This window comes from Hemiscyllium ocellatum, chromosome 19 (assembly GCF_020745735.1).
Source record: "Hemiscyllium ocellatum isolate sHemOce1 chromosome 19, sHemOce1.pat.X.cur, whole genome shotgun sequence".
NCBI lineage: Eukaryota > Metazoa > Chordata > Chondrichthyes > Orectolobiformes > Hemiscylliidae > Hemiscyllium > Hemiscyllium ocellatum.
In genome coordinates this window covers 20,360,719-20,477,882 of record NC_083419.1, presented here as the reverse complement: position 1 = coordinate 20,477,882, position 117,164 = coordinate 20,360,719, and the positions used below count along the sequence as shown (strand labels likewise).

The 117,164-nt window shown below is 40.8% G+C and overlaps 1 protein-coding gene across 4 annotated transcripts; it reads left to right on the top strand.

The window, feature by feature from the left end:
- Positions 1 to 651: 651 nt before the first annotated feature.
- ptprb (protein tyrosine phosphatase receptor type b) lies at positions 652 to 115,550 on the top strand. 4 transcript variants are annotated; one of them, XM_060839738.1, is made up of 34 exons: positions 652 to 886; positions 13,097 to 13,174; positions 15,105 to 15,229; positions 39,866 to 40,142; positions 45,817 to 46,095; positions 52,208 to 52,465; positions 54,038 to 54,301; positions 59,008 to 59,277; positions 62,102 to 62,362; positions 63,719 to 63,985; positions 69,203 to 69,466; positions 71,721 to 71,984; positions 73,204 to 73,461; positions 74,288 to 74,551; positions 80,276 to 80,548; positions 84,907 to 85,170; positions 86,353 to 86,619; positions 91,825 to 92,109; positions 94,774 to 95,052; positions 97,038 to 97,187; positions 98,759 to 99,002; positions 99,106 to 99,203; positions 99,365 to 99,470; positions 101,174 to 101,248; positions 101,357 to 101,374; positions 101,480 to 101,561; positions 101,693 to 101,783; positions 103,194 to 103,270; positions 103,400 to 103,534; positions 105,954 to 106,076; positions 107,071 to 107,234; positions 109,544 to 109,679; positions 112,607 to 112,727; positions 115,309 to 115,550. In XM_060839738.1, the coding sequence occupies exons 1-34, from the start codon at positions 760 to 762 to the stop codon at positions 115,329 to 115,331; spliced, it is 6,267 nt and encodes a 2,088-aa protein (XP_060695721.1). In that variant the 5' UTR covers positions 652 to 759; the 3' UTR covers positions 115,332 to 115,550. The 4 variants fall into 4 exon arrangements, with proteins under 4 accessions (XP_060695721.1, XP_060695725.1, XP_060695722.1 ...); XM_060839739.1 differs by lacking the exons at positions 652 to 886; positions 13,097 to 13,174; positions 15,105 to 15,229 and adding an exon at positions 38,294 to 38,617; XM_060839740.1 differs by lacking the exons at positions 652 to 886; positions 13,097 to 13,174; positions 15,105 to 15,229 and adding an exon at positions 38,734 to 39,385.
- The last annotated feature ends 1,614 nt before the right edge of the window (positions 115,551 to 117,164 follow it).

Below are 117,164 nucleotides of genomic sequence, written 5' to 3'. Positions count from 1 at the left end.
CATCCCAGTGTCTTTGACCTTGTTTGCGAAGTTGAATGATGTGCCATTGTTTCCACACAATTCCAAGTTAAATAGAGGAGTGGGGGGGACATGTGTTTTCTGTCAATTCGGGATCGAAGTTTAACGGAATGGTATCGATATAGGCTGGAGTAATAGATCTGCTGTGGAGAGGTTTCTCTTATGTAATTGGCCAAAGATCCTGCGTCTGTGCAGTGAAGGCTTTGTTTGTCAAATAATGTCCACATACAGATGGTTACAATATCATGTCCAAATGCAGATTGTAATACAGATTACAGCAAAGTAATGTCCAGTGACAGATTGTAACAATGGTCAAATACAATTTGTAACAATGTAACATCCAAATATAGGTTGAATTGCAGCTGTGTAATGGAGTGAGCGACCTTCCTTGATGTCTTATTTTTGACAGTGTAACCATGTGTTTTAACTGGTCTGTGTATATGTGTGTTGGTACTTCTCCCCACAGACGGATTTCTGATCCTCCATGCTAGAAAGGAACAGTGCCTGCTGGGCAACAACCTGAAGGTGTTGGTTGGCACATGCAAACTGAACAGCCGGTGGCAGCAGTGGCAGTGGACGGGCCAGGGGAAACTGCGCCTCTGGCAGCTAGACCGGTGCCTGTCTACGGTCAACACGACTCGGCGGCTGTCCCGCAACCTGGCGCTGCAGGAGTGCGCCCGGGCGCCCCGTTGGGTGTGCGAGGATGGGCTGCCGGGCAGCCTCGGGCTCGCCCATCCGAGAATGTTCCTCAAGAAGTGGGGCTACTTGGCGGTGGTGTCGGCCCAGACGAAGTACTATGACAGCTGGCTCATGTACGAGCGCGGGGAGCACGGGGAGGCCGTTAAACTCAACTTGTGCCCAACACAAGGTGAGAGATCCCGAGAAGTGGGCCTGTAGATGGGCCGACTTGCCACATTTCTCATATCCGCCGGGCTAACTAACCAGAAAACAGGCTCACTTTTTAAAGCAACCCTCTCAATAAAACACAAACATCTCTCATTGATTAAAACACAAGAGAAATCTACCCAGAAATAATTACACGCAAGGTTAGAGTTTACCAATCAGTAAAAACCGAAGTCGCAGGTCAACCAGAGGGAGAGCACCTCCTATTATCTGCTAGGATCTGAACATCACATTGACCTTAAAATATGGGATTCGTTACCGTTTTCCGAGTAATCCCATTGGAAACGCTATTAGGATGTTTTAAAAGCACAAGTTCTATCCCAAGGCCGAACTCATCTCATATAAGAAAGGTAGTGAGTGTAGACAGAGATTTCCATCTCCATTGTGTCCTCACCACAGCCTAGAGTGTGTTAGCGGTTAGAGGCCACAGGGGTATACAAGACTGGGGAATGAAATCACAGCCAGGAATGTTGATCCCGCTTTCCAGAAAGTGCAGAATGTGCACTTTGAAACTCCCGGAGAGCTGGAACATTAAAGGATGGGTGGCGGTTTCCTTTTCGGAATGATCTGGAAATCCAGAACTCTGTTGCAGAGGAAGGATATGACTCTGAGACAGGCCTTGACTCGTTTGATAGTTTGCTTCAACTTCAGAAACCAGGGGAGTGCTGATTTGTCTGGGAACATTTTTTTTCCATGCCAAACAAATAAATGTCATAATTCGCTTAAAGACCATTATCCCTACTGCTGGGTGGAAAGCACTATTTACCCTGTATCATAATTGAAAGAACGAATATTATCCACGTTGGTTTTTAAATTTGGAGATATTATTACACACCTTTGAAGCAGCTGGGACTTGAACTCAGGCCAGAGGTAGGGTCACTGCCCCTGCGCCACAAGACCTCAATGTTCCTTCACTATCATTTTGGGATAAGGGTAGGGGATGCGGACAAACGCGTACCGCTTGCAGCTGCAGGAGACAGGGATGTCAGCGCCTCCTCAGCGGGTTAGCTGCTAGGGAAAGTGAAATGGGTCAACTTTCAACAGGTGTGTGTGGAGCTAAAAATAAAAAGGCGACGTGTTTCTCCAGAGGAATTTGTGATTTTGAAAAAGGAAACAGTGGTGAAAGTGAGGACGGTGCAGGAGTTGAGAGCCCCACGGAGCTCGGACAGCATTTGGTCACCTTCCTGCTCCTGCTTGACAATATATATTTCCTTTCTTTGGTTTGCCTCATTCCTCCTGGACTTCCTGTAATCGTTCACGTATTGCTTCCCTTTCTCTGCTGCACTGATGTTCACTCTGCCTTCATCCAAAGCGCAGAGTGGGTCCCCACTCCACTGCCTCAGCATTCGACTGCCCCATCCCTATCAATGCCTCCCTCCTTCCGACTCGGAGAATGATGTGGAGATGCTGGTGTTGGACTGGGGTGGACAAAGGTAAAAATCGCACAACACAAGGTTACAGTCCAACAGGTTTATTCGAGTGCTTCCAACTAAATCTGTTGGGCTATCATCTGATGTTGGGTGATTTTTAATTACTGGAAGAATGACCAATGAGAATAGCAGCATGTTGGGACTGCTGGGTGACTCTGCTATGTTTGGGGGGAAAGGGTGAATTGGTCACAAGCTTGTGTCATAAGAGAATGATGTGGATTTTGGATGTAGGGAGGGAGTTGCTAAGGGGCTTGAAGTTTTGTAGTAGCAGTTTGAAGGTGTGATATTCAACCAGATGCCATCCTTAACAGGAGGCTTGCTCGGGATGGGAAGTAATCCTGCCACGGCAGATAGTGGAAACTGAATTGAAAAAAAATCTGGAATTAAAAATCCCATGTCAGGAAAGAAAACTTATCTGGTTCACCCATTTCCTTTAGGTAAGGAAATTGCCATCCTTACCTGGTCTGGCTTACACGTGACTCAGACCCGTAACTGCCCTCTGGACAATGGGGAATATGCAATAATTGTTCGTCTAGCCAGAGACGCCCACATCCTGTTAATGAATAAAATAAATAGATGAAGGGCGTTTGCCCGAAACGTCGATTTCGCTGCTTGTTGGATGCTGCCTGAACTGCTGTGCTCTTCCAGCACCACTGATCCAGAATCTGGTTTCCAGCATCTGCAGTCATTGTTTTTACCTAATAAAATAAATAGTGAGTGCCTCCTCAGATTAGCAATGATGCTTAAAACTGTTCCTCTTGCAATTGCTACTTGCGATACCAAGCTAACTAATTTTTTTTACAACTACAGTTTTACTTTCGCCTTCACAATGATGCACAGCAAGTTAGCTGCACAAGCTAGTGCAAATAGGTTTGGGAATCACATCCACATTTGATTTCCTTTGAATATAGTGCACTGTATCTAAATAGTGCTACAACCCCTCAAATAGGTTTTCCCATATCTTTTAAAATGAATTTAGCTTCAGACGTGTGTGAAATTGGGTTGCAAAGTTTTCATTCTGTGCTTTCAATTTCCTTACGAACGTCAGTATTGAACCTTTACAATACAATCAAATCCCCGTACTCTCCTAATTTGAAAAATAGTCAGAGGGAGGCTGACTTTGTGTTAGCAAAGCGTTCACCTAGTGGACAAAGTGTGAATCGCACCCTACAATATATCCACTTGTGGATGCAGCAATTACTGTAAGGTGGGGCCAGTTTACTTCCCACAAAGCTAAGAAGTTGATCTATAAATATCTGGAGACAAGGTCCATACCCATTCCAAAATATAGGAGAGAGGGATTTTCTGGTTTCTGATTTGAATTCGTTCATTCAAACTAACTATCCAGTACCTTTTGGATGTTATTTTTTGTTTAGCATCATTGATCATTACAGTAATTCTCACAGACTGATAATTTTTTACAGATTTTTCCTTTATGTATCTCGCATTTATCTTCAAATCTTGTCAATGCTTGATTTATCAATGAAAATAATCAGTTTTTCTTGTCAATTCCTTGTAGGATTTGAACAACTCTATCTCATCCACATGCAACCTATAAAAGCAAATAGTCTGAGTTATCTTAGGGTTTTCTTTACAAGTCAAAACCCATAATCTTGGCATTTGCCTGAGAGATCTCATTACACTGTCTCTAAACTAATGTATGTCCCCACTAACAAGGGGCCCACAAGTGTACACAGCATTCTGAATATGATTTGATCATTAGTGCAAAAACAAAATACTACAATTACTGGAAATCTGAAATAAAACCAAATAGTGTTGGAAATCAAGGAGCAGACTGGGGGGGGGGGGGGGGGGGGGGGGCTGAATTGTCCACTTCTATTTCATACATTTGAAAGATTAAGTTTGGCAGCAACTGTGGAGGAAGAAATAGAGTTAGTATTTCAAGTTGATGACATTTCATCAGAATTCTAGCTACTGTTTTTTGCAATTATTGCAACTTTGTTCTAATTCTGTTCAGTTTGGCTTAATGGAAGTCCCCAAAACCCAGCTCGTTATTCCATCATGTTCAGCATCATCATGAGCGTATGATATGTAAATGCAAACAATTTATGCAAATCCAGAAATGTATGTGTGAGAGAAGAAGAGCAAACAAATTATGCACAACACCTGACCCATCTTACTAGACAGTGCCAGCCAATTTATGAATCATTAGCTTCACCATGGACTTTTCTCCCTTTTTGTTCAACTAATTCTCTTTCTGTACTACTATTTCCCATTTTATTCATGTTTATTGTTGAATTGCCACTGCTCTTAAACTTGCTCCATATAACCTGCCAGGCCTTCCAGCATGGCTTTGCCAGAAATATGGACTATAGTGTGCAGTGGAACAATACATTGCAGCAATGCAGAGTTGAGGTGAGACAGGATACACCCTCTTTTAATGGCATTAATTATCATAAGGTATATTTAAAAGTTCATTGTAAACAAGGCTGGATGGATGAGTAGTGAATAGGTAAAGTGATAGGGTGAATAGGTGGGTGAGGTAAATGGATTGATGGGTAGGGTACTAGATGGATAGGTTGGTAGGAGGGTCAGGCGGTGCGGAAGTTAGTGGGTAAGGTGTTTGGTAGGTGAAATATAAGATGGGCAGAGTGGTGAGTTGGCAGATGGGTAAAATGGTACTTGAATGGGTAGCTAAATGGACCAGGGCTAGTCAGGTTGAGTCAGGACAAGGCCAGTCAGATCTAGTTGGGGAGAAAGTTGGATGGATTGGGCAGTCAAGTGTGGAAAGCTTTCAGAGTAAATGGGGCTGAGTCAGGCAAGTGGAGGATGTTAATTGAGGGGTTTGAGGAGAGTTAGGAGAGAATCAAGTAGTCATTGTGTGTGACTGGGGTCTCAGTTGTATAGTTACCAAGGACACAGACTAGGTTTTTTCTGGCTAACCTTTCCTGGTTAATTCCAGGTAAATCCAATTCAAAGACTTTTACAGAAAATCTTGGGGAGCAGGAAATTGCTAATCAGAAATTCAAACTTCCCAATAATTCCCAAAGGGGTCGGCCTGTCATAACTTCCCATATGTTGCAACAATATCTTGGATCAGCATTTGGTTTCTGACAATCCAGAGACTGGAGGATTTGTGCCTATCTGACATTGACTGCATACCCACCATTATTCTCTCCTAAAATGGGTATGGTCAAGAATGGTTATGATGCTAGATCAGTTGCTCAAAGGAATTTGGTTCATATGGCATATTGTGAAATTTAATTTAATAAATTGAGGCAGCACGGTGGCTTAGTGGTCAGCAATGCTGCTTCACAGCACCAGGGACCTGGGTTTGATTCCAGCCTTGGGCAACTGTCCATGTAGAGTTTGCACTTTCTCCCCATGTCTGTGTGGATTTCCTCTGGGTGCTCCAGTTTTCTCCCACAGTCCAAAGATGTGCATGTTACGTGAATTGGTTGTGCTAGGGTAGAGGGAATGGGTCTGGGTGAGTTACTCTTCAGAGGGTTGGTCGGGCCAAAGGTCCTGTTTCCACACTGTATGGGATTCTTCTAAACAAAGCTGTGAATTTGTGCACTTGCACCAAAAAGATTGATCTTGAAACTTGCAAAATCTCAGATTAAATCCTCTTGCATTTTCTAATTAAAGCGAGCACTGCCATTATGATTTAAGTTAAAACCGCTGCAGTCTCTGCCAGTCTCAGAATTTGTCCCAGTGCCTCAGAAATCCAAAACTATCCCGTCTGTGGATATTTTTTCCTGTTCAACCTGTATAAAGGTGGTATGAAATGCCTCTGAAGCAGGTTGAACTTGAACCTAGGCCTTCTGGCCCAGATGTGGGGGATACAGTCACAAGAACCCACTGCACCATTTGTAAACTTTCAGGCCAACTTGGGCTAATGTGTAACACTCAGCATAATTTGGAGCTTTGTTACATAATTCACAATAGGATCATTTGAATATCAGTGTGTTATATCATTACTTAGATTCTAATCATTGGAATTCACCTAAGGAGCAAAGCATCAATCATATTTTTAATTTGTTTAGCAATCTTTATTATAATTTTCCCACCATAAAGTAGCAGAAAATCCAATGAGTTAGAAAAGACTGGAGACCTATAGCTGTGTTGCTCCAGCTGCTGTGAATATTTTTTCCTTTTCTCCACCAGTAAACATGACCAGTTACTCCCTGATCAAATAAGTAGCAGTTGAGAAAACTATGAAAGCTGTATCAATTTTCTGCTTTGTACCACCACTGCCATGGGACTTTGTGATATTGGGAGTTTTAGTAAAAGATTTACTTTTTTTATTGGTTCGAGAGAGTACTGGTCACCACACTCTCTATAAGGACCCAAAACATTCAGTGCTTGAGGGTATCAGTCCAATTCAATGTGCTCAATGAAAAAATTCTTTGAAGTCTTCAAGACACTGCTTTAAATGGTCCACCCCCATTCTACTGCAGAATTCGAGACAGCAGAGGTAGGTATGCTCTGAGTGACCATGATACAGCTAAATGCCTACGCTGCATATTCAATCCACCCCAAACTAGAAAAATAAGCTAGGCTCATGGTTAGGTCCAAACAGCAGGCAAAAATTCCATTCATCCTTTCGGCATGGAACATTCCTGTAACTGGCATCAATGCAATATATTTATTTTAGCTGCATTTGATAAAACCATTGGAGATGCAATAGATTTTAATAAATCTACACATTAGGTTTGTTCTCATTTTCCATTTTGCCTTTTATTTCCTTGTTTGTATATACTCACCCTTGTTTGTAAACTCTGTCTGAGTTTGTGTGTTATTTCCTATTATTCCCTCTTCTGCCTCAGCATATAGATTTGTTCTTCACAATAAATTTTTTTTTGCTGTTCTTGAGGTGCATTTTGTGAGATCTCTGCAATTGACACAGCTTGCAAGTTGCCTTAGTTTCCATGAATTTATACTCTACCATCTGTTTCTCCAATCTGTCCTTGTTATCGCTATACTTTCACTTCCTCGTATCCCGCCATACCTCATTTTTCTTCTCTCATGCAACAAGTAATGTGGAAATGCAGTAGAAAATGCCTTAAATACTCAACAGGGATGACAATTCTGGTCTATCGGAAAGATGTTGTGAAACTTGAAATGGTTCAGAAAAGATTTACAAGGATGTTACCAGGATTGGAGGGAGAGGCTGAACAGGCTGAGGCTGTTTTCCCTAGAACGTTGGAGGCTGAGGGGTGACATTATAGAGGTTTACAAAATTATGAGGAGCATAGATAGGATAAATAGACAAAGTCATTTCCCTGGGGTCGGGGAGTCCAGAACTAGAGGGCATAGGTTTAGAATGAGAGGGGAAAGATATAAAAGAGACCTGAGGGGCAACTTTTTCATGCAGAGGGTGGTACGTGTATGGAATGAGCTGCCAGAGAATGTGGTGGAGGCTGGTACAATTGCAACATTTAAGAGGCATTTGGATGGGTATATGAATAGGAAGGGTTTGGAGGGATATGGACCGGGCGCTGGCAGGTGGGATAAGATTGGGTTGGGATATCTGGTCGGCATGGACGGGTTGGACCTAAGGGTCTGTTTCCATGGCGTACATCTCTATGACTCTATGACACTATCTGGGGAGAGACAGAGTTAACATTTTAACTTGATGCCCTTTCATCAAAATGGGAAATATCAGAGATGTAACAGATTTTAAACAAATATAGAGATGGGGAGTGGTGAAGAAGAATAAAAGGGAAAGTCTAAAAGAGGCAAGGGAGATGAAATGACAAAAGAGATGGTACTGAAATGTAAATGGAACTGGTAATAGACAACAAAGGAGCTAAAGATTGATTGTGGAAAACATTCAACTGAAAAAATCAGAATCAATTACTGCCTTCCAAAATTTCTGTTGGTATCTCCTTGGGAGCCATCCTTTGCTTTTTCACTTATCCCGTGACCGCCTCCTTTTGTGCTTTTTGTCATTTAATCTCTCACCTATATACCTCCTTGGCTTTACCCCTCCATAAAATTTGTTGAATCTCTAACATAGAATCATAGAATCCCTACAGTAGAAGCAGGCCATTTGGCCCAACATGTCCACACTGACCCTTCGAAGAGTAACCTATTCAGACCCATTCCTCTACTCTATTATCTTCTCTTTACCCCTGACTAATGCACCTAACCTACACATCCCTGAACACTATGGGCAATTTAGCATGACCAATTCACTTAACCTGCACATTTTTAGACTGTGGGAGGAAACTGGAGCACCCAGAGGAAACCCATGCAGACAAAGGGGAGAATGTGCAATCTCCACACAGATAGCTGCCCAAGACTGGAATCAAACCCGGATTCCTGGCACTGTTAGGCAGCAGTGCTAACTTGGTCAAGCCCCAAATAATACATGACTTGTGTTTTCCTCTCTCCATCCTCCTTGAACCAAAACAAAAGGAGCTGATTGAAGATTTATTTGTGGCTTCGAAACAACAGAGCTTAAGCAGTATGCCTCATCTTGACCTGTAAAGATGGTAGGACCTCGGGAAAAGCTGATGATGATGTTTGGCTGGTAAACTGTAGGGGATTTTCAATCCACAAGACATCCAGGATTCCACATTTGTATGAAGTGACAAAGGGTAGCACTCTTTGAAAAATATGTGGTTGATTCAGAGCAGTGACTTTTCTCAATGTACCCTACTCAAGGACAGAGGTTTCTGGATTAGCCATACCAGAGACTGGGGGAGGATTTGCATGACAGATAGACAAAGAGGAGTACAGAGATGGCAGATGAGAGTGTGATCATTTGCCAAAAGAAAAGGAGACAGCAAGTCCAGGAAATTCAGTACTCCTTGGAGCTCTTACAGGTATGAAATTTTAGATGCTTACTTAGTGAGCTACGCTTCTTAATTGAAGGTGGATGACTCGAGGGAAGCTGCTACCCAAGGTTATTCTGGGAAGAGAGAGATGCTGGTAGGCAGATTAGAAAGGTTGTAGTAGTGGGTGACTCAATAGGTCAAGGGATAAGACCGTCTAATTTGCAACCAAGATTGTGACTCTTGTACAGTCTTTTGTCTCAAGTGCAAGGGCTTGGGACAAAACTAAGTTGCTGGATAAATGTCTGGAAAGTGAGGGTGAACAACCAGTGATTCTGGTTCACATGGGTACTAATAATGTAGAGATGGGTAGCATGGAGGACTTGCACGATCGGTTTCAGGAGTTATCGAGTAGGTTGAAACACAGGATCTATAGAGTAGTAATCTTAGAAATACTACCTGTGATATAAGTTGCACTATTTATGTGAAAGCATATCAGGAAGGTAAATCATGGCTTGAGAGATGGTGTAGAAGGGAAGGGTTCAAATTTTTGGGACATTGGGGTCACTTTTGGGAAAGGAGAAAGCTTTTCAGAAGGGTTGGGCTTTGCCTGAGCAGGATGGAACTAATCTCCAACCTGAGGGAGTACATAGTGCAGTAGGAGTGGATTTAAACTTGTAAGACAATGGGGTGGGTTGACTAATGAACCTAATTCTGGAAATACCAGAGAAGGTGAAAGAGAGATGGGGAATGAGAAAAAGAAATGAGGGAAAGCTTGGTTGTTGACAGTGAACAAGGAAATGGGTGCCCTCCAATGGGCAAGGATGAAATAAGGACAGGGTTAAATTGTATGGATATAAATACACAGAGTATCATGAATAAAATTGGAGAACTAGTAGCAGAAATTGCTCTTGGAGGGATATAACACAGTAGCATTGACAGATATGTGGCTCAAGCCAGACAGAATTGGATGTTTGATATTTCAGGTTATGTGGCATTTAGTAAAAACAGTATTATTGCCCATGAACAGGATGCATTCCCTGAATTAGAATCATGGAAGTGAAAAACATTAAGGGACCAGTGACCTTGAGGGGAATTTATTATTGACCTTCAACCAGTGGGGAAGAAATAAAAGAGATCATCTGAAGGCAGATTATGAAAATCTGATGAAAAAATAGGGTTCTGATAGTTGGTAATTTCCATTACCCTAGTGTAAATTAAGAAAAGGTTAGAGTGTGAGGCACGGAAAGGGAGACATTCCTTCAATGTGTGCAGGATAACTTTATATAAAAAATAATATATAAACTTCATGAAAAATAAGTTAATTTTTGACAGTCAACATGGCTTTTTCAAGGGCAGGTCAAGTGTGGAAATTGATTTGAGTTCCTTGATGAGGTAGGATGAGGGCAGTGCTGTCGATGTTCTATATTTGGACATTCAGAAAGCATCAGACACTGTGCCATATGGCAGGTTGGTTAACAAATTAATACTGTTTAGGATTGATGTGTCTGTGGCAGTATGGATTAGAAGTTGGTTAAAAGGTGGGAAACAGTTTGTATGTGAGCATTTCTCAGATTGGAGATGAGTTGAAAGTCTTTCCTAGGTTTAGATGTTGAGAGGCTTGTTTTGAGTTTTATAAATGATTTGGAGATGGATGTTTGAGGACAAAAGTCCCTAAATTTGCAGATGATACTAACCTAGGGTGAATAGTGAATTGTGAAGATAATGCTGAGTGACTTCAGAGGGCCATTGACAAAACTGGCCAAATTGCAGACGCTTTGCAGATAAATTTCAATGCAGAGAAATGTAAGATATTGCATCTTGGTAGGAGAAACACAGATGATATGTGCTCAATGGTACAACTCTGGATCGAATAAGGAGTACAGGAACTCTGAGCTTACACGCATAATTCTCTGAAGGTGGTCAGGGAAGTTGAGCTGCACATCAGACCCTCCAGTCCTACCTGTCCATCCCAACCTAAATTAGTCTAGCTAAAAGTCACAAACACCAAGCCATAGTGTAAAAGGTTTATTTGGAAGTACTTCCACATAAACCTGTTGGACTGTATCCTGATGTTGTGTGACTTTCAACTTTGTCCACCCCAGTCCATCACCGGCACCTCCACATCGTAAATTAATCTTGTCCCATTTGCCAGCATTTGACCCATATACTTGCTTAGAAAGCTTATAGGATCCTAAAACGAAGCATACAGTATTAAAGTGAGGAAGTGGTGCTGCATCTCTACAAATCATTGGTCAAATCCTGTTTGGAGTATTGTGTTCAGTTCTGGGCACTTAAATAAAATAAGGATGTTAAAGTTGAGAGTGTGATGCTGGAAAAGTACAGCAGGCCAGGCAGCACCCGAGGAACAGGAAAAACAATGCCACAGGCACAAGCCCCCTACCAGGAATGATTCCTGGTGAAGGGCCCATGTGTGAAACACTGAACCGCCCCCTCCCCACTCCCCTGGATGCCACCCAACCCACCGCACCCCTCCAGCACCATACCCCTGACTCTGAACTCCAGCATCTGCAATCCTCAGTTTCTCCAAAGGATGTTAAAGCCCCAGTGCATGCAAAAGAGATTTACTGGAATGATACCAGGAATGAGCAATTTCAAATACAAGGCAAGATTGGAGATATTGAGCTTATTCTCCTTGGTGCAGAGAAGATTAACGGGTGACATTATTAGGTGTTCAAAACTATGAACTTCTTTTTAAGAGTGAAGAGAGGATATTCTGTTTCCACTGGTAGGTGTGTCAGTAACTAGGGATCTCAATTTCAAGGTCTAGCAAGGGAGCTAGAATGAGATGAGAATTTTTTCACTCAAAGTTTTCAGAATATGTAATATGCTGCCTGGGAGAGTGGTGGAGGCAGCTCATAGATTCCATACATGGTTTCAAAAAAGAGCTGAATATACATTTGAAAGTTATAAATTTAAAGAGTCTCCAGTTTTGTCAAAAGGCTGGCAAGCTGCACCATTAACACATTTTCTCTCTCTTCACAAATTCTGCCAGAACCATTGAGTATTTCCAGCATTTTTGTTTTGTTTTCATACCAAATTTCCAGCATTCAAAATATTTTGTTTTCACATCACTGCTGTGAAGTTTGCAAAAGTGAACTTCTTCAAAAGAAAAACAACATTTCAACCACACAGGATGTCTTACAAATACAATTGGGCCTCACGCCTGCTCACGAACGTGCTCAGAATGGATGAATGTTCAAGACTGCCAATTGTTTAACTCTCTGAAACTTATCTTCGGTGTTATATCTGATAAAACGTGCCCCTGAGGAAATTCACCTTGCAATGTGTGAATTTAGCAGCTTTGATCTCTGATATTTTCTTATGTTTCAGAATGGCAACAAAAGCTGTAATTGTGGTGCAGATTAGTCCATGAAAGAAAAGCTTGCTTTCATATAGCGAATATCCAGCAGTGTTTGATGTTGAAATATCTTTCTGTAGCTTCTTTGCAGTTCAGTGTCAGACACAGCCTATTCAACATGACATTTATGTTTCTCAAATCAGCCATTTTCTAATGGAAAAGCTATTTACTGACAAATCAGCTTCATAGCTTCAACTCAGTGAACTAACTTACATACAAATCAATGACATAGATATATGACTTGGAGATGCTGGTGTTGGGCTGGGTGTACAATGTTAGAAATCACACAACACCAGGTTATAGTCCTACAGATTTATTTGGAAGCACTAGCTTTCAGAGTGCTGCTTCTTCACAAAAAACACTCAATGGAGGAGCAGCGCTCTAAAATGTAGTGCTTCCAAATAAACTGTTTGACTATAACCTGGTGTTGTATGATTTTTAACTTTGTCCATTGATATATGTTATTGTAAAACCATGTCAGATCTGCTGGTGCTGTTTACCATACTGCTGTAGCACGCCTTGTATTAACTTGGGCTTTATTTGGTATATTAAATATGTTGGAAATGATTGTGAATCACCAAACTGAAGATTCGTGTTTTTCCTTACCTTGCACACATTAGCTTTGCAAGCCAATCCTTTAAAGGAGGATCCAGACTTATTTCGAGCAAATGAAGTGACGTGGGGCAATAATAGCACACGTAAGTTAACGCATGATATTTATGTAGAATATATTTTGAGCTTAAAAGACAAATTTTGTGCCAACTCTTTGGAAAATAAAACAAAATTCTTTTCCATCCAAAGCATTCTGCTTGACTTCAGACTGAATAGCAGTCCTGGACAGCTCATTGAAAAGTGAAAGCTGTGGCAGCTAGGGGGAATCTGGCTGGAAAAGATGTGTAAAATGTGGCAGGTAGACCAATTACACCATTTCCACTCTGATACAGTTTGAAAATACCTAATTTTTCAGGCATTATGAGACACTTGACTGACGTCAGCAGGAATTCCACACGTTTAAGCAAATGATGGCCCTATTGTATCAATAGCAGCTCCATGCCAGAAGAAAGCTGGGCTGGCTATACCAGGAGATTCCAATCAGATCTGATAATCCAAAGAGTCTTTTTCATACATATGATTTACTTGTGGAGTCAGGAGGAGCAGGTGTGGCCTTTGTAAGTCTTCCTCACCCCAGACTCTCAACCCACACTCAAATTCATAGAATGCTTTGTGGTACCCAAACTTCTGCAACTTCTGATTGACTTCATGTCCATTTTGGGTGGCAAAGTTGTCAACAACATATTAATGTTGCCCAGAAGTTAAAATTCACACTCATACAATTGTTAGCATTCTCAGTAGGTTTTCATTTGGATTGGAACAGTCACTCTGATACTGATATTCACAGCCTGATACACTGAATGTATGAAAGGGTAAGCATTTCATGCAGTGATGGTGGCTCTTCAGAGCAGTGTCATCTGAAAGTATTTTAGAATTAGAATTAGAATTAGCTGTTATTGTCACATGTACGCAAGTACAGGTATATAGGAGTACAGCGAAAAGTTTGCAATGTTGCCATTCACAATGCATCTTAGATACAAGGTAGCAGGGTTCAACATCTTTGGTAAAAAGTCGAGAAATAAAGAAATAAGTTAAAAGTTTAACATTACAATTCTTTTCAGATAAAATGAAAAGTAAATTTTAAAGTTCCAAATTACAGCCCATCTTTAGCCATGTGCACACAGTCACTGCACACTGGGCTCTCCATACAAGGGCTCAATCTCTTTCCCAGACTGGGCTCCATCTCTCTCCCACACTGGGCTCCATCTCTCTCCCACACTGGGCTCCATCTCTCTCCCACACCTGGCTCCACCTTTCTCCCATACTGGGCTCAATCTGTCTCCTGCGTTGGGCTCAATTTCTCTCCCATGCTGGGCTCCATCTCTCTTCCCCGCTGGACTCCATCTCTTTCCCACACTGAGCTCATCTCCCTCTCCCACACTGGGCTCAATCTGTCTCCCACACTGGGCTCCATCTCTCTCCCATGCTGGGCTCCATCTCTATCCCACACTGGGCTTCATCTCTCTCCCACACTGGGCTCCATCTCTCTCCCACACCTGGCTCCACCTTTCTCCCATACTGGGCTCAATCTGTCTCCTGCGTTGGGCTCAATTTCTCTCCCATGCTGGGCTCCATCTCTCTCCCCGCTGGACTCCATCTCTTTCCCACACTGAGCTCATCTCCCTCTCCCACACTGGGCTCAATCTGTCTCCCACACTGGGCTCCATCTCTCTCCCATGCTAGGTCCCATCTCTCTCCCACACTGGGCTTCATCTCTCTCCCACACGGAGCTTGTTCTCCCTACCATGCTGGTCTTAATCTCCATCCACCACCACCCCTCCTCCCCCACCCTGCACCCCTGCATTACCATCTCGACACCAACTACCATCCTCTCTCTTTAAGAAGACTGCAGTGTAGGTAATAGACAATGTGAGTGGTTGCAGATTCTGGGATTTAGTTTTCCCACCTGCATTGTGCATCTTTGAATTTTAGCATTTAGTTGTCCTAGAAATACATTTCTATAAAATACCGTGTCACTTCAGGTCTGATTTCTAAATGTAGTGACATTTTATCCAGGAGGAGTTACTGAACAACTAATCGAGCTGACCACAGAGAGTTCATCATTCTCACCTCCAAGCTCATCCCCAAGGTCAGAAGATTCCTATTCTACAACGACTTCTTTTTATGATCAAACTGAGAAGGTAAGAATTGTACAACATTATGATATAAATCAATTGACAACAGCTTTGCAAATGGTAAAGCAAAAAAAGCTACATTGCTGGAGAACAAAAATTACATACTCGGTGCTTATGACAGTTTATTTTAAAATTGGGAATGTGGAATATATGTTGGAAAGGAGAAATAATTCCAATAAAAAAGTTTAGCATAACACACTCAATATTCCATTACTAGTGGGAAAGTATGATTTCATTGAAAAAAATTACTTGAAACATTTGTCGATCTTTACTTCACCAGCTGTTCTTAATTCTCATTTTTGCTAACTGAACCAGGATACGGCATGGTTATAATGCTAACATCACCTGACATGTTTGTATGTATTGATCCAGAATTAAAATGGCACCTAGGGATAATTTTTTATGATACTATCGCATATACACACTGGACTTGTTTTTGTTTGATACTGGCAAATGTATTTATTACACCAGTATTTATGAAGGGGAAGAAGACTATAAGATCATTTCTTGTCTTCTTAATACACCATACTAGGCTACTAACAGGGCAAATCCAAGACTAAGATAAGGAGGAATGTTTTTCCCTCAGAGAGTTGTGAGTCTTTGGAACTCCTTGGCACAGAGAACTGCATGGGCACAGTCCCTGTATATAATAAGGCTGAGGTATATAGATTCTGTATCATTAAAGGAATGAAGGGTTATGGGGAAAATTCAGGAAAGTAGAAATGAGGAATGTTGGATCAGCCATGATTCTATTGAATGGTAGAGCAAGCTCGATGGATGGCTGATTCTATTTCTTGAATCAGTTCTTTTGGATATACATTAGGCTTGAACACCATTTTATAGCATGGGATGTGTGAGTGAAAGACTATTTTAAAGCAAGTGGAAAAGATAGAGCAAAAGGCACTGGATGATTTTCTGCTCCATGGGCATGCAAATTCCCATTCTGAACTTGGAAAGCTGACTGCAAGGAAATTTCAATGGGTCTGCAGGTGAAAGGCCTGTCTAACAGACTCTTGTAATTATGTCCTAGGGTTTACTTACTGATACTTAAGTTTTTGTGAGCTGAAATTATATATGCAAATCTTTTGCTCTGGGTTGCTTTGTTAGTAGAAGAATGTTTACCAGTAATTCTTCAAGCTAATATATGATGAATGAAAGAGGAGGAATTGCTAAGGAATGACAGGCCAGTCACACTGCTCTGTGGGTACCTGTCAGCTTTTGCATGCTGACAACCCCTACAGCTGCAGAGAACGTTCGTGTACTTCACCTTATTATGTATAATGTGGTAAAGGTTCCATTCTCAAAGGTGGCAGTGCCAGTGGATTGCAGTGCCATGACACTGAGAAGTGAATGCTTGACTAATCACACTGCTCAAAGGTACTTTAAAAACATAGTGGTCATACTTGGTTCAGCTTTTTGTGAAGGAAGGCATATTATAGTTCGGGAGACAACCTAGCCCACTTTCTCCAATTTGCTTTTGTGACTAAATAAAAACATTTTATTAGACACCATATGATCTATCATAAGGACAAATAAAAATGAGACCATTTTACATTTTTAACAAGGTATTAAAAAAACTATGTGCCAGTAAAATCCTTTCCAAGTTCTTTTTATTGAAGAGGTACTGATCCATCTAACAGCACAAGAAGCTAGGCTGCTTTTTGACACTGAAAATAACAGTTAATATGTCATCAGAAAAAGAGACATCTATGATGACTATTGAGAATTGTATAAAAAATACAGAATGTAACTAATTTAGATGTTCAGTCTGGACGAATATAGGGTGTTAAAGAGTAAGTACAAGCACATGTAAAATTTTAATTATTATTACGTACTCAGTTTCCAACTTATTGTCATCAGTGAAAAAGGAGAAAGGTCCAATTTATTTACCAATATCCCTGATTCTTGAAATTCTTCAGAAATAAAATTCACTGATCAACAGAAGATCTGTTGTTGACTGAATGTGGATTAGTAGTGCTGGAAGAGCCCAGCAGTTCAGGCAGCATCCAAGGAGCAGCGAAATCGACGTTTCGGGCAAAAGCCCTTCATCAGGAATAAAGGCAGTGAGCCTGAAGCGTGGAGAGATAAGCTAGAGGAGGGTGGGGGTGGGGAGAAAGTAGCATAGAGTACAATGGGTGAGTGGGGGAGGGGATGAAGGTAATAGGTCAGGGAGGAGAGGGTGGAGTGGATAGGTGGAAAAGGAGATAGGCAGGTAGGACAAATCTGGACAAGTCATGGGGACAGTGCTGAGCTGGAAGTTTGGAACTAGGGTGAGGTGGGGGAAGGGGAAATGAGGAAACTGTTGAAGTCCACATTGATGCCCTGGGGTTGAAGTGTTCCGAGGCGGAAGATGAGGCGTTCTTCCTCCAGGCGTCTGGTGGTGAGGGAGTGGCTGTGAAGGAGGCCCAGGATCTCCATGTCCTCGGCAGAGTGGGAGGGGGAGTGGAAATGTTGGGCCACGGGGCGGTGTGGTTGATTGGTGCGGGTGTCCCGGAGATGTTCCCTAAAGCGCTAGGAGACGCCCAGTCTCCCCATTGTAGAGGAGACTGCATTGGGAGCAACGGATACAATAAATGATATTAGTGGACTTGCAGGTAAAGCTTTGATGGATGTGGAAGGCTCCTTTAGGGCCTTGGATAGAGGTGAGGGAGGAGGTATGGGCGCAGGTTTTACAGTTCCTGCGGTGGCAGAGGAAAGTGCCAGGATGGGAGGGAGAATTGTAGGGGTGCGTGGACCTGACCTGGTAGTCACAGAGGGAACAGTCTTTGCAGAAGGTGGAAAGGGGTGGAGAGGGAAATATATCTCTGGTGGTGGGGTCTTTTTGGAGGTGGCGGAAATGTCGGTGGATGATTTGGTTTATACGAAGGTTGGTAGGGTGGAAGGTGAGCAGCAGGGGCATTCTGTCCTTGTTACGGTTGGAGGGGTGGGGTCTGAGGGCGGAGGTGCGGGATGTGGACGAGATGCGTTGGAGGACATCTTTAACCACGTGGGAAGGGAAATTGTGGTCTCTAAAGAAGGAGGCCATCTGGTGTGTTCTGTGGTGGAACTGGTCCACCTGGGAGCAGATACGGTGGAGGCGAAGGAATTGGGAATACGGAATGGCATTTTTGCAAGAGGTAGGGTGGGAAGAGGTGTAATCCAGGTAGCTGTGAGAGTCGTTTGTAAAAATGTCAGTGTCAAGTCAGTCGTCATTAATGGAGATGGAGAGGTCCAGGAAGGGTAGGGAGATGTCAGAGATGGTCCAGGTAAATTTAAGGTCAGGGTGTTGGTGAAGTTGATGAATTGCTCAACTTCCTCTCTGGAGCACGAGGTGGCGCCAATGTAGTCATCAATGTAGCGGAGGAAGAGGTGGGGAGTGGTGCCGGTGTAATTACGGAAGATCAACTGTTCTACGTAGCCAACAAAGGGACAGGCAGAGCTGGGGCCCATATGTGTGCCCATGGCTACCCCTTTGGTCTGGAGGAAGTGGGAGGATTCAAAGAAGAAATGGTTAAGGGTGAGGACCTGTTCGGTATGAGAGTGTCGGTGGAAGGGTACTGTTGGGGACGTGTGGAGAGGAAGAAATGGAGGGCTTGGAGGCCCTGGTCATGGTGGATTGAGGTGTAGAGGGATTGGATATCCATAGTGAAGATGAGGCGTTGGGGGCCGGGGAAATGGAAGTCTTGGAGGAAGTGGAGGGTGTGGGTGGTGTCTCGAACATATGTGGGGAGTTCCTGGACTAAGGGGGATAGGACAGTGTCGAGGTAGGTAGAGATGAGTGCAGTGGGGCAGAAGCATGCTGAGACAATGGATCGACCAGGGTGGTCAGGCTTGTGGATCTTGGGAAGGAGATAGAACTGGGCAGTGCGGGGTTCCCAGACAATGATGTTGGAAACTGTGGGTGGGAGATCTCCTGAGGTTCTGTATGGCCTGGGAGATGATGGTTTGGTGATGGGGGGTGGGATCATGGTCAAGGGGGTAGTAGGAAGAGGTGTCCTCGAATTGGCATTTGGCTTCAGCGGTGTAGAGGTCAGTGCACCAGGCTACCACTGCACCCCCTTTATCCACTGGCTTGATGGTGAGGTTGGGATTGGAGCAGAGGGATTGGAGGGCTGCGCATTGTGAGGGTGAGAGGTTAGAGTGGGGGAGGGGTGTTGACAGGTTGAGGCGGTTAACGTCCTGGCAGCAGTTGGAAATGAAGAAGTCGAGGGCAGGTAATAGGCCTGCGCAGGGTGTCCAAGTGGATGCAGTGTGTTGGAGGTGGGCGAAGGGGTCCTCGGAAGGTGGGCGGGAATCCTGATTGTGAAAGTAAGCTTGGAAGCAGAGGTGACGGAAGAATTGTTCGACGTCACGGCATGTATTAAATTCGTTGATACATGGACGGAGGGGAATGAAGGTGAGTCCTTTGCTGAGGACTGATCGTTCGTCCTCAGTGAGGGGGAGGTCTGGAGGGATAGTGAAAGCTCAGCAGGGCTGGGAGTTGGGATCTGGTGTGGGTGTGGAGCTGGGAGTGGGGGCGGAAACTGTAACTGGAGTGGGTGTGATGGTGGGGGAATGGGGGTGGAGCCATGAGCAGGGGTAGTGTTCCCCTCGGGAGGTGGGGATAGTGACAGTAGGGTGTGTGGGGGGCATGTCAGCAGAATGCAGGTGAATGGCGCTGGTGGAGTCGGAAGTGGTGGTGACTACAGCAGTAGGGGTGGCAGAAGTCACTGAGCGTGTGGCATCAACGATGATGTGAGGGGCAGAAGTGATGTCACGTGTGATGCATGAGGAATTGTGAAGTCTGGAAGTGGTTGTGGGAGTGGCCATGATGGGGGGCGGAAGTGACATAATCAATCAGCGTGGGGGTGGCAACTGCATCAGCCGCATGCCTAATGGCGTCTGAATAGTTTCCGAGGCCAGTGTTCTATTAAACATTGATATTTCAGCAAATGTGCTTTCATGGGATGAAAACATACTAGTGACCTAAACAATTCCAGAAATTAAGTACTTATTCACAAACATGAATAAACACATTTCCTCTTAAAGTATTTGCTGACTTCATGCATTTGACTCAAATTTGCCAGTTTATTGTATCAGTGTCCATTTCTTTTGTTCCATAATGCATTGCAAAAAGACCACAAGTTTACCAACTGTTTGGACAAAATATAGGGTATCCATGTAACCAGAAGCCAGTCAGGGATTGTATATGTGATTCAGAATCTAGGATTGTTTAGTGGGAACCAATATTTCTGTAGACACTATGGTAAACAATTAGACCACAAAAAGCTTCAGCATGCGTAGCAGTTTTCTGGCCAATAAGCTGAATCTAATTGATGGGTTGGTTGTTATTTCAAAGTAGGCTGACCCTGTGTAATGCAAAACCTCTCTAACTTGATAATATTTATTTCTGAAGAGCGCAAAGAATTAAGGAATTTTGGAAATATATTTGAGCTTGTTATGCAACTATACTTGTTCTCTTGAAGAATATCAAAGATGAAAAATTAGAAGGTAATTATATCAGATTTCTAATTCTGAACATATTTTGCAATCTATATAAAAATGAATTGTCTCTCTGTAATAAAGAAAAATGCCTACAGTCCTTTGTAAAATTGGTAATTATTTAGTTGCTTACGTACAGCACTCACCAATGTCACAGAGTGTTACTCATATTGAAGTTCCAGTATTTGTAAAATGCTGTGAAGTCTTGTCATTCACACCTTCCATTCATGAATTCACATATCAGTGCAAAACATTACATGCGTCACATAACCCATTATCATTTCAACATTTGCTCATCTATGAGACTTTTGAACAAAAAGTGCTGTCTAAGGGTATTTTAATAACAGAACCTCCCAATGCAAAGTGTAGGCTCTTAGACACTGACATAATGGTGGAGTATTGTCTCTCTGGGAGTGGAGCATGCACGCTAATGTGTTAAGTGCCATGTTGCACTTGGGCCCATATTATCATAATTTGTGATTCATGCTTATAGGTGTGCTATATGCAGCTGTAGTGGTAAATAGTACAATGCATCACTATATTTTTGTGCTATTTCTCCAAGAGAACATCGTTATGTTCAACAAACATATTGCCTTAAGCAAATTTTATTGGATTTTATCTTCCACAGTGTTGTTTATGCACCATAATGTTTGACGTTTGGAAACTATCAAATTTGCGCCCATTATCATATGTTGGCTGTTCATGAATTTGCCGTTTGCAAGATTTTGCGTGAACACAGCCCCTACAAATGGCATGGTTTTACTCTGCTATGAATGAGTGATTAGTTATGTAATTAAAATTTGGCATGCATTATACCGAGGAAGATATGGATGGTCTTCAAATATCCAAGTATCAATCAAATTCCAAGAAATAAATAAATAGCCTCTAAAATATAAAACATAATTAAAAAATATTGACAAAATCCAAATTTTGATGGCTGTCAAAGTTAACATGAAATCTAATAACTGAGCTAGGAGTCTTCATTTTGCATCATCACTACATCAATATAAACATTGGAAATCTGTAGGAATCCTTAGTTCTTTGCAGTAATCATGAGAAGTGTCATTTATCCTTTAATTCTCATCATGTGCAATGCTGTTATAAATTTTGAGACTCTGTTTTACTGTATGAATACTGACATAATTTCACAACATCACAATTGGTCTGATTGTACTGCCATCAAGTGCCTTCTGATTATTTCCATCATTACAGATTCTGCAAAATCCAAGTTGCATTGATACTTTAGAAGGAGTTTGGTTATTGAGTCAATAATCAGAAGTCATAGGTTTAAAATCATTGTCAAAAGAACAATGGGAGTTCAGTTTTTTTTCAGTCAAAGTTATCAGATCTGAAACACTTTGTCTAAAAAAAGTGGTGGAAGCTAATTCCATGAATAACTTTAAAGGTGAATTGGGCAAGTACTGAGAGATTAGTAAATTCAGGGTTACTATCAAAAAAGCACGAATGCGGGACTCTGTATGATTACTTCTCAAAGTGATTACTCAAAGGGCTGGATTACCTCCTTCTGCAGTGCATGCCTCTAAAATCCATGTTAGACCAGCTGCATAATTTTGAGCATCCCTTGAGTTTTTAAAGTGCTCCTATTGAGTTTAGGAATTTCACAAAAATGTAATCAGTGCCATGGAGAATTTCACCTTTATGATAAAAGTTTAGAGCCAGGAAGCAGTATAACAGGAAAGTCACATTGTGAAAATTTAGGATAAATGGTATCTGTACCTGTACCTATAACAATAAAATGTTCAACCTTATACTTACCTTGTATTCCAGACCATCATGTTGGATACTGATATCTTTTCAGAAGTTTAGTTAACTTATTCTGAATATTTAACTTTTTAAAACAGGCTTGGATTTATTGTAATTGGCATTTGCTTATTTTGTTTGTCTATGTCATGATTTTACAGTTGACTATCCAAATAGACAAGAGTTGCAAACAATTTATTTTCTTAATGGTCAGCTGATTTCTGAATTCGCAGTTCAGCCAGTAAGTCTGCAGGTGCTGGAGGTCTCAAACCTAAACAGAAATTGCTGGTGAGACTAATATGTCTGGCAACATCTGTGGGGAGAGAAAGCAGAGTCAGAATTCTGATGAAGAGTCACTAGACTTTCTCTCACCACAGATCCTGCCAGACTTGCTGAGTTTCACCTGCAATTTCTGTTTTTGTCAATGCGTGCGGTTGGACCATGTGCCTTTTGAATTTGAACATTATCTATTTTGAGAAGACCAATTGCATCAGTTCTAATAGCAGACTGTGGTGCCTCCTTGTCCTTTATATATCAGTAACATGAATACACTTTCTTTACTCCCTCTGCTTGCCTGCTTGGCCTGCCTCTTGGGTAGCTGATTTGCTTCCAATTTTCTGAGAATGATATTTTGTGTTAACCACAGGAAGATATATGACAACAGGCAGCCACAATGGTCTCCTTTCCTTGTTATGGTAAAACTATTGCCTCAATTCAATACCTTTCCAAAATGGTATGATATTGATCAGGAATTACTTTACGTTATAGATAATACATAAACCTTGAAGCTTCCAGTTTCTTCTCCATAAGGCATAGTATTGATTCTAGAAAAGATTAAAAGCTGAGTCAATATTGGTGAACTTTAAATCTAAAATTTTTGGCACATAAATGCAACATTAAAGTAATTCAACATCTGACCATGCACAATACGAAAGTATTAATTATCACCACAATTATTATGTAACATATCCTAAAGTCTAAGCTAAAAATCTGAAGATGATGAGTTTAAATCTTACCCAGTATCTGTGAAATTGAATTAATTGAATAAGTAAATTTGAATTTAAAAGAACTAATATCTGCAAAGGTGACCTTGGTGACCATACAACATAATTGTTATAAAAACCCATTAAGTTCACTAATAACTTTTCGAGAAGGTAATCTGCCAACCTTACCTTATCAGGCCTACATGTAACTCCAGACCCATAGAAATGTGATTGACTCTGAACTACCCTGTGAACTGGTCTTGCCAGCAGTGCCTACTTTGTATCAGTCCCAAAGCTGGTCAAATTCCACCATAACTTAATCATTACGAATGAAGAATCATCCAAAACTGACTTTTTTTTGCAGGTAAATGATGACCTGTTCTTAAGGGTGTAAGTGTTTCTGAATAAGTTATTAATTTGAATACAGTTTTTTTCCTGTGGCTGACTGAAAAATCAAGAATGACTAGTTGCAATAATGAACAGTTTACAGTGTTTAAGCAGCCAAGCAAATAATGTCATTATTTTACAATCCATTTAGGAAGGTTATTAGTGTGCAAGCTGTGGCAGTACAAACCACAATGGAATAATCAAAACTGACTATGTGCACATCAGAAGAATAGATACAGTCGAGCTTTGAAAAGAAGCTTTGTGGTATTGATGGAATCTGCTAACCAGACACACAGTGCACCAGCAAATGGTAGACAATATAATTACAGTGACCACGACATTCTAGACATGGAAAGAAGTGAACAAGTAACCATATAACCTCAACAAAGGATGTTAATAAGTGTGACCATTATATTAATATGGCTGTGATAGTTTTATGATACAATACAATTCAACACAGGAACAGGCCCTTTGGCCCACCAAGCCGATTCCAATTCCTAGTCTTTATTTAGAAGAACGACTCCAGTGCATCTCCTCCACTTCCCGCACCACTGCCCTTGAGCCCTACTCCTCAAACTGCAATAAGGTCAGAACACCTCTCCCAATCCTCACCTTCCACACCACCACCCTCCAGATACAACGCATCATCCTCTGCCATTTCCGCCATTCACAGTCAGACCCTACTACCAGAGATATATTTCCCTCCCCAGCACATTCCGCAAAGACCATTCCCTCCGTGACTCCCTCATTTGATCCACGCCCACCACCAACCCATCCTCCATTCCCGGCACTGTCCCTTGCCACTGCGCCCACACCTCCCCCCCCCCCCCCCCCCCTCACCTCCATCCAAGGACCCAAAAGATCCTTCCACATGTGGCAGAGATTTTCCTGCTCCTCCAAATATCTCATCGACTGTGTTTGTTGCTCTCAATGTGGTCTCCTCTAATTTGGGGAGACAGGACGCCAACTTGCGGAGCGTTTCAGAGAACATCTGTGGGACACACGCACTGAACAACCCCACTGCCCTGTGGCTAATCACTTCAACTCCCCCTCCCACTCCGCCAAGGACATCCAAGTCCTGGGCCTCCTCCACTGTCAAATCCTAGCTAGCTGACAAATGGAGGAAGAACACTTCGTCTTCCATTTTGGGACCCTCCAACCACACGGAATCAATATTGATTTCACCAGTTTCCTCATCTCCCCTCCCCCCACCTTATCTGATATCCAACCCTCCAACTCAGGTCTGCCCTCTTGAACTATCCTACCTGTCCATCTTCCTTCACACCTATCCGTTCCACCCTCTGGTCTGACCTATCACCATCACGCCCCACCTTCATCTACCTATTGCATTCCTAGCCCACCACCCTCCAGTTTATCTTTCAGCCCCCTTGGGACCCCCATATTCTTGATGAAGAGTTTATGCTCGAAATGTTGACTCTCCTGCTCCTCATTTGCTGCTTTACCAGATGTGCTTTTCTAGCGCCACACATTTTGATTCTAGTCCTTATTTAGAATCACTATTTATTGCCATACCCAGTTTCTATCCCTCTGTTTGCCTCCTGTTCATGTGTCTTTCAAAATGCACCTTAAATTTTGCTAACATGCCTGCTTCCAACACCTTGATTGGCAGTCCATTCCAGGCATCCACCACCCTCTAGGCGAAGCATTTTTCCTGCACTTCACTCCTCATCTCCCCCCTCTCACCTTGAACAAGTTTTGTTTCCATTCCATCTCCATAACTTCATCACAAGAGTAATGGAGACCACATTTGTATGCATGAGTGGGAATTCTGACAAAGTTATATGTACAAGTCTGAGGAAATACGAACAAAGAGACAATTAAAGTGCATAAATAATATGATCAGGCAAATGAAGCACTTGTCTCTGCCATCTCTAGCTTTAGCTGCATTGTATTTTATAGCACCTTTTAAGGTTGCACCATGGTCCAAAATGAAATACAGGTGGAGGTGGGTACTGCAGATGCTGGGGGTAAGGTAACATTAGAGTGGTGCTGGAAAAGCACAGCAGGTCGGGCAGCATCCAAGGAGCAGGAAAATCGATGTTTCAGTCAAAAGCCCTTCACCAGGAATGAGGCTGTGAGCTTCAGGATGGAGAGATACATGGGAGGGGGGTGGAGTTGGGGAGAAGGTAGCTGAGAGTGCAATAGGTGGATGGAGGTGGGGGGTAAAGGTGATAGGTCAGAGAGGAGGGGGGAGCGAATAGGTGGGATGGAAGATTGACAGGTGGGACAGGTCATGAGGACGGTGCTGAGCTGGAAGGTTGACACAAGAGTAAGGTAGGGGGAGGGGAAATGAGGAAACTGGTGAAGTCCACGTTGATACCATGGAGTTGGAGGGTCTCGAAGTGAAAGATGAGGCATTCTCACGGCTGTGAGAAGTGAAATATAGCCAACATTTGAAGTGTAATCACTGTATAAGGAAACATAGCAGTTAATTTGCAATAAGGGAGGGTGTTCTTTGCTTGAAGGAGTTCTCTGATATATGGTTACCTGTAAGATATATTTCAACTCAACAAATTTCCACATCTTATGAACTCTATGATACAGGAAGTAATTGCACTGGGATCATCTATCATCTCTTGCCTTTTGATGACTTTGAGGATCTTAATACCAATGAAGGATTCAGATCATCTTTAGCATGTTATGGCCATATTTACATAGATGTTCACAGGTCTTTGCCTGCTACCCCCAGCTCATTCTGAGTTCTGAACAATGCTTACACAAGCTCACGTACAGATTTATATAGTAGTCCACAGCAGGGTGATCTTGGAGTTGGCACACACATTGGCAACTGGTACTTGATAATGTAACGACCAAGTGACAGATGCCAGCAATACAGATATTACTGAGGTCACAGAGGCAGTGGTGACTGGGTAAGAGATATCACAGAAAGAAATAGTCTTCCATCTGAATCCATAGTAATTAATCTTACCACTACAGTAGAAGTCCTCTCAATCATGGTGGATGTGGGCATCAGCAGCTGGATTTGTGTAAAAAGTCAAAACACAGCAAAGGAAACCAGATAGAATAGAGAAATAATACTTGTTCATAAAACAAGTTGTCTAATGGTTTATCCCTGTGATCATATCCTTCCATGAAATTCTGTTATATTGTGAAAAAGTGGAAGACAAAACAAGAGTTTATAGATATGCAGACTACATGTAAATGAAACAGTGGATTCTGTTGGCCAATATTAGGCAAAACGCTGTGAATTGAATTGGTTCCTGTCTTCTTGCTTTTCATTGTTTTGCACTGACACAGCCTCTTGTGTTGCTTTGTCGCACACAGTTCTGATGAAGAGCCAGTGGACTCAGAACATCAACTCTGCTTTCTCTCCACAGTTGCTGCCAGACCAGCTGAGTTTTTCCAGCGATTTCTATATTTTTTATTCCTAGCATCCAAGGTTCTTTGGGTTTCTTTATTCATGAACCACAATTTATGGAACATGAATAAAACTTCAATGTTTTTGTTCACCTTGTAAGAGTGCAGCAGGCCCTTTGTAGCACTCTCAAGGTCGGAACTATTGCCTTAGTAGAATAGTTATATTCTCTGAGATGAGCTTGATTAGAGTTGTTTGTAATGCAAATTTAAACAACCATTATTTTAGCATTACCTCATATTTCCCAGGAATGATCTATTCAATCTATTATCTTCCAAAGATAGTAGAGGATTGCCTCACTAATCAAGTACGTAGGATATGTAGTGCTCTTCCACCTAAAAGAAGATTACTATTTGCCTGTAAATTATTGTCTGTAAATTGGTGTCTTAACAGAATAAACAATTTGCACTTTCAGGGATCATTACTTTTATCTTTATATACGCCATTGGAATAATGGTGAATTCTCAACTGGCAACATGGGCAGAGTTCACAATGCCTCTATTATTGACGATTTATCAAATTGACAATAGCTTTTGATAAGGGTTTTTTTGCTAAATTTAATGTCCATTCATGTGTATAAAAATAAAATTTAGCTATCCATCTTATTCATCATTGGTTAACTGTAATACTTTTCCCTGCACTTTTAGAGTCTTCTGGTCAAAAAAAATGTTCAATTCTATTCTGTTTATTGCTATAACTAAAGCAATTCATATTAAAGAAGACATCTTCAACCATTCAGACATCAGTTGGCGAGTGCCATAATCTACTTGTTCATACAGTGCTCCTCTGTTATACGCAGAATGATAAAACTTCTGCCTGGAAAGGGTGTCAGGACAATTCTCTCCTACTAGGCTAGATTGTATCAATCGCCCCAGCAACTAAAGACAACCTCCTCCTGCTTCTGCTCCTGCTACTTTTACTCTTCCTCTGTTTGCAGCTTTAACAAAAGCCATAGTCCACTGGTAGCATTAATGTTCAGGTTAATGATTCGCAAAAACTGGTAAATATCCTAGAATTTCATTATTTAGCTGAGAGTATGATCTGGTGGAAGTATTTTTCATCAGTAGTAGCAACAACGATTGCAACAATTATTATCATAAGAATTACTGCTGCTGTGTAACACCGTAGGATTCCAGTTTGCTGTTTAACAGTTTTTGTATTGTTCTTCCCCAGAACTTTCTAACTTTTTGAACTACCTGTGGGGAGGTGATGGCCTGGTGGCATTATTGCTGGATTGTTAATCCAGCTATCCAGCTAATGTTCTGGGTTCAAATCCCAGTGTTGCAGTTGGTGGAATTTGATTACAATAAAAATGTGGAATTAAGTGTTTAATGATGATCATAAAGCCATTGTCTATTGTTGGGGGGATCCCCATCTGATTCACTAATATCTTTTAGGAAAGGAAACTGTCAACTATACCTCATCTGACTTACATATGTGGTTGACTCTTAACTGCCATCTGGGATGGGCAATAAATTCTGGTCAAACCAACAACACCCTGATCCTGTGAATAAATAAAAAAAACTGAAAAATAACAATTTTGGAGGAAACTAGAATATAGAGTAACACTGCAACAAATTGAATTTAAAACTGTATCCATAATTTAGACAACTGTTAACAATTATTCTATCATAAATCTGGTCACCCTGAAAGGAAAGCAGACACTCTGTGTTGTCCCTTTCAATATTGTAGCATGTATCAAAATTGAGGGATTTAATTCAGATATTTTGGCACATCTGAACAAAGTATGTTTCAATGTGCTTTACTTACATAATCATATAAATGGTGTGCTGTAGATTATGTATTAAAATGTGTATGATGTAAAAACACATGAAACATGCTTACATAAATTATGATAGTCATTACTGACTTGATGTGAATTAAGTATCTTTCCACAATAAGAAATAATAACAAATGTCAGACTACTTTTGATACATTTATACAATTATACTGGTTTCAATTCAGATCACCGCTAATGTTCACCTTAAAATGTTTAAAATTCTTATTGATGTACAGCACATAAGCAAACCAACAGACAAGTCCTTGCTTTTAGTAAAAGAAAAATATCTGCTGACAACCGAGTGCAAATATTTATCTGACATACGATAAACAATATCATGAACTATTCCAATTTGGAAGTACTTAAGTGAAAGCCAGTTGACAAGTAAATTAAAGCAATAAATATTGTTTTTTTAAGTTGAAAGGAAACAGTGACAGACATTAGTAAATATACTTTACATTCTAAACATTTCCATGCAGGATTAAAAAGCCTTATAAATTGAATATTGTAATTCTACGAGTGATCCAAAAATGCCAAACATACTTCTGAAAGATATCAAAATAAAATAGAATTGTTACTCAGTCCAAACCAACCAGGATGTTGTCTCAATTCAGAGAAGATAAGCTGATAAGAAAAACACTCCTATCCCAAAGAATTCCCAAAGTAATTAATTATTTATGTAGTCGTGTTGTAGACAAATGCAACAACCGGTTTAAAAGGAATAAGGTTCCACAAAGAACAAATGAAATCAATGATAAATTAATACATTTTTGGCATCAGTTAAGACAGGAATGTTGGCCAGAATATTGCAAGAACTCAATGTTCTTCTTCAAGTAATGCCATGGAATCTTTTCTATCTATCTAATCAGGCAAATAAGTCATAGAGTCATAGAGATGTACAGCATGGAAGCAGACCCTTCGGTTCAACCTGTCCATGATGACCAGATATCACAACCCAATCTAGTCCCACCTGTCAGCACCTGGCCTATAACCCTCCAAACCCTTCCTATTCATATACCCATCCAGATACCTTTTAAATGTTGCAATTGTACCAGCCTCCACCACTTCCTCTGGCAGCTCATTCCATACATGTACCACCCTCTGGGTGAAAAAGTTAACCCTTAGGTCCCTTTTATATCTTTTCCCTCTCACCCTCTAGTTCTGGACTCCCCCAACCCAGGGAAAAGACTTTGTCTATTTATCCTATCCACGCCCCTCATAATTTTGTAAACATCTATAAGGTCACTCCTCAGCCTCCAACGCTCCAGGGAAAACAGCCCCAGCCTGTTCAGCCTCTCCCCATAGCTCAAATCTACCAACTTTGACAACACCCTTGAAAATCATTTCTGAACCCATTCAAGTTTCACAACATCTTTCCGATAGGAAGGAGACCAGAATTGCAGGCAGTATTCCAACAGTGGCCTAACCAATGCACAGCCGCAACACGACCGCCCAACTCCTGTACTCAATACTCTGACCAATAAAAGAAAGCATACCAAATGCCTTCTTCACTATCCTATTTACCTGCGACTCCACTTTCAAGGAGCTATGAACCTGGCCTCCACGGTCTCTTTGTTCAGCAACATGCCCTAGGACCTTACCATTAAGTGTATAAGTGCTGCTAAGATTTACATTCCAAAAATGCAGCACCTCGCATTTAAGTGAATTAAACTGCATTTGCCACTTCTCAGCCCATTGGCCCATCTGATCAAGATCCAGTTGTAATCTAAGGTAACCTTCTTCACTGTCCACTACACCTCCAAAGTCTTATCGCCTTTAATGTCTCTTCTGAAGATTGCTACATCTAACAAGGCAGAACTCAATCAATGGCTCTCTAAGGTACTCCAACCTTTTGGAGTGATCTTTGACTTTCCAAATCAGAGAATAGAATGCAATCAACTGAGCTAAGTCACAAATGTATTAAATAATCAATTTAAAATTTGTCCTTTTTTTGTAGTTTAATGGAATGTGGGCATTGCTGGCACATTGTTCTTTATCTCTAATTTCCTTTGAACTGATTGGCTTGCTAGGCCATTTCAAAGAACAGTCAACCACGGTACTGTGGGTCTGGAGTCACAAGTCGGCTAAACCAAGTAAAGATGGCAGATTTTCTTTGCAACAGAGCATTAATAGTCACTATTACTTGAGTCTAGTTATATATTGCAGATTTACTGACTGAACCAGAAATCCCATTAGCTGCCACAATGGAATTTGATTCCACACTCCCAGAGTATTGGCCTGGGCTACTGGACTACTAATCCACTGATACTACCACTATGCTATCATCTTTCTATTTAGTCATGTTACTGTTCCAAAAAAAATAAATTTGAAATCTGATTTTCAGAAGTTTATAAACGGATGGGTATTTCAGAGGGTTGGCATAGTGCATTGAACTTAGTGTATTCCTTTGTGCTGTAAGTTCTATAATTCTCAGGAAATGAGAAAGCTTTGGACATTTAGATTTGTGGTACATTTCATTTTGCAGCAGCTTTTCCATTCAATGACATGATCATATGAGCAGAAAAATTGAAACTGTAAAAAAAATTATTTCCTCACTAACTCTTTTACTTGAAAGGAATCTTACAAAATTGGTGTTTTTTTTTAGTTTTATAAGTGTTGGTTATAACACTAATATATTCCTTTTATGGAATATACAGTTGTAATTCATGGCAGGAAATGTATTTTTTTCATTCTCAAAATTTAGGTGTGACTGACAAGGCTGGTGTTTTTTTGCCCAGCCTGACTGGTACATAGCTGATAGTGAACCTAATGCTTCAACAATTCCAGAGTTTTCTAGATGACTTCCCAATACCTCGACACGGTCCTGTCCCCTTTAGTCCAAGTCCCAATACCTCGACACGGTCCTGTCCCCTTTAGTCCAAGTCCCAATACCTCGACACGGTCCTGTCCCCTTTAGTTCAAGCCACCGAACTCATCTCCCAATACCTCGACACGGTCCTGTCCCCTTTAGTCCAAGAACTCCCCACCTACGTTCGGGACACCACCCACGCCCTCCACCTCCTCCAGGATTTTCGCTTCCCCGGTCCCCAACGCCTTATTTTCACTATGGACATCCAGTCCCTGTACACCTCCATCCCCCATCACGAAGGACTCAAAGCCCTCCGCTTCTTCCTTTCCCGCCGCACTAACCAGTACCCTTCCACTGACACCCTCCTTCGACTGACTGAACTGGTCCTCACCCTGAATAACTTCTCTTTTCAATCCTCCCACTTCCTCCAAACTAAAGGAGTTGCCATGGGCACCCGCATGGGCCCCAGCTATGCCTGCCTCTTCGTAGGATATGTGGAACAGTCCATCTTCCGCAACTACACTGGCACCACCCCCCACTTTTTCCTCCGCTACATCGATGACTGTATCGGCGCTGCCTCGTGCTCCCACGAGGAGGTTGAACAGTTCATCAACTTTACTAACACCTTCCATCCCGACCTGAAATTCACCTGGACTGTCTCAGACTCCTCCCTCCCCTTCCTAGACCTTTCCATTTCTATCTCGGGCGACCGACTCAACACAGACATCTATTATAAACCGACTGACTCCCACAGCTACCTGGACTACACCTCCTCCCACCCTGCCCCCTGTAAAAACGCCATCCCATATTCCCAATTCCTTCGTCTCCGCCGCATCTGCTCCCAGGAGGACCAATTCCAACACCGCACAGCCCAGATGGCCTCCTTCTTCAAGGACCGCAGATTCCCCCCAGACGTGATTGACGATGCCCTCCACCGCATCTCCTCCACTTCCCGCTCCTCCGCCCTTGAGCCCCGCTCCTCCAACCGCCACCAAGACAGAACCCCACTGGTTCTCACCTACCACCCCACCAACCTGCGCATACAACGTATTATCCGCCGCCATTTCCGCCACCTCCAAACGGACCCCACCACCAAGGATATATTTCCCTCCCCTCCCCTATCAGCGTTCCGCAAGGACCACTCCCTTCGTGACTCCCTTGTCAGATCCACACCCCCCACCAACCCAACCTCCCCCCCCGGCACCGTCCCCTGCAACCGCAGGAAATGTAAAACTTGCGCCCACACCTCCACACTCACTTCCCTCCAAGGCCCCAAGGGATCCTTCCATATCCGCCACAAGTTCACCTGTACCTCCACACACATCATCTATTGCATCCGCTGCACCCGATGTGGCCTCCTCTATATTGGTGAGACAGGCCGCTTACTTGCGGAACGCTTCAGAGAACACCTCTGGGCCACCCGAACCAACCAACCCAATCACCCCGTGGCTCAACACTTTAACTCCCCCTCCCACTCCACCGAGGACATGCAGGTCCTTGGACTCCTCCACCGGCAGAACACAACTACACGACGGCTGGAGGAGGAGCGCCTCATCTTCCGCCTGGGAACCCTCCAACCACAAGGTATGAATTCAGATTTCTCCAGCTTCCTCGTTTCCCCTCCCCCCACCTTGTCTCAGTCGGTTCCCTCAACTCAGCACCGCCCTCCTAACCTGCAATCCTCTTCCTGACCTCTCCGCCCCCACCCCACTCCGGCCTATCACCCTCACCTTGACCTCCTTCCACCTATCCCACCTCCATCGCCCCTCCCCCTAGTCCCTCCTCCCTACCTTTTATCTCAGCCTGCTTGGCTCTCTCTCTCTTATTCCTGATGAAGGGCTTATGCTCGAAACGTCGAATTCTCTATTCCTGAGATGCTGCCTGGCCTGCTGTGCTTTGACCAGCAACACATTTGCAGCAGTAGATGACTTCAGGGGCAGTTAAGTGTCAATGGTGGTGGTGGGGGATCAGGTATGGATACCAAGTTTCCTTCTGTAAAGGGCATTACTGAACCAGTTGGACCATTAGGGTCTTGCATCAATTTGACTGCTTTAAAACAATTTCTGATACCATCCTTTCTCCCTGCATGGTTAAAAATGACCTCAGGTTAACAGTAGAATTTGAATTTTTTAATATGGATTATTGTTTTGGCCTTCGGTTATTAATTCAGGAATACAAGAACTAACTATTGTATGGTTATTTATTTAGATTAATTAATCTTGTTTACAGTTTACTATAACAAGCAGGAGAACAAAGTGTTATTATAACAACCTACCAATGTATCTAATCATTTACAAATACTAATTTGAAAGCAAATTTGCCTTTTTAAAATATCTGCCTTCTACTAATGTGAAATTGCCTATGATGAAAAAGACACCAGGGAGTACAGTGACATATATAATTGCTGCTGAGTGTTTGAGGAACTAAAAATGAAGGCATCCAAGAAATGTAAGAAAATGTAAAAATATAACTGAACTAGATTGTAAAAGGGTTTAAAAACAGATTGCATTGACTACCTATGGACGGCATTTCAAAATGGAGCACAATCTAAAATAAAATGCATTCATATTGTGGCACCTTCTGAGATGGTTTGAAACAAAAACAGGAAATGTTGGACAAAGTCAGCAGGTCTGGCAGCATCTATAGGAGAAAAAGGAGTCAATATTTTGGGTCTTGTGACCCTTCTTCAGAACTGGTCACTGAAGCCCAAACGTTGACTTTGCTTTCTCTCCTCCGATGCTGCCAGACTCTCTGAGCTACGCTAGCAGTTTTTGTTTTTGTTTCAGACTTCCAGCATCCTTTTTTTTCTCCATGGGACAATATGTAACAGACCCTTGACTTGGGCACTATTAAGGGATTGGGCATTATAAAAGAATTGCAGCATCTGACTGATAAATACTGTCTCATGGAAAGAAGAGAGGAAAGAAGGAATACAGAGGAGGAAGCGCTGGATGTCTTGAAACGTATGAAAGTGGATAAATCCCCAGGACCTGATCAGGTGTACCCTAGAGCTCTGTGGGAAGCTAGGAAAGTGATTGGTGAGCCTCTTGCTGAGATATTTGCATCGTCGATAGTCACAGGTGAGGTGCCTGAAGACTGGAGGTTGGCTAATGTGATGCCACTGTTTAAGAAGGGTGAAAAGGACAAGTCAGGGAACTATAAACCAGTGAGCCTGACGTCGATGGTGGGCAAGTTGTTGGAGAAAATCCTGAGGGACAGGATGTACATGTATTTGGAAAGGCAAGGACTGATTAGCGATAGTCAACATTGTTTTGTGCGTGGGAAATCATGTCTCACAAATTTGATCGAATTTTTTGAAGAAGTAACAAGGAGGACTGATGAGGGCAGAGCAGTAGATGTCATGTCTATGTACTTCAGTAAGGCATTCGGCAAGGTTCCCCATGGGAGACTGATTAGCAAGATTAGATCTCACAGAATACAGGAAAAACTGGGTGGCACAGTGGTTAGTGCTGCTGCCCCAGAGACCCGGGTTCAATTCCTGCCTTAGGTGACTGAGTGTGTGGAGTTTGCACATTCTCCCCGTATCTGCACAGGTTTCCTCTGGGTGCTCTGGTTTCTTCCACAGTCCAAAAATGTGCAGGTTAGGTGAATTGGCCATGCTAAATTGTCTGTAGTGTTAGGTGAAGGGGTAAATGTAGAGGAATGGGTCTGGGTGCGTTGTGCTTCAGCGGGTTGGTATAGACTTATTGGGCCGAAGGGCCTGTTTCCACATTGTAAGTAATCTAAACTAGCCATTTGGTTATAGATCTGGCTCAAAGGTAGAAGACAGAAAGTGGTGGTGCTGGAGGATTGTTTTTCAGACTGGAGGCCTGTGACCAGTGGAGTGCCACAAGGATCGGTGCTGGGTCCTCTACTTTTTGTCATTTACATAGATGATTTGGATTCAAACAGATGAGGTACAGTTAGTAAGTTTGCAGATTGAAGGTGTAGTGGACAGCGAAGAGGGTTACCTCAGATTACAGCAGGGTCTGGACCAGATGGCCAATGAGCTGAGAAGTGGCAGATGGAGTTTAATTCAGATAAATGCGAGGTGCTGCATTTTGGGAAAGCAAATTTTAGCAGGACTTATACACTAAATGGTCAGGTCCTAGGGAGTGTTGCTGAACAAAGAGACCTTAGAGTGCAGGTTCATAGCTCCTTGAAAGTGGAGTCGCAGGTAGATAGGATAGTGAAGAAGGCACTTGGTATACTTTCTTTTATTGGTGAGAGTATTGAGTATAGGAGTGGGGAGATCATGTTGCGGCTATACAGGACATTGGTTAGGCCACCGTTAGAATATTACATGCAATTCTGGTCTCCTTCCTATCGGAAAGATGTTGTGAAACTTGAATGGGTTCAGAAAAGATTTACAAGGATGTTGCCAGGGATGGAGGATTTGAACTATAGGGAGAGACTGAACAGGCTGGGACTGTTTTCCCTGCAGAGTCGGAGGCTGAGGGGTGATCTTATAGAGGTTTACAAAATTATAAGGGGCATGGATCGGGTAAATAGGTAAAGTCTTTTCCCTGGGGTCGGGGAGTCCAAAGCTAGAGGGCATAGGTTTAGGGTGAGAGGGGAAAGATATAAAAGAGTCCTACGAGGCAACTTTTTCATGCAGAGGGTGGTACGTATATGGAAAGAGCTGCCAGAGGAAGTGATGGAGGCTGGTACAATTGCAACATTTAAGAGGCATTTGGATGGGTATAGGAAGGGTTTGGAGGGATATGGGCCGGGTGCTGACAGGTGGGACTAGATTGGGTTGGGATATCTGGTCGACATGGATGGGTTGGACGGAAGGGTCTGTTTCCATGCTGTCCATCTCTATGACTCTATGAATGCCGAGCTGATGGAAATGGTGGTGCTGCGATCAGATTAGTAACCTGAACGGGAAATGATAAATTATTGGTATATATACAGCACGATTAAATCCAACACGCTAGAAACAAGCAAAATTCCAATGACATTTCCTGTTAATGATGTGAGTTGGAGAATTTGCAGAGCTTTGGCGAGAAGGCAGTGCGATTTATTAGTTAGATGTTTCAAGGAGCAGGTATGATGGCCCAAATGTCAGAATTTGATATTTATTGCGTGAGTTGTGTTCCTGTTGTTCGATCCGTGAGGTACAGAACTACACCCTCTCTACATTTCAACGTATCTGAAAGAAATTACATTGTGGCTTATGCACAGATCCTAAGATTCAGAAGAAAACGTTCATCCGTTGGTTTCTGTTGATGCTCAATTGTGGAACTAACAGTTCCTGAAATATAAGTCTATTGTACAACTTTCAGTCAAACCTTCTTAGATAATCAAATAAATTATTAGATCAGTTTCAATGCATTTCTCCCTCCAGGAGAAGGAGACCCTGAAATGTAAAACTGATTTATTGACAGAAATCTGGGGAGGGGCCAGTTAAAGTCAAGGCGAGGTTGGCTGCTTGTAACAAGGTGAAGTTCAGAACTTGAGAGTATAGCGTTTAAAACACAAGCAGTCCAGGTTGTGTGTAATGATTTGGAGGTGCCGGTGTTGAACTGGGGTGTACAAAGTTAAAAAATCACACAACACCAGGTTATAGACCAACAGGTTTAATTAGAAGCACACTAGCTGATGAAGGAGCGGCACTCCGAAAGCTCGTGTGCTTGCAATTGAACCTGTTGGACTATAACCTGGTGTTGTGTGATTTTTAACTTCAGTTTTGTGTGTGTGTCAGAGAGAGAGAGAGGCGACAGGACCAAGAGAAAGGAGTGCGCCACATGACCTTATTGTTTGCCTTTTGGCAGTCTGTTGTAAATAACTCGGCGGGTTATGTGCAAGTTCAGATTCTTGCGAGACAAAAAGTTCTGCAAAGCCCTTTCCTCCTGATAAAGGCTCGAATCAAAGTTAGAAAAATGACAGGAAGCGCCGGGTAAGTATATGGACGAAGCCGGGCTGACTATTAAAGCACATCCTGGCCCTCCCATTGCCTGACATCCGCACTTTCCTCTCCCAGAACAGTGCAAACGCTGCCGCTCTATTGTTAACTGCCTTCTGTGAATAATTGACTTGTGGAGAATATCTAAACAATTTACTTTTATCGAGCTAAACACAATCGAGCAGTTCGGGGGGGTTGGCGGTGGGCTTGAATGTCAATGTGAAACTGCACTTTGTTGGAGTCCCGCGATTTAAAATTCTCATTTCTGTGAACATGAAACAAAGGTGACCCTTTCACTTGGCGGCTGGACAATACAGTTGCAGAGTATAATGCAAAGCCTGCATTTTAGAACAGACACCGAGAACAGCCAGCATTTGAAAACTGGCAGGCACTGACAACGGAAAACAAAACTAGACAGTACCAATAAGCCTAGGAAGTGACTAAACAGTGCAGTGGATTCAAAAAGGACAAGGGAAAAGATTGGTGGTAAATCAAAAACACACAAATTATGCAACATTAAGGGAGAATAGAAGCAAAGGAAGAGAAACAGAATAAAGTGGTTCATAAAATCAAAGAGAGAGGGAAATTCAGCTTTAAGAATTGGAATAAATAAGTGCATGTTCAGGTCTCCAGTATCCTCACTGCTTGCTTTTAAGAACTGGACAGAGTGGGACTGGGAGATTATAAGAAGGACAGCCTGAGGAGAGAGATAAACGATTGATAGCAAAAGGACTGAAGGATAGAAAATCGGGGCGTGGGGAGGAGATGGAGATACGGTTTAATTCTGTACACAGGAAGCGGCTCAAGGAACTAAAGGTGAATAAAGTGCGGAGTCCGAACGGTGGGTCGAGCGAGTGTACAAAGTTTGACGGAGAGGCGGGGAAGGGAAAGGCGGCTCGTCCACGAGAGGTAAAGAAAATAAACAGATTATCCCCCGAAAAAAGTGAGAGTAGGTCTGAGTGAAGGCGCTGGGAGGGTCAGTGGAGTCAGGAGGAGGGAGTTGGGGGAGGGGACGCGAGAGTGGAGGGTATGTTTGAGGGCTGCCTTTCACAACTCGGAAACTCCAAGAGTAGATGCCGGGAGGATTTGCACTTTTCGAAGCGAGGCCGTAGGGATTCTGAAAATTAAGTCCCAAACCTGGATTAATACTTTGGAAAGAGCTGAGGAAATTCACTCTTAATTGAGGAAGTCAATGGAAACGGTTCAGTTGAGTGACTGGGTCAGGATGGCAGGGTGGAAACTCCAGCCCACAGTTCACACCGTCTCCCTGTACACTGGGAGCCCGCTCCAGCCTAACGCCACAGATTCCAGCCGATCCCACTGCTACCCGCCTTACTCCAGCGGAGTGCTCGAGTAGACCCCATCGCAAGAGAGATAAACTAACCTCGGGAATACTTGGGGAGCACATCGAGGAGTTTCTCCGTCTCTCTGCGGTCAACAGGTGTCTCTCTCTCTCTCTCTCTGCAACACAGAACTCCCTCAAGAATTTGGATTGTGTGACAGTGCTGGTTTGGAAAGCTCACCGGTCGCTGTAGAGATTGTCACTCACAGATCTGTACAGTATTGATTATAATATACCTATTAGTCCGGGAGGACCGGTGGATAAGAACCACACACGCAATGCTGAGACCTGAAACAGAGTCCATGTTGTTATGGATGGCATTCTGTCTGTTCAAGGTGAGTTCTGGTAAAGGTACCTGCCAAACCTCTTTAATATCCAGGTGATCGTCAGCAGACACGCCTGTTAATTTTTGGAACTAAAACATAACAACACTTGCAGTTCTAAGGTGAAATTAAACTACAATTGCGTTTTTTCTTTGTTGGTCTCGTACTCAGTCACCCACTTGTTTCTCAATCCACTGAACCATGCACGTTTGGAAAAAGATGTGTTTACGGGAAAAGGAGGCACGCGTAACTTTTTCCTCTTCAGGATATTTGTAAAAATTGCCAAATGTGAAAGGGAACAACAATGTAATTTTGATGAATGCAAAAGAAAAAGTTTCCAAAACCTATCGTTTTGTTTTGTCAGAATTATTCAATGCTGTACTAGCACAGGGACATTTACAAACCATTTCTGAAGTTCGCCCACGCTGTGCGCTGGAAGGAAAGGTTGGATTAATTGCTTTGTTTGTGTGTGTGTTTTACTTTTCATTCCAGTATGGGATTGTGGAGGCTGAGAGATGTGCGGTGAACATGACTGGTATCAGACAGACCGGGGGTACCGTCCACCTGGTGTGGAGCAGCCCGGGGAGCGCCTGCAACTTCAGCGTGGCTTACATACGGAACCAGTCCTGGGTGGAGAGCTGCAACCCCGCTCTGTCCAGCGGAGCTGCCTTCGAGTGTGAGGTGAACGAGCTGGAGGCGGGCAGACTACACCGGCTCTTGATTGTGTCGCTTACTGACGGGCTATCGGCAAATATAACAGTGCAGACAGGTAAGGTACAGACCTGGACATCATAGAAATGGACGAAAGAGGCGGGAGGAAACCTATTATTTATAATTGGGGAGTGGGGCTATCAACAAAGGTATTATATGTTATTAAGTGTACGATATACGTTAGTTGACCAGGTCAGATGTCGCACATCACAGGTTGTGATTTCAAATAAACCTGTTGGACGATTACCTGGTGTCGTGTGACACATTGTCCACCCCAGTCCAACAACGGCACCTCCACATCATATAATTCCGTATCTGGGTAGACTATGTTCAATTATATAATGACATTTTCTATTAACGTACTTATGGAGTTAAGACCCCTGTTAGAGTGTGGCACAGCCTCAGTTTGAAATTCCAATTCCTCCCGGGGTTAAAAATTGACATATCCACGGGAAGTATACGTGGGGAGTGGTGCGGCGGGGCGATGTTGGAAGTTAGTGGGGGTGTTAATAACCCAGTTTCACCTGAAGAAAGAAACAGAACTTCCCGGGAACCTTCAGCAACTCTTGGGGATGATTCCCAAACAGCGGCCGCTGGGTGGCGTCTACAGACAGCCTGCGGCACCAACTTAAACCAGCGTGTTGTACAGTCCGCACACTTCAACCAGGCTGAGGAAAGACAGCAGTTTCCTCAACCACAGTTCACTCTTCTGCTAAAGGGCATGAACTCGACCATTGAGGAGGCTGGATTAAAACAAAAAGAATAACACATTGTCATGTAATACTGGATTTACTTTATAGGGGAGTGCCCGGAGGTGGTTATTTTCCACAAAAAATTGTCTGCAGAAGTGTTGGGGAACAGAAACAGATTATTTCCCCCCCTCCCCTATCAGCGTTCCGCATATTTCCCTCCCCTCCCCTATCAGCGTTCAGCAAAGACCACTCCCTTGGTGACTCCCTCGTCAGGTCCACACCTCCCAGCAACCCAACCTCCACTCCCTGCACCTTCCCCTGCAACCGCAGGAATTGCAAAACTTGTGCCCACACCTCCTCCCTTACTTCTCTCCAAGGCCCCAAGGGATCCTTCCATATCCGCCACAAGTTCACCTGTACCTCCACACACATCATCTATTGCATCCGCTGCACCCGATGTGGCCTCCTCTATATTGGGGAGACAGGCCGCCTACTTGCAGAACGCTTCAGGGAACACCTCTGGGACGCCCGGACCAACCAACCCAACCACCCCGTGGCTCAACACTTTAACTCTCTCTCCCACTCCACCGAAGACATGCAGGTCCTTGGACTCCTCCATCGCCAGAACATAACAACACGACGGTTGGAGGAAGAGCGCCTCATCTTCCGCCTGGGAACCCTCCAACCACAAGATATGAATTCAGATTTCTCCAGTTTCCTCATTTCCCCTCCCCCCACCTTGTCTCAGTCGATTCCCTTGGACTCAGCACCGCCCTCCTAACCTGCAATCTCCTTCCTGACCTCTCCGCCCCCACCCCCTCTCCGGCCTATCACCTTCACCTTGACCTCCTTCCACCTATCACATCTCCATCGCCCCTCCCCCAAGTCCCTCCTCCCTACCTTTTATCTGAGCTTGCCTGGCACCCTCTCCTCATTCCTGATGAAGGGCTCTGGCCCGAAACGTCGAATTTCCTGTTCCTTGGATGCTGCCTAACTTGCTGTGCTTTAACCAGCAACACATTTTCAGCTCTGATCTCCAGCATCTGCAGACCTCACTTTTTACTCGAACAGATTCAGTCACCTTTCGAAGGTAAATCGAAAGGCTCGACATTTGGAAAGTGAAAACTGCTGGCAACAGGCTGGAATCTAGACGGAAAGATATGTCACTTCACTCCATGTCCAATATCTCACTTGGAAGCTCAGTTCATAACTTCGAGATTAAAGCTGACAAAAAAAACGGTGATATTGTAGTACGGTGGTAGTGTCCCTCCCTCTGGGCCAACCACTCCAGGTTTGCGACTCACTTGCATCAGAGATGTGTCCGAACATTGTTTTTAAATATGAATGATTAGTTCCTCGCTTAAATATTGACTATGCACACATTAGAATTATGCTTCTACCTCAGTTAATTATCATGGCAAGAGCTGTTTTTCGAGGAGAGATTATTTCCAAATCCACTCTCCCCCTTCCCCTCCCCCCCCACCTCCCTCGCCCCCCCCTCGCACTCCCCCCTCGCACCCCCCCCCCCTTGCGCCCCCCCCCGTTGGCAGTCTGCCTCCACCTTTATTTAGACCGTACAAGTGCGTACAGATGTGAACCGCGGTGATATTACTGGACAGAGGCCAATCCCTAAATATGCAACAATGGTTTGAAGTTAAGCCGAGCCAGGAGTAGTTGAGCCCCGCCAGTATTGTTCCTTTGTTCTAACGGATGTTAGAAAAGGTCCGAGTGTTTTATTCTCGTTGCCAAATAGATTTGAGTAGATAAGGAATGTGCTGTCCAACTGAACCTTCGAAACACGCAACCTGAAATCTCGGCCTGTATGCTGTAGTAAAGGATTGGATTGGGTTGTTCATACACTCCGAGAAACTTGTTCCTTTTTACTTTACATATACATCGTTGCTATCCAATTTAGTAATTTACCGATAATTTGATTAGGGTTTCCACCTACTATATAGTACATAACATGTATAGAAAGTTGGCCAATATCTCCTCAGTCATAATCTGGGATGAACCAGGTTCCAAGATTTGTACCTGACATCCTTTAATTACCTCACTATTGGCATTAACACATGGGAATTTTGCCGACCACACCATCCGCTCAATAGCTTTTCTTAAAATAAAGGAAAATAATACCCCTGATCCCTAATTGGAGAGCTGGGAAATTAGTTCACTATTTTTAATATTGAGACTTAAAAAGGACCATTCCAGAGAAAAATAGTCTAAGTAACTAAGAAAGGTTGAGCAAATTTGCAGCAGAAAGAGGTTGGAATGTGGATTTTTTTTTGCTGCAAGCAGTGATTAATACTGAAAGAAATTAGATTAGATTACTTACAGTGTGGAAACAGGCCCTTCGGCCCAACAATTCCACACCGACCCGCCGAAGCACAGCCCACCCATACCCCTACATTTACCCCTTACCTAACACTATGGGCAATTTAGCATGGTCAATTCACTTGACCCGCACATCTTTGGACTGTGGGAGGAAACCAGAGCACCTGGAGGAAACCCACACAGACACGGGCAAACGTGCAAACTCCACACAGTTAGTCGCCTGAGTCGGGAATTGAACCCGGGTCTCAGGTGCTGTGAGGCAGCAGTGCTAACCACTGTGCCACCATGCCGCCCACAATCCTTAATTGCGTAAAGGAAAATAGAAATGGATAATGGAGGAAACTGGAAAGTCAGTCATAGAATCATAAAGTAATAAAATCCTTCAAAAGAACCTTGACTCAGCATTGTGACTTTGTGCTAATATTTCCCTTGCTGTGTTAATACAATTGCTTAGATATTTTTTAATATAAAACCTGGGAATCTTTTGGATTTCAATGGTCCAAGAGATTTGATGTGCTCTATTTAAAGTACTTTTCTGAAAATACCAATTTAAGGTCAAAGGCATGATCAATGCAAACAGCTTTGTTACCAAGAGGAAAAAAAGACTTGCATTATAGATTGTCTCTAATCAACCTATTCAGAGCAGATGGGAGTTAAACCTGGGCCATTTGGCTTCGAAGTGGGGACACTATTATTTCACCGCAAGAGCCCCTAAAGCTTGCATTATTTAACACCTTTAATACTACCAACAAGGAACTAATTAAAGAGTATTCACTCTTGTAATGTAGCAAGCACAACAGCCAATTTTTGTGCAACAAGCTCTATAAACACTAAATGTATTTTCATGCTGTTATTTGGAGGACCAATACTGACTAGCATACCAAGCAACTTTTCTCCAATTAGTGCCATCTTATTCTTTTATCTGAGAGAACAAACAAGCCTCAGTCTCATCATACAGACTGTATCTCTGGCAGTTCAGCTCTCCTTCAGTGCCGCACTGGAGTGTTGGCCGAGATTTCTGAGCTTAATACCTGGGATGAAATTTGAACCTAGAGCCTTCTGACTTAGAGTTAAGGCATATGTATATTGTCCCGGGTGAAATAATTAAACAAAGGTGATCTGGCCATTTTACTATTGCACATATATTTTAAAAAGTGATGGATATTTATCGTTAAAATCAAAGCATAGTGTCAACAACACAGTATACCGTGGCTGCGCAGATATTTCAAAAACTATAAAGGAGGCCAATACATAGAGGCCAATACATACATACATACAAGTGATTAAATAAGACAGGTACAGATGGATAAATGGATAGGTGTTATGCATTGTGTTGCTTTGCTCCATGCTTTAGCAACTGCCAAAGAACAGATGTTCTAGACTCAAAATGTCTTGAATTCAGCCTGGCCTTACTCATGTTTCATCCTTCATCAGTTATATGTATTCTGTGCAAGCTGTATGATTTTCCATCTATCTTTTGTTTAATAAACAGTTATTTAAAGTCTTGTATTACATTGTTTTTGATTTAATGGCTGCACAAATACTTCCTAACTAATATACAGCACAATATATAATTGAATTATCACACTTGTGCTCTAAAGTTGGACAGTGATACATACTGTATATCTCATAGTTCAAGATATTACTTGGTGCAATCTGGCTGCTCAGTTTCCAGACAAAATAAGGAAGAAAATTCAGAACAAACATTTTCCAGGAAAGAGAATTAAAGCACATCACATTTTAGGACAGAAATAAGCACTCAGACATTGCACTAAGTAATAAATTTGAATTTGCGACAAGAACTGGTCGCAATGTTATTGGAAGGATATTATTAAGCTCGAGAGGGTTCAGATGAGATTTACCAAGGTATTGTCAGGAATGGTGGTTTGAGTTATAAGGAGAGGCTGAATAGGCTGGGACTTTTTCACTTGAGCATAAGAGATTGAGGATCACTTTATAGAGGTTTGTAAAATCATGAGGGATATAGATATTACAACAGTGAATATTCTTTAATTAGTTCCTTGTTTGTAAAATGCTTCGGGATATCTGGTAGCATTAAAGGTGTTAAGTAATGCAAACTTTAGGGGCTCTTGTGGTGCAATGGTAGTGTCCTTACTTCGAAGCCAGGTAAGTATCTTTTCCCTAGGATGGGTGATTTCAAGACTGGGGGCATATATTTAAGGTTAGAGGAGAAAATTCTAAAAAGACTTGGGGGCAAATTTTTTACATAGGGTGTGGTTTGTATGTGAATTCATTTTCCAGAGGAGGTGATGGATGTGTTTACAATGTTTAAAAGACATTTAGGTAAGTGCATGAGTAAGAAATCTTTTGAGAGATATGGGCCAAGCACAGGTAGGTGGGATGAGTTTAGTTTGGGTTTGGAGTTGGCTTAGCTTGTTGGACCAAAGGGTCTGTTTTCGTGCTGAATGACTCTTATGATTCTATAACTGTTTAATTTCTTTGTTCGATCTCTTTTAATCTCGAAGCAAAATACTGCAGCAGTTAGAAATCTGAAATAGATGAAAGAAAATGCCAGAAATATCAGCAAGTCTTACAGCATCCATGGAGACAGGAGCATTGTTAACATTTCAGATCATCCACCTTTTGGCAAGAACTGCTCCACCTCTACAGATGCTGCCTGATTTGCTGAGTATTTCTAGCAATTTTGTTTGTCTGTTTTAATATCATCTTTACATTTTCTTTTAGATCCCAAACCACCCCAGAGCTTTGAAGTGATCAAAAGTAGGACAACCTCCACCAGTCTCCATGTGTTTTGGACTCCAGCACCTGGGAATGTTGATTTTTACGAAGTCAGTTTATTTGGGTTGGACAATAGGGAAACTCAGAACGTCCACATCCCTGGGAGCTCCCACAATAAAGAAGCCTCTTTTCTAAAACTGACACCAGGCAGCAGGTATCGCTTCACTATAAAGGCACATGCTGGAAACAAGAGCTGTGATGGACCCCATACTTTTGGATCCACAAGTAAGTTACAATGGTGTAAAAATGTTATGGATTTCTTTGCTGATTTGGTGGGCATAACATATTCAGCATAAAATTAAGAGTTAATTTTGATTATACAACATTTTCTGAAATCTTACAAGTGTCCTTTCCATATACGTATCTACATATGAAATATCACATCCACTGTTGCTTAATGTTTGGTTAATGTGTCTTGCAAGATTAATCCTATGAGAAAATGAATCATTAGTTTGGAAGGGTACCTGAGGTGGATTAGCTATTTTCTCACAGCTTAAACATTACTGTGATACTGTAGGGTTAAATCTGTGCTAGAAAGTAGCTGGTGTTTAAGCCTTAGCTGTAGGAATTGCTTCTTGGAAAATCAAAATCATGTAGTTTTATTTTCTATGACCATTCATTATAATGGACCATACATCACAGTAAATAATTAATTATACTTTAATGAAGAGAAGTTTGTTGATATAAAAGAGCATATGAGCTTGAAAATGCCAGTTTATATCTCCAAAATGTGCAAACTCACCTGGACAGAAAAATCTGAGATTGAGCCAAGCATTATAAATGAATTGTAGCCATAGTGAGACCCATGCTGCAGCTACTGATCATGATTGCAGTACAACAGTTTCCTGGAATTAAGATTTGACAAGAAACATTGAATAATTATTTTATTTGTACCTCTACACTAGAAGACATAAGTTACTAACTAAACTAGAGGACAATCCAAGAGCTAATATGAGGAAGGAAATAGAGATAAATAATATCAGTGAAGAAAGTATACTGAAGAAAATCAGGGATCTGAAAGCCAGCAAATTCTAGGACCTAATGGGCGGCATGGTGGCACAGTGGTTAGCACTGTTGCCTCACAGCACCAGGGTCCCAGGTTCGATCCCAGCCTTGGGTGATTGTCTGTGTGGAGTTTGCACGTTCTCCCCGTGTCTGCGTGGGTTTCCTCCGGGTGCTCCGGTTTCCTCCCACAGTCCAAAGATATGCGGGCCAGGTGAATTGGCCATGCTAAATTGCCCGTAGTGTTAGGTAAGGGGTAAATGTATGGGTGCGTGGCGGGTCGGTGTGGACTTGTTGGGCCGAAGGGCCTGTTTCCACATTGTAAATCTAATCTTAGGGTTCTAAAAGAGATAGCTACAATAAATAGTAGAAGCACTGGCTACAATTTTCTAAAATTCCTTACATTCTAGAATGGCTCTAACGGATTCAAAGTTAGGAAATGTATCACTACTATTCAAAAACAGAAGATAGAGAATAAAGGAAAACAAATGGGTTAGCCTCATTTCAGTCATTGAAAAAGTGCTGTATCTCTTATTAAAGAATTTTGACACTGCATTTAGAAGAGTGTAGCCTGATTAGAACATGTCAATATCATTCTACAAAAGGGAAACCCTGTTTGAGATATTTATTTGGACTTTTTGAATATGTATCTATAGGAAAAATACAAGTTACCAGAAGTGATCCTGGATTTTCAAAAGGTGTCCAGAAAGGTTAATACACAAGATAAGGACTTATGGAGTTGGGGTGATAGATTAGCATGGATAGATCATCAGTTCATGGATGGGAAGCAAAGTAGAGATATTTTGCCATTTCCTCACCGTTGCTGTGTCAAAACTCTGAAACTTCTTCCCTTGCATCATTGTGGATGTACCGACCGTGAATGGACTGCTCCAGTTCGAGAAGGCAGCTCACCACCATCTTCTCAAGGGCACTAGAGATAAGCAATAAATCCCCTGAATGAATAAACAAATAAATGGGACATTTTCAAGTTGGCAGGCTGAGACTAGTGGAGTGGCACTATCATCAGTGCTGGGCCTCAGCATTTTACAAATTTTATCAACAACTTAAAGATAGAGAATAATGTACGTAACAAAAATTAGGAATTGCTGGAAAAGCTCAGCAAGTGTGGCAGCATCTGTGAAGAGATATCAGAGCTAACATTTTGGGTCCGGTTCTAAGGAAGGGTCACAGGACCCAAAACGTTAACTTTGATTTCACTTCACAAATGCTGCCAGACCTGCTCAGCTTTTCCAGCAATTTCTGTTTTTGTTTCTGATTTACAGTATCCACGGTTCTTTCGGTTTTTATTTAATAACATGCGTAAATTTGCTTGTGATACAAAGTTGGGTGGGAATGTAAGCTGAGGAGGCTGCAAAGAGGCTGCAAAAAGACATAGACATGTTAAGGGACTGGGCATCAAGGATCCTGATCAGATATAAAGTGGTTACATTTGTGTTACTTTCAATCTTAAGAATAGAAAAGCAGACTAGTTATTTTTGCAAGGCTTGAAACATGTAAATGTTGATGTTCAGAGTTGAAAATCACACAACATTAGGTTATAGTCTAACAGGCTTATTTGGAATCACCAGCTTTTGAAACGCTTTTCTTCATCAGGTGGTTGTGGAGCAGAATCATAAGACACAGATTTTATAGCAACAGGATTGTAGTGATATGGATTGTAATATTAAAGAAATTTAGATTAAGTTTTTCATCTTTTAGAATGACCATGTCAGTTTCAGTTCCTTCATGTGTAAATCCCAGAACTTTTTTAAAGTTACGTCCTCAAGCTAGCTTTTAACAATAGGTGTCATTTCAGCTCAGATAATGCATTGAAAGTGTGAAGTTAAAGTCTGTCTGTGTCCTAATGTTAGGTCAGACTGACTCTATTTCTAAAGTGAGAGTTACAGAATATTGCATGGATTTATGAAGTTTTTGAGCAAACTGAAATGTAATTTTGCAAGTACAAATTCACCCCACAAGCTTTTATATGCGTGTGTATGCTGGGGAGACCAAATGAGTGTGTGCAAGTAGCTGTATGTGTCGGGGTAGAGGCTATGGCAACGGATGAATGGACCCCTCACAACAATCACCAGGCAAGAGTGTTCCCTCCCAGACGGGGAGCACTTCAGAGGTCCGGGACATTCCGCCAAGGACCTTCGGGTGATCATCCTCCAAGGCAGTCTTCAGGACATGCAACAACACAAAGTGCAGAGGCTGATAGCAAAGTTCGGTACCCATGATAGCCTCAACCGGGTTACTGGATTCATGTGACCCCACTACATCATATACACACATACGCACACACACGTGTAAGCTTGTGGGGTGAATTTGTACTTGTAGAATTACATTCTATTTCGCTCAAAAACTGCATAAATCTATGCAATATTCTGTAATGCCCACTTTAGAAATAGAATCAGTCTGACCTAACATTAGGACACAAACAGACTTTAACTTTACACCTTTGCTGCATTATCTGAGCTGAGATGGCACCTTTTGTTAAAAGCTACCTTGAGAATGTAACTTTAAAAAAATTCTGGGAGTTACATATGAAGGAACTGAAACTAACATGGTCATTCTAAAAGATGAAAGACATAAGCTAAATTTGTTTAATATTACATTCCATGACACTGCAACCTTGTTGCTATAAAGTCTCTGTCTTATGATTCTGCTCCACAACCACCTGATGAAGAAGCAGCATTTCGAAAGCTAGTGATTCCAAACAAACCTGTTGGACTATAACCTGGTGTTGTGTGACTTTTAACTTTGTCCACCCCAGTCTCATACCGGTACCTCCAAATCATGATGTTCACAGCGACCTGCATGTGCTCACACAAGGAATACAACAGGCTGCTATGCAGGTGCAGCAAGCAATTAGTAAAACAAATGACATGTTTGTCTTTATCACAAATCTTCATATTTAAGGAAGCATATACGGGTGCATATATCAGAAATGCTCAGGACCAGCTGGTTTTCGGAATTCAGAATTTTTTGAATTTCAGAATAAGTGACAGTTTGATGGTAAAATTTTTAAAAAGTACCACCGGAGGAGCAGACTCACTCAGTAAAACAGGAATTGAGGGAGAATTGAGGCCTGCCAGTGCTGGGCCATGTCCCCACATGTTGCATCTGAGTGACACGCATCAAGTGGGTGTCAACTTGGGTTAACATTTGCGTACCAAACAACCTTGTTAATGAGAAAAGAACTTCAGACTTTGGAGCGTTTTGGATTTCAGAATTTCGGATAAATGATTGTCTACCTGTACATGCTTTAAAGGCAGGTTCAGTGGATTAGTCTCTGGGAAGAGAGAAATTGCCTACGATAAGAGGGTGAGTAAATTGAATCTAAAGTCTCTGGAGCTTAGAAGAATGAAAGCTGATCACAATGAAACATTCAAGATAACAATGGGGTTTGGCAGAGTCGACACTGAGACATTGCTTCCTCTGGCTGGGGAATCTAGAACAAAAGGTCAGAGGATTATGTGATCATTTAATACATGTAAAGTTTAGATAGAAAGATTGTTGCTCTCTCAGGGAGGTCAAGGGATGGGCAGGACCATCAGGTTTCAGTCCAATATTAACTATGATCATAGTGAATGGTCCAGCGTCCGAACAGACCATAGGATTTTCTCCTGCTTCTATTCATTATGTGCTGATGTATGAAGCATGTTTGATGAACATATCCACCAGAATTCAATTGGCTTGTTCTCTGCCTCCCCTTGAGTCCTGACAGTAAAGCCTAATATGAAATGAAACACTAAAATTAACTTCCAACAAAACATCACTGGATGTAATTTCAGCACTGCTTTTTAACTGTGATTTCTCTGATCACAAGAGCAGGTCAGAGTCTGGAAATCCTGCAGTAAGTAAGTCACTCCCTAACTGTACGTGAGCTACTGATCTAGTGATATTATTGCTAGACTGTTAATCCAGGTAATGTTCTGGGGGACCAATTTCAAATCCCACTATGGTAGATGTTGGAATTTGAATCCAATTATTAAAAATCTGTTGGAATTAAGAGTCAAATAATGACCATGAATCCATTGTTGATTATCAGGGAAAAGCTCATCACTAACGTTCTTGAGGGAAGAAAACTGCCATCTTTACCCAGCCTGGCCTACATGTGACTCCAGAACCACAGTAATGTGGCTGACCCTTAACTGTACTCTGGACAATTAAGAATGGGCAATAAAGTTGGCCTAGCCAATGATGTCTTCATTCCATGATTGAATATACAATAAAAGTCCCAAAGCCTGTGCACCATCACAAGAGTTTGATGGAATACTCTTCACTTAACTGAATGGGTATGGGGCCAATAATATTCGAGAAGCTTGAAGCCATCCAGGATATGACTTTACTCTATACCACCATTCTTTGACTGTGATCAGGTGAAAACCCTGGAATTCCTCCCCAGCAACATTGTACACGTGTTTACATTAATCAGTGTTTCAAAAGGAAGTAGGCACTATCAATAATATTAGCCTTGCCAATGTTGCTCTTATCCATAGAACTAATGTTTAAAACTCTACGTGAAACTGTAACAGGCCCAGGGTTAACAAGCATCAGTTGCATTGTGTATAAGAAATATACTAACATGGAAAAATTAGCATTGTTAACTCTGGGCCTGTGACAGTACCAGAGAACTAGATGGCATCTTTGATCTTTGGCATTAGTTTGTAAGGATGCAGTGCCTGCTTGTCTAAGTTTCTCAATTACACAATTAACACCCATACAAAGTGTTTCATCTCTTGCAGTTGGTTGAAAGGTCTCACCTTGATTTGGCTTTGCTCCTCTTGTATTAATTGCATGGATTAAAAAAAAGTTCCAAGGTGATCAATTTTAAAATATTTCCAATCAGTTTGTTTATTTTCTATTCGTTCAGGGATGGTGGATTCTCTAACATTTATAGCCGATCCCGAGTTGCCCTTAAGAACATGTTGGTGAGCTGCCTTCTCGAACGACTGCAGTTCATTTAATGGAGCTCTATGCTAACATTAGTTTTTAGTCAGTGTTCTGAGCTGCTTCTGTTGAACTGGATGCAAAGTGTAATTTTTAACATCTGGCAATGTTGTGTTGTTCTCAGCAATCATATGTGGTGAAACAGTTGCCACCTTCTCCAGAGATTGGATGCAAGATAAACAATCACAATTTGATTAATGGACCCATGCCATCTTCCTTAATATTCATACCTATCTCCATCAATCTGTTATCTCATGGGTCCTTTGCAACTGTATAGGATTATGATGCCAAGTGTAATTAACTGTAATCTGCATACTTTTAAAAGAATGTCACAGTATCGACCTATCTGATCAAATGTATTTAACTCTGGTCTCTCCAGTTCCCTCTGGGGTGAAGGATATCCAGATTTCAAGGGAACCAGACAGTCTCACCACAAGCTGGATTTCTGGCCCTGGGAAAGTGGACAGCTTCAGACTTTGTCTGAGTGATGAGGGAAATGTTGTCCAGCAGAACACTTTTGCCAACTCGACCAACCACCACACTTTCAGGGGATTAACAGCTGGCAGACTCTATAATCTCACCGTGATCAGTATAGCGGGAGACCTAGAAACCATCAGTTCAAAATCTGTGCAGACAGGTAACTGAGAAATGACCATTCACATCTCCATTGGGGTAAATATGTGATTATAATGAATGGCTAACTAAAAACTAGGGTCCAAAAACATGTGAGGTCAATGCTACACAGGAGTCAGGGGTTGGAACTGTTCTGTTTCATTGGTTCAAAAAGATGTGGGTTACATTACAACGATCATCTTTTTAATTACAATCTCAAATATTGCTGCTTATTTTTGGGAGTGGTGGGGCTTGAACCCAGAGTTGTCTGACCCAGAAAAAGCAGGGAAAATAATACTGCACTGCAAGACCCTCTCTGCATATTTTAAAACCACAAGCATAATTTTAAACTAATCATAATCTTTCATGATTCAAAATCTTATCTTCTGAGCTGAAAACAGCGTTACCATTTTAATGAAGAGAAGGTAATCAGAAACAAGTTCCTCTTTAGTTATCAATAATTTCCAGTGCTGAATAAGCTTGGTGATTCTGTTATTAAGAGTAGCTTGGCTGATGCTTTGATCCGTTTAGAAATTCTGGTAGTCAGGAACGGTCACCTGCGGAGCCCAAAGCAATGTGACTGCAAATGCTGGCCTCAAATGGGAACCTTGATTAAAGTCATTGCCCTCAAAGTTCTGTTTGAGCTGGGGTTGCAGCAGTTACAAAGATCAGTCTCAGTCTAGTAGACCTCAAATTAAACTAAAGACAGTATCTAACACTCACTGGAATTCCCTCCTGGAAACAACCTTCTGACACATACCAATAGATGGAGATAGTGAGGACTGCAGATGCTGGAGATCAGAGTCAAGAGTGGGGTGCTGGAAAAGTGCAGCAGGTCAGGCAGCATCCGAGGAGCAGGAGAATCGATGTTTCAGGCAAGAGCCCTTCCTGATGAAAGGCCAATAGATAGCAATTTCAAGATTTTCACAATTAAATCTGTTACTATTCAGTTATGTTATAAAATCAAAAACAGAACTACTAACATGGGCAAAATGGTATCATATAGTAATGTCTAATGTAGAAATCCAGACGACTAGATGAATATCCTAACTTGCCTTACGAAACCTATTATGAAAAGCCTTGTTGGTGATGACCATGCTAATTATCATTAATTATTATAAGACTCATCTGGTTTACTAATTTCTATTAGTGAAAGAAATCTGCCAACCTGTTGAGGCCAGACCTACTGCAATCTGACTCTTCCCTGCCCACTGAAATGGTATAGGGTGACTAGTGACGAACAACAAATTTTGGCCTTGCCATTAATACTCACAATCCTGTCAAGGAATAAAAATAAAACAATACTCTGCCTAAATATAGTTGAAACAACATAGTATGGATTTACTTGAGCCCCTTCCCCCATTTTCATTGTCATCATTTAAAATGAATATAAAGTAATTAAGCTTAAATGACACTAATTATCTTGATATACATTAACAGAATTGACATTAGGGAATAGTGCAATGTTCAAATATTTCCACTAATGAAGAAGGAAGCTTATTTAAATATTAACACTTCCTTGAGCAGTATACACCATACTCCATGCTTTAATTGATAAATGATAACAACAATGAAACATATATTCTTTTCTTTTCAGCTCCAGCAAAGGTTCCATTTGTGTTTGTATCAAATAACAGCAGCTGTAATAGCCTCCTAGTTTCTTGGAAGAGAGCTGTGGGAGATGTGGATTCATATAATGTCACGCTGTCTTATTGGCGAACTGTGAAAGAAACCAAGAGTTTGCAATCAAGTACATCTCAGGTCGTCTTTCGTGGGTTAACTCCAGGGCGTTTGTATAACATCACTATCAAAACCATCAGGGGAAAGCTGCAAGCAGTAGCTGCAAGTAGTGGCAGAACTGGTAAGACCTGCACAGTAACTGAAGTGACACTGTTACTGAATCGTCATAATGTCATTTGCTATCTGTAATAAATAATTGCTTTCCAGTGAGTTTTCCATCAATATTTGTTCTCAGATATGGGTATCAATGGCAAGGTCAACATTTATTATACATCCTCCTTTTTGAAGCACTGCAATCCATGACTAAATAACTCACAGAGCGCTGCAGGTTGCGGAGCTCTAGCATGTTAATACAGTGACAATGAAGGAATAGGCACCTGTGCCTAAGTCATAGCTGGTGTGGGACTTGAAGTGAATAATCCCATAGCTCTTATTGTTATGGAGGTAGAGACGGAAGGTTGGGAAGCAGTGCATCCTTTCAATCAAGGATTCCAGACTGTGGGGTTGAGAGTTGGAATTTTGGGATCATGAATTCCAAGGCAACAATATCTGCTGTGGTGCTCCGACCCTGTGCTAAAAGCTGCAAGGTTACTTTAAAGGGTCAGATATGTTTTTAAAGTGGGTGTGGACTAGGCTGTTGTACCCTGAGGAGATGACCTGGGGGTTGCAGTAAGAGGGACTCACTGAGATCCTTGTAGAGAGAGGAGGATAACTTCTTCAAGGTAGGCATCCTTTGAAGAGGTTAAAATCAACTAGGCGAAAGTGGGTGCTACAGATGCTGGTCTACTGAACATCAGAGCTGAAAATGTTTTGCTGGTTAAAGCGCAGCAGGTCAGGCAGCATCCAAGGAATAGGAAATTCGACGTTTCGGGCACAAGCCCTTCATCAGGAAGGGCTACTGAACATCAGCCCAATGCTGGCTCCCACCCTCCAAGGTGATTTTAAGGATTTAGGTTTTGCCGGAGATTAGAGTCAAGATTAGAGTGGTGCTGGAAAAGCACAGCACCACTGTGTTGTACCCTGAGGCCTGAATACTGTTTGGAAAAAACCCCTGGAGAAATAGAACCTCCCCACAACCACCCAGAGATCTCCATCCTCACTCTGTTTCTTCTTCAACTTGTTCAGAAATCTCTGTCACACCTCTTGGTTCAGACATAAAGACACGACCACTGTGCTACAAAAGCCCCCTCACACTCTCTCTATCCCATCTTCCCTCCCTGCTCTCACAAATTTCCTATTCTCCCAGTTGAAATAGATGCCCTCAACCATTATCTTCACAAATATCTTTCCTACTCTCTCCCCCCTCACAGCTCCCGCATGCCTCCCATATGCAGGTCTATAATTACAGCTATTCTCAAATACCCAAATGGAGGTCACAAGGGTAAATAGCTTTTGAAGCACTGCTTTAGATAGTGTACATACTGCAGTTACATTACAGTGATGGTGAAGGGAGTCAATCTTTAAAGGGTAGGTGAGGTGCTGATCAAGTGGATTGCTTTGACCCAATGATGTTGTTTCCACATTTAGCTGCAACTGTCTATTCAGGGTTTTCCTCACATTGCTGACTTGTGCTCTGTGGGTTACACAGACACTTTAGGGAGTCAGGAGATGATTAGACAGAATGCCCAACCTCTGACCTGTTCTAGTAGCCACAGTACTTCGAAGAGGGTTCGCAGTAAGGTTAAAATCAACTAAGCGAAAGTGGGTGCTACAGATGCTGGTCTACTGAACATCAACCCAATGCTGACTCTTACCCTCCAAGGTGATTTTAAGGATTTAGGTTTTGACAATGGAATCACCATGAGTTATTAGGTGTAAATGGATCTGACCGATTATAACTTGGTAATATTCAAAAGTACTAAAATTCACTGATTGTTGGAATTAAATAATACCATGTGATATTTCAAAATAATCCAGGATTGTACCAAATGCTGCAGCAAGAACCTTTCAAAACTAAAGCAGAATGGAAGGCTAGATTCAAGTAGTTAAATGTCATTTTGTCCTGGACCGTCTATTGTGAAACGTGTGCATTGGTCATTTAAATCTCAATAATGAGCTGTAAAATTATTTCTTAATACATTCCTCATAGTATGTCACAGTGACTAACTCTTCAGTATGAGACTCAGCATCTCTCAAAGACTTGGAGCATACTATCTCTCAGCACTTAAATCATACCTAATATTCAATATAAGTATCCCATTAAGTTTTAAAATCAATGAATTGAAATGGTTTCTAGACAGTAGTCAAATCCTGGGATTATTTGAGAGTAAGAATAGTTATGTAAGTTTAAACATATCAATTAGTCTCCTTAATATTATTGGTCATAAAATCTGAATTATAAATAGAAGGTGCTGCAGATGTACAACATTTAAAAGATGTGGAAATTTCAATGACATACTTTATTACAGACCAAATTAGATTAGCTTCTATCTTGTAATCACTTACAAATATCCATTATTCCCTTTTAAATTATTATGTTTATTGAATGACATGAGTAATGAAGTAAAATAAGTTTTTTTTAGAGACTTTGATGACCTTGTGCCATCTCAAAGCAATTTACAACAAATGAAAAGCTTTGAAGTGTAGTAACTGTTATAGTGCAGGGTTGTATGAACAGCAATGAAATAAATTACTAAATGATCTCTCAGCAGCATTGGTTGAGACATAAATATAAACCGGCCTACTAGGAGATTTGCTTTCCCTTCTTTCAAACATGCCTTGTGATGCTTTATGATCATCTGAGATGGCAGCAGGACCTTGGTTTAACATTGTAACTAAAAGACAGCTATTCCAAAATGTTGGCTCTTCCTCAGTATTGAACTACCTTGTTAGCTTCAAATGAAACTTGAACTTAGAACTTGTTGAGTCAGAGATTTAAATACTAATGTTGCACCCGGTCACATACCTTCATGTTCATTATAACTAAAACCAAATGTTTTTTTGACATGGTTTGAGTATCATACCATTTTCTGTTAAATTGAGTGCATGTGGAATACTGCTATTTCATCCAGGATTTTAATTCTCTAAATAATTTGAATTTAGGAACTTATGAAATGGTACGACAGACATGGCAACTGGGAACAAAAAAGTTATGTTGAACTTATAATCATAATACACCTGAAACATTAATCTGATGGGTATCTTGGGGCAGGTGATCATGGGACTTGTAACCCAAAGGCACAAATTAATATTCTGGGGAGATTGGTACAAATCCCAGATAATGAACTTTAAATTCAATAAAATCTGGAATTAAAAGTTAGTCTAATGGCAACCATGTAACAATTTTCATGAAGACTCATCTGGTTCACTAATGCCCTTCAGGGAAGGAAAGCTGCTATCCTTACCTGGTCTGGCCTACAAGTGACCCTAGACCCACAACAAGGTATTTGACCCTTAATTGCCCTTTAAAATGGGACAATGAGCCAATCAGTTGAAGGGCAAATAAGAATGGCAACAAATGCTAATCTTGCCAGTGATGCCCACATCCCATTGTCCAGGGATGTGTAGACTCGGTGAATTAATGATGGGAAATGCAGGGTTACAGGAATAGAGCAAGGAGGTGGTTCTGGGTGGCATGCTCTTCAGAGGGCTCAATGGGCTGAATGGCCTGCTTCCAAACGGTAGGAATTTTACGATTTTATAATTAAAAAAGATCTGAAAATGATCTTATACGTTGTCAGGTCTACTGTCTACTTGAAACATTTCTTTTTCAATATTTACAATTTGTTTTATTTGTGATAAAGAACAACTTATTTGGCAATTACAAAAGGCATTTAAATGTCAGTTTGCTTCACTTATAGAGTTGTGGAGTCATAAAGTCATACAGCGTGGAAACAGACACTTCAGTCCAATTAGTCCATGCCAAACATGGACTAAACTAAACTACTCCCACCTGCCTGTGCTTAGCCCATATCTCTCTCAACCCTTCCTATTATAGGACTTATCATAATGTCTTCTAAATGTAATAATTGTACCCGCGTCTAACACTTTCTTTGGCAGTTCATTCCACACATAAATCACTCCTTGTGTAAAAATATTGCCCTTCATGTCCATTTTAAATCTTTTCTCACCTTAAAAATATGCCTCCCCACCCTTGCATTCTCAGCAACATCCTGGTAAATCTTTTCTGAATCCTCTCCAATGTAATAATATTGTTCCTGTAACGGGGCAACCAGAATCGCACACAATACTCCAGAAAAGGTCTCACCAACATCCTGCACAACCTCAACATGATGTCCCAACTCCTATACATTTGGCTTCCATTCCCATCGATTGACATGTGCTCAGCACTTCAGGTTAGCATTTCTGGGCAGTAGGGAGAAAATGCTGCATATTCCCTTTCACTGAAAAGCATAATTCACTGCTCAAAATCCTGGAACTTCCTGCCTGGTGCCACATGAATAGCAGTGCTACAAGAACATAGCTAACTACCACCTTCTTCGAAGCAATTAGGAATGGACAACAACCTTGTCAGCAACACCCACACGTCATGAAAGATTGTTTCAAAAAATCAAAGTATAGGCAGGTCCCAAAATTTCCTAGCCATATTTGTTTCTCACAGTACGTCACCAAACTACAGATTTGTATCATTCACATGTCAATTATGGGATCTTATTGTGCATAGGTTGGCCATCTGCCATATTTACCTACGTGATAGCAATGACTAAACTTCAATGTTTCGAGACATCTTGAGGAAATGATAAGGCACCATGTAAAATGCAACTTAATTTATTGTTGTTGGAAAAAATAAGGATATGCATTTTGTCTAATTGCTGATTGTTAAATAAATTAACCCTTGGTACATGAATTGTTTAATGTTTATTCTAGTTCCCCAAAGTGTCTCAAACTTGGCAATGGCAAGCAATGGTTCAACTAGCTCTCTGAGAATGAGCTGGCTGCCCCCTACTGGAGACTGGGAGAGTTACCTGATTCAACTGTTTAACCACTCCTCTGTCGTGCTGAATGTGTCCGCTGAGAAGCATATCAGGGAATATGTAATAAACAATTTAGGACTCATCCCTGGACGGCTATATAAGGCTGCAGTCATTGTAAGGAGTGGAAATTTAAAAAACGAGGCATACTGCAGTGGGAGAACAGGTAGGAAACAAATGACAAACAAATTGTTCAGAAAGTTTTACCCAAATTCTTTATCATATTGAACTATTTCAAGTGTACAACACAGTAACAGGTTATTTGGATCATCAAGTCAATGCTGATATTTATGCTCCAGAAAAGCTTCTGACCATACCATTTCATCTCATTGTACCTGCACATCCTTCTACTTGATTCTTTCTCATTTGCTCATTCAGCTTCCCATTAAACGCATCAATGATATTGGGTGGAATATGTGGGAGTGCATTCTGTACTCTTACTCACTGCTGTTAAAAAAATTATCTTCAATTCCCTGCTGGATTTATTAGTGAGTATGTTATTTGCATTACCTATAGTTTTAGACTTGTTCTCTATGTCTATCACTTTAGTTATCATAAAAACTTTTTGTCATGTCGTTCCTCAGTGCTTTATAGAAAAAGTAATACAGCATGCCCATTCCTGACAGCCACATTCTCTTAGTTCAGGTCTCAGCCTTGTGAGGTTTCTTTGCATTTTTTCCAATGCCTTTACATGCCGTTTGCAATATGGATATTGGAGCTATACAGCATTCCAAACATCGTTTAACCAAAGATTAATTCTTGTAAATTAAACATCTCTGTTTTTCAATCCTATCCCTCTGGAAATGAATGCTGTTGTTAGGATAGCTTTACTATTGATCAACTTATAATGATTTCTGTATATGTATGCCATGACCACCTTCTTCCTCCCTCCGCAACATGCGCTACCTTCAGTTATCCTACAAAAATACATCATTTCACATTTGCTTAAAATTAATTTTGTCAATTACTCATCATTCTGCTACTTTATTAATGTTTTATGCCTTTCGATGCATTCTTCCTTCATATTAACATATCTCCCAAGTACTGTTTTCACGAATTTTTAAATTGTACTTTCAATTCTTGAGTCCAAGCTATTGATGTAAACTGTGAAAAACAATGATCACATCACCAATTCCTGTAAACCATCACTCCATACCTTTTACTAGTTTTAGTAGCTACCTTCAATCCCTAATGTCCCTTTTCTGCTTTATAGCAGGTTACTACCAATTCTGCTATGTGTAATCTGATTTGCACGTCTTGATATTAGTTATGAGTCAATGTATGAAAGTCTTTTGAAGATCATAGTCTATGATTTACAAGATTTCATTTGCCAACACTTTCCTAATTCTCAAAGTATACAATAAAGTTCACCAAACCTAATGTTCCCTTATGTGCTGATTACTTTTCATTTTCATCATTCAGGTGTATATATTCCAGATCTTTGAGCAGGTATTCCTTTTTCTTTTTTATCACAACACTATTCCAACTGGGGTCTAAAGATCCCTGGACTTGTTCTGTCTCACTACAGGGACAACATTAGCCAGCCACCAGTTTTCTGGTGCTATTGCTTTTGCTAATGCACATATTATATAAATTCAAATGTGTAAGAGCGCCCTCAACAACTCTTCCTTAACTTTATGAAAATGCACACATCAATCTATTTCGTCACATAAAGCCTTCCTAAATTTAATTAGTTTATTAATTGCCTTTCCTATTTCTATCTTAAATGTATTTTTATTTATTTATTTCAAATGTCAGGCTTATTCAGTACCTTGGTAAATGCTGAGGCAGAATAACTTCACAATTTGAACCTTTTCCAGTATTGCCTGTCAGTTTATCTTGTGCTTCCTTCAGTGGCTATATCCTCATATGGTTTTTTTTGAGGGGTGGTGGAGAATTTAATAGAAGTGATGAGGATCTGATTCCCGAGTTGAAGAGCTGGAATTAAGTGCCAATCAAGCACTTAAGTAGGCAGCAGTGCATCATCGGCAGGGTCAAGGCTTGAGCATAGACGTCCTACCCACAAAAACTGTTCTTACTAATCAAAGACTACTTTGCGTGGACCACAGATTATTTCATAGGAGTTGGATTGCAATGTTCTCTGCTTGTAAAATTACAAAACTCAGGACTGTAATAATACTGGATATATGTTCGCTTCTCACCAAACCAGTCTCTCCAAAGTGACATTCTCCCCGCCAAATCATTAACTTTGTATGAAGAGGTACTTGCTTTTAAAAATTCAGAATTAAGTGCTGCTTGTTTCCCAACTCATTTATATGGGGGAGAAATGATCACAAAATCCAGAAACAGAAGATAACTTAAAAGTGACTTCTAAGTCTTTTGAGAGATAACATTTTGAGAGAGGAGAAATGCTAGAAATGGAACACTTTGTTGCATTTTACACAATATTCTGAAGATTAGATATTGGACAAAGTTCACTTCATGTTATCCCAAAGCAAAGCTTCACACTAACTTAGAAAAGCACACAACCCTGCTGTGCAGATGTGACGTTTCCTAAATGTGCCGACCTGTGATTTACTATGATTTGAAAAATCTGCAATAAGTGGTAGCTGGTTTAGTGCTGCATTCTGGTGCTGACTAGTTACTCAAATGATTTAAAACTCAATTCATGGAATACATTTGGGACCATTACACAAAAAAGAAATTTCTTTCCATCACAGCCCCCACAAAGAAAGAATCTGAACACTTGAAACGTAATGATATCTTTACAGCAAAGACAAAGAGCTGGGAGACTCTCCGCTTGTTTCAAGCCCTCAACTTGTGCTAAATCAGAAGGATGGCGCATTGTGAGTTTGAATATGTTAGAAATAGTACTCAGTATTGAAGTGGCACTCCAGAGACTCTTATTTTTAATTTCTCAATTATATAACCCTCAGCTGCTTCAAAGAGTTCAGTGTGGTCAAGTTTACTTCAGTTGCAGGATAAGGATAATCCACAATCAGTTAATTTTTCTCACTTTTATTTTACAGCGCCTCGGGCAGTCCTTCATCTACGTATAAAACACACTGATGAATCCACGCTCAGTGTCTCATGGACAACCCCAGTGACTGAACTGGACCGGTACCTTATATCATTAAAGGACACAAAAAATACAGAGATGAATAAAAGTCTGTCAAAGGATGCCAAAGATTGTACTTTCTCTGGCTTGGTACCTGGACGGAAGTTCACAGTTAATGTAACCACCATCAGCGGTGACTTAAGCAAATCTGCTTCAATAGAAGGAAGGACAGGTAAGTGGAATTAGTGTTGCATTATTGTCTCATGGCAATTATGTGAATGTGCTAGTTTTGAAAATGCAACTGAATACGAAAGTTCATTGACAGATGATGAATTCCACATACTTATTATATTTTGCTGTTACATTTTGAAGAAAAGCAGAGGAATTTTTTCCAATGTCCTGGCTAATATCTATCCCTTGTACAACGTTATCAAAACCGGCTATCTGCTCATTGTCACAATGCACAAAGTAAGGTTCCAAATAGCATTACCACAATTATTCCCCTTTGGAAGTTTTCATTGATTGTGAAGTGCAATGGGGTCATGAAAAACACTGTATAAATATTCTATTTCGTACTGCTAAACTTTCATGTAAACCTTCATAACCTATGAGATCATTGCAGGATATGAACTGTTACAATCTGGGTTCATCTTCAGGCATTTACCAGCTCACTAGTTATCATCTACTTAAGGCTTTCCATCCACCTCTACTGACATAAAATGTTGGGCAATGCTGTTGTATTATGACTCATAATCAGTGTGTCAGTCTACCTTTAAAGAAACAGATTCATCATCATTTAATCCTAGCCTGTGATCTGAGGGTACACAGACCTCACAACCCATCTTACCTTTGATAACTTGAAGCATGCCACTCTTCTGGAAGCATGTTCCTCTCTTGCAACTTAATAACTTGATATTAGCCCAAATACTTATGTGCCTGAAGATGGAATTTTTATACATAACAGTTGGTTGATTTCTTCACCATCACGATATTCACACCTAGTTTCTTGTATTAAGAAAGATAATGTAAATATTACCACACCAGGTAAAACATTCTGTTGAAGGCAAAATCACACCGTTCGCAGGTGTGTTTTGACAACTTTGTGCAAAAGGCAGGAAGGAATGGGGCTCGAGGTGTTACACCTTTAGACCTTCCCGTGACCTCCAAATCCCACTCCAAATGCATACTGTTATTAACCTCACTCTTCCCTCCCATCCTGGGGGATAATTAAATTGCCAGCAGTGTCCATTACTCAGTCATAGTATTGCTGGAGCTGTCACCTTGTTAAGTTTCATGGTCATCATTAGTCTGGCTTTTAATTCAAGATTCTTATTGAATTTGGATTTCATTACCTGCCACAGTGGGATTTGAATCCATACCTCCACTGGGGCTCTGGATTATTAGGCTAATAACATTTCCATTACACCAGCTCCTTACCTTCAATAAATAAATAGAGTTCCAATGATTCATTTATAATATATTTCAATTTTACAATGGCTTTAGAGGAACTTTCACACTCAACAAAGGACAAAAAATAAATTCGGGCAGTGTTGCTTTCAAATTGTTTTGTAACACTGTTTTTCCTTAGTGCCGGCTCAGGTATCAAACCATCATGTGACAAACAAAGGGACAACCAACAGCCTACACACCAGCTGGACTAGAGCTGGTGGGGACATTGACAATTACCAAATCCACCTCATTCATGAAAACATTGTAATAAAGAATGAAAGTGTTTCAAGTGAAACCGATCAATATCTGTTTCATTCCCTGAAACCTGGAGGGTCATACTCTGTGGTCATCACCACTGTTAGCGGAGGAATCTCCTCAAGACAATCAATAGCTGAAGAAAGAACAGGTAAGAAAAGAACACATAACACAGGAGTGACAATTGCTGTTTGCTGTCCCTGTGGCTTAGTTATGAAATAAAATGTCCATTGTGAAGCTGAGCCTGTGTGCCATGAAAATTTACAATTCTAATCAAATCACAAGGAGCCCATTGGACCTCGCATGTCTATGTCAGCCCTTCCAATTAATAGCTGAAAATGTGTTGCTGGAAAAGCGCAGCAGGTCAGGCAGCATCCAAGGAACAGGAGAATCGATGTTTCGGGCATGAGCCCTTCTTCAGGAATGAGGAGAGAGTGTACCAAGCAGGCTAAGATAAAAGGTAGGGAAGAGGGACTTGGGGGAGGTGCATTGGAAATGCGATAGGTGGAAGGAGTCAAGGTGAGGGTAATAGGCCAAAGTGGGGGTGGGGGCGGAGAGGTCAGGAAGAAGATTGCAGGTTAGGAAAGTGGTGCTGAGTTTGAGGATTGGGACTGAGACAAGGTGGGGGGAGGGGAAATGAGGAAACTGGAGAAATCTGAGTTCATCCCTTGTGGTTGGAGGGTTCCTAGGCGCAAGATGAGGCGCTCTTCCTCCAGCCATCGTGTTGCTATGGTCTGGCAATGGAGGAATCCAAGGACCTGCATGTCCTTAGTGGAGTGGAAGGGGGAGTTGAAATGTTGAGCCATGGGGTGTCCCAGAGATGTTCTCTGAAACGTTCCACAAGTAGGCGGCCTGTCTCCCCAATATAGAGGAGGCCACATCAGGTGCAGCGGATGCAGTAAATGATATGTGTGGAGGTGCAGGTGAATTTGTGGCAGATATGGAAGGATCCCTTGGGGCCTTGGAGGGAAGTAAGGGGGGAGGTGCGGGTGCAAGTTTTGCATTTCTTGCGGTTGCAGGGGAAGATGCCAGGAGTGGAGATTGGATTGGTGGGGGGTGTGGACCTGACAAGGGAATCACGGAGAGAGTGGTCTTTTCGGAACGCTGATAGGGGAAGGGAGGGAAATATATCCCTGGTGGTGTGGTCCATATGGAGGTGGCGCAAATGACAACGGATGATATGATGTATATGGAGGTTGGTGGGATGGTAGGTGAGGACCAGTGGAGATCTGTCCTGGTGGTGATTGGAGGGGCGGGGCTCAAGGGTGGAGGAGTGGGAAGTGGAGGGGATGCGGTGGAGAGCATCGTCGATCACGTCTGGAGGGGAAATTGCGGTCTTTGAAGAAGGAGGCCATCTGGGTTGTTTGGTATTGGAACTGGTCCTCCTGGGAGCAGATGTGGCGGAGACGAAGGAATTGGGAATATGGGATGGCATTTTTACAGGGGTCAGGGTGGGAGAAAGTGTAGTCTAGGTAGCAGTGGGAGTCGGTCAGTTTATAGTAAATGTCCGTGTTGATTCGGTCGCCCGAGATAGAAATGGAGAGGTCTAGGAAGGGGAGGGAGGAGTCTGAGACGGTCCAAGTAAATTTGAAGTCGGGCTGGAAGGTGTTGGTAAAGTGATGAACTGTTCAACTTCCTCATGGGAGCACGAGGCAGCGCCGATACAGTCATCGATATCAGAAAATGTGATCATATATTAACCATCCTTGAAATGGTTGGAAAATTTTAGGTGATGCAATTCTGGCAATTGAGGTTCCCTGACAGGAATACAAGCCCATTAAATAACTTCTGTGGATTTTTTTCAACCATGTTCTTATTCGAACACCGGTTGTCCTAATGTGTCTACTGCAATTCACCACCAGGGGGCAAATAGTAACTGCTGTAATCAGAATTATGTGAAAGAGAGGGAGACCATTTGGCCTATAATAACAGTCTCTTTAGGACAGCTATCCAATTCACCCCAGTATCCTGCTCTTCCTCTGTTGCATTACAAAATCTGTCCGTCCTGTTTGTGTTTCCTATGTGATGAGTTGTTATATTCTACAACAGTCGCACCAGCAACAATAGGCTATGAAGTGCAACCTGAAAAATTGCTTCAACAAGGTTGAAAATAAATAATTATCAGCATTTGAATAATTTCATGATGAACAATAAAAATAAGTAAATAAACATTCCATTGAAAGAGATAGTATGTCCCTGAATAATTCAATTTCTTAGCGTGCTCAGTATTATGGTCCCAGCTGATGGCACTACTGGACAAATTAGATCTCAATGAAATCTGGCCTTACAGGTCATTTGTTTAGTTCAGGAAACGTGATGGTCAGTCACTGAAACATAGTCACACAAGGCTACATCATTACCTTAACAACAGAGCAGAAGCTTTTACATAAAAGATAAAAACAAACCAAGGGCAAACTAAATTATCTAGATTTAGAACACAGTTCAAAGAAACACACAGTAAAACAAAGTCTCATCTGTTCCCCAACACCATCATTTTGCAATGATTCAAATCCAGAGCAGTTACCCCTCCACATCACAACTTTCAGTTTGAGTTAGTTGATTCTTCCCACTTCATTCTTGTGAAGTCTTCTTACATGAATATTCTCAGATTTGCTTTTAAACATCTGTATATTTCTAACACTAACACTCCTGGTCTGGAAGTTGCATAACTTAAAACTTTTCTGCTAAGATAACGGTTCCCTTAAATGCACTGAAAAATCTCTTTTTTAGGAGAGCCAACTGCGCTTAATTCTGATCCCTGGATCATAATAAGATCTGAGGACCATAACATACAGGAGCAGAATTAGGCCATTCAGTCCATCAGGTTTGCTCCACTATTTCATCATGACTGATACGTTTCTCAACGATTCTGCTTTCTCTTTGTAACCTTTTATCCCCTTACCAATCAAAATCCTACTCCATCACGGTCTTCTGTGGCAATGAGTTCCAGAGATTAACACCCCTCTGGCTGAAGTAATTCCTCCTCATCTCAGTCCTAAAAGGCCATCCTTTCACTCAGTGGCTGTGCCCTCAGGTCCTAGTCTCCCCTACTAGTGGAAACATCTTCTCCACATCCACTCTGTCCAGACCTCTCAGTATTCTGTAAGTTTCAATCAGATACCTCCTTCTAAACCCAACCAAATCCAGATTGTGAATCCACAACAATTCCTCATATGATAAGCTCTTCATTCCCGGGATCATTCTTGTAAACCTCCGCTGGACCCCCGCCAATGATAGCACCACCCTTCCTTGGATACAGAGCCCAAAAATGCTTACAGACTCCCTATAGTGTGGAAGCAAGCACTTCAGCCCAACAAGGCCACATCGACCGTCCAAAGATCAGCCCACCCAGACACATTCCCCTACCCTAAATGTACCTCTCACTAATGCACGTAACCTACATATCCTGAACACTACGGGCAATTTAGCGTTGAAAATTCACCTAATCTGCTCATCTTTGGACTGTGGGAGGAAACTAGAGGAAACCAAAGCAGACACAGGGAGAATGTGCAAACTCTATACAGACAGTCACCTGAGCTGGAATCAAACCGGAATCCCTGGCATTGTGAGGCAGCAGTGTTAAGTATTGAGCCACTGTGTCGCTGTACCAAATACCTCACAATATGCTAAATGTGATCTGACCACAATCTCTGCAATACATATCTGCTATTGTATTCTCGTCCTCTTGAAATGAATGCCAGCATTCATTTGCCTGCCTAACTGCCAACAGAACCTACATGTTAACCTTAAGAGAATCCCAAACTAGGACTCCCAAGTCACTTTGTGCTTCAGATTTCTAAGCCATTCCCCATTCAGAAAGTAGTCTACACCTCTATTCTTCCTATCAAAGTGCATAATCTCACATTTTCCCACATTATATTACATCTGCCAGTTCTTTACCCACTATCCTGGCCTTATCCAGTCTCCCACTTCCTCAACACTCCATGTCCTTCATCTACCTTTGTGTCATCTGCAAACCTAGCAACAATGCCCTCAGTTTCATCATCCAGATCATTAATGAATAATGTGAATGGTTGTGCTCCCAACAACGATCCCTGCAGAACTCTACTACTCACCAACTGTCAATTTGAACTCTTACCCCTGGAGTGTAAATGGAAGATTGTTTCTCAAGTCTCCATTGTACTGCACAAAAAAACTTGATCCTCTCATTTTTTAAAATCCATTTTTGATTATCCTGAACCAAATATAGACAAATGGCTCTCAATGGTTATTCCAACTGTTGTAAACCACCATAGGATAAACAACCTTCCATTAACACTCCAGGAGTCCCTGCTCTCTGGCACATACCAGAAAACTAGTCATTATTTTGGAGACCTGCAAACCCGTCAGTAAAGTAACCAACTCCAAATGTCACAATACTAAAATCCAGTAGGTAAATATGATTGTAATATATATAAATCAGTCATCTTTCATCACATGAATGTACCTCAGTTCATTGTCTGTCTAAGTAAACTACATTAAAGCCTGTGGCAGAGTTTCAAAAAATTTTATTTTGCACAAACAGCAGGAAACTCTTTATATTTCGAATCACTACAGTATGGAAGCAAGCCATTTGGCCCATTGAGTTCACACTGACCCTCTGAACAGCATTTCACCCAAAACATTTGCCACTTAGCCTGCACATCCCTGGACACTATGGGCAACTTAGCATGGCCAATTCACTAACCTGCACATCTTTGAACTGTGGGAGCAAACCAGAACATCCGAAGGAAACCCATGTGGACACAGGAAGAAACTCCACACAGACAGTTGCCTGGAGCTGGAACCAAACCCAGGTCCATAGTGCTGTAAGGCATCATGGCTAACTACTGAGCCACTGTGCTGCCCTGAACTTGACCCATTAAATTGATATTTATATACACTATGGGCACTTGACCATGCACAACCAGCCCCCCATTATAACATCCTCCCTGGCTTATCTGTTGCATCGGAAACTGCTGAGTTGATAATTAGACTTGATTGAGCTATAATAAAATTGTCTGTTATTATGGTCCACTTAAACTGGCTGGCTTTTCACTCCAATTTAATGATTAACATCTCTAATTCATTTTCATTGGATCAAATATAGAGAGCATGGAATTTCAATATGTGATTTTATGGGTCTAAAATAGAGTAACATTCAGTCATTACCTTTAAATGATGGTTTAATTTAGTCAATTCCTCTTTACACTATCCTAAGATATGTACAAATTCTAGATACGAATTGGAAGAAAAAAAACATAAGGACATAGAAACAAAGTTGGCTATATGTGAAATATTCTTCGAACACATGATACCTAAATGATGATGTAGCATCTAATGCTTGAAACAATGTCTTTTAACACTTTTCTTCTGTGTCATTGTTCAGTTCCTTCAAGTGTTCCCAGTGTGATGGTGAATAATCATGGTCGAAATGATTACCTTCTCGTTTCCTGGCTTCCTGCATCTGGGGACGTGGATAGTTATCTAGTGACTCTGTCCCACAATGGGAAAGTTGTCCAATCCCACACAGTCTCCAAAACCAGCTTTGAGTTTCCTTTCGGTTCCCTTACCCCTGGAAGGCTGTACAATGTGACTGTAACTACCAGAAGTGGGAGATATGAAAACTACACTGTCACACAACAGCGGACACGTATGATATCATTTTTATTCCTTCAAATAATGACATCTAGAATGTGTGTAAACAAATTCTTATAATTTTCGCAATTTACCAGGTCCTTGAAGATGTTAAGCATCACCCTCTGTCTATCTCTTATAAAGAAAGGCTGGAACTTTTTGCACTGGAGCGTAGGAGGTTGAGAGGTGACCTAATAGAAGTTTATAAAATAATGAGAGGTCAGGATAGAGTTGATAGCAGTTGTGTTGTCCCCAAGATTGGGAATTTCAAGACTAGCGGGCACACTTTTAAGGTGAGAGGAGAGAGATTTTAAAAAAGGCATGAGGCAATTTTTTTTTACACAGATGGTGGTCCACATGTTGAATGAACTTCCTGAGGAAGTGATAGAAGTGGTAAAATTGCAATGTTTAAAAAACATTTGGATCAGTACATCAATAGGAAAGATTTGGAGGGATATGGGCCAGGAGCAGGAGGTGGGATTAGTTTAGTTTGGGATTATGTGTGGCATGGACTGGTTGGACCAAAGTTTCTGTGCTGTATAATTGTATGACTGTATGTATGGCTTTATATCCTGCTGAGCACTGCTGCCAATTGTGTTGTGTTTCAAGTTTAATTTGCAATTCAGGATTTATGTGCCTGACATAACGGTTTTGTCTTAGAGAAGTTATGCTCTAGTTTACACTTCAACACTTTGCCTCTTTCTGATCTCCGCTCAGCATTTTCAGATGGCCCATGTGGAATAGCAGCACCATGAGTCTCCATGCCGCCTTGCCATGGCTTGAGCAGCTGATAATATTACTAGCCAAAGTCTCTTTTTCACAAGGCAGCTGTGCAGCACCCCAATGTGACACCTTCCTTTCTTTTGTTCCTATTTTCTTGAGTCCCTTCAGTTAAATTTATTCAAAATATTGTAATACAGTGTCCATCAGAGCTAATTTTCACCATTAGCTCCTGAAAGTGTAATTTGATGTATTTGAACAATTTTTATAGAACAATATAACAGAAAACAAACAATATATTCAAATCACATATAATTAAATCCACAGTTATATTTCAAAATGACCCTCTAAACTGATTGCCAATTGAACTTGGCTAAAGTAACTTCAACAGATCCAAATGGAAAATCGAGCTGTGTGCTGTGCGCTTTCTTGTGCTTATATGTGATTTACTCAGGAATTCTCAGATTAGAATGGAATCTTTGAGGAATTTGAAAGAACTGTTTCATCATCTACATTCTGCAGACTAACATCTTGATCAGGAGACTGGCTCCCATTGGCAGAATAAATCTTCCTTTTGTGAAGGAACTGGCAGGTTTATTGGCCATCAAGTAATTGCCTGTCTAGAGTAAAATTCTACTTTTACGCTTTTTAAAAAGAAGTTGTTGAGTGTTTCTTTTTAAAAAGAAGTACTGAGAGATAAATGCAATGAAGGAAAATGAATTACACTTTCTGGACACGACAACCAAATATGAGAGAAATTCTATTTTTTTGAAATATAGCATTGCATTTATTGAGGACAGGTTTAGCTCAATTGACTGGACAGCTGATTTGACACTACAGAGTAATGCCAACAGCAGTGGCTTCAATTCCACCAGTCCAGGTTACCACGAAGGACTCTACTTCTCAACCTCTCCCCTCACTGAAGTCATGCTGATCCGCTGATTTAAGCTACCACCAGTTAACTCTCTCTAATAAGAGAGCAGCCCTATAGTGTGGTATTACTATGGCAACTTTACCTTGCACTTTGAGTAGAATATAAAGTCATGAATATCTTATTAAAAGTTAAGAAGACCCCCAGATTGAAATCTTGCAATGACATTTGGGTATGTGTTCAGTCACAATTTATGGGGATTTACATTTACAGTACAACCTCAGTTATCTGAACGAGATGGGCAGGGAGTATTTTGTTCAGACAACTGATCGTTCAGACAACTGATCGTTCAGACAACTGATCTGATTGTAAACAAGCGGTAATTTATGAGTGCCGGTTATCGAACATTTCTCGGTTATCTGGCAATGCATGCTATAATGCTGTTTAACTGATAACTGAATGCTGTGTTCCTAATGCCGTTTTTACAGGACTTTGAGATCTTGTCCACATAATCCGAAATTTGGATAATTGATGTTCAGATAATCGAGGTTGTACTGTACATGTATAGCATTCTGCTGAAACGCTAGACCATTTTTAATCAATTTATTTACCAAGCTGCTCGGGTTTCTTGTCAGCATTTTGCTTAAGTGGCCTTGTAACTTCTTTTCCAACTTTGCAGAACCTGCAGTTGTACAAAGAATCACAGTTATCAACTCTGGAAAGAGTGACTATCTGAAAGTGTCTTGGTTGGATGCATCAGGGGATTTTGACTATTATATAGTAACTATCAAAAACAGTCACAACTTCAGCCAAAGCTTAGAGGTTCCAAAGTCTGAAAATGAATGCATATTCCTCAGTTTAATTCCAGGACGGCTTTACAGCATTACTGTTAGCACCAAGAGTGGGAAATATGAATCTCATCATGTTGCCACTGGAAGAACATGTAAGCATGATATTTATTGCAATAAATATAGCATTTCAGTTTTAATGAATGTTAAACACTTTGATCTGGAATATTAATAACTTTGGCAGCAACACCTATATTTCTGCATGTGTATGCCATAAGTTAATTTAATTTAATTATTTGTTTGGTGACCAGCCAGATTTTAATTTTGGAGTGGATGGCTAAGGATACATTATTTATCAAATGTTCTTTGGGAAATAACAGAAGAAAGGTGCCTTTGGATAATGTATTAACTTAAAATACCCATGTAGAAAGAAAAGTTGGGATTCAAAAGTGATAAAAATACAAGCAAGACTATTTTTTTTAAAACCTTGAATGAGTTCATTACATATTTATTAACCTAAAGAGGTATGACAGTAATAAATTGACTGTCCGTGTGTAATTAGGACTGTTTTGTTATTTTAAAAAAATACCTTGCCTCGTTTACACAAATTTTAAGGAATTTAGTAACTGCTGGATTTGTAGCATCCAGTTAAACAATTGAACTGAATCAGTCAAGATTTTGACTATGATTAGGAACCCAAGAGCATGATGACTAGAAACAATTAGATAACTTGGTTCCTCATGCCTGTAGTGCCACATAATAGGATCATAACTGATCCTCAATCTCAACTTCACTTTTCCACAAAATTATTCTGTAAGAATTTTACAAATTAGTCTCAACTCCTTTGGAAAAAAGAAACAGCTGGCATATGTTGAATCACAAACAAAATTGCAGGGGAACAATGGACCCACTGTAAATTTATTTTAATTCCTCCAATTTAAATATTTTATTTTCTTCCTCTCTTCAGTTTCTGTGCCTGCTTGATTACGGGGCAGCTTGAACCAGTGTCCACAGTTTTCCATAATCTAACCTTGCTGCATTTCAGGCAGCCAACAGTTGCATGGAAATGGCCTGAAGTAAAATCATTTTCATGTCGGAAAATGAATGGCTTTTCTGACTGAACCTCGTCCAAAAGCTAAATCATGGCTGCAGGCTTTTCAAATAGAAAGCTGCAGATATAAACAATGGCAGAGTATGCTGAATTCCTCGCCAATTTAGTCTCCCTCTTCCTTACAAGTTTGACATTTATATTTAATGAATGTGATCATTTCTTTGTATCAGATTTCACTGACTTATCCTTCCTTTGACATACTTGTAGTCTTTTTCAGTAGTGTTGTTGAAATGTCTGATGCTAATGTTGCTCTGTCTGATTAGTTCCGGCTGCTGTTGGTTCTCTAACTGTGGCTGATAGGAGCACAGATACCCTGAATGTTACCTGGGAAGCAGCTGCTGGTGACGTGGATCGCTATGAGATTCAACTGCTCTTCAATGACATGAATGTTTTCCTTCCAATAACACTCAGCAGCACATCACATCAATTTACTTCCTTAACCCCTGGACGTCTTTACAAGATCCTAGTCTCCACGTGGATTGGGACCCTACAGCGTGCTGCCTTCATCGAAGGACGTACAGGTAAAAAAGAAACAGATTATTATGTGTCCAATATTTTATGAACAACATTTACACTAACTGCTATGGAATAAAATTTACACTAATATAAAGTTGAGACTGCATCTCACCAATAATGAAGGAAACGTTAGTGGCACAGTTCTGCAGAATTAAGCTCTTAACAAAATGCAGTAGCTTATCAGAATCAGCCCAGCAGTCATAGACTAGCTTGTCAAGTGAAGGGCTCCTGTTATTTTGTTATACTATAATGTGAACTAAAGATTTGTTTGCACTGCAATCTATAAATAGAATGTTTTTCACATCGTAAAATATGGAATCGTCTTTAAAATATATAAAATAACTGTAAGAAAATATATAAAGTTTTGCAAATATAAATAACTTACAACCAATTCTTAAGCCACCCTTGTTCTCACTCAATAATAATTAATATGATATGTTCTCAAGACTTAACCTAGAAAATAAGAGGAATTTGAAGAATGGTGTGCAGATATTTAGCTGGGAAAAAAAAAGAAAATCTAGATGATTTTACTTAGAAAGCAATTATAGTTCTTAAACATAACACCAGACTAAAGTGTTACAGGTGCTGAAAATCTGAAATAAAAAACAAAAGTGTTGGAAATAGTCAGCAGGTCTGGCAGTGCCAGTGGAGCCAAAACAACATTAAAATCAAGGACGTTTCATCAGAAGAAAGGGAACTGAAACTTTAATTCTGCTTCTCTCTCCACAGATGCTGCCAAACCTACTAAGTATTTCCAGAATTTTCTATGTTTTAATTTATTATAACATATAACCATGCAGTTATTAATATTCTGAATGTGTCTTTCTGCAGTACCCAGTGCAGTTAAAAATATCCATGTTTCAAATAATGGAGTGACCAAGGGCTTGAAGGTGAACTGGTCTCCTGGAGGAGGGGATGTGGACAGCTATACTGTGATCTTATCCCACAAAGACCATCAGGTCTCTGCCCGCCCTATTCCAAAACACCAGCATGAGCACACCTTTTATGATCTAGAGACGGGAGAGCTCTACCAAGTGTTAGTTCGGTCAAAAAGTGGCAACTTCCATAACAATGCAACAGCATTTGGATGCACTGGTAAGACTTACTCAGAAATCCTGTGATTAACATCACACTAAAAACTGCATTGAGTGATTAGGTAAATTCATCGTCAATACATAAATACCACAGCATTGTCACTTTCTGTGCACAGGGATTTCACTTTCTCTCATTCCCTAATTTTTCAAGTGCCAGGGCACAACACAGGTTAGAGTTGAAATTCAGGGGGGCAGTTGCATTTGATACAGATTTACCAAACCTCTGGACTGCACTGAAGTCTAGAAGAATTGAAATTCATCTTCAGGACAGCTCAAAATACTTTTCAGCCAATGAAATACTTCTGAAGTACGGTCATTGTTATAAGGTAGGGAAATGCAGCAACCAATTAATGCACAGAATGCTGCTACAAACAGCAATGTGACAGCGACCACGTAACTTATGTTTATTTGTAGAATGTTGATGGATAAATGTTGATCAGGACAGTAAGGATAACTCCCATGTTCGTCTTCAGAATTGTTCAATGGGATACTTTACATCCACATCGAGTGGCAAATAAGACCTCTGCCTAATGTCTCATGCAAAATAGTTAGGACCAGACTTTAATGTCACGTATATTCAAGTAGAGGAATACTTGAGTACAGTGAAATGTGTACAAGGTCACCATTCTCCAGCACCATCTTGGTTACAAACACTACGCTTAAAAAGCAACAGCAGGAATAAAAGAAACAAAGCCAAAAGGAAAGAAAAATGTCCAGATTTTAAAGCCCCATCTCAATTAAGACATATGGAACGCTCAAGCCCTGATGCAAGTATCCAGGCCCATCCCCGGTTTGGAGTTTGCAGAGTTTTGCTGATGCCACCCCGATCACTGGGAGGATTAGATTGGATTCTCTACAGTATGGAAACAGGCCCAGCCAGTCCACACTGACGAGTAACCCACCAAACTCATTTCCCTCTGACTAATGCACCTAACACTATGGGCAATTTAGCATGGCCAATTCACCTGACCTGCATATCTTTGGACAGTGGGAGAAAACCGGACCACCTGGAGGCAACCTGTGCAGACACAGGGAGAATGTGCAAACTCCACACAGACAGTCATCCGAGGCTGGAACTGAACCTGGGATCCTGGTGCTGTGAGGTAGCAGCGCTAACCATTGATCCACCATGCCGCAGGAGTTGCAAACATATTGCCGATTCCAATATCGCCATCGCCACCACCTCCGATCTTCAGTAGGAGCTTTATCACCGCTTCCGCCGCCATTTCCAACCAACGGGAGGCTGCCGCCATTCTGCGAGAGGTCTCCTCGCACTGTCGTGCCAATGCTGATGCTGCTGAAGGCTTTAAAGAGAAGAAAATGAAAGAAAAGAAAAGGAAGGCAGAGAGGAAGCAGATGTGACCAGGCCTCAGAAACCCCAACACAGCCCTTCTACTCTGCCAACACCTTGAATAGCATCTCTGATGTCACTTCTGTGCTAAAGTATCAGCCTCGATTTTTGTGCTTGAACCTGAAATTGGGACTTGAGCCCAGAGGCAAAAGTGCTACCAACTGGGCCATGGCTGACGTTCAAGGTGACATCTGAACAAAATTGATTTTTTAAAAAATTCTATTAAAACTTCTGTTGATTAGTTATTGGATAAGGGAAAAAGTCTGTTTGACTGAAAATTAGAAAAAGTCCAGTGGGATAATGAAAGAGTCTGTTAACTGTCCAATTGGTGCAGAGTAATGAGGCACTCAACCCAAGCATAAAGGTGGATTAGTTGGAGGTGGTCAACGGTGAAACCTTCAGGAATCTGACCAACAAGAGTTGGTGATCCTCATCTGAAGAGAATGGAGTGGTTACTGTCTCCATGCCAACATCTCCTCACTACCTCTTATTCGTGCGACATGATCTGTTCACTTGCATGGTGGCACAGTGATTAGCACAGCGCCAGAGACCCGGGTTCAGTTCCCGCCTCAGGCGACTGACTGTGTGGAGTTTGCACGTTCTCCCCGTGTCTGCATGGGTTTCCTCCGGGTGCTCCGGTTTCCTCCCACAGTCACAAAGATGTGGTCAGGTGAATTGGCCATACTAAATTGCCTGTAGTGTTAAGTAAGGGGTAAATGTAGGGGTATGAGTTGGTTGTGCTTCGGCGGGTTGGTGTGGACTTGTTGGGCCGAAGGGCCTGTTTCCACACTGTAAGTAATCTAAAAAAAAACCTGAGGCACAGTGTGCTGGGTTGTTCAGCTTGGAAGAAAGAGAAAAAAGGAGAAAGGCACATGGAAAGTTAGAATAAAATTAGTGATGAATGGAATATATAATCAGTTTGGGGGAGTGGTCCAGGAAATGGCTGATGGAATTCAACATGAGCAAATGCGAGGTCTTACACTTTGGAAAAAAGAATAAAAGCATAGACCACTTTCTAAACGGTGAGAAAATTCGTAAAGCCAAAGTACAAAGGGATCTGGGAGTGCTAGTCGAGGATTCTCTAAAGGTAAACATGCAGGTTGAGTCCGTGATTAAGAAAGCGAATGCAATGTTGTCACTAATCTCAAGAGGGTTGGAATATAAAAGCACCATTGTGCTACTGAGACTTTATAAAGCTCTGGTTAGGCCCCATTTGGAGTACTGTGTCCAGTTTTGGTCCCCACACCTCAGGAAGGACATACTGGCACTGGAATGTGTCCAGCGGAGATTCACACGAATGATCCCTGGAATGGTTGGTCTAACATACGAGGAACGGCTGAGGATCCTGGGATTGTATTCATTGGAGTTTAGAAGATTAAGGGGAGACTTAATAGAAACTTATAAGATAATACATGGCTTGGAAAGGGTGGATGCTAGGAATTTTTTTCCGTTAGGCGAGGAGACTAGGACCCGTGGACACAGCCTTAAAATTAGAGGGGGTCAATTCAGAACAGAAATGCGGAGACATTTCTTCAGCCAGAGAGTGGTGGGCCTGTGGAATTCATTGCCGCAGAGTGCAGTGGAGGCCGGGACGCTAAATGGCTTCAAGGCAGAGATTGATAGATTCTTGATGTCTCGAGGAATTAGGGGCTACGGGGAGAATGCGGGTAAGTGGAGTTGAAATGCCCATCAGCCATGATTGAATGGCAGAGTGGACTCGATGGGCCGAATGGCCTTACTTCCACTCCTATGTCTTATGGTCTTATGGTCTTATCTTACAAATACATGAAAATTGAGGACTAACAGGGGAAATTCTTTCCTAGATAACCATGGTATGGCATTTCCCACCTCTACCAATAGGTATTGTTAAATAAGTGTTTTTTTGAGGTAGTTCATTCCATTACCATTTATCATCTTTTGACTTTATCGGGACCTAACTAACGATTACTATTCAAGGATACAGCATTATAGAGAATTGCTAGAAGAGGTCCTGTTCTTCGATAACAGGAAAGATATCAATACGTACAACAACATTTGGCCAGGCTTCATTATAAGGATGGAAAAGTGTGGCGCTGGAAAAACACAGTGGGTCAGGCAGCATCCAGGGAGCAGGAGAGTTGACATTTTAGGCATAAGGCCTTCATCAGGGATGTGGGGTGGGAGGGGAAGGGGAAAGGTGTGTGAGAGATAAATAGGAGGGTGAAGGTGGTGGTGGGGGGGAGGCGATAGGTAGATACAGGTGGGGAGTGATGATGTTAGGTCAGAGGAAAGGGTGGAGCAGATAGGTGAGAATGAAGATGGACAGGTAGGACAGTTCAAGAGGATGGTGCCAAGTTAGAGGATCTGGGATGAGGCGGGGAGAGGGGAGATGAGGAAACTAGTGAAGACGACGCCGTGTGGTTGGATGGTCCCAAGGCAGAAGATGAGGCATTCTTCCTCCAGGCATTGATGGCTTGGATTGGTGATGGAGGAAGCCCAGGCAGAGTGGAAGAGGGAGTTGAAGTGGTCGGCCACATGGCAGTGGGGTTGTTTGGAGTGTGTGTCCCAGAGATATTCCCTGATACATTCTGTGGGTTGGCGTCCTGTCTCCCCAGTATAGAGGAGGATTATAAGGATTCTAGAGAGCTGGTTCAGGTACATCTGCTCCCTCTGGAAATTAGAGTAGAACAGGGGTTATGTGTCGGAACATCAATCCCTTGAAAATCATTACCTTATACAACAGGAACCTCGGATACTTGCTTGCCTGGCTGATTTAAATTTCAGTGAGAATTCTTGAAATGGAAGCACAGCTTCCCTGTCCAAAACCAGCAGGAGGCTGTATAAATATGAAAGTCCTCAGCACTAAGAAGACATTTGTAACCTGCATGGAGAAATGGGCAGGACATTGAAAGTAATTGCTGGTCTCAGATCTTCCAAGTTCTGATAACCAAAGCACCATAACTTTAAGTTTTGGACTTGGCATTTGAACCAAAATGAGTGAATAATTACTTTTATTTAAATTAATACTTAGTGAAATTGTAATTATGGTGGGTAGAATCATTGCAGCCACTGAACAATGTGGACATTGGTGAGAAATTTGGTAAAACAGGTTGAGATTGGCAATGAGGAGAGCCTCAACAGCAAAAGCAAGAAGTTCTATTATCCAAACAAATGATGTATAGTGAGAAGAGAATTTTGCTATTGAGAAGAGAGGGGCTTATTTATGCCTGGGCAATAGGCTTTATCAACATAGCTGGCTTCACCAGATGTAGCACACTATAGACCAGATGAACATTTCATTGAGAGTGTCATACTATAATGCAGGCTGACTTCATCAGTAGAAAAGTGTTCCGTTCTATCAATTTGCAAGTCATCTTGCATCGTAGAAATCTGTGCCATGGTGCCTGTATCCTTGAGAAATATTATATTCCTGGTTTGTTTCAAGGGCAGGATGGTTTATAAAGATGGTTACTGGGACTTAAGGGCTACTCTCTGTAACCATAACTGTTGACTCTGTTACACAATCCCTGAGTAAGGCCACGTGTTGAAATACTGCAGCCCATCTCCCAGACAAGACCACGGTGGTGCAGACAATACACCTGCTGACGATGAAGCCCTGATGCTTGAATCAGTTAGGGTGGCAGGGAGGGTAGTGGGGTGATTTTGTGGATTGGACACTTCACATTACTTTCCAGGCAGAGTGTGCCATATAATCCTTACATGTTGTGCTCTGCATAACTGGAGCAGGCAATCAGAGGATGCAATGGACTCTGAAGAACTGTGAGAGCAGTAGCAGTCTTCTGAGAACGACATATAGATCAAGAGAAACATCACCTTCCACATGATACAGCAGTGCAGCCTCAGGCACAACAAGCCAGACAAGACTAAATACAAGTGAATCCTTTGACCTGTTTCAATGTGAAGCTCCCACACTGAACAATGAGAAGGTAGTTGGGGAAGAAGTAGCACTCCTTAGACAAGGTTCTATAATGGGATGAGGCTAAGGAAAGGTCAACTGTATAGTTTGGTTTTATAGAGTATAAATGTGGCCTTACATGTGCATTGAAATGATAGTCATGCCACCTGTATGCCCCAGGAAGCATTTGTTGTTTGGTCATGCTCCCACTCTATGTGCAGTTAAGAGCAGTTCCAGACAGACAGCATTTAATTGGATACCCAGCTGGGCTTGAAATATGATGCTAGCACTAGGAATCTTCGGAGGTCCCAACAGTGGCAGGTACTTCTGCCTGTGGTGGGAGGGAGGATATGGTGAGCAGGTTTCTTTGTGAATTATTTCAATCCAGGTAACACAATGCTATTTACTTATTTTTCAGGGAGAGTACTCAACTTGATTACTTGCTCAGTAAATGTGTTATATTTTTCCTTCATTCCTAGTTCCTGCCTCAGTGTCAGAACTATCTGTTGAAAACAAGCATACTACCTCCACACTGGCAGTTTCTTGGCAGCCAGCCACTGGCATCTCAGAGGGTTATACACTGCAACTCTTTAATGAACAAGGAACTCAAATGCTCGCAAATGTCTCTGTGCCAGCTGCCAGCAGGGGCCATAAGTTCATTGATCTGACTCCTGGCAAGAAATACAAGATTCGTATCTTCACTGTAAGTGGAGGTTTGTACAGCATTGGAACCGACCGTGAGGGAAGAACAGGTAAGATACTTGATACAAAAAGTTCGCTCCCCTTCTGTTTTCAGGAGAAGATTATAGTGATATGCAAGGTTCAAAGTATTTGCATAATTCACCAACAAATTATGTTTGAGATTCCGAAGGTCAAATACTTGCTTCTTCTAGGGAGGTTTAGATTGAGTCTTTCACACATCAAGACCAAACAGAGTGACCTAGTAGACATAACTAGGTCACTGTCTGCAAATAGGCTTGAAAATATTCCATCCTGGGAACAATGCACTTGTGTCTATTCAGATGGCATTGCATATTGTTGCATCCTTCAGATTTCAGCATACAAACCTCACTATTAAGAAAAATCAGTGAGATTGGGGAGACGAAAATATTTCTAAGTGTGTAGCATGATGGTGAGCTTTGACAGCTGGCTTCTTCAAACCCAGCTTTCATACCAGAGTCTGTTTTGGATTAAAATGAACACAGTAAAAGAACTTTATCATTGGCAACAGCATTGTGTATAGAATGCAGTCACTGTTCTGTGGAAGGGTATGAAACGGAAATTACAGCAATTAACATTTCCCACAGGCCTAGCTCACTTTTGTCATGCAGCAGTTATATGTGCTTTTCCTGATTAGTATTAGAGACTATTTGGTTCATTCTTGCTGTGTTTGCAAAAAATGATTGCAGAGACACAAGCACTGAAACATGATACTTTAACACCTACTTCGTAGATAGGAACATTAGACCTACACACTGCCTTTCACTACCATCAGAAGACATGCAAATAGTTTCCAGAACACGATCAGTGTTAACGTTATATAGGGAAGGCAGCTGTTGATCTTCACAGATTCATATTATCAGTTCAGACTTCACGTTATTAGTGTAAAAGAAAACAGAAAGAACAATTCTCTGTGAAGAAAAGTCAAATGAAATCAGGTTTCTGAATGTCACCGATACCTGAAAGCTCCTTGGAAAATAGAAATTTTCTTGTAACTGGGTCAATGCAGAGATTTAATTCAAATAAGCTTAATTGCATCTGAAGAAGAGGTCATTTGAGTTGTCTTTCTATTAACCTAGGCCTTTTTCATGTTATGTGTGCAAAGATTATGATGCTGATTTCATTATCATAAAAACAAGTTCATTTTCTAATTTCTTTAAAATGTTTGTTTTTCTAGGCTCAACCTTGACAGGCTGGTATATCATTGTCTCAGCATCGGCTTCTGTCTGACTTGTAAAGCCGATAGGAAGTTAAGACACATTAGTACTCATTGAATTATAAATCTATGGAATTTAGAAATCTCCTGGCCTTGTGTTCAATAAAACTGTTCCAGGCTCAAACTGGAGACTGGTCATTTTAAAGACATGAAGATGAATTAGACTCAACAGGAAAGGGCAAAATGAAAATAAACGTAAGGGAACTAGACTTTATACATCAGTCTGGGATCAGAACAAACACACCAAACTCTGTGTTAGGATAGTTCAGGACAAACTCCATATTTCCAAATAAATAATTTAGCAATTTCAATATAGCTGTGGGCAGCCACACCTGTGAACCATGTCACATTAGCCCCTTTAATGCATCTAAGTTGAAAAATGAAAGACGAAAATGTTATTCCGAAAGCATGCTTTCAAATTTAAAACATGCCACTGAATGAAACTATCTTAAATTGTCATTTGGGAAGTGTAACTGGAGATAATTTCATAAAAAAGTTGAAGTAAGTCAGTGCTGTTACTAGAATCAAATCTTAACAGAGTTCTGAATTTATAAGTCTAGGTCAGAAGTTATACGTGGACATAGTTAGCTTCTCAAATACATTGAAATCTGTTAATACTCATTTACGAAACTGAGCAAAACATTTCTGAATTTTGGCACAAAAACAATTCACTAAAATGATAAATAAGTTACTAGCTGAGATTTTATAGTAGACCATAACTGTGAGGTTATCAATGTTCATTGTTATTTAAGGGTAACTTGGACAACAATTTCTGATGATGGCACATGTGGCACAAAAAATCAGAAATTTGCAGACTTGGCTACCTTGCTGCAACAGTATCTTGCCAAGAGATTTGACACTTAACACATTGAAGAACATGAAGTGCAAGCACCTATGTGATAAGAACCAATAAACATTAACAAATGTTAAGGCTTATCTATTCAAGTAGAGATAACTTTTCAACAGTGTACTAAGTCTGAATTACAATCAAACGACATCTCTGGCACTGAAAACAAACTTTTACAAGAGTGGAGTCTCATTCTAACAGACATTTATAACTGTTAGTTTAAAAAACACTGTTAAAATTTTTTTTCTCCTTCTCTTCTATCTCTCTTAATGTTTCTTTTCCAAAATGTTATCCTGCTTCTGTATATGACCCATCACTGAATTAAATATTCAAATTTACGTTTCCTGGTTCAGACTCTGTGGGTTGGATTTTTGAAGCATATTTGGGATCCCAACACATGGACTTGGTGCCATCTCCATATCCCAGTTGCATTGCTCTTATGATGCTATTTTCTATTGACCTAATTGTCTAAGGGGCAAGCTTGGTATCTGGTTAGTGACACCATGCAACTCCAGGAAGCAGAGGCTGCCTGCTTGGTGCTAGTAACTGAGTCAGACAGTGGCCTTGCTGTGTCACACTGCTGGAAAGTGCATACAGTTCCTCAGAGAGCCAGAAGCAGCAACAAGACTTCAACTTCACAAACACTTTCCAACCTGGCTTCAAATTTACCTGAACCATCTCAGACACCTCCCTCCCTTTCCTGGACCTCTCCACCTCCATTTCTGGTGACCAACCCAACACGTACATCCACTGACTGACTCCCACAGCTACTTGGACTACACCTCCTCCTACCCTGCCTCCTGTAAAAATGCTATCCCTTATTCCCAATTCTACTTCTCCACCGCATCTGCTCCCAGGAGGACCAATTCCACCATAGAACATCCCAGATGGTCTCCTTCTTCAAAGACCACAATTTCCCTTCCCACGTGATTGACAATGCCCTCCAGCACATTTCCTCCACTTCCTGCACCTCTGCCCTTGAACCCCACTTCTCCAATCGCAACAAGGATGGAATCCGCCGGCCCTGACCTTCCACCTCACCAACCTCTGGATACATTGCATTATCCTCCGCCATTTCCACTACCTACAAACAGACCCCATCACCAGAGATATATTTCCCTGCCCACCCCTATCTGCATTTTGGAGAGACCATTCCATCCGCGACTCCCTTGTCAGGTCCAGGCCCCCACCAACCCACCTCCCCTCCCGGCACTTTCCCCATCACCGCAAGAAGTACAAACCCTGAATGCACACCTCAGCCCCCCCCCCCCCCCCATCTCCATCCAAGATCCTAAAGGATCCTTCCACATCTGACAGAAATTCACCTGTACTTCCACACATGTTATCTACTGTATCCACTGCACCCAATGTGGTCTCCTGTACATCGGGGAGACAGGATGCCAATTTGCAGATCATTTCAGAGAACATCTCTGGGACACCCATACTAACCAACCCCATTGGCCCGTGGCTAAACACTTCAACTCTCCCTCCCACTCCGCCAAAGACATGCAGATCCTGGGCCTCCACCATCGCCAAACCTTAATCACCCGACGCCTGGAGGAAGAATGCCTTATGGCACCTTCCAATCACATGGGATCAATTTGGACTTCGCCAGTTTCCTCATTTCCCCTCCCCCCACTTTATCCTAGTTCCAACCTTCCAATTTGGCACCACCCTCTTGAACGTTCCTACCTGTCCATCTGCTCCACCCTCCTCTCCAACCGATCACTTTCACCCCCAACTTCATCCAGCTATCGCATTCTCGGCTATCTTTCCCCCAACCCCACCCCCAACCCATTTATCTCTCAGCCCCCTTGGCCCACAAACCTCATTCCTAATGAAGGGCTTATGCCTGAAACATCGATTCCCCAGCTCCTCGGATGCTGCCTGACCTGCTGTGCTTTTCCAGCACTCCACTCTTTGACACTGATCTCCAGTATTTGCAGTCCTCACTTTCTCCAACAAGAATGAAAAGGTTGAGAAACACAAACGCAGGAAGAATTATGGGTCCAGAATTGACACTGCTGCAAGTAGATATTTAAATAACAGTTTTAAAACAAGGACAAAGAAACTTTATTTAACCCACAGTGAGGCAGACAACTGAGTGCCAGACTGATTTCACCAAATTAAATTCCATTCCTCAATTGGAAGGGCCCCTTCGCAAGCTCTGGAAGGAGAATAAGAGGTTGCTAGTTTATGCTGAATGTGTCTTCCATTCCCACTTCTTTCCACCCTACCCCTCAAGATCCTGATATAATGTTTGTGTCTGATTTACAGAATCCGCAGTTCTGTCCATTTTAATCCACCCAGTGTGTTTGCCTGTTCAGTTCCAGCTGCCGTCACAGATCTGATGTTGCACGGGAACAGCGTTGAGACTCTATCATTCAACTGGACCAAGGCAGAAGGAGAATGTGATTCTTATGAAATATACCTCTACAATTCAGACAAGACACTTCATGACAGGAAATCTGGCAGTCAGAATCTTGAAGATTGTTCCTTCCAGAACCTGACACCAGGCAAAATGTATAAGCTTGTGATAGTCACTCACAGTGGAGATTTAACAAATGAATCCTCTGTTTTTGGAAGGACAGGTACAATTAGCGTAATAATTTCTGCTGATTTATTTCAATCTGAACTTTTGTCATTGTTGTGCCTTTTTCGTTCTCCCTTAAGGAAGCAAATAGAATCCTAGCTATTTTTTGCTCCATGGGCAGGAAAAAAAATTACAAGTGGCAGTTTAGTTATCGGTGGGATGACTTCCTTTAAGTAAATATGTTTCTGAAAATTACATTTGCATTTTTGTTGCGAAAAAGAAGAATGCAGAACGTTTTTTCGTCACTCACGCTGAAATGTTTATCATCACATGCTTGAATACAAAAATATCACAACATAGCTTAACAGATACAGATATTAGACTAGCATTAGCAGATTCCATCTTATGAAAACACTATGTAATGTTTCAGAGATATAAAGCATTTATTAGATTTTCTACTTGTAACGTTAACTGATCAAAAAAATTGCTTAAAATTATCAAAAACCTTATGAAGAGGTACTTCAGTGACTTGTACTGTCTACCTCAATTATCTGTCCTGTTTCTCTCCAAAGATCCAGTATTTCCTCTTCAGCCATATTTCCTGTTTGTCTTTACTTTGTACTTCTTCTTTAGCCCTTCCGGGAAAAAAGGGAGTGCAGTTCCCAAAACTATTCCTGATAGGATCTGACAAAGACTCTAAGTGACTGCAGCATTAATTGCACACTGTTGTATTCTAGACCCCTTGTGATAACAGGGCAGTAGCTTGCAGGAAAATCTCCTGCTCCTCGCATGCTGCCTGACCTGCTGTGCTTTACCAGCACCACTCTGATTTAAACCCTTGAGATAACGGTTAACATGTCAATAGTCTTTATAATTACTTTTCTACCTGTGCACTAACTTTTAGAGATTTACCTGAAGTCCTAAATCACTCTGCAATTCACAGTGACTCGTCTCTTACCGTAAAGAAACGCTGTGATTCATCTCTCTTGGCATCAAGATGGCCTCATACTTTGAACTTTATCAGTATTATTTTTCCACTCATTGAACTTCTTCAAATTCTTTTTAGTCCTATTTTCATCTGCACGATTTACTGTGTACTCTAGCTTTGTACATTCTGCAAAGTTGCATATACAACCTTTGATCCTTTGCCAAAGCCATTAATGCATGTAGATACCTTTACAGATCTTCATTTGCATTCTTGTGCTTTCCAGAATATCTAAACCTAATTTTATTTGTTTAGTTCCAGCTCAGGTTACCCATCTGCAATGGATGAACATTAACCAAACTGACAGCTTGCTGTTCACATGGACCCCAGCTTTGGGGGAATTTGATTCCTACAACATATCACTTTATAATCCAAATAGTACTGTTCAAAGCAATATACTTGGAAAGAAAGACATGAAGGAATGCAGCTTTCAGGACTTGATCCCTGGTAGGATTTATCACATGGTGATAGTAACACAAAGTGGAGATTTGAGCAATAAAGCTTCTGCTGAGGGAAGGACAGGTAAGGATTGATCAATGTTTTCATTTTAAATATCTGTAGCCAGTGTATCTGTCATAAGTGGTAGGCCAGACAGTACCATGAATAAACTCTACATATGAAAGTATATTTACTCAAATGGGAAAGGCACCAGGGGTGATTGTATCTTTATTAGCACAATCTCATTTCCACTGAAAAATGAGACATGTGCAAAGCAGATGGCTGATTAACTATCAGCAACAATAAAAGATAAAATTATCTCCACTGTGTGTGTATAAATGGACAGGACCAATTGTAGTCACAATTCAAAGTATCAAGAACAGTTTTAAATAAGAAAGATAATTGTTTCATGCTGTTTTATTGTAAAACACTTCTTAATCTGCAATAACAAATAACAATGAATATGTAACTGACATACGATATTTACACCTATAAGAAACCGTCATCCAGAAATGATATAGCAAAGCTCCAGTTTAGCTATAGAGTACTGTATTTGTATATGGCATGGTTAGAATGCTCCTGTCAGTATAAATTTGGCATCACTTGATCATTCTTTCAGAACAACAAATTCTGTTTTTTCCCCAATTGTTATAAAGTAATCTATAATTATAAAGAGCTCAGCCAGCAATCTAAAACCTGGTATCACTTAGTCAACAAGGAATTCACATTCATTACAGAGTAATAAAAAGATGCTTTGAAACTTCTTTTACAACTCACTCGTAAGATGATGGCATTGCCATCTGGCCAGCATTGATTTCCCTAGTTGCCCTCAAGAAAATGGTGGTGAGCTGCCTGCTGGACATTTCTGGGACACACGCACCCAATAACCCCATCGCACGGTGTCTGAACACTTCAACTCCCCATCCCACTCCCCCAGGGACATGCAAGTTCTGGGCCTCCTCCACTGCCAAATCCTAGCCATCCGACAACTGGAGGAAGAATGCCTCATCCTTCGCCTTGCGACCCTCCAACTACATGGCATCAACTACACCTTCACTAGTTTCCTAAACTCCCCTCCCCCCACCTCATCCCTGATCCAACCCTCCAACTCAGCACCACCCTCTTGAATTGTCCTACCTGTCCATCTTCCTTCCGCTCCACCCTCCCCTCTGACCTATCACCATCACCCCACTCCTGCATCTACCTATTGCCTTCCCAGCTACCTTCCCACACCCCCACTCCCAACCTCATCCTTCTATTTATTTCTCAGCCTCCATCCCCCCCCCCCATTCCTGATGAAGAGGTCATACCCAAACCATCGACTCTCCTGCTCCTCGGATGTTTTCCGACCTGCTGTGCTTTTCCAATGCAACTTTTCAATTGATTGTCCAGCATTTGAAGTCTTCACTTTCTCCATGTGCTGTAAGGTAGACCCTCAATGTCCTTAGAGAGGGAATTCCAGGATTTTGACCCAGCAACAGTGAAGGAACGATGATATATTTCCAAGACAAGATGGTAAGTGGCTTGGATGGGAACTTGCAGGTGGTGGTGTTCCCATGTATCTGCTGTCCTTGTCCTTCTAGATGGAAGTCATTTTAGGGTTGGAGGATCTTTGGTAAATTTCTGCAGTGATCCTTGTAGATGGTCAACAGTGCTGCTACTAGCCTTTGGTAGTGGAAAGAATGGATGTTTGTGGATATGGTGCCCATTACGTGGGCCAATTTGTGCAGGATAGTATCAAGTTTCTTGAGTGTTGGTGCAGTTGCATCCATCCATTCAACTGGGGAATATTCCATCACACTCTTGACTTGTGACATTTAGATGGTGGGCAGGCTTTGGCAACTCACAGAATGAGTTACTTACTGCATTCCAGGCCTCTGACCTGCACTATAGTCACTGTACATATATGGTGAGTCCAGTTGAGTTTCTGGTCAATGGTAACCCCCAGGATGTTGATAATAGGGTATTCACTGATGGTCACACCATTGAATGTCAAGGGGTGTGATTAGATTGGCTTTTATTGGAAATGGTCATTGGCTGGCATTTGTGTGGCATGAATGATACTTGCCGTTTTTCAGCACCACCTGAATATTGTCCAGATCTTGTTGCATTTTAACATGGACTGCTTCAGTATGTAAGGAGTCATGGTGCTGAACATTACACAGTCATCGATGAACATCCCTACTTCTGACCTTATGTTGGTACGAAGATTGTTGGTGAACCCATTGAAGATGGTTTGGCCTGGGACACTACTCTGAGGGACATCTGCACAGATGTCCTGCAGCTGAGATGACTGATCTCCAACAATCAAAACCATCTGTCTATGTGCCAGATATGACTCCAACCAGTGGAGATTTTCCCATCTGATTCCCATTGATACATTTTATGAATGTTCCTTTTTGCCACACTCAATCAGATGCAGTCTTGATGCAAGGGCTTTCACTCATCTCACCATGTACTGATTTTATTTGGATCTGAAGGCCTTGTAAAAGATGCTGCCCATTTTTTTTCGCACTCAGAATCAAAAGCTTGAGATGAAGGTTTGAGTTGAATCAGTGCTAATTGACATTGTTAATGGATTTTAAAAAATTGTCTTTCCAAAGTGACATTTGCACTTTGTAAGCAGCCTCTATTTGCAGTACAGTTCAGAGTATCTGCACATTTGGAACATATTAGCAAAACAAGATCCTGTCATCATTTAAAATGTGAAAGGAGACATTTTTTTAAAATTAGGAATGCAGAAACAGATGTCAGAGCCTCAGGTATGTTCTGGGATTCTAATCACAGCTTTACAAGGAGAAAATTGGCTCATTGTCTGGAACAAGGGAAAACAATCTATTACATTCTAAGAGTCAATTAACAAAGACAACTGAATTCGTTGCAGAACTCTGCAGTATGATGTGGAGATAAAATGCATCTCTTTAAAAAAATCCGGGAGTTTCATATAATAATGTATTTAATAATTTTGAAAGTAATTACTTATGATTTTGTGATTAACAAAACTCTGAACTGTCTAATTCCCAAATCACGATGTTCATTACCATGATCCAAACTGACGTGCCACTGCACAGACAGAAATTGCGTTTAATTAAGTTTGGTGTAATGTTACAAAATTCAGCTGTACATTAATTACCCTTTAACCACGTGAACTGCTTTGCCAAGGATTTGTTTCACCCAACCTCATGCCCCTGACTCTGCAGGGCTCAGGTCAATGGGTGCAGCCAGCCAGGAACATGCCAACACTTCACCCGAGAGTGGATTTTCTGGCCCACTATTTAAATGCTGTTTTAACAAAATCAAACACAAGTTTGTAACAAGGAAAAGGTTTGTAAGATGAGACATTTAATTCACTTTCCTGTATGCTACAAAAGTATAGATACCATACAAGGGTCTGTGGAAGAGAATAGAGGCCATTTAAAGTTGAATGCCATAACCTGCTTGTGTTCTGTACACAGACCATAAGACAACTGAAGCAAAAATATTTTTTTAAAAAAGAAACACCCATAAAAAAAAGAGTTTTTAAAATTGGTCCATTGAAACAATGCAGAAGGGCATGTCAGGAGCAACATCAGGCATACCTAAAGAAGTGTCAACCCTTTAAAGCTAAAACACAGATCTACCTGTGTGCCAAACAGCAGAAGCAGGAAGCAGTAGACAGAACCAGGCAATTTCACAATAATGGATCAAGTCCACGTGTTGCAGTCCTGCCACATTCAGCTGTGAATGGTGATGGACAATTATTCAGTTCATTGAAGAGGAGGCACAATAGACATCTCCATCCTCAATATCATCAGTGCAACAGATGAGGTTGAAATATTCCAAACAATCTTTGGCCAGAAGTGCTGAGTGAATGATCCACCATGGCCTCCTCCAGAGGTCGCAGCATTGCAGACACCAAGCTTCAACCAGTTTGATATCAAGGTTGCATTTGACCAAGTGTAACATCAAGGAAACCGAACAAAACGAGAGTTAATGGGAATCAAGGGAAGCTCTTCGCTGTTTGAAGTCATTACCCAGCACAAAGGAAGATAGTTGTGGTTGTTGGATGTCAGTCATTCCAGCCACAGGACATCACAGAAGAGTTGCTCAGAGCTATATCCTAGGTCCCACTATAGTCATCAGTTTCATCAATGATCTTCCGTCTATCATGTGGTTAGAAGTGGGGATTTTTGCCAATGATTGTGCAATGTTTAGTATCATTTGACCAGATACTAATGCAGTCCACAACCAACCACAACAAGACCTAGTCAATATCAAGGCCTGGGCTGATAGGTGCCAAGTAACATTTGCACCATACAAATGATAGACAATGACCACTTCCAATCTAATCACTATCCTCAACACTCAATATTGTTACCATTGCAGAATGCCCCACTATCAACATCCTAAGGGTCACCATTGACCAGAAAATTAACTGGATTAAGTACAGTGGTTATAAAAGCAGGTTAGAGGCTGTGAAATCAGCAGCAATTAATTCACCATCCAACTCCCAAAGCCTACATTGTATTTTTGCTCCCTCTACCACAAATATACAATAGAGATTACCATCTACAATATGCATTCCAGGAAAAACCAAAGGCTCCATAGACAGCACCTTCCATATCCACAACCTTGGCAATCTCAAAGGAATAGGGCAAAAGATACATGGGAGCATCACCACTACCAGATTTCCTTCAAAGCCACTCATCATCCTGACTTGGAAATACATCACTATTCCATACCTGTTGCTGGGTTAAAATCCTGGAACTCCCTCCCTAAAGCATTGTGGCCAAGAGGCAGCTCACCCACCACCTTCTCAGTCAGGAATTAGGAATGGCAATAAATGCTGATCCAGTCAGCAAAGCACACATCCCTCAATGAATAATAAGAAAAAGTAAAGTGAACAGAGTTGGAAAGACACAGAAGTCTAACCTAAAAGGCAAAGTAGAGAGCAGCAGATAGAAATGTTGAGCTAGGCATAGTTGGATGACAGATGTCACAAAATGGTTGCAGAAAAGCCTAGGTGACGTGTGCAAATGATGCAAGATAGATAAGCTTGATGTACCATGACTGCAGATATCCTGACTAGCTACAAGCTGTAGCAACAGTAGTTTGGTTGTACAAATCCTTATTGCAGCCTGGGAAGCGTTCATAAATTTAATAACCCTGACAGGAAGAAGTTGGAGATAAGCATGTGAAAGTTTTAACTTTATTGAAATATTCTCTACACGTACAATGGTGAGTACCTTTACAATAGTATGGTTGATATTTTGATTTACTGTTTGTTGATAATCTCTCAATCTCTTAAAGCGCCCAGACCTCCAGGATCAGTATCTTTTGCTGATGTTACAAACACTTCATTGGTCATCACTTGGCTGGGTCCTCCAGATGGGACGGATTATGATGACTTTGAGCTGCAGTGGATTCCAAAAGACCCTCGGGTTGTTGTTTTCAACCCATACAACACCATGAAGTCGAAAGGACGAATCATACAGAAGCTCCATCCTGGGCGTCACTATACCTTCATGGTGCGCACTGTCAGTGGGAAATCATTAACATCCTTTAGTGAACCTGTTCAAGCTCCTATCAGAACAAGTAAGTTAGAGCACAACACTATTTTTATCACTGTTCAGAGCAAAAATACGTCATTGAATTATGTAGCTATTATCTTAGCTTAGAGAAAAATGAACAAATGGAACTGATATAACTCCCTGCAGCAGATTACTGGGTAAGTACACTCTGTTCAAGCCAGAAAGGCGCAAGTCTTAAGTCTATGTTCTGTGCTGTGATACTTACTCTCAGTCTGGCCAGCACTCAGGACTTGGTAGTTGGTTCTTAAATGCAAAAATGGAAGAAAACAATCAGCAAGGATTACCATTCCCGATTCACCTTCTTGAACATCAACTGAGTATAGAATCAGATTGAGCTGTGATACCATCATGGATCAGCACTTCACTGTGCAAGCTCATTTAAAATCGAGTTATTGGATGATTGCCAGAATACAGGGAACATCACCCTAGCAGGAGATGGCTAAACAAAAAATCATATTTGCTTCATATGCAGAGTGACAGAATAAGTTACAGTATGTTTTCAGTGCATATTAAAAATTCTGGAGAAACCATTTGTCTCCATTATATCATTAATGAGGCAAAAGCAAATTGTACTAGTTGCAAATCAACAATGATCTCACTGAATGGCAGAACAGGATAGAGGGGTTAAATAACCTATTTCTGTTCGTATTTTCCAATATTAGATGCAGTTTTCTTTTGTCATGATGATCGGCATATAAATCCAAGTATTTATTGTTCACTTCTAACATTTGTTGAATCTTTCTTTGTTTCTTTGCTCATTGATGAATTGTTGGATTATTGCAATTCAAAGGGGTTTACGCTAAATCTTCCCAGAAATAGGGTTTGTTGGATTATTGAAAGCTGGCTTAAAGATTTATGTATTGGTTTTTCAAATCAAGTAATCTCAAAACACTCAGCTGAGCCTGAATTGAGACAACAGTTAAACCCTCTTACTGCCGACCTAAATATGTCAGTGAGTCTACAATGTTAAATGGGCTATAACATTAATGTAATAAAAAAAACACAAAAGAACAGACACAAGGAAATATATCAAAGTATCAAACAAAGCAAAAGAAATGGAAACGTATCCTGAAAATATCATAAAAAATGAAATTAATTCATGTAATGAGTCCTTTCACTCACAAATATATTTCCAAAGTTATACTATTCAGGGAAACAGTAATTTATACATTAGGGAAACTAGACAAGGCTTAGCTTGGATTATTTAGATAAATGAAGGGCAGTGAACTAGTTGACTGAAAAAGTAATACACTATCTGTATAATGGGGTAAGTTGTTTTTTCATATAAAACTTTTAGAGTTCTTTAATTTTTTTTGTATTCATTCATGGCTGAGGCCAGCATTTATTGCCAATCCCTAATTGTCTCTTCAGTCAGTTGCTTGCTAAGCCATTTCAGAGTGTGGCTGAGAGTCAACCAGATTGTAGTGGTCACAGACCATGTAAGAATGGTGGTTCCTTCCATGAAGGATATCAGTGAAACAGATGGGTTTTTATAACAACAGTGGTTGCATGGTCACCAGTAGAGGAACTTTCAATACTACATTTTTATTCAACTCCAATTTTACCATCTGCCATGGTAGAATTCAAACCCATGTCCTAGAACATTAGTTTGGAGTTCAGGAATTCTTACCCATTGACATTACCACTTGTCACTCTAATTAGTGGATTAAAAAGTACAATGGAACTTGTGTTTATACATGATTTTGAGATGCCGGTGTTGGACTGGGGTGTACAAAGTTAAAAATCACACAACATCAGGTTATAATCCAACAGGTTTACTTGTGACAACCACCCGATGAAGGAGCAGCGCTCTGTAAGCTGGTGCTTCCAAATAAACCTGTTGAACTATAACCTGGTGTTGTGTGATTTTTAACTTTGTATTTATACAGTGCTTTTAAAGTAAGATGCAGGTACAGAACTTCACAAAAACTGGAATGAGCAACAAACAGGAATTGGGAATAAAAAGGATAATCATAAAGATCGATTCTGAGGCATATTTTAAAGGAGAAGAGGAATGGATTCGTAGGCAGGTGCGGTTTAGGAAGAAAATTCCAAAGTATAAAGTTATGATTGTCAAGGAATTTGGCTGCAAAGCGGGGAAGGAAGGTACAGGTAAACGCACAATAGTTGGGACACTGGGGGTTACAAGTTGGGATGCAGAGTTGGAGAAGAAGATGGGAAGTTGATAAAATTCTAAATAAGGAATTGGAATTGGGATATTGGGGCACAGGGAGCCAGGAGAAATAAGTAAATGCAGTATAGAATAAGACAAATTAAAGGCATGATGCCTTAGACAAATTGAAGCTAACATGCTTGAAGTCAGTATGAGAAAGCTGCAGTAAGAACATTGGTGACATTTTCAGAAGTCTCACAACACCAAGTTATAGTCTTAACAGGTTTATTTGAGATCACAAACTTTATCCATCCCAATCCAACGCCAGCACCATCACATCACTGGTGACATTAAGTTCTAATCATTCCTAAGTCTTTCAATTGCATTTAAATGCCAAGTCAACATGAAAGATTCTGAAAGCAGCCTTTATTTTGAAAGATTCTGAAAGCAGCCTTTATTTTGAAAGTAATTATCAGTGTGATTTATGTTAATGTTGATTTTTTTTCCATCTTCCAACAATTATAATTGTTTCTATGGTTATTTGTAACATTACAGGGCCTGACAAAATACAGCATATCAGGTGTCGGCCTCAGAGTTCCACTGCAGTCTCCTGCTCCTGGACGCATCCTGACTCAGACTATGATGGCTATGATGTTAAATGCTACCACTATGACAAAAAAGAATTGGTATACTCACGAAGAGTTGAAAAAGAATTAGTTCAATACATCATCAAGGAACTAGAGCCAGACAAGAAATATTTAGTGGCTATAAAAGTTATCTCTGATAAAATGACCAGTGATGCTGTTGAGGACAGTGTTATTACCATGATTGATAGTAAGTATTCACAATCAAATATTCTGAAGCTTTTGCAAAACTGTTTATTTTGTTCAAAAATCTTCTAAGTACAAAGTTTCGCACAGTTTTTTGTACATTAGGAAGTGCCTATTTAAACACAAATGAACTTGACCAAAGAAATAAATGGAGAAATGGATGAAAATAGACCCTTTTCTGAAAAGCCAATGACTGGTTAGCATGATTAAACAGTGCAGATTGCATTTATTTCCAGAATCCAACAAATTGAATTTTTACCACTGTGAAGGCAAAGGTGTTTTGAGTGAGTTGCCATTTTGCCAACTCAGATTTTTTGGTAGTTTCAAAATCATAATGAATACTTTTGTGTTGGTTTTCCAACTCTGATATCTTGATCAATATCAAGCTGAAGTTATCACAAAATAACTCTTCCTTTCAGTACGTTTTACCATTTCAGTATATAATTTACTTAGGACTGAGTCTCTAAAGAATGTCGATCCAAGTCAAATAGGCCAGCTTTTTTGTGGAGTAAGCTGGGAGGTCGAAGTTGAATATGTCCTTATCTAGAATGAATGTATTTTCATTCTAGGAAGGTGGAAATGGGATAGAGTTGGGTCATCTAAATCCAGAGGCAAGCCAAGACAGCAATGAAGCCAGGCAGATCACCAGGCCATCAGGCTGGAGTGTTCATGTTCTTTTACTTGGACACCAGGCCAGTTTGAAGGATAATTTCAGAGTCTCACCAGTAACCCCTCATCCACTTCCATGCTCCATGTCACGTCCCTGCCCCCATTCCCCCATGCAACCTTAACCCTCCTCCTTCCATACTCTGCATTCCTCCCATTTATCTCCCATAGCCAATTACCCAGTATCCATTGTAAGCAGACATCAGGATATCTTCAAAATGGACAGTTTGTTTTTAAAATATGCATTTCTATGTTATTCAGAGCTAATTTCAAGGATGTCTGAGGCCTGATATAATCATTACTGGAGAGAGACTATGTGAGGGACATGAGGGTATGGGGAGAATGGATGGGGCATGGTAATATGGAGAGGCATGAGGATAACCTGGCAGTGGATGGGGGTGAGTGATGAGAACTTTGGGGTTTGAAAATATTCTTTATAACTTGCACCAGTCCCCAGGAAATGGAGACAGACATCCTAGCATGGCTAATTGGCCACACACCTACCTCTCTGCTTCCCCCATGCCTACCTCCAGAGTTGCAGGGCTAAACTCCATCCCACTTCCACTTCCCCAGTCCAGAAATATGGCAGATGGGGACCTTCTTGAATGAGACAGATCTGTTGGGTCAATAAATTTCCTCACTCAACCTTTCCTACTCCTCCGTAAAATTCCAACCTCCGTCTATTTGGCTGCTGTTGTGTTATTGGGCTCCGTACTTCCAATTCATACATTGCTTCATCCTATGAAAACAAAATCTACAGTCCTGCAAAATTATTAATTTCTCTCAGCACGTTGTAGCTTTGCCTTCCCTAAACCATTATTTCATTTTTTTAACTGATAATTAGCATATTTCTAATTGAATCTTTAATGATTATTCTATTTAGAAGAACTCCATTTTTATGCTGTGATACCTCCAACATCTCCAGAGGAAAACACAACTGTGTTTGATTTTCTTATTCTTAAAACTATTCAAAATGGTACTGGATCAAGCTTTTCACTGTATTTTATTATTTTTCTCAACTACAAAATACACGTGATAATAAAATCATTCATTCATTCATTCATTTTGATTGATAACATTTACAATTGCACACAATTGCAATTTCTCTGTTACTTGTAAGAAATTCAACTACAGAGCCTTTAAATTGTCAATCTAAACCTTTCTTTAACATCCAATTCCAAAATATTTAATATTTCTAATAATTTAATGAGCAAAAATTTAATGAGAATAAAGCTTAGTATTGTAATTGACCAGTATTATTCAGTGTACACAAAAGGTTTGCAACATAAGTTGTAATAACGTATATATGTATTTTTCCCTCAGGTCCACCTCCTCCACCATCACATATCCGAGTTGATGACAAAGCAGTTGTCATTACCAAATCCACCATATATTTCAATTTTAATTGTAGTTGGTTCAGTGATGTCAATGGAGCCATAAAGTACTTCACTGTCATAGTGTATGAATCAGAAGGTAGGTATCATTCGACATGATTTGTGTTGTTAACTAATACTGATGAACTGAAAAAGCCATAAGTCACTTTTTTGAACATGTGCTCTAGATTAAGGCCTTGGTTTGCTAGAAGGATTGATCAGGAAATCACCAGACCGCCCTGCATGATATTACAATTAATGCTACGGTGGGTATCAGCTTATAGTGTGAGGGCTGCATCAGCAGCATGGGGGCTTTCCTTCAAGTGAATCTCTTGATCATTCTGGAATTGTGAAGCCTGTTTCATCAAAAAAAGCTAAAAGGATTATTTTTTGGTATCATTCATAAAGTCTAGGTGAGAACATTAAAACAAACTAGCCATTTGATTCCATTTACCAGTGATTAAAAAAAGAAACTCATCTCGCTACCTTCACAATACAGTATGAATTGTTCTGACCCACTGGGGAAGTGCACCATAATTTCAGTCTTGTTAGACTTTCTAAAAATATACACAGTACCCCAATTTGCCTGACTTTCAGATCAAGTTTGATAGAAAAAATTGTCTATCTAATCTTTTCTTTAACACATCCAATTCCAAGATGCTTAATATTTCAAATAATTTAATGAGCAAACCATGATAATATTGCTTGGTAGTGACTTTTCCATCTCCAGCAACAGTCTCCAGATGGATGTTTACTACAAGCCCACAGATTCCTATAACTACCTGGACTGTACCACCTCCCACCCAGTATTTTGCAGGAACTATATCCCATTCTCCCAATTCCTCTGCCTCTGCTGCATTCCACTCCCGAGCATTTCAGATGCCCACCTATTTTGAACAGTGTTTTTCCTTCCTCTGTTATCCAGGCAGCCCTCCATCGCACCACTTCCATTCCCCATTCAACTGGCACCCCCAGTTCCTACCCTCAACTTCACAGATGCCTTTTTTAATTCTCTCATGGGATATGGCCAACATTTGTTGCCCATCCCTCAGGTGGTGGTGAGCTGCCCTCTTGAGTCGCAGCAGTGCATGTGCTGTAGGTTGACATACACTGCCATTAGGAAAGGAACACAGGCCTCCTGGCTCAGAGGCAAGGACGTTACAAGAGCTCTCCACAGTTGTTTGTATGCAGGCAAGTGCAGTTTTAGGCCTGTGTTTCTCATTCTTTAAATGTGTAATGACATTGTACATGCACAGATGCATTCTGGTTTAGAGACATCTGTTGCCAGTGATTAACACCACTGGCCCCATTTCAGCAGTTTGATGATCACCTTTGCATTCAGACCAATTATTCCTTATCGGAACACAAATGGATGTAGCTTCTACCGACAAATCATAGCGAGTTGGTGTTAACCAGAAAGCGCAGGGTGATGGATGAATAGTATTTGATTTGACCAAGGCCACAGTTAGCCAAGTTTTTCATGAATGAGGATATGAAAAGCAGGAAAAAAATTTCAAATTTGGATCAAAAATAGCAAATGCTGGAAATACACATAAAGGCCATTGGGATCTATAAAAAAAGTTAATATTTTGGATTGTCCTCTTCGCCAAAGACATACTGAAGTGATGTAACGTACTTTATTTTACCATGACTAACTTGTTTTGTTTTTAGGTACTGAAACGACAAAGCCAGCCAAACAGCACCCCTTGCCATCTTACCTGGAATACAAACAGAACAGCTCAGTCCGAAACTATCAGACAAATTATTTCTCAAGCAAATGTGCAGAAAATCCTGATGGCACATTGCAGAACCTTGAAATAAAAGTTGGAGCTCAGATGGACAGGTTGGGAGGGAAGTGTGAGAAGGATCAGAAAACATTCTGTGATGGACCTTTAAAATCTAGAACGTCATACAGGTCAGATCCCTAGGAAGGCTGTGTTTCTTACTCCATATCCTGACAAAACGTTTGAAAATTTCATGAGTGTACAAAAAAATAACCTATGGATTTTGTTTTTCAGAATCAGTGTGCGTGCCTTCACTCAGCTATTTGATGAAGATATGAGCAATCCGTTGTATTCAGATACCTACTTCTCATTGCCTATCACTACTGAGGCAGGTAGGCTTGGCTTATGTGCACCATTGTAAACTCCACAGTGGGACAAACTTAGCTTCTACTAACTCAGAAGATTGCAAATAGATTATTCAATACATATTATAGCTTTCAATCTGCATGCATCCAGGTACAGTAGATAATAGCTGTTTGTGTCCTGATTTCAGAACCTCTTCTTGGTGTCATAGAAGGAGCAAGTGCAGGTGTTTGCCTTATTGTTGTCCTGATTTCAGTCATGGCCATAATTGTTTGCAGGAGGAAAGTGAAGCCAGCGTGAGTAATTTCAGTTTTGTGACAAATTTGGCATTTCATATTGATCCACTCAAGAGTCTGAAACTCCTTGTTTTATCTCATGGAATTCCTCAGATCTAACCTTCATTCCATTGGCGTTGCATTGCCATATATGCATTGGAAACGTTCTTGCATTTAAATCCACTGTAATGCTGCTACAGCAGTGGATTGTAAACAACTATGAGGAACCTGACTCTTGACACGTCTGTTGCTGCATTGTGGGACTCTGTGGTATAAATGTTTATCTCTCTACTCCCTTAGCACATTATGCTCTGTATCAAAATTGGCAAAGTTTATTCCATTGACATTCTATTTGGGCTTACAGTATTTGAGGTCCATTACATTTGTTTAATTATTGCTACTGACTTAGAGTTGATTGTTATACTGTTTAAGTTAGCTGTGAATCTTCTCGAAGCTGCTCCCACTCCACCAATGTAACTTTCAGGAGGTCTAGCAAAAAGCATGATTATGTGATTTCGAGTGCCCTTCCCCCAAAAGTAAGCAAGGCAAGAGCAACTCTGAAGAAATTCTCAGCCTTATTGTGAGCTTCCAAACTTCTAACCTATCCTCATTAAATTTTGTTGAAACTTTCTGGGCTGTGAAGGTAATTCACAATGTTAATCCAAGAACATCACTCAGACTGTAAGAGTTTCGATCGCCAAAGGAGACAAGATAGAAATGACAAAGACCGGTAATGGAAAAACCGGGTCAAACCTTCAGAAACAAAGCCTAACAAGAAATGCGGAGTAATTAATAATTTACTGAGGAAGATCATTCTGTCAGAATAAATGGGTTCAAACCAATTGGATGAGTTTCTGGATGCAGAGCTGAAGAATATAATGCAAAGCTGGATAGGCAGATTTGATCTGTCAACTTGTAATTATTTAGTACCTTCAACCTGATAGAAGCTACCTGATAAAAATCTTTAACCTGATAAAAAGCCATCAGCATGGTGACTCAGTCTTTCGCACTGCTATCTCATGGTGACAGGACTCAGGTTTGATTCCACCCTTAGGTAACTGGCTGTGTGGAGTTTACACATTCTCCCTGTGTCTGTGTGTGTTTTCTCCAGGTGCTCTGTTTCCCTCTCACAGTCTACAGATGTGCAGGTTAAATGGATTGGCCATGGAAGGTGCAAGGTTACAGGGATAAGGAAGGGTCTGTGCAAGCTGAATGGCCTGCTTTCACACTGTAGGGATTCTGTAATTCTAAAATATCTCACGGTGCCTCACTGGAATATTACAAATGAAAGTATGTCACTGAGCAGGGAGATGACCAAAAACTTTATACAAATTAGTAGGTCTTACAAGTGTTCCTTAAAGGAAGGAAGCAAGGTGCAGAGGAGTAGAGAGGGAATTTCTGAGCATGGGGCATAGACAATCAATAGCGTTAAAGGAGCACAGAGATCTCCCAGGTTGTGGGGGCTGAAAGAGATGGCAGAGATAAGAAGGAGCAAGATCAGAGAGAGATTTGGAAAGGATGGTCATTTTAAAATCGAGATGACTGGGAGCGAGTGCAGCTCAGTGAGTAGCGTGTGATAAGGAACGTGAGTAGCACACAGGCAGTAGTCATTTGAATGATCTTAAGTTTAGTGAGGTTGGAACTTAGGAGGCTTGTTGGGCACCGATCGTTTCTCCTCTTCCTAAACGTTCTTGTGTTCCTGTTCAATCTATTTGTGACTGCAGGAGTTCTGAATCGAAACCAGCATCAAAGGCAAAAGACAGGCCATCATCTGTTAATGTTCCTCTTGTACAGGGGAGGTAAGAACTTTCGGATTCTACAACATTGTAAATATTTTCCTTTTTCAAATCAAAAACGCTCAAAGTTAATGTGCTCACTGGGGCTTCCTTGTCCTTTTCTCTTTTCAGGCAACCTCCAATTTCCAGGTTTGTTCGAATAATATTTATCCTAGACATCTGAATCACGGCATGTTTATTGAAATTACAATTTATGTCGTTCCTCCTAAGTGAACTCTGCCAAATTCATTTCAGAGAAATTAAGACCAGCCAGTTCGAAACTCAATTTACTAAACTTCAAGCAGATTCCAGCTATCTTCTGTCTGAGGAATATGAGGTGGGCTGGCAGCTTTTATCTATTCAGAAATATTTCAAACATATTTACTTGATTGCATGTGATGAGACGTAACGTAAATGAGAAAAACTCACTGAACACATTAGACTGAGTTATTGCTTTCCCTTTGAAAGGATTTAAAAGATGTTGGAAGAAACCAGTCTTTTGACACAGCACTTTTACCTGAAAATAGAGGGAAAAATCGATACAACAATATTCTGCCTTGTAAGTGCAACATTTCTCATGTCACCAGCTTTTACAGACAGTGCACTCGGTCTGCAGTTTATTGTTAACCAATTCAGAAATATTTTATAGTTTGAGGACTGGAGTGCAGCAGATTCACTAGCAAACTTACTTATTTAACCATTTGTTTGCTGGGTCATTACTCAGAGGATGCATTAACTGTGGAGCAATTTAAATGTTGAGTTTTAGTGTAAAACACCAGCTATCATCAGGAGAGATATGTAACAGGTGATTGAAATACTGTCATTTAGAATAAGTCTTGTGAGTATTTTGCAACTACAATGGTTGATTTACGCAGAGGTCTGATACTTGCAGTTTGATATAATAAGCATAGCGGTTGATTTATTTCAGACCTTGATTGTATAGTTTGCTGTAAACTCTGGGTTAATATGCTCTAAATCTCTCAGCTCAATTGATAGCACCTCTGCGTCTGAAATATAGAACACAGTGTACAGTCCCTTTGGGGCAGAATCTTTATGTCCCAAAGACAGCGATCCTGGAGGCAGGAAGTGAACATGATGAAGCAGGATGGTGGCGTTCCAGAGCCCCATCACCTCCGTCTCAGTCTGAACTACGTTCTAAGTGGGAAGTCCCAAGCTCGACCTTCCCATCTCACTGCCAGTTGTTGTTCCTTGGTGTCAATGAATGACCATGTAAGGATTGATTCCTGCAATCATCTCAGTTACAGGCGAGATGTAAAAGAAGTGGTCCATCCAACCAGTAACCCAAAGCAGAAAAGCTGACGGCTGAGAGTTCTGGGCGGAAGGTGACCCTCTACCTGCACTCATTTGTATAGGATTGAAGGACTACGCAGACATAAGACAGGGGTGGCCAGGGTGAGCCCCCTTCCCTCTCCATGTGACCTTCAACCCCCAAAAGGCCTGAGACTTTGGTCTTTGGAATATTGGGTGTTCTTCTGACAGCAGCCACTGCTTTCACTTTGGTGCTGTCGAGTTGCGAGAACTGCCGACCTCTGATTGACCAGCTCTCTTGCCAGCCAGGATTTCCATTCCAGGGGAATTGATTTGGAAGATAGGTCCACCTTTTCAGCAAGAGAGTGAAGCACCCAATGAAACCTCAATAAGAAATCAATGTTTTAGGACTGAGATGAGGGGAAATTTCTTCACCCAGAGCATTTGGCACTCTCTACTGCAGATGATTCTGGATGCAATGTATTCAAGGATGAAGTAGATTATGTCAGGGCATTGAGGGGTATGGGGAGTAAGCTGTAAAGTAATGTTGAGAAGACATGCTCCATTTTAGCATTTTAGGTTAAATTATCTTCTTTGCTGTATATGTTAAACTCCATTGTGATTTTTAAAGTATAATCAATATTCAGGTGCAAAACCATGATTTGATATCTTTCATGTGTCTGTTATTGTTTGCAACCAGATGACTCAACGAGGGTGAAGTTAACTTACATTGATGATGACCCTTGTTCAGACTACATCAATGCCAGCTACATACCAGTAAGCTGAACATTTATTTCAATACAATTGTTTTATACTCCTCAGTTATTTTCCATATTTGAATATCATTTAGATTTTAGATCATGGGTTTCATTATGTATAAAGTAATCTGTTTTTTTGGAATTTTAGGGTTGCAATTTCCGAAGGGAGTACATTGCCACGCAAGGCCCTCTACCAGGCACTAAAGATGACTTCTGGAAAATGGTCTGGGAACAAAATGTTCATAATATTGCGATGGTCACACAATGTGTAGAAAAGGGAAGGGTAAGCATTTTGTTACGAAGATGTGGGTGTACTGTACCTTTAAGAAAGTTAAAAGCTAGCAGAACTACCTGGCAGCACCAAGAGTTCTGAACAAGATATAATGTAACCTTTTGGTCCAGCGCTAGGATGACTGGTTGCCTGGAGACAAAAACAAATTTGAATGTGGCCTATCAGTTTAAATTATACCACAAAAAAAAACCAACCCCCAATCAAGTTTGAGTTTCGTATATTGACAATATTAAAAACAGTCCGATGCTTTGGGGTATAAGATCAGGAAATGTTGAACAGCTGGGGGAGAACTGCCAAAAGACCAATAGATAGAGGCTGTTGGTCAGAACTCTCTGAGAGGTAGGTGTCTAGAGAAGGGGGTTGCACAGAGGAAAATGTCAACACCAACCAGGAGAGAAAATCTACAGAGGAAGATATAAAGAGAAGATTCAACCACTGGTTGGATTTGAAATTTGAATTTTTCAGTAAATCTTAATCAGGGTGTTTTATCGGACTAGTATTATAGAAGGGAAAGTAAAAGATATATTAGAGAAAGGAGTTGTAAATAGTTGTTAATTAATTATTCTCTGTTATACTTCGAGAAATAAAGTTCTTAATTTTTACTTTAAATAGTTCTTGGTCTCTCAAATTTTCACAGATTATTGTAGGGGATCAGTCTTTCCTGTGTTGCTGGTTTAAATTAGCAGGAGGGTTTAGCCCATGACGTAGCAATTTTCTTTCAGTATTCCTTTCAAAATTGTTTATGAATAATGTTATATGAATGGTCTGACTTATATATATAGTAAAGCATGACAGGGGACAGTAAATAATGTAGTGGCTTGACCACATTTTCATGAGAGAACTAACAAATTTTATTAACATAATAACTTACAAGACATAAGAAAAAAGGACATGCTTCCACAGCTTTCTACATGCAGGCTATGTTCCATGTGATCTGACATCACACTAACGTAACACCCTTTTAAAAATCACACAACACCAGGTTATAGTCAACAGGTTTAATTGGAAGCATACTGGCTTTCGGAGCGTCGTTCTTTCATCAGATGGTAGTGGCCACTACCACCTGATGAAGGAGCAACGCTCCGAAAGCTAGTGTGCTTCCAATCAAACCTGTCGGACTATAACCTGGTGTTGTGTGATTTTTAACTTTGTACACCCCAGTCCAACACCGACATCTCCAAATCATAACACCCTTTGCATGTGTTCAGTAGCTATTCTTAGAAGAAGGTGATAATTCACCCTTAATCTACAGTTTGGTTCCTGAAATAGACTAATAATTCACAAAAGAGTCATTGGGATCTCACCATGACAGTTTTAAAACTCTCAGCGAAAAGAAATCTGAAGAAAAGGCTGATTAGTACCTGTAAAAGTGATCCCAAATGTATAGGATTGTTCTAAAAATCCAACTTTTACTTCAAAAGCAGTTTGCTATCCTTACCATATCTGGCTTATATAGAATTTCAATTCCATACTGAGCTGGTTTTAATAAAAGTTCTTGAGAAAGGAGTTCCAAAGAAGGGACTTTGAAGTTGAAATCTTAACTTTGTTTCTCTATCCACAGATGCTGCCAGATTGGCTGAGTTTTTTGGCATTTTCTATTTTTATTTTGTTTATTTTTAACTGCCCTCTGAAGTAGCCTAACTCGTCAATTCTTTGTATCAAAAGAGGAAAAGATTTATAATTACTTTTTCAATGCAACTAGGAATTGTCATGGATGTATATAGATGTGAATAGGGGCTATTTTTACTGGAATGTTGTAGGCTGAGGGGCAACCTTAAATGACTTATAAAATTGAGGGGTATGGATAAGGTGAATAGCCAAGTTCTTTTTCCCAGGGTAGGGGTATCCAAAACTAGAGGACATAGGTTTAAGGTGAGAGGGGAAAGATTTAAAAGGGACCTAAGGGGCAATTTTTTCACACACAGGGTGATGCGTGTATGGAATAAGATGCCAGAGAAAGTGGTGGAGGCTGATACAATTACACCATTTAAGAAGCATCTGGATGGGTATATGAACAGGAAGGGTTTAACGGGATATGGGCCACATGTTAGCAAATGGGACTAGATTAATTTAAGATATCTGATTGGAATGGATGAGTTGGACCAAAGTGTCTGTTTCCGTGCTGTACCTCTCCATGACTTTAGAACATGTCACCCTTGACAGCGACATCCATTTCCTGGTGACACGTTTTTACAAATTCCATGTTGATTTGGCAGTTTCCTGTTTTCACTGTCAATGCAAACCCAGAGAAACTGCATTAGTAGATGTTACTGTCATTTCTTTGAAGTTTCAACAGCACCCAATGGAAATTGAAGGAGAGGTTTTTGTGTTTAATTCAAAACTTGAGGTGGTCAATTGCCTTTTGTGCAACTTTAATCCTGGTGACACTTTTATATGTTTTCATGTCCAGGTAAAATGTGATCATTACTGGCCCTTTGACCTTGATGCTTTATATTATGGAGATCTCATTGTTCAGATGCTGTCAGAATCAGTCTTACCAGAATGGACAATCAGAGAATTTAAAATTTGCAACGTAAGCTTTTTTGAACGTCTCTTTAGAAAATATTAATCAATTAAATTGTTTATATTTCAACTTCTATCTCTAACCTTTTCAGATGTCAAATGTAAATGTATTTATGTTCCATTACCAAGTTCTCAGTGTTCTCCATTTATTTACATACAGCTTATTTAATCACTGCCTTTGTAATGAAGAGGAGCTGGTTTGACCTACTGCCACTAATGTTTGAAAAGTGGGGTTAGTTAACTCAGTTGAAGAACTGAAAGAACTGCGAATGCTGGAAATCAGGAACAAAAACAGAAATTGCTGGAAAATCTCAGCATGTCAGGCAACATCTAAGGAGAGAAATCAGAATTAATGTTTCAGGTCCAGTGACCCCTCTTCAGAACTGAAACATTAACTCTGATTTCTCTCCACAGATGCTGCCAGACCTGCTGAGATTTTCCAGCAATTTCGGTTTTTGTTTGTAGCTAGCTCAGTTGGCTAGCTGACTAGGGTGTGATGCAGAATAAAGCAAACGATGTAGGTTCAATTCTCATACTGGCTGTGGTAGTTCAATGAGGTCCTATCTCCTTATCCACCCCTATGTTTACCCTCAGGCTACATATAACTTTGTGTGTGTGTGTGTGTGTGTGTCTCCTTACAATTCCCAATATTTGATCTGCCTGGCTCATCCTCTGTTGACCAGCCCCTTATGGAGCTACTACAAGGTTTCAGACCCCAAAGTTCAGCCCTGCCATGCAGAAAGATGAGTTCTTTTGACTGTATTCTTAGTCTATTGCATCAAGATCTCTACCTCATCTAGAGTGACCATGGTCTGGCAATCAGGAGTTGGACAAGCTCTTTAGTCGCTCATATATTACAGTAATTTCTGAAGTACATGTTCTTCCAACTTCTCTCTGTAGCAAGTGATTGCTGATATCAGTGTTATATCATCCTGTCATTAACATATCAATTCTTATTATACCACAGATACACCTTGGTTAAGATCTTTGTTCTTATTATTTAGGAGGATCAATTGGATTGTGCTCGAATTGTTCGTCACTTTCACTACACTGTTTGGCCAGACCATGGTGTACCAGAAACAACGCAGTCTTTAATCCAGTTTGTACAAACTGTGAGAGATTATATTAACAGAACTCCAAACTCTGGACCCACAGTTATACATTGCAGGTACAAATCAGGAGTGATATTTTCAGTTGCAAAATATTGTGTGTAGTGAATGACTGACCACAGTGATAATGCTGTCAAAATGATAGAGCACTGGAGTGGTGGGTGAAATTTTTAACATGCATTAGTGATCCTCAATGAAAGCTGAGGCCAAACTGAAACATCAGTTTAGTCCATGCACAGTCCCATTAAGATAAAGAATCTGAAGTTATCACTTGGAACAGCAGCTTAGAGGCTCATTGAAGGTCTGATTCCCACTAAAAATGCCTGATAGGATTCACTGAAGTGGCTGCACAGCAAGTTGGTGGCTAATGCTTATCCTGAGTAATACTCTGCCTGAATAGTGACTAGCTATTGGGAATGCAACAAAGCAGTGATGTGGATTTGAAGCATTTAAAGGGATATCAACATTTCATGTTTAAATGCCACTGAAGATTTGAAGAACTCTTCAGGAGACTTTCTTGGACACTTTGTCAAAACTTCACCAAAACACTCTCAACATTCATTCTGGACATTCTCTGAGGGCTTTGCCTAAAAGTTGACCCCCTAGGCCTCTTTATGCACTGTGTAGAAGTCACCAGGAGAAACTGAGTGCTCAATAAGAGTCTGGAAGAGGAATGAGGAGAGGAGGTGAGGTCAGACAGGACACTGCCAGCAACTGCAGGAAAAAGTGAGAGCTGGGTGGTGCCATGTCTTTCCCCTGTGCTACATGTCACCTGTCCTCCCAGGGACCTCCTGTACAAAGCCTACAAGGCTGCTTTTAAGAGCCTGTGTGTCCTTTCCATCAGTCCCTGAGGTATCCTGCAATGTGATGTTCTGTGCCAGCCAGAGCACTTCGCACCTTCAGTAAAACTAAGTACAAGGATCCCACAAAGCCCCTCTAATCAGCATCTCAATGGTAGACGTGCAACTGTCTGATTTAATACGTCAAGGCAAATTTGAAACATGGTAATCATTGCTTACCACCAAAATCGGGTGATTGCAAATAGGTGTCTTGCATTAACTCAGCCCCCTGTATTTTGGCAGGACTTAGCAAACTCAGTTGGTTAGAGACTGGGGCTCTTAACTTGAGGGTCACGGATCCGAGACTATGCTAGATGTTGTCATCCTGCATTATCGTTATTTCCCTGTATCAAGCCCAGCTGTGTAATGCTTTGGAATTAGTCACATCTGCTCCAGAGGTGTGAAATAATATCTCTGAACAGTTTGAATAGAAAATAGGTTATATTTTTTAAAAGATAGCTGATTTTGGGACCCTTGTATAGTGCAATGGTAATGTCCCCATCCCTGGGCCTGGCACTTGCTCCAAAGATGTAATTCTAAACAGGTTGATTTAAATAAATTGACAACTTATTTTGACATTGGGCTCACGTGGCACAGTGGTAGTGTCCCTGCCTCTGGACAAAGAGGCCTGAGTTCAAATCTCACCTGCTTCAAATAATACCGCTGAGCAGATTGATTAGAATATAGGCGAAACGAGGAACCAAGATTTAAAGCTTATTTTGATATTGAATTCTTGTGCTGCACTGGTAGTGTCCCTCTCTGTAAGCCAGAAGGCCCTGCATTCAAGTCCCACCTGCCCCAGAGGTGTGTCATGACTCATCTGAAAAGGTTGACTAAAATATAATTAAAGTTCAGCTTTACCCTTTGTCCAAAATAATACTTAAATTATAACCATGCAATAAAGTCAAACCAAATGCCACTGTTGATGCTTTAGGCAAGATTGCAATATTGTGGGAAAGATAGTTGCAATGTTGACTGTTGTTTTTTGTATCAATATTACCATGAATGTAAACTGAGTTCTTCATTAATGAATGATTACTTATACACAGATACCATTTTCTATGTAACAAGTTAATGAAGTTTATTGGAAGTGTAACACATATCCGGTTGAAGCATATAATGTTGGCAACAAATTTTCCTAAGTTGAATGCATATCATTCAGCTGCTTGAAAGTCATTTACTCCATCAGTGGAATTTCCTCACCTCATTTGTGGCAGAAGAAATAAGTTAGGTTGTAATTTTATATAAGCTCTAGAGCACTATTAAGAGGTTACATGTCTGATTATCTCTCAGTTAACCAAGCTTTAAACAATATTATTTTGTGGGCTTGTACCATAATGAGTTAGACATAAATCAGTCAAATTTAATATAATGTGATAGCGAAGATTTTTTGACACCATCAGTTTGACCTAGATATGAATTTAGTCCCTCAGTGTGAAAGGATAATGCAGTAATATTTATTGATTGAACCACGTTCTGTTCTTTATTTATTTGCTTCTTATTTTAGATTTTTCTTTCTTCTTACACAGTGCTGGAGTTGGTCGGACAGGCACATTTATTGCTTTAGACAGAATCCTTCAGCAGCTGGAGAACAGAGACTCAGTCGACATTTATGGGACAGTTTATGACCTGAGGCTTCACAGGGTTCATATGGTGCAAACCGAGGTAATGGGATTTGATAGCACCGTAACAGAATTCTGTCATGTGTGATTTAGCTTTGCAAAATCTAAATTAATTCTAGCATGTCATTCTTTTAATACTTGTCTCAAGTTATCTCCAGTAGACTTTACTGTGAAAGAGTTCCCTCAGTCAGACACCATGGGTGAAAATCTTGTGTAGTGGCATGGCAGTATTAAATGTTGCAAATCTAACTATCATGGCAGTAATGGTAATAAAAGTCAGAATTAGTAATCTAATTCTCCAAGATCATCTCATTTACATAATTATTCACAGCTCTACGTGCCAAATTTGAATATATATAAAAGAGCACATTAGCTCTGAATGCAGACAATTGCTCCATAATCAGGAATTAATTGGAAAGTAACATAATAGGGAAATGACCCATTTTTGCATTGCAGCTAGTTAAGTGAGTCACATATCTTTTAGTTCTTTTCCAACTATTATCACTGTGCACTCCCACTATATCACTAGATCTGCAAGCTATTACCTCCCCAGTCATTTAACCTTCCTTCCTCATCCTCACCTTAGTAACATCTTTCCATCACCTTAGTAACATTTGAGCCACTCAAGACCACCCTTAATCAGCCTCCACCTATCACCATCTAACACAAGTGAGGTTGACACACCAGCAGTGGGCTCCCCATTGATCCACAGTCATCAAGTCAGGAAAGAGGGCCAAAAAGTGACATTGACTGTGCTGGCCAGATCTTCACTGACCTTCTGTGCATAGTTCACATCTGGGAGACAGGGTGGGACCCGTGCCTGGAATATCTTTGAAGTTGCAGTCGAGAACAAGAGGAACCAGCTCTGGATGGTCCAGGGTCAAGTATGGTAATGACGAGAAGGGCAAAACAAGGCAGCACTGGAGGGTCACGCAAGTCAGAATAGTGGCAACCAGGTCCCAACATTGCACTAAGTAATGGCACGCAACTAAATGTGCCACACCAAGAGAGTTGAGGACATCTTAGCAGTCAGTCACTCACCCAAGTGCATCTCTCGAAAGAAAGTGTTTGCCCCTCCTCACTCTATGGAATGGGGAATAATCCTATGCTGATGACCTTAAAGAACTTAAATGCCATGTTCAAAAGACTTGATGATTTGACATGATTCACCATAGACACTGACAGCCAGGCAACCAAGTCTGTTGGACTCAGTTCCATAGATTAATTTCCATAAGTACAAGGGACAATTGATTGGACTTGTGCTACTGAAAGTTTCCTAGAAAAGACAATCAACATTCATAAAGTGAAAGGCATTTCCTACCGCCAGTGTACCTCTACAGCACCCCTCAACCTGCTGAGCATGAACGCGACTCTCCCTCTATCAACCATGACCTGAGTTTAGTTACTCTTGACTCTCCCACCCTCACCACGGGCCTTTCTTCAAACATCCCTGACCAAACTCTGTTCCTTATGACCCCTCTTAGGGAAGTCAAGACCATACCTGTAGCCATACCTCAATCCTGGGGGACAGCCTCCATCCACAAGTCTAAGAGTCAAGGATTAATGCTGAGAAGTCACATGGACCCAGCAGAAAACCACACTGGATTTTGTAGAAGACAAATCTAGTATCAGGTTCTGCCTCATAATCTCAGCAACAATGCATATCAAACAAATACTTAGTCAGTAGCACACAATAAACTAGTTTGTGTACGGTGGGAGTCTCTTTTTGTTAGACTACCAGGTGGTTTTCCTCTATCACATTAGACCGGGCAAGTCATAGATTTGCTGCCACCACTCTCGATCAGATGAATGTTACCATGATAAGCTATCGTGAGGATTCCTCTTGCAATATAAACTACATTCCTGTCACATTTGCCACACCCAGTTGATGTAAGAGAAACAAATTGCCTGGAGCTCATGCGCATTCATTTCGGCTTGGTGGATTTTTATTATGGGTTTGTACTGAACCTTTTTGAGGTTGCGGCCTCTACAGCCCTATGCGATTTGGATATTACAATCAAACATCCATCTACTTCAGGCAAAAGCATCTTGTGTCTGTCCAAAGTCCAGATGGAAATACATGTCGGCCACAAAATGGGGTATATTATGAAACTTACTGAACCTGATGCACATGTAGCATAATGCCCAAGATAGATAGACTCATATATTTATATAAAGGCAAAAATAAACAAAATGGTAATGTTTTTAGGACCTGGTCATATATTTTAGTCCGATTTAATGCTTGTATTGGTATTCTTCCGTCTTTGAGAGGTGATGGATACACAACAAATAAATCAATTTAGAAACACTGTGTGCATTTGGGAAATGAAAAGTATTTTCAAAAACAGCCATCAAGGAAGTGATCCAAAAGTTCATATGCAGTCCATTGGAGTATGGAAATCCTGAGGAACATGATGCAAACAGCAAAAATTTACTTCTGTTAATCTTGTAAACTTCAAGCAGAAATGACAAACAACATCCTTTTTACTGCTTCCAGTCCACAGCATCACCACAGATCTATTTTTCACAATAATTTCAAAAGAAAACGTAATTAGGGAAGATATATTTTCAGTTAGAAAATAGCAGAATCCCAAGGAAAGCCAAGAAGAGGGAAAAATCTAATATTGAATTGCAACAAATGTATAGAACTAAATTGTAAATACAAACAAGAATGTCAATCATAATTAACTCCTTTCATTATTGTTGAAAGATGCGTCAATCAATTAATTGAAACTTCATGGAAACAAACAGAAGTTATCCCAGGTGACAAGATATGATTTGAAGGGTGTAAAGGTTTTTTAAATCTGACCTGATATTTTATGTGTGAAACTGGTGAATGTGCTGTAATATTTATCTATAATAAAGTCTGATTGCCAGCCTTAATACAATATGCAAAGTGTTAAGGAAATTATTTAAAATCTTTATGGGATTAGAGATAACAAATTCATCGATGTCTGTACTCTTTTGCAGTGCCAATATGCATACTTACATTTGTGCACAAGAGATGTTTTGAGGAGTAGAAAGCTACGAGGTGAACAAGAAAATCCATTGTTTCCAATATATGAGAATGTCAACCCAGAGTATCACAGAGGTATGCACATAGTCCTTAGGGTAACTATTCCATAGAAAACTCTGTATTTTGTTTATTGAAAAGTATTCAATTATTTTCTATTTATTTGAGTTAGTGACCAATGTGAGTTGTTTTGCAGGCATTACACTAAAGGGTTTTGGTGTTCGTTTTAACAGAAGTACCAGTGTTTTATCAAGTAAAATCATTTACTAAGCCATTGAGAGATGGCGCCAATTCAAAGAGTAAATCCCCACAGCCCAACCCAACAAGTCTACACCAACCTTCCAAAGAGCATCACACCCAGACCCACACCCCCACTACCCTATCCTTGCATTTCCCATGGCTAACCTATTTAGCCTGGCCAGTTCACCTAACCTGTGCATCTTTGGACTGTGGGAGGAAACTGGAGCAGCAGGCGGAAACTCACGCAGACATGGGAAGGACATGCAAATGCCACACAGACTGTTAGTTCCCCAAGGGTATCATATACCTGAGTGTTGCCAGGCTATAGGAATGTAAGTTTTTTTCTACCTAGTTGTTTTAAATATTCTATGGAACTATCTTGAGGTACTCACCACTGTGTTCCAATGAGACACAGCATAAACTGCCATTATTACCCTTAACAATCTCAAAGAGAAAGGCCTACCTGAAACTGTACAAAATGCTGATAAATATGCCCTCGCTCTGATCTGTCCAGGACTTCAAAAAGGTTTTGATCCTGCCTTTGAAATGGTTTTCTTGCTGCATTTATGAAACAGTTACTGAGAAATTTGGTCATGGAGATTTAGGAATTGCTGATCAATTACACAATCATCCTTTTGTATTATTGCCAGTTGACCAAGAATCCAGGTTGAGTTTGTTCTCCTTCAGCAGATTTAAAAACTGTTCACACTGCTGCATCTTTGGAACTGAACTACTAGTTTTAATCAAACGATTGCCTGTGATAGATGGGATGGATGCTAGAGAAAGGAAATAAAAAATAATCTTTACTTCTTCTCCTGCATATGTCAAAATGTCCATCTGCCCTATCTCATCACTAATTCACTCTTGTTCCTGGTTAACTGTATCAATATGGAACAGCCAGGAGGCAGAAAGTAGATGGATTCATTGTCTGCTGACAGGAAATACTTTCCAGGAAGTAACACCTGACGGAATTAGTACAAATGACTGTGCTAAGTAGGACTTTAAGTATAAGAAAAGCATGTTAGCCTTTTCAGAATTGGCCCAGTGTAGTCACTATACTGATACACACTTAACCAGAGTTCAAGAAAACAGATTGTTTCAATCTCCAGTTTTCACCATAAATCTAGGAATGTTTTGATCACTCACTTATATGAATGGCAGACAAAGGTTTTGAGTATATCCTCCCAATAAACATTTGCTCAACTGAATACACCAACAATGTAGCACAAATGTTGTGCCCAAAATTAGAGAATGTTTGCAAACACCTCAGAGAAAAGAGGAAAAAAAAAGACATTGAGTGAGAGGAAAACCAGGCTGCATGGAGATAGGTAGGCCAAAACAAACAACTCAGGTGGCAGCCTCATACAGGTAAAAGTGATTTTCATGGTGGACAGTGAAATGTATAGAATGGTAGGAGAATCCTAGCCTCCATGGTCCTTCAAACAACAGTAAAAACAAATATCTTGGTCATTTATTTGCAGAAGCTTACTGTGACTATGTTAGCTGCCATATTTCCAACATTATAATGATGAATAATATCTAATATGATGTAACTTGTATGATTTTTCTTGTCTTTCATTTTATATTACTGAAGTGAACATTGCTGGAGAAATTCAGCAGGTAAGGCAGCATCTGTCAGTAAGTCGACTGATGTTATTTGACATACTGAGTTTCCCCAGCAATTTCTACTTTTGTTTCAGATTTCCAGCATCTGCAGTTTTTTTAAATTTTATTTTACTCTGCTTTTGTCCCAGTTTATGTTATGAGGCCCATTCTGTAATGCCAGCCAAACACCAGGAGTTGCTCTGATTGGATAACTGTAACTGTAAGATAAATTTTGACCTACTGACTGCTCATCATGACACATTGACATTTAATTTAATTTAATTTTGTCAAGAATCAGGTGACTAATGAAAGAGCAGCGCTCAGAAAGCTAGTGCTTTTGATTAAACCTGTTGGACTATAACCTGATTTTTAACTTTGTACACCCCAGTCCAACACCAGCACCTCCGAATTCAATATAAATCTGCAATAAAATGCTAGCATAATGGTGACCGCATGAGCAATGTCAACTGGCACTTTTAAACAATAGTGGTTTCAAATATGCTTTAAGGAAGTAAGTCTGAAGGAAATTTGACCTCCATGTCACTTTCAAAACCATAGCAATGCAGTTGACACTTAAGTGCTCTCTGGGCATTGTGGATGGCCAATAAATGCTGGCATAGCCAGCAATACCGCATGCGCAAATTTCAATAAAAGTGACATTACAGGTTAGGAAGTAATGGATAATTTTCCAGTCATTTCTCAGAAGGCATTATCAGTGATTAGTAATTATGACACAATGAGAAAATGTGGAGTTATATTTCTAAATATGGAGAGAATGATGACTAATAGTTCTGTACATTTGCTGACTCCATAGACTTTCTGTTTGGACGGCACTGAAGAATGTAGTGAAATTGTCTTCCGATGTAATGAACCTCATCTGCAGCACTGCTGAAGATGCACTAAGTAAATACTCGGTCTGGCATTTCATGCTGTGCATAATTTATTTGCCTGGTATTCATTTTGGGTAATTTGTAATTTAATTGTATTAGAGATTATTGTATATACGTATATATTTCAAATAAATATTTCTTATATTATGTATATTTTTAAAACTGATGGATTATGTATTTTATTTTACTTATTATAAAATTTATATTGTAAGTAAATACAAATCTGTATATGATTTTGTTTTATTAATTACCTTGATTTTTAAAGAGATTTATATTCACAATGTAATATTCTACGCTATCCAAATTGTTTTAAATGAGCACAGTTGACATTTGGAAGGAAAATTGTAACTGGATGTACTTGAAAGGTAGTGTGCTGACACATTGAGTCCTTACACTGCAGAGATATTTGAGGGCTAAAGACTTTGAATAAACCTTATGGTCCAGCTTTGAAGTCTACGGTGTGATGTTCTTTAACATCAGGCCTGTAGTCTTCCTATTGTTTTAGCCATTAAGACATTTACTTTTTGGAAACACAATTTTGCACTCAAAGCTGCCAGCCAAGTGTACAACAATTCAAAGGCCTGTGAAAATGGGAACCTCCCAGCAATAACTGCTTAAATTGAAATAAATAAGGGAGAGAAATAGTGAATATTGTGTGGAGTGACCCATTCCACCAGAAACACCCTATCAATAAGCATGGATGAAAATTAACTATAATGGGGAAGACACAGATTTCATTACCTCACTCTACTGGAGTAAGAAGATAGTCAGAAGATGATAACTTTTTGGTTTGATTCACACTGAAGAACTATTAGTTTAAGAAATATGACGTTCATAAGAAATAAGAGCCTTCTCTGTTATTCAACATGACCATTATTAACAAAATAGAAATTGTTGGAAAATCTCAGCAGGTCTGGCAGCATCTGTGGAGAGAAATCAGAGTTAACGCTTCAGGACTGAGGAAGTGTCGCTGGACCCAAAATGTTAACTCTGATTTCTCTTCACAGATGCTGCCAAACCTGCTCAGATTTTCCACCAATTTCTATTTTGTTTAAGATTTCCAGCATCCACAGTTAATAGATGTTGCGTCGACCTGTGAAATTAATCTGATGCCCATTTAACCTACACCATTCTATCATTATCCATATGTATGTTCAAAGACCATTTAAATTCTTTCATGCTTTTTTTTATGACCATTGTAAACCTGATTGTGGCTTTAACTCGACTTTCCTAACTGTCCCTAAAACCTTCAAATCCACGTAGATCAAAAATCTGTCTAACCAGCTTTGATTATATAGAATGACCTAGCTTTCACTGCTCTCTCTAGAAGAGAATTCTAAAGACTAACAACACTTCAAGAGAAGAAATTCCACTTTTTCTGTCTTAAAGGGGAGCTGGCTTATTTTTAAGTTATTTCCCCTGGTTCTAGATTCCTTCATGAGGGGAAATATCCACTCAGCATCTATCCTTTCAAGCCCCCTCAGACGCTTATATGATTCAGTAGTCATGATTGGAGATGCCAGTATCGGACTGGGGTGTACAAAGTTAAAAATCATACAACGCCAGCTTAGAGTCCAACAGGTTTAATTGGAAGCACACTAGCTTTCGGAGCGATGCTCCTTCATCTGGTGATAGTGGAGGGCTCGATTGTAACACAGAATTTATAGCAAAAATTTACAGTGTGATGTAACTGAAATTATACATTGAAAAATTGATTGTCTGTTAAGCCTTACATCTGCTAGAATACAGTAGGAATCAATAGGATTGCCTCTCACAAGTA

What these genes read in the sequence shown, in the direction of transcription:
- ptprb (XM_060839738.1), top strand. Translation starts at nt 760, where the DNA reads ATGTTCCTCAAGAAGTGGGGCTACTTGGCGGTGGTGTCGGCCCAGACG. An exon ending in TTCAATAGAAGGAAGGACAG is followed by an intron (nt 62,363 to 63,718) that starts GTAAGTGGAATT and finishes GTTTTTCCTTAG; the next exon opens with TGCCGGCTCAGGTATCAAAC. An exon ending in AATAGCTGAAGAAAGAACAG is followed by an intron (nt 63,986 to 69,202) that starts GTAAGAAAAGAA and finishes GTCATTGTTCAG; the next exon opens with TTCCTTCAAGTGTTCCCAGT.